The 144,179-nt window shown below is 36.7% G+C and overlaps 2 protein-coding genes across 3 annotated transcripts; both read right to left on the bottom strand.

Moving 5' to 3' along the window:
- Positions 1–7,367: 7,367 nt before the first annotated feature.
- On the bottom strand, positions 7,368–52,312 carry LOC149789036 (alpha-L-fucosidase-like). Of its 2 annotated transcripts, XM_089975212.1 has the most exons (9): positions 51,944–52,312; positions 49,700–49,806; positions 45,590–45,720; positions 39,753–39,886; positions 36,987–37,084; positions 34,492–34,624; positions 31,138–31,308; positions 24,283–24,575; positions 9,766–9,902 (listed from the first exon to the last, which is right to left on the bottom strand). In XM_089975212.1, exons 1-8 carry the CDS (start codon positions 52,303–52,305, stop codon positions 24,314–24,316), a joined length of 1,398 nt encoding a protein of 465 aa, XP_089831338.1. In that variant the 5' UTR covers positions 52,306–52,312; the 3' UTR covers positions 9,766–9,902; positions 24,283–24,313. The 2 variants fall into 2 exon arrangements, with proteins under 2 accessions (XP_089831337.1, XP_089831338.1); XM_089975211.1 differs by lacking the exon at positions 24,283–24,575 and having other exon boundaries at positions 7,368–9,902.
- Positions 52,313–71,691: 19,379 nt separating this feature from the next.
- On the bottom strand, positions 71,692–114,215 carry LOC149789037 (alpha-L-fucosidase-like). Its single transcript, XM_089975213.1, has 8 exons — positions 113,783–114,215; positions 111,723–111,829; positions 109,672–109,802; positions 103,263–103,396; positions 99,185–99,282; positions 94,517–94,649; positions 86,106–86,276; positions 71,692–78,188 (listed from the first exon to the last, which is right to left on the bottom strand). Exons 1-8 carry the CDS (start codon positions 114,136–114,138, stop codon positions 77,927–77,929), a joined length of 1,392 nt encoding a protein of 463 aa, XP_089831339.1. The 5' UTR covers positions 114,139–114,215; the 3' UTR covers positions 71,692–77,926.
- Between the last annotated feature and the right edge of the window lie 29,964 nt (positions 114,216–144,179).

Genomic DNA, 144,179 nt, shown 5'->3' on the forward strand with positions numbered 1-144,179 from the left:
ACAGAATGTCCAAAACAACCCCAAAGAGAAAACCAACAGTGAGAACTATGACAAAAGACAACCCAGAAAGAAAAAGAGATGGACAAACAGAAACAACAACAAAAACAAAAGGGAGAAATAACAACCAAAGAGTCCAAAACAAAACAAGAACAAAAAGAAGCAACGTTAGAGAACATAAGAGAACTATATAATCAACATTAGACTCATTGACAATTTAAATTTGATGAATTATTTGAAATAGCAAATGAGTCTTTTAAAATATTACTACAACGATGTAATATGAGTAAAATACAAATTGTATAACTGTCACGGTTGCTAAGCTCTAGCTAAAAAGTCACGTATAAATAAGTTATAATCTACATATGTTGGGAATATTACTGCGGCTTTGTGTTTGATCTTTAAAAACTGCAGCAGGGTTAGTGTTGATCTCACGCAAGGTAAACATGACCCGCCAGAGACCTGAAACTAGAGTCGGCGAAGGCGATGGGTCGCGTCACTGAACAAAGGTTTGCTGATATCACACCTATATCTTAACGGTTGGTCCCAGGATCAAAGGGAAGTCGTCGGGGTGAACGGGGTGTGTTCTTTTCCGTCCCCACGATGACAGAAAGCGAGAGGGACATTTTCCGCTAAGTTTGATTGGATTAGTCCACAGCGATATCAAATCAAACTATGAGATAGAGTGCGTGAATACAATTCAGACCTGAATGATACCTTCCGAAATCATAAGGGTAAGTCAGTATTCTCTTGGAAGGATTGCAGATCAATAGGGTTTACTCCGAGAAAGAAGCCACTCGTAATCTGACTGGAGAAATTAGAGGTAGATTCTAAGGAAAGAAAAAAGCTTCGAAAGGTCAGTAAGCTGTTTGCTCGACTTTGCAGAATATCAAGGCATCATAATTGTAATTATTTGTAGCATGTATGCTTAATTACTATGATCGTTTAGTACGTATAATTACATTTGTAGTGTTTCCTTTGTAGTGTTTCATTTTACATGCATATTTGAGAAATGGGCTTTAGTCCAACATAGAGAATTATCAGATGAGAGGCGGAATTATGTACATTGTTAGCTTGTGGTCAGAATTAATTTTATAATTTGCTATTTGGTTACTTTGTAGTAAACTAGTGAATTTATTAATGCGTTATGTTAGAATTTACACATGCTTGAATTGTGAATTTGGAAACATGGTTGAAGTATGTAATATTTGTTACTACGGACGTATGCATATATCAAATCATGGATATTTGAACGTTTGTGTACTTTGTATGAGTTGTAAGGTAAAGAAATGCATCTGATTATTGTGAATATGTACTGATGTGACGCAATTTATTGATGTATGTATAAGAAGTAATTGACACTGTGCTGTATTATGACATTTGTTTTGCCATACAAGAACGTAAGGGTATCTCGATGTGAATGAATGCGTGACCGAAGACATTTAATAGGCGTTATCTGATGATAGGCTGTGTGTAGTGTGAGATGAGAGGGCTAAGAGCAAAGCTTGTACCATCCCTGTATTTACACGGGAAGCTTTTTAGAGGACAGAGAATTTCCAGTTCCATTGGGTCCCAAGTCTTCAAGAGTTGGAGATGGAATGGACACCGTAGCCGAGAGAGTCGAAGTTGACAGACGTATAGTCATGTGGGAGAAAGTGGCAGAGGAGGAGAAGGAGTCTGGAGAAAGTGGAGGAGGAGAAGGAGTCCAGAGAAAGCTGAGGAGGAGGATGAGAAGGAATTTGGAGAAAGGTCAGGGAGGAACAGAAGGAATTGGGAGAAGGAATTGGGAGAAATAGGAGAGAGAAAGATACAATAGAAGAGTGGAAATACAAGGACAGGTGGAAGTCAATCTCACAGTGCTAATCAAGTAATGCAATATGCTTGTTAAAGGGTCGAGCAAAAGGAGTGTAATTGGAAATTTGAGTGATTTGATTACTGAATTGTTATTAAATTTTTATTCTTTAAATTTCAATCTTTTTTCTATTTAATCATCTAATCGTCGGCATTGCTGACTGGGGGCTTGGAGCTTTACATCTATCTTTCACTTAATTTAACTTCCGACAAAATAGAGCCTGGGTGGGACTTCTGTAATAGTTTAAATAAAATACTGGGAGCAACACATCCCAAACATATGTAATGCCACAATAACACAGATACATATATACCAACTGGGTGTGTACATGGTAGGGAAAACTTGGATAACTCACATGTTACATTTGCTTATTTACGGTATTTACACAGTATTCATTATTTCTATTAATTATAACATGATTTATTGTCATGTCTTTGAAAATGAATAAATGATATTTTTTATTTCTTCATTTTGATTTCCACAATAAAATTAATATTTTTTTTATGCAATGTCCTTAAGTAGTTATTTGGTAATTCAGTATTGAGCATTCTGTTCATCACAGGGATGACATTTCATTCTGGAAAAATGGAATATAAAACTGACTAGTGTATGTACACAAAGATACAAAACTACCTGACTCTTGATTATATTACCAGGGATACATTTTTCAAGAGTCAAAACAATGATGTTTTTAAGCAAACATTTACAGTGTGATGAAGATAATGCATATTCCTGTCCATTAAGAACAATATATCAGTGTTTGTCATTGTCAAATTTATTCACTGAATCAATCTCAGAAAGCAAAAAAAATATTATCCAGAAAAGGCAATTGTTTCCAATGCCAGTACAACAGACATGGGCTCCATGATATTCACCAAGAGATGCCTTAAATTGTGCCACTCCACCTTCACATCATACTGCAATCTCTTGAAAGTGTTCAGTCAAGATGTGAACCCTGCTAAAAACATTCTTGCTTCTTTCAATTGCCAGTTAGCTGTTTATTGTTTGAAAAATATTTCAAACAAAAATGAGGGAATAACTCAACTCTTTTTATTTATATGTTTTTAAAACAGGTAAAATTGGAAGAAAAATAATTGCTCCCTTTTTTACTTGAAGAGTGTGTGTGTGATTTGGATTTTTAACGTAGCTTTAACAATTGTTTAGTCATATTGCTATGATGTCTGCATTGTGGCAGTTTATAGTGATGTCTAGCACTGGGGCATCATGCCGCGGACATGTATCATGATGTCCCATCCAGTCACATTATCCTGACGCAAGGCTGACCAGTCCTAACACTAACCTCTTAATGCTGAGTGCCAAGCTAGGCACCTGTTAGTACCATTTTTGTAAGTCTTTGGTATGACTCAGCCTGGGATTGAACCCATGACATCCCACATCCAAGGCGGATGCTCTAACCACTAGGCCATCGGAACGGTCTCTTACTTGAAGAGAGAGAAAAAAGAAGTGAGAAAAGAAATTAATAAGGCAGCACACCCTTAAGGTATACTGATCAAACTATTTTATTATTTTGGATAAATTACAATTTTCAATCCTTTTCACATTTTCCAGAAATAATAACAACAATAACAACTACAACTACTAAAAAAACCAAAAATACTATATTTTAATAGTGCCTGAGAAATTGTCCCTCCCATCCTCCTAATGATAATCAAGTAGATCTGAACCAAATTTGAGCAATCTAGAAAACTTCCCATATCATCTAGCAAATTCTATGCAGGGACATGAAAAAGTCTTCCATTCAGTGCAGAACCAACGACCCATGAAATAAGATAAGGCTCTGTACTGTAACGCTTGCAGATCAGGTTCTAAACTGTAAGGCCAGTAGATCAGGTTCTAAACTGTAAGGCCAGTAGATTAGGCTCTAAACTGTAAGGCCAGTAGATCAGGCTCTATGCTATACTGTACCATGATCAGGCCACATACTATATGAAAGTATGATCAGGCTAGATGCTATAAGACTGGGCGATAAGGCTACATTCTGTAAGACTGGTAGATAAGGCTACATCCTGTAAGACTGGGCGATAAGGCTACATTCTGTAAGACTGGTAGATAAGGCTACATCCTGTAAGACTGGGCGATAAGGCTACATTCTGTAAGACTGGTAGATCAGGCTATATCCTGTAAAACTGGTAGATAAAGCTACATCCTGTAAAACTGGTAAATCAGGCTATATGCAGTGAGACTAGTACATAAGGCTACATCCTGTAAGACTGGTAGATAAGGCTACATACTGTAAGACTGGTAGATAAAGCTACATTCTGTAAGACTGGTAAATCAGGCTATATGCAGTGAGACTAGTACATAAGGCTACATCCTGCAAGACTGGTAGATAAGGCTACATACTGTAAGACTGGTACATAAGGCTACATACTGTAAGACTGGTACATAAGGCTACATACTGTAAGACTGGTAGATAAGGCTACGTTCTGTAAGACTGGTAGATAAGGCTACGTTCTGTAAGACTGGTAGATAAGGCTACGTTCTGTAAGACTGGTAGATAAAGCTACGTTCTGTAAGACTGGTAGATAAAGCTACATTCTGTAAGACTGGTAGATAAAGCTACATCCTCTAAGACTGGTAGATAAGGCTACGTTCTGTAAGACTGGTAGATAAAGCTATGTTCTGTAAGACTGGTAGATAAAGCTACATTCTGTAAGACTGGTAGATAAAGCTACATCCTCTAAGACTGGTAGATAAGGTTACATTCTGTAAGACTAGTAGATAAGGCTACATTCTGTAAGACAGACTGGTAGATAAGGCTACATTCTGTAAGACTGGTAGATAAGGCTACGTTCTGTAAGACTGGTAGATAAAGCTACGTTCTGTAAGACTGGTAGATAAAGCTACATCTTGTAAGACTGGTAAATCAGGCTATATGCAGTGAGACTAGTACATAAGGCTACATTCTGTAAGACTGGTAGATAAAGCTACATTCTGTTAGACTGGTAGATCAGGCTACATACTGTAAGTCTGGTAGATAAGGCCATATCCTGTAAGACTGGCAGTTCAGACTATATGCTGTAAGACTGATAAATCAGGCCACATGCTGTAAGGCTGGTAGGTCAAGCTACGTGATGTAAGACTGGTAGGTCAAGCTACGTGATGTAAGACTGGTAGATAAGGCTAGATGTTGGAAGACTGGCAGATCAGACTCACTGGTGTAAGGTCAATAGATCAGGTTCTATACTGTCAATTTGGTACATTAGTCTCTATTCTCTAATATTGGTTGATCAAATATATGCAGATTACAACTTATGCTGTAACACAATCAAATAAAGTACAATGTTGTAACACAGACATATCAAGATCTATGCTGTAACACTGGCAGATCAGGATCTATGCTGTAACACTGGCAGATCAGGTCAGTAATACAGTGCCGGTAGATCAGCATCTATGATCTTTGTTCTACCTAAGATTTAAACTCTGAACTACTGGTACATTGTGTGAGTGATGATTTTAGTGTACAGTCTTATCCCATATATATGACACAAATCATTGCCATTTAAGGGACTGACTATCACAAAAGCATATACAATTTCTAATTGATTTTAAGAAACTGTTCCCATCTGTGATGTCAAGTAAAAGTGCTTCTAACATTAATACAGGGGAATACAGTAACTGTACTAGACAACTGATCCTTTTTTACAATCAGCACTTTGTAAAGGGAAGATTGTATTCAAATTGTTTGAAATGAAATGAGCACTAAAAAGAAAAAGCATTATACATTTAACAAATTGGTGTGACAAATTCAAGTTATTTACTACTGTAAAGAAGATGCAGTACTAAGTTACAATATATATGGACTAAACATTTTACGGTATGAAGTCATCGAGTGAAACTGTAAACCACAAAGAACCTGATCTGCTGCAGTGTAATCCACCTACAGGTCAGGGTCTATATTGTTTGTTTGACTGATTACTGGTACTCCAAATAGAATACACAGATCCAGATCTGCCAGTGCATTATGCCACAGCAGATCTGGGTCTGTGCAGTTTGCAGTTGGATTCATGAGCGAGTATATACAGCACTACTTTCAGGATAGAAGGATACAAGTAATGTTGCATAAAAGTTTAAAATTTTGGCACACTTCGATGATTTGGACTTGGATTAAACAAAAATAAAAAATGCACCAGTGGCATGTTATGGCACATGTTGCATAACAATAACAGAACTGTTAAACTGCAGCTACTGTAGGGAGGTTTGCTGCATTTAAGAAAATTTTAAATGAATGTAAAAAAATTCCTGATTAAAAAAACCAGTATGTTGCTTATTATCATTTTTAATTAAAATCAAGAAAACATATATTGGTTAAGTAACTGGACTTAACTGAGTACCTGAGAATATTTAAATCTTCACTGAATCTAACTTCATTAATACCACATATCACTTTATTTGTTTCTTATGCATATTCCGTTATTAATGTATTAAAAGCCATACATATTGTCAGAAAACTAGGTGAGAGGTTCATTTCACAAATTAGGCAGAGACATTGAATGAATTTAAATAATATGCAAATTAAAGAACTAAATACAAAGTACTGTGAACCTGGAATCGGTGTATTACATTTTCATTTAGAAATGTACACAAAAAAATCATTTTGCATCCATTTACCATCTATGCTCCCTTATGAGTCCAACTACTGACTGTACAGAACCAGATCTGTCATCTCACAATTTGCCAAGAGATCTGGTTCTATGCAGTTTATTAACAATACTCAGAAGAATAAATAGCACAGATTCCAATCTGCTGGCATAGTATCCATTGGCAGTTGAGGGTCTATATTATATTTGCAGTTGGACTCAACTTATAAGCTAGTATATATGGCAATATTAATAACCACATCAAACATCCAGCCGATTTTCAGGTGATTCAGATTGGAAATTTACAATGGCATGCAAGAAATATAAAAATCAACCTTATTTTGATTTATGTATACCAACCAAGCAAGTGTTCATGGAATCTGGTGTTCGGCTCGTGAATGTTGCTATAGTAACAAAGCTTTCTGCTAATGCAGGTGAGATAGATTCATAGCATAACAGGATGCAAACTTAAGGCATAAAGTAATGCTGTTCCAAAAAATTCAGCTGAATACAACAACCAATATAGGGTACAGCAGAATTTCATGATTGCTAATGCAAAACTTAAAATTGCTGATAATGCCATCATCCCTTCTGACATTGCTTTTGCCACTGCAAAAGTGATACCTATGTCTCACCATTCACAGGTTAGTCAAAATTGATAACTGTTCTCACCATTAATAAGTGAGATAAAACATATAACACTGACTCACCATTCATAAGTGAGACAAAACTTATGTCTAACCATTCACATGTGAGACAAAACTGCTATGTGTCCCACCATTCATAAGTGAGTCAAAATTGATATCTATGACTCACCATTCACACATTTTGTATCTGGCAAATAACAATTCATAAAAATGTTATGCTAATCTAACTGACAAAGATCAAAATATTAACAAACTCAAATGACCATAAAATGATTTCGTCAAATAAACTTTTTATTTTTTATTTATCATGAGCATAACATATTAACAGCATTCACTTGAAGCATAATCTATGATTATAGGAGAATTAAAGTTTTAGTACATGATATCACAGAAGATCCAATCACCTGGAACTGCTTTTTCATATATGCTTCTAGTGTTAATGCATTTGTAAGTAATCATGGTATACTGTAGTGTTAATACATTGTATGTGATCATGGTATAATGTGGTGTTGATGCATTTGTAAGTAATCATGGTATGCTGTAGCGTTAATACATTTGCAAGTGATCATGGTATACTGTATATTAATTACATTGTATGTGATCATGGTATAATGTGGTGTTAATGCATTTGTAAGTGATCATGGTAATACTGTAGTGTTAATACATTTGCAAGTGATCATGGTATACTGTAGTGTCAATACATTTGCAAGTGATCATGGTATACTGTATATTTAATACATTGTCAGTGATCATGGTATAATGTGGGTTAATACATTTGTAAGCAATGATGGTATACTGTAGTGTTAATACATTTGCAAATGATCATGGTATACTGTATATTTAATACATTGTAAGTGATCATGGTATAATGTGGGTTAATCCATTTGTAAGCAATGATGGTGTAATGTAGTGTTAATACATTCGTAAGTAATCATGGTATACTGTAGAGTTAATACATTTGTAAGAGATCATGGTATACTGTAGTGTTAATACATTTGTAAGTGATCATGGTATAATGTGGTTTTAATGCATTTGTGAATGATCATGGTATACTGTAGAATTAATACATTTGTAAGTGATTATGGAATACTGTAGTGTTAATACATTTGTAAATGATCATGGTATAATGTGGATTAATCCATGCATAAAAGATCATGGTATAGTGTGGGTTAATCCATTTGTAAGGATCAGGGTATAATGAAGTGTTAATACATTTTATATTATCACAGTATAATCTGGGTTAATCCATTTGTAAGTGATCATGGTATACATTCAGGTATTTCCCAAAATAATATCAATCGGATCAGTTCAAATGTTCCTGAAAGAAGTTCTGCTAAAAACAAAGTGTTTCTAAAACACGAACCCTTTTGATCTATTGGCCTGCCCCAAACATCTCCAAATTCTGTGCCCCTGAGGTCAAGTTCCTTGGGGTGGAGACAAAAAATTCAGGATTGAAGTCAGTTTTATGTCTGAATTTGTCTGGGTGTTTTTGTCACTTTCAATAAGCATATTTACATGGCAAGGAGGATGTCAGTATTGTCTCAGGTGGGAACCAGGGCCACAACTATATGCCCTGATCCATGACACAGGGATTTCATTCCAAACCCCTCATCTGATATGAGCTGACACTTGGATTATTATAATATATATTGTTAGGCATGGGAATTGTGTTTAATTTCTAAGTAAAACAACCCTCACACCCTAACGCTATCCCCTGGAGATTCAGCAACATTTAAAGCCACTGTGCACAATCATATTGAGCGGCTTGAAGTCTCTGTTAAGACTGATGTAGGACCTAATAACCCTTGCATGATGAGATAATAAAGCCACTGTGCACAATCATATTGAGAGACTTGAAGTCTCTATCAAGACTAATGTAGGACCTAATAACCCTTGCATGATGAGATAATAAAGCCACTGTGGACAATCATATTGAGAGACTTGAAGTCTCTGTTAAGACTGATGTAGGACCTAATAACCCCTGCATGATGAGATAATAAAGCCACTGTGGACAATCATATTGAGAGATATGAAGTCTCTATCAAGACTGATGTAGGACCTAATAACCCCTGCATGATGAGATAATAAAGTGATATTCATCTCTAATTTCATTCTTATTACAAAACAAAGACAGTCTATTGCTAGCATTTATTCCCCAGTTTCTATATCTACCTGTTAATCCTGAATGTGCCAGATAACCATACAGGAATTCTGTTTTAAATTTGTGTAAAATACCAAGATATGATTCAAATTTGCAAAAAAAAAAAAAAAAAAAAAAAAAAAAAAAACCATCTCCAGCTTTGATTACAAAATTGGAATAAATTCTAAAAAGTCTATTAAACTACCATAATGTTATATTTTTATAACACCATGTTTCCCTAATGTAATTCTCAATATCCAATTTGTCCAACTCACCATAAAAACTACAGGAAAATTTTGTTCAATATTACATCCATACTCTATTATGATTTTATATCAATTCTTTTAATTAACATTACCATTCCCAATCACCTTTATGGACTGTGTAATACCAGGAAGTCATATCATTGTAAAAGGTTTTCCAATACAAATACCCAGGCCCATTGGCATGGCATCATGTTGAGGGGAATAACTGGCATCAAAAGTTCAATCCCACTGGGATGTGATGCTGGCAAGCTCCATCCTATCAATGAAGAGTAGCCAAGGAGGGTAACTGTGGTTGCTCTGGTTGGAGTTGGAGATGCTAGGTACAGAGTTAAAGACACAGGCCATTCCAACACTATCGCATATACTTTCGTCCTAAATCCCACCTTCTTCGATGTATACCTATAATATTATGCATCAGAAGAAAAATAATATAATAATTTAATCAAAACAAGAATTGAAATTAGAAATCAAACAATAATTAATTCATGGTATGGATAGCTGACTGCTCATGAAAAAGGACATTTTAGAAGGTACACTCCCTCCAGAGAAGAGCTGTCTCTGCAAAGAATTATTGTTTCAAATTATCTCACGAATTTCCCCAACAAACTATCTTGCTAGTATGACCCATTCAACTGCCCAGATGAGTAAGTCATCAGACTCTTGTTTCACCTCACCAATCTGAACATTATAAACTCCAAGACTTTATCACATGTCAGTTTAAAGACAATAGGATAATAATAAAAATAATAATAATGAGGTCTTTGTATAGTGCCTAATCTTTAGAAGCTCTAAGCGCTTTACAATATTAGACAACACCTATAAGATAAAAAACAAATAATAATATTATTACAAAAATGACAACAACAACAGTGGCAGTGTTGTGTTCCTCTATGACAAGGAGTCCACTAGCACAATGAACCTTTGCCAGACTTGTAATGGGATTTGACATGAGAAACAAAAAAGTCTAGAGAAAATACCCAAACTAAAAGACTTAAGTGATTTTGTCCTCCTTGCTTGCCAGTTATTTAATCTTTCCAGTGTTGTCAAAATAAATAGGTCAAATTCACCATGTGGAACACTATGCCATTCTTGATATTAGTCCAATATGATCTTTATATCAAGCCCATTTATATACTATAGTCCTTCTTCTGGATTCCATTAACTGCCATCTGTGGGAAATACTGCAACATATGGATGCATAGTTTTCCTTGCATACCAATATCCCAGGTATCCAAAAACACTAATTGCAGTCTGTGGGAAGTATTGCAACAATTGGATTATAACTGCAGAACAAGATGTGTCATCATAAACACGTGATTTTTTACTATTAAAACCAATGTCAGCATTGTGTTTAAAAAGAATATTATTTTCAAAACTTTTTGGGGAAAAAATACCCCCCACCCACAAAAAACACTTCAGTATGCCCGTTACATGCAGCATGTATAAACAATAAGCAGTCCTCATTTCCTCTTTTAAACTGATGTAACACTAACCTTCGGGCAGTTTAAATAGCACCAACTGAAAAGTGAAGAGATTAGGTTAAAATCTCTATTTCACGTATTACTTTTTGACTAACATTATAGCTCTTGTGATGTGTCTGAAGACTGCAGTGGGTGAGCCCAATGTGCTAATTTGCATAGGTAAAGATCAAAAAGTGGAACAACCCAATATAGGTAAATCCAATTGATGCAAGATGCATGTATGAGAACAAAATTTATTACATATCATTTCCTTGAATGAGAACATTTAAGCCATCTGAATTAAAGATTACTGACAAGTTTGTGAAAAGTGGCAACCTTTCTATAAAGTCAGATTTTACATTATATATAAAACACAAAACCTGATTATTTCAGTTGTTGTTGGAATAATGTTCAATTGTGATTCAGTTTTGAATGCAATTCAGAAAGCAATTTGCTATCAGCAGAATTAAATTTCAGAATTAGTTGATGAAGTTTTACTTTGTCAAGCATGCCAGCAAATGGGGGGAAAGAATTAATTATTTGCAACATATCAACATACATGTACATCATTATTGTATGTATGATGTCTGCCAAAACAGGAGCACCACCTATATGTAACATAGTCAACATGACAAATTAAACATTCAGATTACTTCTCTTTATTATTATTCATTATCTTAATCTCATTAAAATATGAACTATTAATTCACCTATGCATTTCATGATGATTTTAGCCATGAAATAGATTGATTGAAATACAATAATTAGCAAACACTTGTGTTGGCACAGTTAATTTGTGTTGATAAAGCAATACCACCTGTACTGGACAGAGGCATTTATTACTGCTGTATTACCTGCAAAACCACCATTAAACTTGAAAATATGCCCCCTTCCACCTTCCCCCAATGTCAGCCCTAAATGTGATGCATATTCATTTTACTATAAAGAAAAGCATATGTAATGACCAGACTGCATCAGATACAGTTTTGATAATACTAACATTATGATCATCCAGAACAACTCAGTTCTGACTAAGATTCGCTCAGAGAATCCAGCAGAGAAATCTGAACATCAGTACCATTCAGTCACTAGTGAGTGTAATGATGAACATGAATGACACGTGAATTACCTTCAAACACCCTGCAAAACTATTGAGAACAGCAAATACCATCTAATTAAGTCTATATTTTGCCATCCAATGCATTTTAAAGACAGAAACTTGGTGTATGTTTTAATTTAATGTCAGTGTGGTTGTGGTTATGTGGGTGTTTGCACAAGTGTATGGTCATGATATCTGACATGAAATCTACCAATTATTTTCTTTTCTTTTTAAGTGTATTAAATGCTTTGAAAAAAATCAGACAAGTTGTTTTTTACATTCAGGTTTGAATTTCCAATCATTTCCTATAGGCTTATTAAACATGAAAAGTTAGCTTATTCACAATTGGAAGGCATGACTTTCTTTGTCCCCCCCCCCACCTCCTCTTGGGACCTCAAAACACTTTCCAAGTCAGAAAAAACCCAAAACTGTCTGGGAATATGGCAGGTATGATGGCTGCATAGTTTTTCTTGCATACCAGTAAAGTGCGTGTCTGAAAACACTAATGCCAATTATTAACAAAACTTGTATGACTATTACATTTGTGAATTTAAAATAATGAAATAAAATGAAAGATAATTACAGTACCGACTGAGAAAACAAACTTATCTGAAGGAAAAAACAAGGACAGTGTATAAAAATGGATGGAAATTCCATACAGGTGACAGACATTCCCTTTTGATATGCAAATAAGGTTGCATACCAATATACCAGGTACACCAGTTGTCAGTAGAACAGAAAGATCAATGGCACAGCAAGAGTGAATCTGCCTCCAGACTGCAAACCTTGATGTGCATGCTAGGTGATCGACTTAAGTTAGCTTTCACACTGTTTTGTCAGAAAACAATTTATGATTTCTGCCTTTCCAATCTCAAATGAAGATTTAATATTTTGCTAATGTCAGTACCATAAAAACAAACTTTCTTCTCCGTTCTGATATATTCTATGACAGATAGGGATAAAAATGTAAGCGAAAGAAACTTTTTGAAAATCTAAATTTAATTTTAATTTTTCAATTTTAAAGCATTAAAATGTGTAAATGGAAAAAAATAGAGTTAAATTGGTATCGATGCATTAATCAATGTACTGAGATAATGTAAATGTAAATTTTATCCATTTATCTTGCATACAAATTATGTAAATTGGTTTACAAAAATGTATGGTGCATATTTTCTATACAGATTAAAAATTTATATTATACCCCTTCACTAGTGGACACATAATGGAATTTAGAATGATTAATCTCAAGAAATATTTGCTGATTTCTAAATTAAACACAATGACATTTGTTCCAACATGGCAATAAAATAATTTTAATCCATGCAACAAGGTAAGTAATCCAATTATCCTTACTGCTTTGTGTTCCTTGGATGATAGGTTTTGTCACTTTGATAATTACTGGCTATTATTATCACCAATAATTATCAATGTAACAAAAGCTAACCACTGAAAAGAACAGTATTCTTCAGCTTCAGTCAGCATGTCTTCAAGTTGCCAATAGTAAGTATGGTATATTAGCTACTGTGGCTTCTGTCTCATAGATTAAGAAATGTAGCTAAATGGCAAAAAGTTGATCATGTGACAAGTTCACTTCCTTCATAAACAAAGAGCATCTTATTTAAATAACTACAAATTGCCAAGGAAGAATAAGTTCTTGCAAAAAGTGCAAAATGTCATCAGACAGTATGATCACAAGGAAAACTGAAAGCAATTCAACTAAATGAAAACAAGGAGATCAAGAAGAATAGCTACCACGATATTTGATGTTAGAAAGATTCAAATGAACATTATTACTAATACATTCTACTGTAGTGGGAATGGAATCGATGGACAATTATATACACAGCCATATGTTTTTGTGCCCAGATTTGAATGACAAATATATTCCTGGTGAGTGTCTCTTGAGTGAACCAAGAAGGGGTGAATGAGAGGGAGGGGGTTACTTTATGGCATAGAGAAATGAGACCAAAAAAAGTATTTTATTATTTTGATTGGTAGAAATTTTGAAAGAATATGCATCAAAATCATCACTCAGACATCTCAACACTTTGAACCATGGTTTGCACATGTACTTGTTACTCTGGTATCTCAACACTTTGTTCCATGGCTTGCACATGTACTTGTTACTCTGGTATCTCAACACTTTGTTACATGGCTTGCACATGTACTTGTTACTCTGGTATCTCAACACTTTGTTACATGGCTTGCACATGTACTTGTTACTCTGGTATCTCAACACTTTGTTACATGGCTTGCACATGTACTTGTTACTCTGGTATCTCAATACTGATCCATTGCTTGCATATGTACTTGTTACTCTGGTATCTCAACACTTTGTTACATGGCTTGCACATGTACTTGTTACTCTGGTATCTCAATACTGATCCATTGCTTGCATATGAACTTGTTCAGTTGATAGTTAACAAAATATAGAGACATCTTTGAGCACCTGGCAGATATTTTGACACTATGCATGACCTGGCAAATATCTTGACAATATGCATGACCTTGCAGATATTTTGACACTATGCATGACCTGGCAGATATCCTGACAATAGGCATATATTCCTATGAATGTTTTACATTGCTATTTGAAACTGCAACTATAACACAAGTGATCAGAGTGCATTAAAGAAAATAATTAAGAGTTTCATAACTGCCACAACAAATAACAAGAGTCCCTCAAAAGGACCAATGCTCTATGGGCAAAAATGAATTTAAAGGCATCCAATATAAGACTGTTTCTTCTTTTTTTAACTGCTGTGCGTTGAAACCAACTCTAATATTCTTGAGTGATAACAATATTTCCAAGATGGCTGATTCAATTTTAGCCAGCCATCATTTTCATTTAAGCTTTTGTTTTGTTGGTTTTAGTAGTTCATTTAAACAAGTTTTGACTAGACCATGCTGAGGAAACATGAGCAAAGAGCCTTTCCAAATGCCACATCCATCCAGGTGACATGGGTTGTCCCAGGCTGGTACTGCATTCATTACTCTTGGAATACAAGACAACACTTTTGCAATTAATCTACTATGACTCCCAAAACAGATATCATAATAAACCTTTTGGCAAAAACTTCATGTCAGTATGGTCATCTAGTGGCGATAATATGATTTTTAAGATGATTACTATGGGATGTTATACTGATAATGTTTGCATTTAGAAGAACAAGATATCATAAAACATCTTTTGGTGAAAATCATATGTCAATATGACTTACAAGGAGGAGTAGCAATAACAAGATTTTCAATATTTATGCTGTGGTGTCCATATTGGATGACAGATCAGCAACATTTTAATTTAGGATGGTTGTAGGTGGTTGGTTGGTTTTAATGGTAGTTTTAATACACAACTGGTTATACCGTGCTATGGAAATAAAAGGTAAGTGTTTTTACCAGGGATATCATGAGGCAGCCAACCCAGGCTGACCAGGACAGATATCAAACCATTCACTCTTGGACTGCAGGTACAATGCTCTACCAACTGTGTGGTTCCATTTCATTTAGAACCAACCTGATATCATAAGAAATCTTTTGGCAAAACCCATTTCAATATGACCATCCATAAAGAAACTAATGCAATAGCAAGTTTTAAAGATGTCAGATCAGCACTATTTTTATTTAAGCAAAGCAATATAATTTTTGAGGTAATGGTAAAAAAACCATGTCAATACAACTTTCCATTCAGGAGGAGTAACTAAAACAGGATTTTCAAGATGGACATCATGGTGGCCATACTGGATGTCAGAGTGCCAACATTTTTGTTTACATGCAACTAGTACTCGGTATTAATATGTTAAAAATTTTGTAGTAATCATCCACATAGTTTAAAAAACATTTGTACTAATGGATTGATAAGACAAAACTATGAGCAGGCCATCCATGACCTATTCTGGTCTATGATCAGTGTAGAGTTAAAAACAGAAATACAGAAAAGTTTCAAGACAAATGGCTAAGAGCAGTTCTATTTAAGCATACATGGTACCCATTGAAGGCAGTTCTTTAAAACTATATGTTAAGGTACTCTGATTACTTGTGTTCATATGAAAATGATACAAAATTCTGAATTGCATCTAAGGGTGACAACTCCAAAATAAAGGTGCCTTCCATAGGTCCATGTATGTTTTATTGGAACAGACCTAAAGCAACACGGTTAAAACCTGACCAAAAAGGGAATATTTTATGTGTGGTAGAATCTGACTTTATGACATCTTTCTATGAAGGTCTTCATACTCGTACATATTAAATGCTGATAGTCAGGCAAGCCAGGTACAAAATATCATGGCTAAGTAAATGAGTAATTATCCTGGACTATCTTAATTAAATACCCAAGATGAAGTAAGAACATGTGTCATTTGAGTAACAGGGCTTTGAATTAGGTGACAAGATATTTATTTAACATTTCTATTTTATACGGATAGCAGGAAATATGAAAGTGTAGCAGCACAAGTGGATAGTGTAGTGGTGAGTTTCAAAAGTGTAGCAGACTAAAATGATAGCACAGCAGGACTGCTATTGGGAAAGGTCCTAGAGAGAACACCATCTTATAGATATGACATTTAGGCACACTAATATTTTTTATATTATGCATACATAATATTTTTTTTTAAACATCACAAAGGATGAGGCCTTCAATATCACAATTCTCATGTATTTACCACACTATAATAGTCTGCATAATGCTTTTTATTAAATAGTTGTATCTACAATTACATGTAAACATTATTAATTATAACTTTCTTATTTGCCTAAACTTTGCAATATTTTCAAAAGAAAAATATTTTCTGCACTAGATTAGAGGACAACGTTGGTGTTGTGTTGGGTTTAACACCATTTCTCAGCACAATATAGGCTATAGATGGTAACCTGTAAAAGTGGTTGAGCAAGAAACTGGAAAAGCCTTGGTAAGAACCAATAACCCACAGAAAGTTAACAGCAGCTCCTTTCTCACATACACACATAGGTAAAGGCTAAAACTTAAACCCATAGAGATGGAAGTGAGATGGCAATGATCAGTAAAGGCAATCACTTTAGATGACTCAGCCACCCAATGCACAGATTAGGGTACAAAATATAATTAATTTTTTTACAGACTGATGATGCATGAAATAAAGTATTTACAATTTACAAATCTTTGCTTATGTACAACATGCACCCACTTGCCAGTAGATATTAATGCCAGTAGATCAAGCTCTATGCTGAAATGCCAGTACATCAAGCTCTATGCTGTAAGGCCAGTAGATCTGGCTCTATGCTGTAAGGCCATTAGATCTGGCTCTATGATGTAAGGCCAGTAGATCAAGCTCTATGCTGTAAGGCCAGTAGATCTAGCTCTATGCCGTAAGGCAATTAGATCTGGCTCTATGCTGTAAGGCCAGTAGATCTGGCTCTATGCTGTAACACCAGTAGATCTAGCTCTATGCTGTAAGGCCAGTAGATCAGGTTTTATATTTTAAGGCCAGCAGATCAGGCCCTATGGTGCAACTTTGGATGGTCAGACACAATGATGTCAGTATAGTAGATCACGGTTTATACTGTAATGCTGGTAGACTAGGTTCTATTCTACAAGGCCAATCAGATTAGACTCTATGCTGTAACATCAGTTGATTTATTTTGTAAAACTGGAGGATAAAGCTCTGTACTGTAAATGTTGCAGATCAGGTTCTAAGCTGTAGGGCCAGTAGATCAAGCTCTATGCTGTGCTGCTGGTATATCAATCTACATACTGTAAGACTGGTAGATCAGGCTACATTCTGTAAGACTGGTATATCAGACTTAACTGCCTTAAGACTGGTAGATCAGGCTTAATTGCTGTAAGACTGGAAGATCAGGCTACATGCTGTAAGAGTGATAGATCAGGCTACATGCTGTAAGAGTGATAGATGAAGCTACGTGCTGTAAGACTGATAGATCAGGCTTAATTGCTGTAAGACTGTAGATCAGACTTAATTGCTGTAAGACAGGTAGATCAGGCTACATTCTGTAAGATGGATAGATCAGGCTACATGATGTAAAACTGATAGGTCAGGCTACCTGCTTTTAAGACTGATAGATGGGCTACATGCTGTAAGACTGGTAGATCTGGCTTAATTGCTGTAAGACTTGTAGATCAGACTTAATTGCTGTAAGACTGGTAGATCAGGCTACATTCTGTAAGATTGATTGATCAGCCTACATACTTTAAAACTGGTAGATCAGGCTTAATTGCTGTAAGAATGTAAGATCAGGCCACATGCTATAAGACTTGTAGACCAGGCTACATGATGGAAGACTGGTAGATATGGCTACATGCTCTAAGAATGTAAGATCAGGCCACATGCTATAAGACTTGTAGACCAGGCTACATGATGGAAGACTGGTAGATATGGCTACATGCTCTAAGAATGTAAGATCAGGCCACATGCTATAAGACTTGTAGACCAGGCTACATGCTGTAAGGCTGGTAGGTCAGGCTACATGATGTAAGACTGGCAGATCAGGCTACATGCTATAAGACTGGTAGATAAGGCTACATGCTGGAAGACTGGTAGATCATCCTACAGGCTGGAAGACTGGTAGATAAGGCTACATGCTGGAAGACTGGTAGATCATCCTACAGGCTGGAAGACTGGTAGATAAGGCTACATGCTGGAAGACTGGTAGATCATGCTACATGCTGGAAGACTGGTAGATAAAGCTACATGCTGGAAGACTGGTAGATCATCCTACAGGCTGGAAGACTGGTAGATAAGGCTACATGCTGGAAGACTGGTAGATAAAGCTACATGCTGGAAGACTGGTAGATCATGCTACATGCTGGAAGACTGGTAGATAAGGCTACATGCTGGAAGACTGGTAGATCATGCTACATGCTGGAAGACTGGTAGATCATCCTACAGGCTGGAAGACTGGTAGATATGGCTACATGCTGGAAGACTGGTAGATCATGCTACATGCTGGAAGACTGGTAGATAAGGCTACATGCTGGAAGACTGGTAGATAAAGCTACATGCTGGAAGACTGGTAGATCATCCTACAGGCTGGAAGACTGGTAGATAAGGCTACATGCTGGAAGACTGGTAGATCATGCTACATGCTGGAAGACTGGTAGATAAGGCTACATGCTGGAAGACTGGTAGATAAAGCTACATGCTGGAAGACTGGTAGATAAGGCTACATGCTGGAAGACTGGTAGATAAGGCTACATGCTGGAAGACTGGTAGATAAGGCTACATGTTGGAAGACTGGTAGATAAGGCTACATGCTGGAAGACTGGTAGATCATGCTACATGCTGGAAGACTGGTAGATCATGCTACATGCTGGAAGACTGGTAGATAAGGCTACATGCTGAAAGACTGGTAGATCATGCTACATGCTGGAAGACTGGTAGATCATCCTACAGGCTGGAAGACTGGTAGATAAGGCTACATGCTGGAAGACTGGTAGATAAGGCTATATGCTGGAAGACTGGTAGATCATGCTACATGCTGGAAGACTGGTAGATCATGCTACATGCTGGAAGACTGGTAGATAAGGCTACATGCTGAAAGACTGGTAGATCATGCTACATGCTGGAAGACTGGTAGATAAGGTTACATGCTGGAAGACTGGTAGATAAAGCTACACGCTGGAAGACTGGTAGATAAGGCTACATGCTGGAAGACTGGTAGATAATGCTACATGCTGGAAGACTGGTAGATAAGGCTACATGCTGGAAGACTGGTAGATCATGCTACATGCTGGAAGACTGGTAGATAAGGCTACATGCTGGAAGACTGGTAGATAAGGGTACATGCTGGAAGACTGGTAGATAAGGCTACATGCTGGAAGACTGGTAGATCATGCTACATGCTGGAAGACTGGTAGATAAGGCTACATGCTGGAAGACTGGTAGATAAGGCTACATGCTGAAAGACTGGTAGATAAGGTTACATGCTGGAAGACTGGTAGATCAGGCTACATGCTGGAAGACTGGTAGATCAGGCTACATGCTGTAAAACTGGTTGATCAGGCTACATGATGTAAGACTAGCAGAGAAGGCTACATGCTGTAAGACAGGTAAATCAGGTTACATGCTGTAAGACTGGTGTGTGTGTGTGTGTGTGTGATTAGGAATTTTAATGTAGCTTTAACAATTTTTCAGTCATATCACTACAATGTCTGCAGTGTGACAGTTTATACTGATGTCTAGGATTGGGGCATCATGCTGTACACATTTTGCATGATATCCCACCCAGTCACTTTATCTTGACACCAGGCTGACCAGTCCTAACATTAACCTCTTAATGCTGAGCACCAAGCAAGGCAACTGTTAGTACCATTTTTGTAAGTCTTTGGTACGACTCGGCCAGGAATCGAACCCACGACCTCCTGCATCCGAGGTGTACACTCTAACCACAATGCTACTGGAGCGGTTTCTATGGCTGGTAGATCATGCTAAATGCTGGAAGACTGGTAGATAAGGTTACATGCTGGAAGACTGGTAGATAAGGCTACATGCTGGAAGACTGGTAGATAAGGCCACATGCTTTTTAAGACTGGTTGATTGGGCCATATGTTATAAGACTGGTAGATCAGGCTATATGCTGTAAGAATAGTAGATCAGGCTACATACTTTAGGACCGGTAGATTGGGCTACATGCTGTATGACTTGTAGATAAGGGTACATAATTAAGACTGGTAGATCTGGCTAAATGCTGCATGACAGGTAGATTGGACCATATTCTATAAGACTGGAAGAATGGGCCATATGCTGGTAGATTGGGCTACATGCTGTATGACTTGCAGATAAGGCTACATACTGCAAGACTGATAGATTGGGTTATGTGCTGTAAGACTGGTAGATCAGGTTATATGCTGTAAGACTGGTAAATCAGGTTATATGCAGTAAGCCTGGTAGATCAGGATACAAGCTGTAAGCCTGGTAGATCAGGCTTCATGCTCTATAACTGACAGATCAGGCTCTTCGCTGCTTTAAGGTCAATAGATCAGGTTCTATACTGTCAAGTCAGTATATTAGTCTCTATTCTCTAATACTAGTTGATCAAGTACTAAACTGCAACTGTACACCATTAAATCAAGTACTATGCTGTAATACCATTAGATCAAGTACGATGCTGATAATACCATCATCCCTGCTACCAATGATGTTGCCTCTAGAAAAGAGATACCTATGTTTCACCATTCACATGTAAGACAAAATTGATAACTGTGTCTCACCATTTATAAGTGAAATAAAACTTATATTAGTTCTAACATTCACAAGACAAAACAGATATATCTCACCACTCTGAGCTGAGACAAAATTGATATCTATGACTCACCATTCATAAGTGAGACAAATTTGTATCTCTCTCACCATTCATAAGGGAGACAAAAACATAAATACAAAATTACAAATACAAAACTTTGTATCTGGCAAAATGTGATCATGGTATAATATAGTATAAATGCATTAAATTTTGTAATTGATGATGGTACACTATAGTGTTAATACATTTTTAAGTGATTATGGTATATTGTAGTTTTAATACAGTTTTAAGTGATTATGGTATACTGCAGTGTTAATACATTTTTAAGTGATTATGGTATACTGTAGTGTTAATACATTTTTAAGTGATTATGGTATACTGTAGTGTTAATACATTTTTAAGTGATCATGGTACACTGTAGTGTTAATACATTTTTAAGTGATCATGGTACACTGTAGTGTTAATACATTTTTAAGTAATCATGGTATAATGTGGAATAAATGCATTTATAAGTGATCACAGTACACTGTAGACTTAATATATTTGTAAGTGATAATGGTATAATGTCAGTTAATCCATTTGTAAGAGATGATGGTAGACTGTAGTGTTGATACATTTGTAAGTGATCATGGTATAAAGTGGTGTTAATACCTTTTTAGGTGATGATGGTATCATGTGGTATTATGCAGTTGTTAAGCGATCATAAACAGTAGTGTTAATGGATTTGTAAGTGATCATGATATACTGTTGCGTTAATACATTTGTAAGAGATCATGGTATAATGTGGTGTTTGTAAGTGATTATAGTAATACTGTAGTGGTAATACATTTAAGTGTTCGTGGTATACTGTAGAGGTAATACATTTTTAAGTGATCATGGTTTAATGTCATGTTAATGCATTTTTAAGTGATCCTGATATACTGTAGTGTTAATGCATCGGTAAGTAATCATGGTATTCCATAGAGTTAATACACTTATAAGTGATCATGGTATATGTGGGTTTTAATGCATTTATAAATGATGATGATATAATGTGGGTTAATCCATTTGTAAATGATGACTGTATACTGTAGTGTTAATAGATTTGTAAGTTGTTGTTGTTGGTGGTGGTGGTGTGGGGTTTAATGCCATCTTTCAGCACACGATAGGCTATACACGGCAGCCAGTATTAATGGTTGAGGAAGAACCCAGGAAAACCCAGGAAAGAACCACAGACCCACGAGAAACTACTGCCAAGCTTTCTCACATACCCACATTGGCTGAATCCAAGACTTGAACCAGCGCAGACAGAGGTGAGATGGCAGTGATCCATAACGGAGAGCGCTTTTGACCACTCGGTCACTCGGGCCCCCTGATTTGTAAGTGATCATGGTATACTGTAGTGTTAATGCATTTGTAAGTGATGATGGTATACTGTAGTGTTAATACCTTTGTAAAGTGATCATGGTATCCCATAGTGTTAATACATTTGTAAGAGATCATGGTATAAATTGGTTTACTGTAATCTATTTATAAGTGATCATTATATACATGAAAAACATAAATAACAGCTTTATTGTACAAATATATCAAAATGAAGTACAATCTGAAACACAATCAATTAGTTTTAAAACTTTATAAGATCAGTATGATTTGACAAAATTATTTCTTACATCTTGAGTATTGTTTATTTGCCTCAACATATTTTTGAATTCACTACAAACTGTTTTCTTAATCTGAGACCTATAGTATAAACTAACTTGTAGGTTGAGTCTAACTGCAAACTGCACAGACCCAGATCACTACTGCATTGACTGATCTCTTGACATCAGCTGGTGCATTATGCAATGGTAGATCATGGTTAATGTTGTTTGCAGTTGAATGTGAGTACATAGACTGAACTATTACAGATTTACAAATATTCAGGTATTTCCCAAAATAATGTCAATCGACTCAGTTCAAATGTTACAGATTTACAAATATTCAGGTATTTCCCAAAATAATGTCAATTGGCTCAGTTCAAATGTTACAGATTTACAAATATTCAGGTATTTCCCAAAATAATGTCAATCGGCTCAGTTCAAATGTTCCTGAAAGAAGTCCTGCTAAAAACAAAGTGTTTGTAAAACTCAAACCCCTGTGAGCTCTTGCCCTGCCACACACACCTCCAAATTCTGTACCCCTGGGGTCAAGTTCCTTGTGGTGGGGATAAAAAATCCAGGGATGAAGTCTGTTTTATGTCTGAATTTGTTGGGTTTTTTTTCACTTTCAATAAGCATATTTACATGGCAAGGAGGATGTCAGTATTATCTTAGGTGCGAAGAAGAGGCCACAACTATACACCCTGGGCCCTAATCCATGACACAAATTCCAAGCCCCTCATTGGATGTGTGCTGACATTTGGGTCAATAATGACATCAGTTTTCAGACATGGGAGTTTTGTCAAATTTCAATGTAAAACAAACCTCAGCAACATTTAAAACCACTGTGCACAGACATATTGAGAGATTTGAAGTCTCTATCAAGACTGATGTAGGACCAAATAACCCCTGCATGATGAGATAATAAAGTGATATTCATCTGTAATTTCATTCTTATTACAAAATAAATGCAGTAAATCCCTTGCATTTATTCCCCAGTATCTATATCTACCTGTTAATCCTGAATGTGCCAGATAATTATACAGGAATTCTGTGTTAAATTTGTGTAAAATACCAAGATATGATTGATAATCAAACTCTTCAATTCACTGCATGATACAAACCTGTACATAAAAAAAACATCCTTTAGCTTTGATTATAAAATTGGAATAAAATTCTAAAAAGTCTAGTAAAGAACCAGTTTGATAGATTTTGGTAACACCATGTTTCCATAATGTAATTGTAAAAAAATTGTCACAACTGTTGCATCACCATAAAAATCACAGGAAAATTTTGTTCAGTATAACAAGCATACTCTCTATCATGATTTTATATAAACTCTTTTAATCAACATAACCCTTGCCAATTACCTTTATTGACTGTGTAATACCAGGAAGATATTTAATTGTAAAGATATTCCAATACAAAAACCCAGGCCCATTGGCATGGCATCGCATTGAGGGGAATAACTGGCACCCAAAGTTCAATCCCTCTGGAATGTGATACTGGCATCCTCCATCCTATCGTTGAAGAGTAGCCAAGGAGGGTAACTCTGGTACCTCTGGATGGAGTTGGAGATGCTAAGTACAGAGTTCTAGTCTCAGGCCATTCCAACACTATCGCATATACTTTTGTATAAAATCCAACCTTCTTAGATGTATACCTATAATATTATGCATCAGAAGAAAAATAATATAATAATTTAATCAAAACAAGAATTCAAATTAGGAATCAAGCAGTAATTAATTCATGGTATGGATAGCTGACTGGTCATGCAAAATAACATTTTAGAAGGTACACTCCCTCCAGAGAAGAGCTGTCTCTGAAAATAACATTGTTTCAAATTACCTCATGCATTTCCCCAACAGACTATCTTGTTAGCATGGCCCATTCAACTGCCCAGATGAGTAAGTCATCATACTCTTGTTTCACCTCACCAATCTGAATATTATAAACTCCAAGACTTTATCACATGTCATTTGAAAGACACAAGAATGGCAGTGTTGTGTTCCTCTATGACAAGGAGTCCACTAGCACAATAAACCTTTGCCAGACTTGTAATTGGATTTGACATGAGAAACAACAAGTCTAGAGAAAATACCCGAACTAAAAGACTTCAGTGATTTTGTCCTCCTTGCTTGCCAGTTATTTAATCTTTCCAGTGTTGTCAAAATAAATAGGTCAAATTCACCATGTGGAACACTATGCCATTCTTGATATTAGTCCAATATGATCTTTATATCAAGCCCATTTATATACTATAGTCCTTCTTCTGGATTCCATTAACTGCCATCTGTGGGAAATACTGCAACAGATGGATGCATAGGTTTCTTTCCATACCAATATACCGGGTATCCAAAAACACTAATTGCAGTCTGTGGGAAATACTGCGACAAATGGAACAAGGTGTGTCATGCTAAACACATGATTTTTTATTACTAAACCCCCTGTCACAGTCTTGTTAAAAAACATGATTTTCAGAAATCTTTATTAAAAAAACCCACAAAAAACACTTCAGTATGCCTGTTACATGCAGCATGTATAAACAATAAACAGTCCTCAGTTCCTCTTTGGAACTAATGTAACACTAACCTTGGGGCAGTTTAAACAGCACCAATTGAAAAGCAAAGAGATCAGGTTAAAACCTCCATTTCACATATTACTTTTTGACTAACATTAGCTCATGTGATGTATCTGAAGACTGCAGTGGGTGAGCCCATTGTGCTAATTTGCATAGGTAAAGATCAAAAAGTGGAACAACCCAATATAGGTAAATCCAATAGATGCTAGATACATGTATGAGAACAAAATTTATTACATATCATTTCCTTGAATGAGAACATTTAAGCCATCTGAATGAAAGATTATTGATAAATTTGTGAATAGTGGCAACCTTTCTTTAAAGTCAGATTTAACACTATATATAAAACACAAAACCTGATTATTTCAGCTGTTGTTGGAATAGTGTTCAATTGTGATTCAATTTTGAACGCAATTCAGAAAGCAATTAGCTATCAGCAGAACTAAATTTCAGAATTAGTTGATGAAGTTTTACTTTGTCAAGCACGTCAGCAAATGGGAGGGGGTGAATTCTTTGCAACATATTGACATACGTCATTTCTGCATGTATGATGTCTGCCAAACTTGGAGCACCACCTATATGTAATATATTCAACATGATGAACTGAACATTCAGATTAGTTCTCTTTATTATTATTCATTTTCTTAATCTCATTATATGAACTATTAACTGACCTATGCATTTCAGGATGATTTTAGCCATGAAATAAATTGATTGAAATAAAAAAATTAGCAAAACACTTGTGTTTGCACAGTTGATTTGTGTTGATAAAGCAATACCACCTGTACTGGACAGAGGCATTTATTATGACAGATGTTTACTACTGCTGTATTACCTGCAAAACCCCCATTAAACCTGAAAATATTATGCCTCCCCACCTTCCCCCAATGTCAGCCCTAAATGTGATGCATATTCATTTTACTATAAAGAAAAGCATATGTAATGACCAGACTGCATCAGATACAGTTTTGACAATACTAATATTACAATCATCCAGAACAACTCAGCTCTGACTAAGATTCACTCAGAGAATCCAACAGAGAAATCTGAACATCAGTACCATTCAGTCTCTAGTGAGTGTAGTGATGAACATGAATGACACTTGAATTACCTTCAAACACCCTACTGAACTACTGAGAGTAGAAAATACCATCTAATTAAGCCTATATTTTGCCATGCCATGAATTTCAAAGACAGAAACTTGGTGTATGTTTTAATTTAATGTCTGTGTGGTTGAGGTTATTTGGGGGTTTGCATATATGTGTATGGTCATGATATCTGACATTAAATCTACCAACTATTTTCTTTTCTTTTGTAAGTGTATTAAATGCTTTGAAAAAACCAGACAAATAATATTTTATATTCAGGTTTGAATTTCCAATCACTTCTTATAGGCTTACATGAAACATGAAAAGTTAGTTTATTCACAATTGGATGGCAAGGCATTTTTTGGTCATGCACATTGCCCCCCTTCCTCTTGGGACCTCAAAACACACTTTCCAAGTATTAAAAAAAACCAACACTCTCTGGGAATATGGCAGGTATGATGGTTGCATAGTTTTCCTTGCATACCTGTAAACTGGGTGTCCAAAAATACTAATGCCAATTACTAACAAAACTTGCATGACTATTACATTTCTGTGAGTTTAAAATAATGAAAAATCATGAAGAATACTTAAAATAACATCAGCAACAGTAGTTAATGCACTCTTTTTTGCATCAGTACCGACTGAAAAAACAAATTTATCTGATGGAAAAAAGCAAGGACAGTATATAAAGATGGATTGAAATTCCATACAGGTGACAGACATTCCCTTTTGATATGCAAATAAGGTTGCATACCAATATACCAGGTATACCAGTTGTCAGTAGAGCAGAAAGATCAATGGTACAGCAAGAGTGAATCTGCCTTCATACTGCAAACTTTGATGTGCTTGCTAGGTGATTGATTGAAGTTAGTTTTAACACTGGTTTGTCAGAAAACAATTTACGATTTCTGCCTTTCCAATCTCAAATGAAATTTTAATATTTTGCTAATGCCAGTACCATGAAAAACAAACTTCTTCTCCATTATGATATATTTTATGACAGATAGTGATAAAAATAATGTCAGCGAAAAAAACCTTTTCAATAATCTGAATTTAAGATTTCAGTTTTAAAAGTATTAAAATGTGAAAATGGAAAAAAATACAGTTAAATTAGTATCAATGCATTACTCAATATACTGAGATCATGTAAATGTAAATTTTATCCATTTATCTTGCATACAAATTATGTAAACAAAAAGGCATGGTGCATATTTTCTATACAGATTCAAAATTATTATTATACCCATTAACTAGTGGACATAATGGGATTTAGAATGATTAATCTCAAGAAATATTTGTTGATTTCTAAATTAAGCACAATGACATTTGTTCCAATATGGCAATAAAATAATTTTAATCCATGCAACAAGTAATCCAATTATCCTCACTGCTTTGTGTTCCTTGGATGATAGGTTTTGTCACTTTGATAACTACTGGCTATTATTACCACCAATAATTATCAATGTAACAAAAGCTAACCACTGAAAAGAACAGTATTCTTCAGCTTCAGTCAGCATGTCTTCCAGTTGCCAATAGTAAGTATAGTATTTTAGCTATTGTGGCTTCTGTCTCATAGATTAAGAAATATAGTTAAAAGCAAAAAGTTGATCATGTGACAAGTTCACTTCCTTCATAAAAAAGAGCATCTTATTTAAATAACTACAATTTGCCAATGAAGAATAAGTTCTTGCAAAAAGTGCAAAATGTCATCAGACAATATGATCACAAGGAAAACTGAAAGCAATTCAACTAAATGAAAACAAGGAGATCAAGGAGAATCCTTTGATAGCTACCATAATATTTGATGTTAGAAAGATTCAAATGAACATTATTACTAATACATTCTACTGTAGTGGAAATGGAATCAATGGACAATTATATATACAGCCATACGTTTTTGTGCCCAGATTTTAATGACAAACACATTCCTGGTGAGTGTCTCTCAAGTGCACTAAGAGGGGGGTATGAGGGGGAGGGGTTACTTTATGCCAGACAGAAATGAGACGAATAAAAAGTATTTTATGGTTTTGATTAGTATAAAATTTAGAAAGAATATCTATCAAATCATCACTAAGACATCTCAAAACTTTGAACCATGGCTTGCATATGGACTTGTTCAGTTGATAGTTAAAAAAACATATAGAGAACAACTGCCAATTGGAATTGCAAATGATTTAGTAGTAAAGTTACAGTGGGTGAATCTTTTATGTAATAATCCCTTCAATGTGACCCTAACATAAAAAAGAACCTAATGTGTACTGATTCCCTGTAAAGTGCTGCTAACTGTACCAAATGTGTGATTTCTTAATGTATAGTTTAACTTATGTACAAACAGTCAAAACATCAACTATCATTTTCTTTTAATTTATTAACGCTTGGAAATAACTTCATTATTTATAACTCTGCCTCTCTCTCTCTGTCCCATACTTCCAATCCAGTATTCACTATGCCCATACAAACATTTATGAAACATTGTTTTTTTTTAAAGTACAATTTTTGGAGATGTATAGTAGAGATTTTTAGTTTAAAATAAGCAATTTGTTGGAAAAGTGAAATGTCATATGTGCCTTGCTTATAAAGAGAAAGAGGGTCAACTCTGACCAACTGATCTGGGCTGTTGACAACTAGCTGAGGATAACCTGTCACAGAAAAATGTAAACTAACTGGTAACAATATTCATTGTGAATGTGATTTAGTTCTGAAGAGAATGTAGCTTCTAAATGGACAATATGCATGACCTGGCAGATATCTTGACAATATGGGCATATATTCCTATGAAAGCTTCACATTGCCATTTGAAACTGCAACTATAACACAAGTGATCACAGTGCATTAAAGAAAATAATTAAGAGTTTCATAACTGCCACAACAAATAACAAGAGTTCCTCAAAAGGACCAATGCCCTTAGATAGGCAAAAAAAGAATTTCAAGGAATCCAATATAAGACTGTTTCTTCATTTTTTAACTGCTGTGTGTTGAAACCATCTCAAATATTCTTGAGCAATAACAATATTTCCAAGATGGCTGATTGGATTTAAGACAGCCATCATTTTCATTTAAGCTTTTGTTTTGTTGGTTGTAGCAGTTCTTTTAACAGAGTTTTGACTAGACCATGCTGAGGAAACATGAGCAAAGAGCCTTTCCCAATGCCACGCCCATCCAGGTGACATGGACTGTCCCAGGCTGGTTTTGCATTCATTAACCTTGGAATACAAGAAAACACTCTTGCAATTAATCTACTGTGGGTCCCAAAATAGATATCAATATGGTCATCAAGTGGTGATAATATGATTTTAAAGATGATTATCATGCCCACCATATGGGATGTTATACTGATAATGTCTGCATTTAGAAGAACTATATATCATAAAACATCTTTTTTTGAAAATCACATGTCGATATGACTTACAAGGAGGAGTAGCAATAACAAGATTTTCAATATTTATGCTGTGGTGTCCATACTGGATGACAGATCAGCAACATTTTAATTTAGGCTGGTTGTTGGTGGTTGGTTGGTTGGCTTTAATGGTAGTTTTAATACACAACTGGTTATGCCATGCTATGGAAATAAAAGGTAAGTGCTTTTACCAGGGATATCATGAGGCAGCCAACCCAGGCTGACCAGGACAGATATCAAACCATTCACTCTTGGATTGCAAGCATGATGCCCTACCAACTGTGTGGTTCCATTTCATTTAGAACCAACCTGATATCATAAGAAATCTTTTGGCAAAACCCATTTCAATATGACCATCCATAAAGAAAGTAATTCAATAACAAGTTTTAAAGATGTCAGATCAGCACCACTTTCATATAAGCTCAGCAATATAATTTTGGAGGTAATGGTAAAAACCCATGTCAATATAACTTTCCATTCAGGAGGAGTAACTAAAACAAGATATTCAAGATGGACATCATGGTGGCCATATTGGATGTCAGAGTGCCAACATTTTTGTTTACACCCAACTAGTACTCGGTATTAATATGTTAAAAATTTTGTAGTAATCATCCACATAGTTTAGCAAACATTTCTACTAATGGACTGATAAGACAAAACTTTTAGCAGGCCATCCATGACCTATTCTGGTCTATGATCAGTGTAGAGGTAAAAACAGAAATATAGAAAAGTTTCAAGACAAATGGCTAAGAGCGATTCTATTTAAACATACATGGTACCCAGCGAAGGTAGTTCTTTAAAAGTGTATGTTAGAGTAATCTGATTACTTGAGTTCATATGAAAATGATACAAAATTCTGAATAGCATCTATGGGTGACAACTCCAAAATAAAGGTGCCTTATGTGGGTCCCAAGTATGTTTAACTGGAACAGCCCTAAAGGAACATGGTGAAAACCAGATGAAAAGGGAATATTTTGTGTGCAGTAGAATCTAACTTTATGACATCTTTGTATGAAGGTCTTGATACTCGTACATATTAAATGCCGATTTTCTATGCAAATTTTCAAGTGTCCCAAGACAGCAAATATCTCTTTTCAATGGATCAACATTTGATTAACCTATCAAACCATATGATGTATTGATATAAATCTAGATTTACCAGACATTAGGAGTGTAAGAATCATTCTGGTAGACCCAAGGCGTTGTTTCATATATGGCCTCCCCATTCACCCTCAACCAATCTCCCATCTGTCTCAGTCTCTCTTCAAGGATGGGGTCTATCATTCCATCCTTAGTAGGGCCAACATTAATCAGAATATTACCTCCACAACTGAAAATTAGAAAAATAATTGTTTTACACATACAGACAAACCTATCAACAGGTAGCTACTCATGGGAAATGGTCAAACTGGACTTGTACTCAGGTGACCTCTGAATGCAGGGTCGCCTTTCAAACTTGATTGCATTGATGATGATTATTATTATTATTATTATTATTATTATTTCAGTCAATTGGCATTAATTCCTATTCAAAGTATTCAATGTATAAACGATTTGGTTTACTTTACCTTCTAAATGGCCCTAAAATTTGGTAAAAATTTAATTTTCATGGATAATTTTCCCCCGTCATAAAATGTGACAGTATCAATATAGTTCAAATAGGTACCCCAATGACATCATAAAAACATGCTGTAGTCATGACAACAAGATGACAATGGAATGCTAAGAAACACAATTTTAGCCAGAAATATTCCCTTTTGAATGATTTTTAATACACAGCCAAGATAGACTGTTTATTCCTTTTAACTGCTGAGTATTGAAACCATCTTTGATATTTTTGACCAATACACCAATCCCTTGAAGTGATTCATGCTGCTGGGTGAAAAGAATTTCTCTGATATCCTTCAGCAATAACAAGATTCTCAAATTTGCTGCTGTGGTAGACATGCTAGATGTCAGATTGGCACCTATTTCATTTAGAAACGATTCAAGTAGATATCATTAGAAGTCTTTTGCTGAAACCCCAATAGCAATACAATAATCCATTCAAGGGGAGTAGCGACAGCAAGACTTCACAAAAGTCATCATGGGAACCATATTAGATGTATGACTGGTACCATTTTCATTTAGGACCAACTAGGAACCATAAGAAGTCTACTGGTGAAAAATGCATGTTCATATAACCATCCATTTGGGAAGAGTAGAGATAACAGCATTTTCATCATGGTCGCCATGATAGGTGTAATGATGGTGAATTTTTTGAAAACATTTTCATTTAGGACCAACAAGACACCATTCTAACTCTTCTGATGTAAACCCTGTATCAAAAATGACTTTACATTGAAGAGTAGCAATAACAAGATTTTTAAGATGGATGATCTGCTTCCCTTGATAGTGGGGCCTTGGCCTTTAAATAAATCTGGATAAACAATATTGTTTTGTCTCTACTTAGCCATTTTTTAATAAGAAATGCAAAGCACTGCATCACTGGTGCTGGGAGCATTAATAGTCTTAAAGATCTTTTACAAGCCAATAACTCCTAAAAGGTGACACAGAATTCAGTTTTATTACAGCAACTACTACACTTTATCGTGAACCAATCTAATTATACCAGTACTTTAGAACCAGTCTAATACCAGTACTTCAGAACCAGTCTAATTATACCAGTACTTCAGAACCAGTCTAATAATATCAGTACTTCAGAACCAATCTAATTATACCAGTACTTCAGAACCAGTCTAATAATACCAGTACTTCAGAACTAGTCTAACAATGCCATACTTCAGTTTTATGTACTATTCAGAATTATTAAAAGTTCTGAAAATATGGTGTCCATAAAATTGAAGGGCATGCTATTTACATTAAATATGGTACTTGTTTTTCAAAGGTATGTTTTTGGGTGGTGGTGAAATATGGCTGTTTACATTAAATATGGTATTTGTTTTTCAAAGTTTTTTTTCAGGGGTGGGGTGGAATGGGCTGGTTACATTAAATGTGGTACATGTTTTTCAAAGTTTTTTTCAGGGGTGGGGTGGGGTGAATTATGGCTGTTTACATTAAATGTGGTGTTTGTTTCTTAAAAGTTATTTTTCGGGGGTGGGGTGGGGTGGGGTGGGGTGAATTATGGCTGTTTACATTAAATATGGTATTTGTTTTTCAGAGGTTTTTTTCAGGGGTGGGGTGAATTATAGCTGTTAACATTAAAAATGGTATTTGTTTTTCAGAGGTTTTTTTGGGGGGGTGGAATTATGGCTGTTTACATTAAATATGGTACGTATTTGTTTTTCAGAGGTTTTCTTTCAGGGGTGGGGGTGGGTGAATTATGGCTGTTTACATTAAATATGGTATTTGTTTTTCAAAGGTTTTGGGGGGGTGAATTATGGCTGTTACATTAGATGTGGTATTTGTTTTCCAAAGTTTTTTTGGGGGGTGGGGTGGGGTGAATTATGGCTGTTTACATTAAATGTGGTGTTTGTTTCTTAAAGGTTATTTTTCGGGGGTGGGGTGGGGTGGGGTGAATTATGGCTGTTTACATTAAATATAGTATTTGTTTTTCAGAGGTTTTTTTTCAGGGGTGGGGTGAATTATAGCTGTTAACATTAAAAATGGTATTTGTTTTTCAAAGGTTTTGCGGGGGGTGAATTATGACTGTTACATTAGATGTGGTATTTGTTTTTCAAAGGTTTTTTTTGGGGGTGGGGTGGGTGAATTATGGCTGTTTACATTAAATATGGTATTTGTGTTTCAAACGATTTTTTTGTGGGTTGGTGGTAGTGAATTATGAATAAAATTGATCACAGACAATGTGACCTTAATTTGTGGTAGAAAATTAATGTCTCCTGTATGTCAGTCAAACTCAAAGGTGCTGACAAACCAGCAGCCAGTATTATCTCCGAGTCATTACAGGATTACAAGCACAGTGAAGTCTGACATTCAGATCATATGGGACTTTTGTCCATTGCCTAGTAGACCACTAGAGTACATATCCTAAACAAATTAAAAAAAAAAAACTCTGAATTCCCAATATCTATGAAAATGAGCATGCATGGTTATCTCTGCTCTCGTGATACATTAATTTAAGGCATGTACCTGCAGCCTGTAATAGGTCAATTTAGGGCATATACCTGCAGCCTCTTGACTAATCTGGTGATAGGTCAATTTAGGGCATATACCTCCAGCCTGACTAACCTGGTGATAGGTCAATTTAGGGCATATACCTGCAGCCTCTGACTAACCTGGTGATATGTCAATTTAGGGCATATACCTGCAGCCTCTGACTAATCTGGTGATAGGTCAATTTAGGGCACATACCTACAGCCTCTGACTAACCTGGTGATAGGTTGATTTAGGGCACATACCTGCAGCCTGACTAACCTGGTGATAGGTCGATTTAGGGCACATACCTGCAGCTTCTGACTAACCTGGTGATAGGTCGATTTAGGGCACATACCTGCAGCCTGACTAACCTGATGATAGATCGATTTAGGGCATATACCTGCAGCCTCTGACTAACCTGATGGTTTCAGCAAGTATCTGTGTAATGTTATCCATTGTCAAGTAATTTTCAAGAGGTGAGTTACGGACGTATCCCCAGGAATATTTATCAATAGTGAAGGCATTTTCCCATTTCCTCGTCTGAAGAGTTCCTAGAAAGGAAACAAATTCATCGACATATCATTTTTCTGTGAATAATTCACCTTGTTGTGCCTGCAAATCTTTCCTCTTAGATGTCACTGCATTGATAAATTACATTCATAGCCTGTTTATCTTATCAACTTGAACACTGTCCTTGATAATCCTTCAGAAATTGTTTTTTTCACTGCCCTATGAAAAATGTTACTTGCCCAAAAGATATCAAATATCTGGGCCTTAGACTCAAATCATCATGACGGCCACATGATGACTAGCACATTGACCCAAGGTCCACATTACTGAGGGCCACATGATGACTACCACATTGGCCCAAGGGCTGCATCACTGAGGGCCACATGATGACTACCACATTGGCCCAAGGGCCACATCACTGAAACTGTTTCATGCAGTGAAGCAGCTCATATTAAAGATAGCCAACTGAAATGTTGGAAACAAGAAAAATACAACGTAACAATCAAATCTGTATCATAACTGGTTAGCTGTGAAGAAAAAAATTGCATTATTAATTATTTTATAAATTCAGGGTGCTGTTGTGGGCCACAAGAAATAACTATGTGTTTGAGACCCCTGTTGTATATACTAGGTAAGAAAAATCAAAAGGTCCTTTGGCTAATATTTCTTTGAGAAAGAGTGGCCCATTTTAGATTTAGTACTGTTCACAGGTTATCCTGTTTGCTCAAGTATAGTGACTACTGGAGTATAATGACTCAAATTATGATTTTTCTTAGTTCTGACACAGAAACAACTATATAAGACCTTCCCTTCCATGCAAGAAATTACCATATATACCCACTTATAACTCAGATCCAACTGCAAACTGTGCCACAAGATCTGGGTCTATGCAGTTTGCTAGGACTAATCAGTAGAAGAAATAACACAGACCCTGAGATGCCTGTGCATTATGTGACAGCAGATCAGGGTCTGTGCTGCTTGCAGTTGGACCCAATTTAGAAGCAAGTACAAAACACATCAAAGGGTACTATGGCAGTGATGGATCCAAAGGAAACTTTGATAGAGACAAGGCAGTATCTTAAGGTTCTAAAATGGGATCATAAAAAAAGAACAATAATGATGATGCAACAGTGGATAAGCTTAATATGAGGCTTTGTGGTGATAGAGCCACCCTAGCCATCCTACCAATGTTAAATTCACAGCTACCCTAGTCATCTTATCAATGTTTAATTCACAGCCACCCTAGCCATCCTACCAGTGTTAAATTCACAGCCACCCTAGTCATCTTATCAATGTTTAATTCACAGCCACCCTAGCCATCCTACCAGTGTTAAATTCACAGCCATCCTACCAATGTTAAATTCACAGCCACCCCAGACATACTACCAATGTTTAATTCACAGCCACCTTAGTCATCCTATCAGTATTAAATTCACAGCCGCCCTAGCCATCCTATCAATGTTTAATTCACAGCCACCCTAGCCATCCTATCAATGTTAAATTCACAGCCACCCTAGTCATCCTATCAATGTTAAATTCACAGCCACCCTAGCCATCCTATCGATGTTAAATTCACAACCACCCTAGTCATCCTATCAATGTTAAATTCCCAGCCACCAAAGCCATCCTACCAATGTTAAATTCCCAGCCACCCTAAAGCTATCCTACCAATGTTAAATTCACAGCCACCCTAAAGCCATCCTATCAATGTTAAATTCACAGCTACCCTAGCCATCTACCAATGTTAAATTCACAGCTACCCTAGCCATCCTACCAATGTTAAATTCACAGCCAACCTAGCCATCTTATCAATGTCAAATTCACAGCCACCATAGCCATCCTACCAATGTTAAATTCACAGCCACCCTAAAGCCATCCTATTATTGTCAAATTCACAGCCACCCTAGCCATCCTACCAATGTTAAATTCACAGCTACCCTAGCCATCCTATCAATGTCAAATTCACAGCTACCCTAGCCATCCTATCAATGTTAAATTCACAGCCACCCTAGCCATCCTATCAATGTTAAATTCACAGCTACCCTAGCCATCCTACCAGTGTGAAATTCACAGCTACCCTAGCCATCCTACCAATGTCAAATTCACAGCCACCCTAGCCATCCTACCAGTGTGAAATTCACAGCTACCCTAGCCATCCTACCAATGTCAAATTCACAGCTACCCTAGCCATCCTACCAGCGTGAAATTCACAGCCACCCTAAAGCCATACTACCAATGTCAAATTCACAGCTACCCTACAGCCACTGCCAAAAAGACCAAATATTATGCATGTCCATGTTGAAGGATGGTGAGATCAATAATGGCACCAACAGTGTTACTTTCACTTTATATAATAACATCAGGTGAATTCAACACAAAGAAATAATTAAACTCTTTCCCTACCTGGATTGTACCTGTCAGAACAGGTGAAGTAGCCTCCATGATGACAAGTGCACCCCCATCCCCATCTGTCATTGGTCACCACAGTATCTTTTACTGGACTGAAATAAGCAGATACATGTTTTCTGCATATAAGAGTATTGTTAAAATGTGTATTAACATATCCATAATTGAGATTTTACTAATTAGTTTAAAATAATTCGCCACAAATAATACAAACAAAACATAAGATTGCTAAGTCAGCCAAACCATCTTGAATCACTTCAGCTGTTCAACAGTATCATCATAGAGGAAAACAACCATATGTACTTGCTTATAAGTCATATCCAACTGCAAAACAGACATAGTGCTAGATTTGCCATGTCATAATGCACCAACAGTTCAGGGCCTATATTGTTTGTTCTAGTGATTACTCAAATTAAGACCTGCAATCTTTAAAAAATGTAATTCCATGACTTTTCCAAGACCTTTTTACCAATTTCAAAAGTACCTGTTACATAAATTTACAACCTCAAATACTTACCTATCATGTAATTTTTTTAACACAAAACATATCTTACAGCTGGCTTTGGTCATACTTCATCCTATAGGATAGGTCATTCTCTTCTGAGAGCCAGGAGTACAATGGATTTGAACGGTGGTATGATCCCTGGATGTAGTCTGACTAAAGTTTTAGGAGAACCTTCTCTAACAAATCCATTATCTAAGTTAGGTAGGTTGGTAAAACTTATGTATCAGCAAATGAAAATGCAACTGGATAACACATAATAAGTAAATTCCATGATTTTTCCAAATCTCTGAATGAGTTTTGAAAATTTAACAACTTTTCAAGGCCCTTGAAATGCTTTTCTGTAATTTACAAGCTTTTCCAGGATTTCCATGACTGCTGGAACCATGTCTTAACAAACTGCTGAGACCCAACTCTACTAGTGTATTATAGAGCAGACTAGTGTCAGTGGATTTTTTTGTCGGACCTGACTTACAAGTGAGTATATATGGTGTGTGTATTTTGTCCCCATTATTATAAAAGTATAACCGCTCCAGTGGTTCTGAGTGTCCACCTCAGATGCAGAAGGTCATGGGTTCAAACTCCAGCTGAATCATACCAAAGACTTAAAAAGTGTACTAGAAACTACCTCTCTTGGCACTCAGCATCAGGAGTGGTTGGCCTGGTGTCAGGATAATGTGACTGGGTGGGACATGATGCTACATGTCTGTGGCATGAATCCCCAGTGTTCGACATCACTATAAATAGCCACAGTGCAGACACTGTAGTGACATGACTAAATTGTTGAGAAGCTGCATTACAAATCTAAACCACACACACACACAAACACACATACATATAATCCCACATTCAGCCAAAATGAATGTCAACGCATAAGAATAAAATGAATACACATTTTATTGTGGCTATGCATTCTTATGGAATTCATGGCTGCAAAAAGCACAAATTCAAGACCCAATGAATGCTCAATCCAAGAAAATCCAATAAATGATCCATCCATGAAGACCAAACAAATGATACATCCATGAAGACCTAATGAATGATCCATCCATGAAGACCTAATGAATAATCCATCCATGAAGACCCAATGAATAATCCATCCAATAAGACCCAATGAATGATCCATCCATGAAGAACTAATGAATGATCCATCCATGAAGACCCAATGAATAATCCATCCAATAAGACCCAACAAATGATTCATCCATAAAGATCTAATGAATAATCCATCCATGAAGACCCAATGAATGATCCATCCATGAAGACCCAATGAATGATCCATCCATGAAGACCCAATGAATAATCCATCCAATAAGACCCAACAAATGATCCATCCATGAAGACCAAACAAATGATCCATCCATGAAGACCCAATGAATGATCCATCCATGAAGACCCAATGAATGATCCATCCATGAAGACCCACTGAATGATCCATCCATGAAGAACTAATGAATGATCCATCCATGAAGACCCAATGAAAAATCTATCCAATAAGACCCAACAAATGATCCATCCATGAAGACCAAACAAATGATCCATCCATGAAGACCCAATGAATAATCCATCCAATAAGACCCAGCAAATGATCCATCCATGAAGACCTAATGAATGATTCATCCATAAAGATCTAATGAATAATCGATCGAAAAAGATTCAATGAATGATCCACCCACAAAAACCCAACGAATGATCCATCTATAAAGACTGAACAAATGATCCATCCATGAAGACCTAATGAATGATCCATCAATAAAGACCCAAAGAATGATCAATCCAAAAAGACTGAATGAATGATCCATCCAAAAAGAATCAACAAATGATCCATCTATAATAACCCCAAAATGATCCATCCATAGAGACCCAACTAATGATCCATCCATAAAGATCAATGAATGATCCATCCATAAAGACCCAGTGAATGATCCATCAATCAAGAACTCAACAAATAATACATCCATAAAGGCCAAAGGATTTATTGCAAATCCACAATGATTGACATGAATGAAAATACTGCATTAAGTATATACTATATAGTTAATAAGACAAACAGTCAGAAACAGTTACACATTAGATATTTGTAATTTTAAAGCAATCATGTCATATTCATTCTACATATATCTGATCTACAAATCAAATAGGTGTTTTTTTTATCTCCATAATTAATTCAGAAAAATGTCTTAAAAAAATACACACATTACACATCAAAAATATTAATTTAGCCCCAAACTCTGGGTACCATTTTTAAAGGATATGCATACCTATCATTATACAGCCATGCTAAGAATTCCCTGGATTTCCAGTATTCTGCAGGTCCATACCAGTCCCCATCGGACCACACAATCTCAGGTTTGTATTGATTCACAATCTCATACAGTTCTGGCATAGTCTTTCCCTACAAAAACAAACAAGGTAAAACTTATGCTTTGTATATTATGTAAATGGTCATTTGAATACTGGAATATTTTGGACAAAAGGCATAATACATCAATCTTTTTTAATCAGGCTAATTAGATAAAAAATATGGTGCACTATTACTCATAACAGGTTTCTGAATTTAAGTTAGTGAAATCTAACAAACTTCACAAACCATCTTAGCAATCAATACAAAAGTATGATATATATTCTGTAATACAGTGTTTCTTTGATTTTATTCATGGCCAAGAGAATTTAAATGGGATCTAATGAACTTGATAGATTTGTCAACTAGTAGTTTTATAAAGAAAGCCCAAGTGGGTCTGATGTCAGTCACCTGGGTAACTTACTCATGTTAGCTTCTGAATAAGAATTCATGTATTGGAATTGTGGAGTGGAGAAAAATATTATGGGGAACTTAGTTACTACATTGTCCAGTAATGGTGTTGTTGTGTTGCTTATCTTGTTTTGGGAAAATAAATATTAACTTCAATACCCTACCCTTAATGTGTGTGTGTGTGTGTATATATATATATATATATATATATATATATATATATATATATATATATATATATATATATATTGTGTGCAGTGCATGCTCTGCCATTTAACAGCACCATCATCAGCAAGGTGCACAGCCTGCAGTCCACCAGGGAACTTTGTCAGTGGGCAGTTGTTCACAATGTGAGACATGGTCTGAAGAGCTCCACAGCTGCAGGAAGAGTCAGTGGCCTGGCCCCTTTGTACAAGGTTGACTGCACAATGCCCCTGTCCTGTCTGGAAATGGTTCAGCATGGTCCACAGATGTCAGGGAAGGTTGATGCCAGGAGGGCAGACAGATGGATCAGCTATGAGGAAGTGGTTTACAACGTCTGTTGAAGACAGCTAATCACTCCATGCCGACAAAGCTGTCATATCCTCCGGCAATTGACCTAACCAGATGGGATGTCTTGAAGCCAAGCTGACTGCTGGATGTGAAGTGATCTCCACATACAGTAGAAGTTTCTCACTGGCATAGACCTTAGCCAGCAATTTTGTAGATGTTTCCTGGTGATGGAGATGTGGAGGAGAAATACTGCTGAGTAACAGCAGCCATGGTAAAGGAGTAGGATGTAGTGTTCCAGAGATTATGCACATTGTTGTGTTGAGCTGGACAACAATAAATTTGGTATGGAACTATCAAGCACAGACAGGAGCACAATACACTATAGTCAGCTGTTGAATAACAGAGGGCCAGTGCTGATGTCTTGAGTGTCTGAACACTAGCACCCCAGGTTGAGCCAGCCAGTTTGCAGAGTAAGAGTGCTGAAGTTTTCTTCAGGTAGTTGTAGAATGTCAGCGATCTGTCCAAAGTCATAACAAGGTATGCTGGTATCAGGTCATGTTTTATTTGCTGCTCATTAGGGAGGATGGAACAGCATTCACATCTAGCTCCATGTCAGTACTCAGCCAAGGCTACACTCAATGCTGGGGAAACACAGGATACAACTGGCAAACCAAATTCAGCAATGAATCCCAGTTACATGCCACTACCAAGAGCAGCCCTCAATATGCCGTTGCTCTTTGACTTTCAAGCCATTAGACTGGCCCTATGAGTTTTACAACTTAACATCAAGGGTCTCTCAGCAACCAAATGAACCATCTTCAGCACAACAGCCCACCGTTATAATGTTGGCATAATCCGTCTGCAGGAGACTTAGGCAGCAGACCATGTAGCAGACCATGTAGCAGACCATGTAACAGACCATGTAGCAGACCATGTAGCAGACCATGCAGCAGACCATGTAGCAGACCATGCAGCAGACCATGTAGCAGGATGATACATCATTGTAGGTTCTGAACACATCTCATCAACGCCAGACTCCAAATTCAGCTGTGCAACATATGCACGCACTGACATTACTGATGCCTCTCCAGTTTCCTCTACCAGATTCTGCAATGTGATCTAGGTTGGAGGGTACAAGATTGCTAATGTCTACAAATCTCCCAGGGTCCACTGGGACAACAATATACTTCTAACTCTTGAACAACCAGCCACCTATATTGGTGACTTTAATAGTCATCACCCTGACTGGGGGTACTTGCACCATAATGAAGACAGGGAACACTTGTTAGAGTGAGCAATGAACAAACACCTCCTTCTGACCCATACTCCAGGCAATGTGGGACCTTTCACTCTGCAAGATGGCAAAAGGACTACTCACCGGACCTTTGCTGGGTTAGCTCCATTGGTGAACATCCTCAGTCAGAAAGCCAAACAGTTCTAGATGACTTCCCACACAGTCAGCACAGACCAATATTTATCTATACTGGACTTCAACTACCGACCATACACAGCTCTCCACAGCGGCGTTGGAATTTCCACAAAGCAGACTGTACAAAATACATTGATATATTGGATTGGAACATAGTCACTATACCATCTCACTGCATCCCGATTAAGGAAGCTTATCGCCACTTCCAAAGAGCCATATTCAAGGCAGCCACTCAGTCTGTCCCTCGTGGCTGTCCTCCAGTCTATACATCATGTTTGGTTGAAGAGTGTCAGGTTCTCCTCAAGGAGTATGAAGCATCTGGAGACCCAGACATAGCAGACCACCTGACTGAATCCCTGGACACTGCCAGGCTGACTCAATGAGAGTAAACTACAGGGTCTCTCAACTTTATGCACTCCAGCTCGAAATGCTAGAGCGTGATTCACTGACTTGGCACCACTATACAAACACCAGTTCAAGTCCACCCTGTTGTCAAACCAAATGATGTTGCTAGCCATTTACTACAAGTAGCAGCACCCCTGGATAAACAGCACTGACATCAAGTATAAGATGAGTGGCGACAATACTGCCATCAGAAGTCAGATGTACTTGATTAAAATACTCGAAAGGCATTTACATCAGAACTTGAAAAGGTGCTATGCAACATCAAATCAGGCAAAGCAGCAGGATATGACAATATCCTGCCTAAGTTCCTGAATCATCTTGGCCTGAAGGCAAAGGTATGGTTTGCTACTTTATACACCTAGATTGTAAGGGAAACGTGCATGTTGGCTTTGTAGTGCCAGGCAAAGATTTTTGTGATCCCAAAGCCTGGCAGAGATTCCCATAATGCGGCGAGCTATTGGCCAGTCTCCTTGCTTTCAGTCTGTTTTAAAGTACTGGAGCACCTGATTCTCCTAAGAATTGGTCCAGACTTGGAGAAAATCATAACTGTTGAGCAAGCTGGCTTCAGGCATGGTCGCAGCATTTGCGATAAAGTCCTTGCCCTTACTACATTTGTTGACATCAGTTTTCAGAGGAACCTTAAAAGTGAAGTTGTTTTCCTTGATCTAACAGTGGCATATGACACGGTCTGGCATGCAGGGCTGTTGTTGAAGATTTCCTGAGTATTGCCTTACTGGATAGTTGAGACTATTGAACTGTTCCTTCAAAACAGGTGCTTCAGAGTGCACATCCAAGAGCTCTGTAGCTCATGGAGATGTCAGACTAATGGACTTCCACAGGGGTCTGTTCTTTCGCCAAGTCTGTTCAAATTATATATATATATATATATATATATATATATATATATATATATATATATATATATACAAACTTACTTTGCAGTTGGTAAAATGCTTTAAATAACCAGACAATCAATGAAAGCATATCACTGCTCAATTGGAAAAAGTGTGGTTACATGTTTGGATTTGGTTTTGTCAATGTTGAATATTGATACTCTTAATGAATGTTATTGATTTTGTTATGCTTCTAGCAAAACAACAGTGATTTTCATGCACCCGCTCATTTTTAAGGGGGAATTCCTTACATTTTGGGGTGATTTGTGCAGTTGTGTGACCTGAAGAAAAAACTGCAAGAAGATTTAAATTATGCAGTCAGCATTAATTCCTGAGTTTGTCCTTACATCGCTGGAGGAATTACTTCAAAACCACTGAGATCCCAACCCAGAGTAGCCATGGTGGGTCATTGACCTAGGCACTGGACTCATGAATGGATGAGCATGGACTTGATTCTCTCACCAGCCCTCATTGACTACTGAATTTCTCATGAGTTTTTGTAAAGCCATAGGTTTCATTGCTCAGGAGAATAGCATAATGGGCAATTTTTTAAAATTTATATTCAAAGCTAGAAATACAAACAATAAATTTTACATAATTTGTGGCTAAAAGCTCTGAATCTACAAAAATTTCATAAAATATTGCATATATATATGTAATAATGAAAGAAAAAATATTTATTGCACCAATTATGGCAATATCATTTAAGGTCTTTAGTTTCTTTGATTATTTTTTGCAGAGCAAATTAGAACTAGCTTATTGATGTGAATCTTTGTAGACTCACAATACAGCAAATTCATTCACAATACAACAAATTCATTCATAAAATAGCAAATTCATTCACAATACAGCAAATTCATTCACAATAAATTCATTCACAATACAGAAAATTCACTCATAAAATAGCAAATTCATTCACAATACAGCAAAATCATTCACAAAATAGCAAATTCATTCACAAAATAGCACAAGAAGCAAAATTCTTCTTATCCGTAATTAATGTGACCAATATAAACTGTTACTTGTTATATTCAAATTTTCTATTTGTTTATTCAGATTTAAATGACAGATTATTAAGTTAATATTTTAAGATGTGTTATTGTGTTGATATATATAACGTGTCTTACTGAAATGTAGCAATCTGTATTCTAACATTATTTCTGTTAATGTATCAATTTTGTTCTGTAAGAGAAGAACTGTTAGTAAGTGATCCCAAACCTGTCAGTCAAAAAATGTCCTCATAAGTTATTTGATAGATTTTAATAGGTAAACTGGCATGTACTGGACACTCTCTATCAAGTTTAGTTAAATTCTACTCAACAGTTCTGAAGAAGACATAAAAAAATTTAAAATGCCTGTGCTTAGTAGTAGTAACCATCAGGGATGTCAGATCAGCATATTAATTAATTTATATTTAAACAGTTTTCATGCCAGGACACTTTCTATCAGTTTGGTCAAATTAAGTCATTGAAAGGTTTCTCTGTTTCTAGTAACGGTAGTCTTACTTAATGGCTGACTGAAACTAATGGAACAAATTAGAATTATCTTAACAGCACAATGTTTTCTGTCAGAATTTTAGTCTAGTTCTTTTCAGCAGTTTTTGAGAAGAAGTCATTTACAAGTTTTTCTGGTTTATAGTAATGGCAACCAAATTGTAGATAATGTCATTTTAACTGAAAGAACTTCATGCCCGGATGCTTTCTGTTACAGTTGGTCCAATTCTGTTGAGTAGTTTTTGAGAAGATGTTGTAAATAACAATTGTGAATCGACTACTCACTATGTACAATTGATGACACATGATGGATTATACCATAAGCCAGGTTACTTAAGGTGGGGGCCCAGAGTGGCTGAGTGGTCTAAAGTGCTCACCGTTACGGATCACTGCCATCTCACCTCTGTCAATGCTGGTTCGAGTCTTGGATTCAGCCAATGTGGGTATGTGAGAAAGCTTCCAGTAGCTTCTTGTGGGTCAGTGGTTCTTTCCAGGGGTTTTCCCAGGTTCTTCCTCCACCATTAATACTGGCCGCCATGTATAGCCTATCATGTGCTGAAAAATGGTGTTGAACCCCACAACAACAACAACAACAACAACAACTTAAGGTAAGTTAATACTATAAATGACTTACTGAAGAGAACAAGTCTGTGGTAAAGCTGTTTGCATAATCCTGCAGAAGGAGTGGGTTGAACCATTCAAACAGAGAATGGTACAATCCAAAACGGATATCTGTTCGGTTCCTTATTGAATCAGCCAGCATTCCTGTGAATACAATTAGCAATAATCAATTAAAGAAGTCTTCATTACAAATCTGTTAGGCACAACTACTGTGTGTAACATCTAAGTGTGTAACTGGTTTTGAAATTTATGAATACATGTTTTTACCTCTATAAAAAATTCTCTATCACATATTGGTAATAAGGCCAAACAAAATAACAATGTGTAGTTCTGGTTACCTGAGTGACCCTATTTTTTCCTGCTTATCCTAAATAATGTTTCTGAAGAAGAAGAAGAAAAAAACTGGGAGAAAAAAAACCCAAAAGAAAATGTTAACAAAGTCATGTAACTACAATCAAAGTTAAATTCTGGATGCAAATGATGTGTGTTTTCTAATTTACATTCCATTTTAATTAGTCTGGTGCAGAAGAAGATAAAAATAAATTTTGTACCTTCCCGAATTTTGTTTTCAATATAAACAGAACCACAACTTTTATTATCCGGCATAATCAACTTTAATACGTGTTAAACTGGAAATTGTACAGCAAACATTTTCTTCAAGAAAAATGTTTGATATTCATAACACCTGACATAATCTACCTCGTTTATTAATTCATCATTACAGCACCATTCACAATAAAAAATAAATAAAAATGTCATACAGCAAAAATATTCTCATGGCAGTACTTACATAATCAGCTATCCAAGTTGCAATATAAATAGTTATATTTGTGACTAAATATTCAGAGTTGGTGGTGAAAATAGTCAACTGGTTGTTCTCTGGTGAACCTCTGAATCATAATGGAGTAGCTGGAAAATTACCTCAGCATTGTATATACCACACTTAATACTAAAAACATTGTATCAACATTGTATAATTGCAAAAATATACCACACTTAAACTAAAACATTATATCAACATTGTATAATTGCAAGTACATACAACACTTAATACTAAAAACATTATATCAACATTGTACAATTGCAAAAATATACCACACTTAATACTAAAAACATTATATCAAAATTATATATACTACACTTTATACTAAAAATATTATATCAACATTGTATATACTATACTTTATACTAAAAACATCATATCAATATGGGATATACCACACTTTATACTAAAAATATTATATCAACATTATATATACCACACTTTATACTATAAAGATTATATCAATATTGTATATATCACACTTTGTACTAAAATCATCATATTAACATTGTATATACCACACTTTATACTAAAAACATTATATCAACATTGTATAATTACAAGTACATACCACACTTTATACTAAAAACATTATATCAACATTGTATAATTACAAGTACATACCACACTTTATACTAAAAACATTACATCAACATTGTATAATTACAAGTATATACCACACTTTATATATTTGGTAGACGCAATAGAATTTACAGCATGAACCATTTTTGATTGAAAGATTGTTGGCTCCTACATTAAGTTGTATATCTTTGCAAATGATTTCTCTGCTTGGAGTCTATATGTGGCCAGCCTAATACATGACTACCTGCTTGGAGCCTATATGTGGCCAGGTTAATACATGACTACCTGCTTGGAGCCTATATGTGGCCAGGTTAATACATGACTACCTGCTTAGAGTCTATATATGGCCAGCCTAATACATGACTACCTGTAGTTTCATTCAATCAGATTAGTCATGTGACCAGTGATCTTGTGGATAAATTTCTCCTTGGCAACTTGCATGGTGCTTCATAACCAAAGGTTAGTCTCAGTTACACTTTGGATGGAACAAAAACAGCAGACAACCATGAACAAATGACCAAAATGGCTGATCAGAAATCAAAGTGAAACATTTATAAGGTCTGAGGACCACCAAAATGTAGCCCCAATTAAATTAGACTTATACAGGACATATGCAATTAACTTAAGTGTATGGTATGGATCCACACAGACATGATGTCATATGAAACAATTTTGTCATCAGTAAAATTACTGTAAGTAAAACTACCCTGAATGCCGATATTGGAGGGGGTTTATATAAATCATCAGTAAAATTACCGTAAGTAAAACTACCCTGAATGCCGATATTGGAGGGGGTTTATATAAATCATCAGTAAAATTACTGTAAGTAAAACTACCCTGAATGCCAATATTGGAGGGGGTTTATATAAATCATCAGTAAAATTACTGTAAGTAAAACTACACTGAATGCCGATATTGGAGTGGTTTATATAAATCATCAGTAAAATTACTGTAAGTAAAACTACCCTGAATGTCGATACTGGAGGGGGTTTATATAAATCATCAGTAAAATTACTGTAAGTAAAACTACCCTGAATGTCGATACTGGAGGGGGTTTATATAAATCATCAGTAAAATTACTGTAAGTAAAACTACCCTGAATGTCGATACTGGAGGGGGTTTATATAAATCATCAGTAAAATTACTGTAAGTAAAACTACCCTGAATGCTGATATTGGTAGGAGTTTATATAAATCATCAGTAAAATTACTGCAAGTAAAACTACACTGAATGCCGATATTGGTAGGGGTTTATATAAATCATCAGTAAAATTACTGTAAGTAAAACTACCCTGAATACTGATATTAGTAGGGGTTTATATAAATCATCAGAAGAATGTGATCGACATGGTCCTTAATTAGTCAATCTGAGGCCAGGTGGCATGTAATGAAATAATTTGAGAACAACAAACTGTGAATTTAAGGGCTGGATTGAAGTTGTAGCAGATGATGACTGTTGATGTTTCTATAAGACAGACTGAGGTATAACAATTTAAAATAACCAATGATTTTTTTATAATTACTTTTTAATTTGCATTAACTGATGCCTTCACTTTCATCGTCATCTACCATGATTAAATCAGCATTCAACTAATTTCTCCTCTCAATATCTAAGGTAACCATATGATTTCCATGGCAACCTAAAACTTCATATGGCCACAAAGATTTTCAAGTAGGTCACCCTATGGTCATAAAAGTTTGATAGATATATACTAAGAGTGTTTATTAAAAATCACAGTGCACATACATATGTTTACAATTATACGCCAAGGTAAATTAATGCATCTTTCCTTTACAATTATATGCCATATTAAATGAATGCATCTTAATATTTAAAAACGTAATTAAAAGTACTACATGTATAAGTATCAACAGATACATCTGTACCTTGGTAAAAAATATCTGTATACCAAACTATGCATATATTTTGTTACCTGTTGGTAAAAAGAAATTTGATGTCATGTAGGGATACCTACATCTGATGGCCTTGATGTATTCAAATGCCAGATCATACAAATTCTTTGACTCCAAACAAAAGATGAATACAGTTGTATATGTATTACACACCCGTCTCATGTACATTTTCTATATTTTTATAGCTTTACAGTTTGAAAGAAATTCAAAACTAATTGGCATTTACGGAAGTTTGGTTCAGTGCAACTGAGGATACAGATACACAGACATCGAAGAAGACACTTAAGTACAGGTAAAACCCATTATTATGTGATGCTCGGGTCCAAAGGATAACATTGCAATATAAGCGTTAAAGAAAACACTTAAATGTTACTAATCAGAGATACAAGAATACAGACGAACATCTAAATCAAAGGCCAGATCAACCATGTAAGGTTAAAAATGGGTATGTCATACAAATTAAAGTTTGTGGTGTAAATCCACAATGAACAGCAACAAAATCTACTCTGAAAAAGATATATAAATATTGATGATGTTGACAACACTAACAATAATGGTGGATGCAGTAAGTATGAGAATATGCAAACATGAATTTCAAGTAGATTGCTAAATTTCTGGTCTATCTATCCTTTACCAGGCACCAACATAGATTTATTTGGGAGGGCTCAAACATTGCCACCTACAGTGCCTGCTTGCAATGATTTTGAATTTTAAAAAATTATTTTCCCAATCTATGTTTTTTAAATACTACACTAACTTTGGGAGTGCCTCACAAAGGGAGATTACCTGAACTGTCAAATCTTACCAACAAGGTCTTTTTTAGGTCCGACTGCCATAGAATTCCAGTTAAAAGAATGGCTGGATGGCCAGTTTGTAAATCCTTCATGGTGCTTGCTTGTCAGAACAACATACCTACAATAGCAATACAAATTGTATCAATATTTACCATATTTACTCTAACACAAGATGAGTCCAACTGCAAACTGCATAGACAAAGATCTGCCATTGCATAATGCACTTGCAGATCTGGATCTGTGAAGTCTGATAGGAGTAATTAGTGGAACAAACAAAACAGACCCTGATCTGCAGGTGCATTATGCTACAACAGATCAGAATCTTTTTTATTTGCAGTTTGACTTTACTCACAATCAAGTATGTACAATATTCTCAGATAAAAAAAAATAACATCATACTGTACATTCAAGTATTGAGTTAGATGTACAAAAGAAAGTTCAATAAGATGTACAAAAGAAAGTTTACTGTTTTAACGAGAACAATTTTTGATACTGTCATCCATATTGGATGATCTTCTACTGATGGTGTCATTCTTGAGTGTTACATATAAAAACAATGAAAACAATCACACACACACACACAAATAACAATTACACGCAGTGGTACATATAACAATAAAAATAATTACTAACATACACAAATTGATAGATATAAAAATACAGAAACAATTGCACACATGCACACACTGGTGCTGAAGACTTCCATTTAAAAAGACATGGTATGCAGGAAATGCACCTTTCTTAAAATATATCGCAGAGTAATCTGGTCACTTATAGAATTCATATAAAAATGATACAAAATTCTATACTGCATGAGTGGTTACTGCTCCACGTTGTTATTTCCCTGAGCACCAAATATGTTTTTACTGCTACAGAACTGAAAGTTTCCTTAATATATGGTTCACAATACTGGAGAAATGGTCCCAAGGAAAATTAACCCCATCATATGTGCTCACTTATAAGTTGAGTCCAAATGCAAACTGAAGACCCAGATCTGCCATCACATAATGCACCAGATCTGGGTCTGAGCAGTTGGATAGGAGTAATCCGTAGAACAGCATAGACCCTGATCTGCAGGAACTTTAAGCTATGGAAGATCAGGATCTTTATTGTTTACAGTTTGACTTGACTTATAAACAAGAACATAAGGTACAAAAATGTAAAAGCATAAAAAACATTGATTGAAAGCAAAAAAATGTAAAATCAATTACTCCAATATTTAGCTGAAGGTACTCATTTTACACATGACTGTCCTGTTTAATGTCATTAATTTATTTATCTTTCAATATGTACTTTCATATTTTCAAAGTTATTATATTGTAATATTTTAAAATTATACAGTGCTAAAAAAATCTGATAGCATGATGCTCAGGGCTCCTCTAATATAAGATCAGGCCCGTCCTGTATTTTAAGTGAGGTTTCCACTGAGCTTGTTGAAAAAGATTCTAATCTGCCTGAGGAAACTTTCATTGTGCTGATGAAATAAGTAAATATATTTTCAAGATGGTGACATACCTACCATAACACAGTGCAATCCAATTTAGACCACACTATCCTACATGAAACAGAGACCTGATTTTAATCAAATTGAAGCATGGTGTGTCATGCTAAAAATACAATTTTGTATGCCCAAACCCACTGATATGGTCATGTTTCCAGAAAACACAGTTTTCAGTAATCTTGAATAGAAGAAAATAACACAAACAACACCCACACCACTTTCAGTATATGCCTGTTACATGTAGCATGTATAAATGGCAAACAGTCATGATTGGAGCTGATGTAAAACTATCCTTTTGGCAGTTTAAATAGCAGCAATTAAAGCAAAAATGGTCACCTATAATCTACCATTTCACATATTAATTAACTGACTGACAATAACTAGTGAGTTGTGTTTGAAGGCTTGGTTGCAAATGATGATGTAATGCAGATCTGGAAGTATTTCTAAATATTTTTTCTTTGTTGGTGAAAATTATAACAATATATGGAAAGCAAGAAAAAGGAATGCTAGTATATATAAAGTATATTTTATTTTGTTTAAAGTAAATTTTTGATAAAATGTGCTGATTTGTTAATAAAATGGAGGAATATTGGAACTACAATGATTAAATGATTACGATTTGTTATTTATCGAAGTGTACAATTTACATTGAGACTTTATGTTAACACTTTTAGTTAACTTTACGCTTCGATGAATACATAACCATGATCATATAATTCTATAGTATAGTGAAAGTTGACGTTAACGCAGTTACCTAGCACCAGAGGCATTGAATAAATCTGCCCATTGGTCGGGGTTGAAGAACTCTGTGGTGAACATGGATGCAAAATCACCATAGGTGAAGTTTGGTGGGTAATTTTGTTTCATGAACTCGATGACATCTTGGGCTGGTGGGTTTCCTTTCCAAGCATACCAAAACCACTCACTTCCATAACTGGGCACTGAGAAAACGCCCCAGTGGATAAAAATTCCGATTTTTGCTTCATCATACCAAGACGGTAATGGTCTAGCATCCAAAGATTCCCATGTTGGATAATATTTGCCTTCTGCAACGATTAAATATGAAATTAACCAACAAACCGTGATAGCAACCACCCTGTTTCGCAAGTACGCCATTTCGAAGTCACATGATCGTCACATGGCAGATTAGTGCTGGCTAAATCTTCGTTCACATCATGCGTCGGTTGTTAGAATAGCGGACTTGAAATGTTATCTTAAAAAAAAACAAAAACAGGCATATTATAATGTTGATTTTCGAAATTTGAGCCCACAAAACTCCAACCGAAACTACTTATGGATCAAAACCTACTTTAATATAGCTGAATGTGAAACTGGATCCCGAAATGTCTCAGTCCACTACAACGTTCTCGGTCGAACGAAATGGGACTACCTAAATCAGCCCATTTGAACTCGGACTATCACTAGGTCAGTCCAAACTTGATACGGATGAAACAAACTATCAATTAATGTATAAAATAAAGAAAAATGTTTGCATTCTATTTTATCAAAGGCTCCATTTCTAGTATTTTATAATAGTTTGCCTGCATATTCAATTTTAAAAGTCATCACTGAACAAAAGAGATTGAAACTGTCATTATGAACGAAATTAGGGTGACAAAAATAATTATAGCTTGCCTGTATTACATATCCTCTGTGGCCAGAAGTTACAGGAATCACAAGCAAGTGCATGTTACTTTGATGTTACAACTCTGGAACAGTGTACGCATTGGCCAGTACCCATTGATAGGTTGGGCAGCAGAGAGGGTGAACAGACCACTTGCTTGAATTGTCCTTTATGAAAAATAAAACCTCATACGACAAAAATGAAAAATATAAGCGTAATAACGTTAACCAAAGCCTCTAACTTACAGAGTTTATCTAATTGGGTTAGTTTATTTTGTTACTTTATTTTTGTCGCTAGTGTTTTTCAAAATTTGTATATGTGTTTTCGTTTACCACCGTGACACTCATTTGTGGTCGCACCCTCTCTGCTGCTATAATTAGATCATTATTATATCAATAATGACACCGGGTACGGAATCTTGTACAGCTAGATTAGCTAGAGAAAGATTAGAAGCAATCAAAAAGTTTTTGCCTGTTCGTGATGCTCTTAAACAGAAACTGCTAGAGCGTCAAGAAGCACATATTGAATATGCAGAAGGTTCAGAACAATTATTTAGGCCTGTTACAAAAGTTACTGAAAGAGTTGCAAAAGCTACTGAAGGACTCCTTCCAACATTAAAACAAACTGCTGAGCAAACTGAAAAGATAGCAAAAATAACTAAATAAACAAAAAAGATTTTAAGAGATCCTCCAACTGAAATAGTGCTGCTCAGCCTCCTCCTGTAGGTGAAGAAATACTTAAAGGTATTAGTGAAATAAAAAAAAGATCCTGCACCTAAACCTGAAGTATGAAAAAATTGAACTAATTGAAAATTTAAAGAAGGTGTTATTGAAGAACTTACAAACATTAAAGAGAAAGATTTACTTCGTATGACGGGGTGGGTGGGGTATTTTTAATACGTCCAAAATTTTAAAACCTGGTCATGATACTGTAAGTGATAATAATTTCATCTAGTGGATATATCGTATATATAACAACAAAAAACAAGACAGAAATGATGATCTAAAATATGTAAGTTTTGTTGAAGAAACAAAAAGACTTTATGCGGAGATGATTCAACAACAAAAAACACAACTTCCTAAGCAGGTGCTTTCTTATCAACTTCCTCCGCTGCATTAACAAATAGAACGACAACAAAAACAACCACAATCTCCTTCACGAATTCCTCGGCCACAACGAAAAAAAAGCACAACCTCCTCAGCAAGAACCTTCTCCACCACAGTAACAAATAGAACAAGGATCACATTTTTTTTAGCCGAAAAAAGATTCAAAACTAACTAAAAATAAAGATATATTTAAGGCCTGGAGGTATTGAAAAAATGGTTATATACGACCTTGAAAGATTAGCAAAAATTGCTTCAGCAGGAGTAACAAAATATATCAAACGTGATTATGTTGATGATTATGTAAAAAAAATAGATACGATTTGGTTAAGGATTTATATCACTGGTCAACAGTGAAATCATTACTGACTTGAAAAGGCCCTAATCTGTAGTATTTTGGTGTGCCGAACACGAATATAACCGTGAAAAATTTGTATTGGCTCTCGTTTTGAAGATATTCATATACCTCATTTTCTATGTTTCACTGTGTAAATTTCTCCAGTAGGACTGCAGCAACATCCGGAATAATGATGTAACATTGCATAATACCATCATGCTCACATCATCCACAGTTGATTGCATCATTTTCTGATGCAATGCAATACTAATGCCATGCGGCTGCTGAAGTAAGTTGACGTCAGCAGTGTACTATACATGTGTAGGCCTATTATACTAATGCCAGGCGGCTGCTGAAGCTGACGTAAGCAGTGTACTATATAAAGCCCAATCAGATAGGTTCAGCATTTAAAATATTTTAGACGTTGTGCGAGACAGTTCAAGCTACTGTTACATAAAACTTATTATTTTATCCATTTACGTACAATAAAGAACAGTAATGCCTCGAAAGTGTGTTAATACCGCGGACAATTTTTGCTATATTTGTGGGGAAGTGACATTTGCCAACCAGAAGAAAAGTATCAATTCTCAAGTGAAGAAGGCATATCATCTTTACTTCGGATGCAAGGTTGGTGACCAAGACAAGCCTTGGGCTCCGCATATATGCTGTGCTACATGTACAACACAGCTTTCACAGTGGTTGAATTGCAAAAGGTCATCAATGCCGTTTGCAGTCCCAATGGTGTGGAGAGAGCCAAGCAACCACCTAAATGACTGTTACTTCTGCTTGGTTCCTCCTCTTTCCGGCGGAATAACGAAGCGAAAGAAGTCGAGAATAGTCTACCCAAACATTCCGTCTGCATTGAGACCAGTTCCACATGGTGAGGGACTTCCTATTCCAGAACCTCCAGCAGAATATTCTCTTGATTCATCTGACGAAGACAAAGGTGAGTCGACCTGTTCTTCTCCTGGTCCATCAGCATGCAGTGATCCAGATTTTCACTGTGGTGCATCATCAACCCCACACAGAATAACACAGGAAGAACTAAATGACCTGATTCGTGATTTGGACTTATCAAAGAACAAGGCAGAATTGCTAGGATCAAGACTCCAACAATGGAATCTTCTAGAAGAAGATGTCACAATTACTGCATGTCGAAAGCGCCACCAGCAATTGGAGCCTTTCTTCAGAAAGGAAAGTAATCTGATATTCTGTTCCGATATTGAGGGCCTCATGAATGCTTTAAAAATCGCTCATGACCCACAAGAATGGAGACTATTTGTGGACTCTTCGAAACTGAGTCTCAAGGCTGTGCTTTTGCACAATGGAAACATTCTTCCATCTATTCCAGTAGCGTATGCTGTCCACATGAAAGAGACATACGATAACTTAAGGCAGCTACTGAATTCCATTGAGTATAACAAGTACAGCTGGCACCTCTGTGGTGATTTGAAGGTAGTTGCCCTTTTAATGGGACTGCAGCAAGGATATACAAAATACATGTGTTTCTTATGCGAGTGGGATAGCCGAGCAAGGGAAATGCACTACATGAGGAAGGAATGGACTCACAGGCAGAATGTAGCCATTGGAGAGAAGAATATCCAACACCCAGCTCTGGTTGAGGCTCAGAAAATCTTGCTACCATCCCTTCACATCAAACTAGGTTTGATGAAGAACTTCGTGAAAGCCATTGACCGGACTTTGCCAGCATTCCGATACCTGCATGAAAAATTCCCTCGACTCAGCGAAGCAAAGATTAAAGAGGGAGTTTTTGTGGGTCCTCAGATTCGAGAGCTTTTCAAAGATGACCGGTTCAACAACTTGCTGGAAGGTGACGCGAAACAAGCATGGAATGCTTTTCGCCTAGTTTCTACAAACTTCCTCGGAAATGTTAGGGCAGAAAACTATAAGGAACTAGTAGAAGACATGTTGATGAAGTATAAGAAACTTGGCTGCAATATGTCTCTAAAGATTCACTTCCTTCATTCCCATTTGGATTTCTTTCCTAGCAACTGTGGTATTGTTAGTGATGAACACGGCGAACGTTTTCATCAAGATATCGCAACAATGGAACAAAGATACCAGGGAAAATGGTCCACTACAATGCTGGCTGACTACTGCTGGACACTCCTCAGAGATGCTCCCGAACAGCTGTACAAGAGACAGGCGAAGAAATCTAAGATGTAGTCAATGACTTGATTTTTTATAGGTAGGCTATTACAGTTGACCTTTTACTATTGGAATGCATTTCGTTATGTAAACATTAATTTCTTGCAGATTACAAAAAAACTAGAGCCAATTTTGCAATTTGACTGTCATATTCGTGTTCAGCACATAAAAATTGATAAGAATTGACTAATTTTATTTCAGTAACATGACTTTTGTAAAAATTTGTTGTCCAGTGTATTCTATAAAAGGTAATAACATCCCCAGTGATTATAACAATGGTTTTATAAATTTTAAACGTAATGTAGACCGTGTTATAAAACAAATTGAAGCAAGAGCAAAAAGATCAGAAGAACGAGCAAAACTTTATCGTCCTTCAAAAGAATGGTTAAAAGATTTAGGCGATGATACGCCCCCCAGGCGCTACTGGAAGTGGTTACACTAATCAGGGAAGTGGTTTTATTGCTTGTCCTGACAGTATTCTTTCTGACGTAGATAGATTAGAAATTCTGATTGGAGGAAAACGCGAGGGAAAAAATTCTAAAGAAATTATTAATGAAATATCTGATATTTGTTGAAGATTATTTACAGGCGGCATCATGGACATCAATGTTTATCATTCTCTCATTAATGAAATTGGTGATGATTATCACAGTGATTAAATAAATGAATAACAAATAAGATGATTACACACGCAGCTCAGCGTGGGCCTGTAATAATTAGAGTAGTAAACTCAAGATTACCAACGTATAAGGCGATCTACGGAGACAGACTTGGTGATATTGTTCAAGGTTTATTTAAGAGAATAGCTCCAAAAGCAATACCGATAGCAAACCAATTAGGGATGAAAGCTATTGACGCTATTCGCGATAAAGGTATTAGTGCTGTTGGTAATCTTGCCGGCAAAGCGTTCTCAGCAGTCAAGGATAGATTAGTTCGATTAGCACGAAGAAAACCTTAGCCACCGATGAAATTACCCAGTACTAGAGTTATGCCTGTAAATGTCAGTAAAATAATAAATCAAGCTGCAAATCAAAAACTATCAGAGTTGGCTGATGAGGCAGAGAAACCCATACCAAAGAAAGAGAGAGAGAAAAAATGAGTACAAGTTTTATTTGAGGAAGTGGTCTTTGTGTTAGACGAAGATAATTATGATAAAATGTTCAAGCGTAAATCCGATCCAGCATTTGATGCACCAATTCTCAAAGATGAATCTATACGCGATTATCAGTTTTATTATATATTATTGAATTTAGAAAATAATCATGTAGCACGTGCATATCATCGTTTGATGACATTTATGGGACGTGATCAAAATATAGATACTGGTTTGCAAATATCACAGATAGTTTTTATAAATCGGTATCAGATCTATTACTTCTCTTTGGAACGTCTTGATTTAAGTAAACAGTCTGTTGTTGACGTCCATTTTCGAGCTCGCGTAAATCCAGGTGATGGTATTAATTACAGAGCAATCGCTGTTATACTCAGCGACAAAGCAATGTTACTTGAAGGTGTTGGAGGAAGAATGCGAGTTATTGACGCTCCAGTAGAAAACATGTCATTAAATAGCTCACGATATTTATAATGTCATATCATCATGTTAGTGTTAGTCTGACTCCCGGTCAAAATAAAAAGCTTCAATAAAGTTCAGCAAAGAACTGCGGAATAAAAATATCACTAAACGAAACATCAAATCACAGGTGGTCAAAATAAACTGTCATTGTTAGAACGTCAACTCAATCATTTCAGTAGCACCAAACAATCAAAAACAGGCGTTAAACTCAATCTTTCTGCGGGTGCGATTAAAGACTCAATTAAAACTGGTGGTATATTTCCACTTCTTGCAGCTATACCAGCATTAATAGCTGCTGCAGCTCCAACTGTAGCAAACGCAGTTGCACTTGGTGCTGTTGGAACTGCTGAAATACGGAAAAGGTCTGAGACTTCCAGGAACACTTTGTTAATTCTTCCAATGTCGAAGTTTGATTTACTTGATGCTGCTAACAAATTAAATATCAAACATTTTAAAGGTATTTTTATGCGTGATCAATTACCGAAACAACCAAATAATATTGAAACAGGTATTATCAATCTTGATAATAGTTCTGGTCCAGGAACTCTTTGGGTGGCATACGCATTTGATCCACGTGGAATTGCTTATTTTGATTCGTATGGGTTGGCTCCACCAAAATAATGTATAAGTTACATAAACACAAGAAAAACTCCAGTCTGGTATTCAACATTACCAACACAAACAATAACCGATCCACCAATATGTGTGACCGTGAAGTAATTTCTGTACTCAACCCTATATCTTCATCAACATTACCACCTCATAAAGTGGTACGCGATTATACAAGTAGATGATTTAGATAGATCTTAAAATATCATAGTAGATATTTACGGAAGATCTTCTTCTATCAAAGACAAGGAAAAAAAGAGATGATATTGATTTGTCAAATTACGCGACTAAAGATGAACTTGCCGATATTATGAACCTCTCTGGAGGTGACCGGGATGAAATTGTTGTTTTTCAGGAAACATACGGTGTTTTAAAGACGAGTAATATTAGATGGAATGACATAGTTCGTAGAGTTCTCGGTGCTACTACGGATAAAATTCCAGTATTTACTGGCGGCGGTAGAATCAGAGACTCAAATATATCAATCGCAACTATTAGAAATGAAATTGCAAAAAGTGTTGCTAATCGCTTACGATATACCGGTGATACAATGACGGGTGAACTAAGTAATGAATGGAAATAACATAGTTGTTTTAAGAGATCAAATATCTGATGAAGATGCCGCAACAACAAAAGATATGTAGGCAATAACTTTAATACAGTAGATACTAAATTAACCACGCTACGAGCTGAGTAATACGTTCACGTAAATGTTTACAAATCTTCGTAGAAATTAAAAAAAAAAAATTAATGAAATCGCATATGATTTCTTTGGAAGTCCGTTGACGTAAAACTCTCTGAAATTAATACAAAACTTGGCGATATTAAAACAGCTATATCAGATATTGAAACGATTAGGAAAAAGAACAGTAGATGTCATAAGTGCAATTCCTGCTATCGTTAAAAAATTTAATCTGATTAAAATTCCCCACAGGCAGATTATCAACAAGGTATACATACTGTCATCAGGATTCTCAACAAGGTCACAGAAAAATAACACTATCAAACATACTGCAGAAGTCACTGGTGTGTATATGCTGTCCGTGTTCAGTGGTGCAAAATTTAGTATATTTACCAGGTATCCCTTGAGTCATTCAGCCGATAGTTTTTCTGGAACTGTGTCTATTGTATTAAATAGAGGAGACGAAGAAACATTTATAATGGAAGCATCTGATAAAAAATTAACAACAGCGTCTTATTGGTGGTGTCTGGAATTTGTGGCTGAAACACCTCAATTGATTACTAAATAATTAAAATAGAATGAACTCCCCACTCAAGGTTTAAAAATTTAGATATAATCAAGCATGTGAATGGCAAACAAAACTAAAAAATATCATTGACGAATATACAGTAAAAGTATTTTAAAAAATCGCCGAAGTGTAGTTATTGTTGATATAATTGTGTATTCAGCGTCTGCTGTTATTGCTGGAACAGGCGTATTATTATCAACAATAACAATGACATCACCAGCAGTTGTAACATTTTGATGTTTCAGCCACAACAGCTATTGCTGGCCTTCTTAATATCACTGCAAAAAAATATGCCCGTGTAGAAACACAAAGATACATGATTAAATAATAAAATTACACGCATCGACTGTAGCATATTCCAAATTATCCTCGTTATTATCAGCAAGTATTAACGATGAAAAAATATCAGATTGTTAGTTTGCGGAGATGATTAAAATTTATGAAGAAGCTATGACTGTGATAGAATCCACGCCTGATTTAGATAATCAGGATTTAAATAAGAATGGCAACTCCACTGGAATCGTCAGGTGAGCTACTTCAGTAGATTGTCGTTAATACAACTCAGTCAAAAACTACGATGATATCGATAAGCTCAACTAATCCAGAATTTAATGTTTACTTTCCAACTGAGATTCCAGCGAAAGAAATAGCTCTATCACAATTACGAGTATATCATAGTTGTCCAAATATCAGATCAAAATCATTTGGTGGATTACAGGCGAATAATTCGCTTGTATTTGCAAATAAAAATAAAGATGATGGAACTCCCGATCGGCAGGTTGTCAGAATTCCAACAGTCAGTATCAGGTTGAACAAATCAATGATGAATTCCAGCGCAGAATCAAATATAGAACTGAAAAAGAATCAAAAATAGCTATAACAGTTCACGAACCAACTATATTAGCTGCTATAGAAGTATATTCGCAAGATTATGTTGTAGATAGTTATCAATCATCGATCAGAAGTGTGTTAAGGTGGCCTGAGATAGCACCTGTTTATCAAGGACCACCAAACCCAAAACGAGATGAATTCACCACGGACACAAAATATTTAAAAAAACTACTAGAGTATCGAAATATTTAATCTAGGAGTCATGGATACCAAAGTTTTTCACTTGTTAAAAAAGTTTCTATCAGACCAAAAGTTTTACCTACTGATGGAAATATGGTTGACATTCCTTCTATTACGCCAGGAGAAGATTTATTTAATATTAATGATACTCCTAACAAAGAGTTTATTAAGTCGTGTGCTAATATAATCAAATACTAATATCGAACTGTATCCGCTACTCTACAAAATGTATTTCTAGTATCATACAAAACTACATTAACGACTTAAAACAACAAATAATTGAAACAATACATCTAAATCAAGTTATATCTGACCGTGAGTATGTCAATTTGGTTATTATTGAGACTGTAATCTTCGAACGATCTTTCTCTTTTGAAAACCATAAACAATTATTTCTTGATCATTATAAAATAACTGAAAAACAGTTACCAGAATTTAGAACTGACGAACTAAAAAAAATCACTCAACGACCTTATCAATAAAATTTTCCTAAAATTATTGAGTCATGGAGAAAAATAGCCCATCCAGCAATTGTTCTTAAACATAACAATGTTTCATACGGTGAAGGCCGACATATTTCACAAAGAATTGTAAATATAACACCGACAATCGCAATCAATCTTGTATGTGATTCAAATGATGGTAGCTATCAAATAGATCTTGAAAGATCTATTCAGGCTCAATAAGGATATATTCTGTATACATTTACACCTCAATTACCTCCTGGATATTTGATTGTCCAAGAGCCTATTAATCCTGTTTATTTACGTTGTCATGATCCGTTAATATCAATAATACATCTCAAACTTACTCACCAATCGGGACACCTAATTGATTTAAGAAATGGAAATTTAAATATAAATCTCTACGAAAGATATTAGCAATTTTTGCAGTGTTTAAAAGTCAAGTTTTTAATCAGGAGGTATTATATAATGTGCCAATATGTGAGAGTTTTTATACACGACAAAGAGGTACTTGAAAACGCCATCAGAACAATAATGACACTGCCCCCAATCAATACAGGACAATTTAGTGTTGATATAATTATTGATGAATACGGCAATGAAATATTTTTGTTGACGCAGGAACAATTAAATGAACTGAAGCGAGAATATATTATTACGATTACGTGTGATAGAGATTAGATTGTCAATTATACACATTCTTGTATTGAATTAGATGCCAGTAGCTTCTCGAGGGTCGGTGGTTCTTTTTGGGGTTTTCCCGGGTTCTTCCTCCACCATTAATACTGGCCGCCATGTATAGCCTATTGTGCGCTGAAAAATGGCGTTAAATCCTACAACAACAACAACATTGAATTAGATCATCTTTAAAAATATAGTCTAGTTATTCAGATTGATGGGCATATTACAATAAACTATGATAAAAATCTCATTAAAAAATAAAAGAACAGAATTTTTCTTTTTTTACTGACCTAACATTCATCATTACTTTCACAAGTGACGTTGTTGCTACAGTCACTAACATCATTTTTGTTTTCACGATCTGACATAATCTTTTTTAACATTCTCACGCGCGTGTTAATAATTATTTTCGTTTCGTTTTCGTGAGCTAATTCTGATCTAATTTTCTCCATCACGCTTGAGAGAGATACGAATTTTTAACTTCCGTATCTTTCACAGCAGCCAAAGATTGGAACACAGCTTGTTGGAAGTTTTATAAATCTATATTCCGTTGGTAGTTTATATCTATCTTTGAATTCGCGTGTTTGTAATAATTTAAAATCACAAGTATTTTTTTCTGGATCAAATTGAAATATAATACTGTCTTTTCTTAATTTTTGAATTGCAGAAATGATATCATTAATATTTTCGTGATTCATTATATAATAAATATATATTTAAATTGTACTCCTCAACCAAGATGATATATTACAATTATGTAATACAGCGCAAAGACAACCTCGAGATTACTAAATAAATATTCACTTACCTTTATACATTCCAGCATACACATTTTCAGACTGACTGGGAGAGAGCGATTCTGTGCCTTTTATAGGCCACGCAGAGCAATTCTGGAAATCCCCACAAAGATGTAGCAACAAGTTATTCTAGAAATCCCAGTCTGGAAATCCCCAGAAACATGTAGCAGCAAGTTATTCTAGGAATCCCCGTCTGGAAATTCCCAGAAACATGTAGTAACAAGTTATTCTGGAAATCCCCCGTCATCCAGAATATTTTGCGCAGACTATAAAAGACACAGAATCGCTCTCTCCCAGTCAGTCCGGTAGTGAATTCTGAAGTGAGTAAGGTAAGTGAAATATTTTCTTAAACTACATGAGTTAATTATCACGCAGATACTTAAATTAATGCATATTTGTATAATTAGTTTACGATAACACAAAAACTAAATAAATCGTGAGATTACACAGTAACAAGGGAAATAACTACTGAATTACTCTGCCAGAGAGAGCTTAGCTTGACAGAGTTATTTTCCTTCAACAATACTGAAAAGTTATAGTGATATACTTGTCATACCAAAGACAAAACTTCAGAATCACTGAACAATTGTTCTATCATACATGTTTTGCAACTGTTGAAAGTCCACAATTATCTATATATTTTTAATTTTTGTGGACTTTCCACATCGGCGATAATGACCTTAGATTGATAAAATAACAGTTGTATTTAGCGATGTAGAATGTGACAGACAAAAAATAAATCGTGAGATTACACAGTAACAAGCAGTGTAACTACTTAATTACTCTACCGGATAGAGACAGAGTTATTTCCCTTCAACAGTACTGAAAAGTTATCTTTTGTTTTTATTTTTTTTAGAGAAAGCAGATCTGGTTATATTTTCTGCGACACACTGAACCGAGTGCATGCAAATATCAAACTATTTCCCAGCTGCGTTGATTTATTGAAATATCATTTCTTCACTAGTCTCTGTATTTGTAGATTTAACCGCCCTTTTCGTAATTGTTTTACATCTACCAGTATTTCCAAATCTGCAATTCTGACTTTGTGTAACAGGTCGCAAATTATGTAAAGAGTTATGGAGTTTTTCTCCATCAATATGATCGATCACAAGACCATCTTCGATTACCCCCCGAAAACACTCGTATATAAATTTATGACAAAGATAATTTTCTTCCCAATATCAAATACGAGATCTCGATGCTGAATTTATCACGACATTGAAATAACAGCAAAATAATCATTGTACGAGCTGTAACACAGTAATGTTGTAGCAGTATTCAATAAATAATCCAAGACAATTCACCGTAGACAGAATTAATAGTAATTTTGGTCATACAAGCGAAAATGTAATGCTGACCTGTCTTGAATGTAATCGACGTCGAGGTGCTAGTTTACAAAAGTGAATGCGGTGGTAATTGTGTATCTTCAGGAATTACATGTAATTGCTCGTGTACAAATCCATGTTGAGGAGCAGCTGAATCTGTGTGTGTGTGTGTGTGATTTGGATTTTAACGTAGCTTTAACAATTTTTCAGTCATATTGCTACAATGTCTGCAGTGTAACAGTTTATAGTTCTGTTTAGCACTGGGGCATCATGCCGCAGACATGAAGCATGATGTCCCACCCAGTCACATTATCCTGACACCAGGCCGACCAGTCCTAACACTAACATAATAATGCTGAGCGCCAAGCGAGGCATCTGTTAGTAGCAGTTGAATATAATCTGTAGATTGCAGGTCTACCCGCAGATCTTACCAAGCTAGACATCTAATATGTTTTAATACTGCAAATAGGATCAGTCACTCTTTTTGTACCGCCTTCAAGTTCATCAGGTTCATATAAATATCTTACAGTAACATTACCTAATACTGGTTGTTTTGAAAATTCATGTTGTTGTTTTGGTATGTTTTTTTGTAATCGCATTAATAGGTTTCATGGCGGTTCGAGTAATTTCATTATTTAACACAGCTATCACACTTGGTAATCTTGCATCCTATTCACGAGATCTCGTATCATTATGAATTATTTCCTTCGCATATTGATATCCAAATAACCGCTCAGCAAGTGTTCGATTAAATCATTCAACTCTTGCCTGATTACGATGAATTGCAGTATGAACATATTGAAAATATTGTTACTTGTTCTGGCTGGATGGTCATATTGGCATGGAGTTTTCATCAAAAGTTTTTTCTCATGGTGTCCAGTTTTCTTAAATTGTGTCAATCTTGCATCCAATATGAGTTTCTGAATGGTTAATTTGAAAATCATATTTCTTATGAATATCAGAGATGGCTTCGACACTCAGGACGTCTGTCGGGGGACATATTACTTTAAGACTAGCTATATACCATAAGCAGTGTTTTGGTGAAAACCCAATGTTGATAAGACCATAAATTCTAGAGGAGTAGTAATATCAAGATTTTCAAGATGGCCACCAGTCTTCTGGTAAAAAACTCTGTTTGTTATGTCTTTCTAGTTGGAAGAAGAAGCAATAACAAGATTTTCAAGATGCATGCCATGGTTGCCATACTGGATGTCAGATTGAAACCATTTTCACTGAATACTAACTAGATGCCAAGTCTTCTGGTCGAAACCCTGTCAGTATGACTTCCATTCTAGGAGAAATAGTGTTAAAATGTTCAATATGGCTGCTGCTATGGTGGCCATACTGGATGTCAAATTTGCCTCATTTGTATTCAAGACCAACAAGACATCACAAGAAGTCTTGGCAAATAAACCATGATGATATGTAGATGGAGTAGCATTAACAATGTTTTCAAGATGGCTGCTGTGGTGGTCATCTTAGCTGTCTGAGCAGCACTGCTTTCATTTAGAACCAACTAGACTTGGGGGATGTGTGTGTAAAGTTTGATGGTCATCCTCAAAGTAGTTGAAGAGAAACATATAACAAACTTCTTCTGACCAACAAACTGATGATGAACACTGTAAAACAAGCCATCACATAAGTTCTTCTGGTCCTTTATGTCTTTTTATTTGTGATAATATATTAGTCTTGAAAACATCTTCTATTCTATTGGCAATATATTCATCTTCATACCCATTAAGGTCAGCATACTAAAATATTATTAACATCTCAGGTCTTTCTACAGCAATTTTGTAACAGGCTTTATGCAATATGGTTAAACTACTTTATAAATATTCATAGATATATCAAATACATTTTCAATATTTCTAAAGTGCTAAAATTTTACCTGATATCTATTAAACGAATGACTATATATGTGTATTTTAATGATTCATTTATATCACTGCCATAGACACAAATCTTGAGGACTGGTGAGCTAAAAATGATTTTCAAGTTTATTGCTATTCGTTTTGTGTCCTTGTAACATTTATTGTTTCTGTATAAATTGTTTAATTCAGCTTAATATTTCTGTAAAAATTGTTTAATTCAGCTTAATACCTTTATATATTTTTATTATTTTTTTAGTAATAATGACAAAACGTCTGTACATATTATAAGAATATACAAGACAGCAGGCCTCTACAAAAATGAGAAACTTGTATACAAGGTCATTCTGACACACTCCTGAAGAAACATTTTTACCACTGCTTTATCATCGGTTCAAATTATAAAAGGCTTGATCATTGTGAATAATTTTCCATGAGATAGACTCAGAAACCTTTTCAAAATCAAATAATTACAAGATACTTTTGCAGAAGATCATTTAAATCTGTCTTCTATTTCATTTTTCTTTTCATGTAGTTCTTCATAAAGATCTTAAACTTCTTTAAAGATATAAAATTGTCGAGTTATTATTCTATTTTCATTTGTAATTGCTTTTGTATTTGCTCGTATTCTCTCCTAATCCACCCATTTTACCTTGGACTGGATGATACTTCCTCAAACTTTACCTTGCATAACTTTATCACAATCTTTCTTTTCTGACCCTAATAACTCTAAAACAGTATTTTCAACAGAGGTACTGTTTTCTAAATATGTATTGTGTTTCATCACAGAGTTCCAGTTCCTATTCTATTTTACATTTTTAAGCAACATATGAAAAGATTTCACAGCAAATGTCCATCACAGAAGTATAGAGAAATACTGAGTCTATTATAGTTAGTTTCATATGTGTTTGACATAATTTCAATATTTCCATCATATTATATAATGAAACATACAGTAATTTTATCCCCTAAATGCTGTTATTGAGTTTCCACAAATCCTTACCTCTAATAAATCATTTGTACACATGTTTAACATGGTCAGAGAGGGTCAGATCTACAAACTGATACAACTGTAATTTTTTTCTAATTTTGGCACAAGAGAATATTTTTTCTCTATGCTCATCTCTTTAAATATAGATTTAGTTTTCTAAAGGTATTTTTTTCATACTCAGTAATAAGTATTAAGATTATTTACATTTTTTAATTATAGGTCCAATTCATGATGTTGAACCTAACTGAAATGATAACCGAATCCTGTTTATATTCACTTGAAATAGTGTTAATATTATAAATTCTGGGCAAAATCTGGACAATCATTATTTGACCAATAAATATTAATTAGACTTAAGTACTTTTCATCTATTTTTAAATCTAGTGCAATTAAATTCCCATCATTCAAAACTATTATTAAATAAAATGCAGCTCCCATTTAACTGAACCTATAACAGTTAAAACATTTAAAACCCCGCTGAACCCTGATATGTTATTTTATCTCCATAACATAAAATGTTTACCCTGTAATCTTAATGACTGTACATTTTTTACGTTTCAAAAAAGTGTAAATTTCTGACAAAGAAAAATCATACATAGCTTGCAGCTTACCATACTCAATAACTATTGATGACTTTGTAAGATATAATTTAAAGGTAATATGCATCTTTTTCATATATACCAGAAATACATCAACTTCATACATATAAAAAATCCAGCTTCATCTCTCTCCATCCACCCCGAAGCAGATGCTATACCAGCAGAAGTATACAAAGCCAGAGGCTTGCACATGGCACAGAAACTTAGTGAACTCTTTCAGTCAATGTGGACTCAAGGAACTATACCCCTGGAGTACAATGATGCATCCATTGTTAACTTGTACTAGCAGAATGGCAAGAGACAAACTTGCGACAACCAATGGGGCATCTTGCTGTCAACAGCTGGAAAAATCCTCATCAGAATTATGCTGGAATCACCTTGTGGATCACATTGATCATGGGTTCCTGTCTAAAAGTTATTGTGACTTCAGAAACAGACAAGGGATCACAGACATTGTGTTTGCAGCTCATCAATTCCATGAGAAACACCAGGAACAAATCTCCAACCTGTACAAAACATTTATCGACCTGTCAAAAGCCTTTGACACTCGGTCATGGGGGCCTTTAGAAGATCATGTCACAATTTAGTTACCTAAAGAAATTCATGGTTTGGCAATTCCATGATGGCATGCTCATCTGAGTTGTGTAAAATGGCAGGTCATCTGAACCATTTCCAATCACAAATGGATTCAAGCAGGCTGTGTGTTGGCCCCAACTCTCTCCAGTATGATGTTCTCAGGCATGGGATGCCTTCTGTGACTATGAAACTAGGGATTGACATCAGATACCAGACTGATGGCAAGCTCTTCAAGCTGAGAAGACTACAGGCAAAGACTAATATACAGAAGTGACTGTTCATAATCTTGCATTTGCTGATGACCGTTCCCTGGATGCCAATCAGAGTCTGACATGTAACAGAGAATGGACCATTTCCCTTTAGCTTGTGACAATTTTGGTCACACAATCGCTATCAAGAAGACAGAGATGATGCATCAAACTGCACCAGGAAGGCATTACATAGAACTTACCATCACAATAAATGGCCAAACCCTCCTTGCAGTGGACAAGTTCACACACCTCAGCAGTACACTGTCAAATTCAGTTCACATCGATACTTGCAACCAATGTTGTAATTGCTAAAGCAACTGTGGCCTCTGACAGACTACACACAAATACATGGGAGTGCAGAGGCATCAGTCTGCAAACAGAACTGAAGGTCTATAAAACCATTGTGTTTTAACCCTGCATGCCAAACCTGGACAGTGGGCTGCCTGATGAAACTGATAAAGATAATATGGCAGGAAAAGGTCCTAATGTCATAGGTCATCATAGGGTCATTCATTCCAAGCACTCTGCTGATGAAATCACATATGAGAATGGTAGTCCTCATTACCAGGATGTCAGAAGAGCAAATGCCAAAAAGTTTCTCATGAGCTGGAGGGAAAGCGATCTCAGAGTGGTCAGAAGAAACACTTCAAAGATTTCTCAAGCTGTTAAGTGAAACCCTACCAAACAAGACAAACAGAAGAATCCATCACCCACACACCAAGAAAATCCCAGAATGATTTCACTTATTTATACATGGGCACAGATATTTTCTAATTTTAAAGTGGTGTAAAATAAAAGGAGAAAGTGAAAAAAAGAATAATAAATATAATTTCTGTAGTAAACCAATCAGTTTTCAAATACAGTATTTAACTGCAAAATACAAAGTTGATTTTTTTTTGGTTGTTGTTCTAGGGTTTGGCACACTGACAAAAATACTTAGAGACAGAGTGCTTGGAAAAAAAGACCTGGATGCTGTGGTTATGGATAAAGCCCTATTGTTGATCCAAGAAGAGGAGATCCAAATAGCAAATCACTTGAAGGAAATAATCAAACATGGTTGTAAATATTGCCACTGACCTTGCTATAGAATATGAAGAAAATCAGCAATAGGAGATGGTTCTAGGACATTATAAACAGATAGCTAGATATGAAAGTTGACTAATGTAGAGTCCAGGATGCAAAGGAGGTCAGCTTAATAAGAATGTTAATTGTGAGTAAATACTTTGCTGGACTTGACTGTTTGTTTTCCATGGACAACCTAAAGGAATGACCACAACAAATTTATAATACTGATGAAAACCATTTCCTTCCCTACGTTATTGTCAGTAACATGTTCCATCCTCCTGCTGCAGTAGTTTCTGGTAAATCATCAAGTTACAGTCATTACAAGTAGAATCGTCAAGTTACCGTCATTACAAGTAGAATCATCAAGTTACCATCATTACAAGTGGAAGTGCAATCGAACCTGTCAGAATGGTCATCTTTATGTAGTGGTTACCTTGTCTCAATAGCCATTCTAATCTCCCCCTCAAATTTTCTACACAAATATCATGCATACAATATCAAGGGCCAGGTGTTTCCTAAACAAATAACAATTTCTTACTGCATTAAATAGTCATTGGAGCATATCAACAGTTACCACAGTTGCTAAATGTTTACTTCATGAAAACATTGTTTAGATAAAGGCATATCATCTGAATCTATGTGCAAACAATTCTCATTTCACTTGTACTCACCTTATTCTAGTCACATTATCAGTTTAATGCAACAGTGTTAATTATGTCAAATTCCAACGTGTCACAGTTTTTATAAATAAAAGAGAGGGTCATGGCAATTTATTTACTAGATGTTGCATGACATTGCAGCAGGAATGGGAGTTGTCTTTGTGACAGTGTGACAGTACAACATCATTTTTTGTCTGTGAATTAAAGCCATCTCTGAAGAAAAATAGTTCATTTTTGTGGAGAATTCAAAGTTTCAGTTCATGTGTTACTATCAATAGCCACATGTTTTCATTCTCTAGTCCTCACACATAAGCTGTTTGTTTTGATTCTGGCCAAGCAGCTGGATAATTTAGAGACTGCTTGAAGTATAAACAGCCGTTTCAAAGCCAAAATGTATAAGCTGGCTGAAAATAATTGAGTCAGTCCTAAGCTTCACAGTCCGGTGTATAATCTGTCATATTAGTAGCAAAAGTAGTGTTTTGTTATGGTGTACAAAAAAAGCCTTAAAATCGGTTATTGCTTTTTTTTAGAGTCAATGATTATTTCATTTATATGATGGAATAAATGAGCAAGTTACTGTAATCTCAAGTGAATCACAAATTTAGGAAAGAAGAACATACACATGCATTTTTTGAATGGTGCTCATAACTAAATCAGTTGATAATTTAATAATAATAATAATAATAATAATGGTTTTGGTTTCATATATTGTTAAAGAGAAAACAAGTCTGAAGGGTGAACTTGCATACAAACATGACCTGTGCACAAAGGACAGGTTTGATAGTACAGCATGAATTGCACCCCCCGCCACCCCTTGATTGTCTTCTCTAGTTAAAGAATGACTGCCAAACTTCTACATGATACAACCCCAGGAGATCATGACAATGTGTCAGAGATAGGTGGTGCAATTTTCTGCCAATACATGGAAGACCACTTTCTTTGTTTTATAACAAGGAGGAGATCCTCCGCTTCTTTGATGGGCACAAAACACATTGCTGTAGACTCATGGGATGGAAAAAGTGACACATCATTATCTGCATCTTCCCAGCCCATACAAGCCATCTTTTGGAGCCCCTAGATGACGGCTGTCTTGGTCCTTTCCTGGGGATATACAATTATGAATGCTACAAAATAATGAGTCTATACATGAGCACAGCTTAATATACATGATACTGGGTAATGAGCTTATTCCCAAGAATTGTTACCATGGAACCTCCAATCAGCCTTCAGGAAAACAGGGATGTATCCACTTTAGTTGTGCTCTCCCTCTTTCATACTGTCAAAGGTGTTCCGAATATTTTATACATACAAAAGTCTTAAAAGTATTCTCTAAAGAATTTGCTCACGAAATGTGTTCTTTTTTTCTCTCAGCCATGAATTAGTTGCTTAGCACATGAAAACTATATTCTTTTCCTCTTCAATGAAACAAACATAAACTCACAAAAATATAAGGACACAAAACATATCGATTTAAGCAAATAAACTGAGAATTTCATGATTATTTTTTTATATTCAAGATATAAAATAATAAAGATATATTCTGCATAAACTGAAACATTAAATATATGAAAAAATATATCCACCTTGACCATTTTTCTCTATTTTTAGCTCTGTCTCTCTCTGCAAGTCTCTTGAATCCCGTATTTATCAGTCATGTAAATAACAGGCAGGGATATATTTCACTACACAACCTCAACCAAGAATTAACACAAAATAATGTATATACATTTGGTGACATAATAATGATATATTCCTACACCAAGGCTTTACTAGCACATTTTAGTCATATGGCACAAACCATGAATGACCCTCTGGAAATAAGAAAACTTCAACATGCAGGAAAAGATTGTATGTGTAGCTCACAAATGATTTAAAGGGATGCCCAAAATATGTAAGCCATGAATTAACTATAGTAAAAATTATACAGGTCATGTAGGCATTGAAAACTGATTATTTTAGTAATGGGTGTAATATTTTTTAAATTCGACTATACATACCTTTAAATGGCAATTATTCACTTTATTTGGATTCTCATACATCCACATTTCTTTGGAAGGTCATTATTTACATGCCCCAAGAAATACTTATGACAAAATCAATGTTAAAGTATGTGGACATTTTCTTACAAGATCAACCAAAAGGTGTGATCCAGTACAATCTAGACTGAATGTCATAAGGAAAGCTACACATGTTGATAAACAAATTCATAGCATCCTATATTGTGATGATTAGACTTTATGTGCTCTTTTCTTGACCTAGTTTAATTCCTGGCCACCATTATAACAGTCCATAGCAATCAATAATTTTCATCTGGAAGTTTCTTGATGCCAGTTAATACAATAATCAGGACTAAATAAACTGTGGTAAAACAAAATTAGTATCATATTTTAAAACAACAATGTATATTTGAATAAACTGGCATATAAGACTTATATGATTTTTACTATAATTAGATACAGATGAACATCTTCAGTAGTGATTTCAGTAGTCTTCACAATATTAAAATACACATGCTGAAATTCATGTTAAGGGAATTAACTCTGGCAGGTTGAGAATAGGTAAACAAAGTAAGAAATGGTTAAAAAAAATAAGGTTTTCAGCATATAACGATTAGAAAATGTTTACTTACTGTAATACTGTCAGATGTCAATTTTCTACAATATTGTCAGATGTTGACACTGCAATATTATAAGATGCTGATTTACTGCAATACTGTCAGATGCCTATTTTCTGCAATACTGTCAGATGCCGATTTACTGCAATGGGGGCGCTCACCAATTAATATGTACTTTAGAGAGAGTGACGTATGTAAGGTGAAGTAGTTTGCATTTAAAACATGCACAATGGAGAGAATGTTGGTATACCTATATGCTACAGCAATGTAATGTGGATGATATTTCTTTGGATATTGTACTTTTGGAAATTTTACATGATTTAAGCACACTGCTAACTAAAATGACTGCCCCCTTGTGTTAAAAGATCAGCCTGAATTAGTCTAAAGTACACTATACATAGCAGCTATTAAAATAGGGAAAATGAATTTTGCCAGACTAGACAATACCAGCTTCTGGATGTGCAATGAATGAATTACCAAATATGTAAAATGTAATAAAAGTTATCAGCTCTTTTTTATACAATTTACCTCTGAAGTTCAGGAAGTGAAAATGACCAAGTAGAGCTAGCACTTTTTTGAAAGGTTCACATTTGAAGTAAGGCCAAGCTGTATACTCTATAACCCATGGTACACCCATCAATCATACATCAAAATAAAGGGAATTAAAGGTTCTTTCAATTATACCTAAGATATACAAGGTCTTTTTTAAATAGCCAGTATAACCAGTGAGGAAAGCCAGGGAAATTCTTTTTCTTTAAAATCTTAACCCTATGCAAAATGCGAAACTGTATAGCGCCACCAATACTGTCAGATGTCGATTTACTGCAATGCTGTCAGATGCCAATTTTCTGCAATATTGTCAGATGCCAATTTACTGCAATACTGTCAGATGCCGATTTACTGCAATACTGTCAGATGTTGATTTACTGTAATATTCCCAGATGCTGACTTCCTGCAATATGACATATGTTCACACTGCCATATTGTCAGATGCTGGTTTACTGCAATACTGTCAGATGCTGATTTACTGTAATACTGTCAGATGCTGATTTACTGCAAAACTGTCAGATGTTGATTTACTGCAATATGACATATGTTGACACTGCCATATTGTCAGATGCTGGTTTATTGCAATACTGTCAGGTGATGACTTACTGCAATATTGTTAGATGCTAACTTCTGTAGTAATGTTAGATGTCAAATTACCACAGTACTATCAGATAGATAATGTAATTAAAGGCAATACAGTCTGGCATTGACTAAAAGCAGTATTGTCAAATGCTGACTTACCACAATATTAAAACATTCTGACTGACATCAATATTGCCAGATGCCAACTTACTACAATACTGTCAGATGCTGATTTAACTGCAGTGTTGTCAACACCTGAATTAGTGTTAGCAGATGCTGAATTGGCACATTATCTGATGTAGTTACTTTGACATTGTCTCATGCTGATATGTAGTCTTGATACAAAAAATTACTGTTTTGATCAAGTTAAGACATCAATTCAAAAATGAAACATCACTATGATTTTCTTTGTACATGTTTTTACTTTATTGATGATAAAAGGTTACCTGAGTATTGTACATTTATAAACAATACTGTATACTGTTTCTAGTCTGAATTCAGTTTTCAACACTAAAATACCCGAAAAATTTTAAATTGCACCTACCATGAAAGTAAGCTAATTTCTAACATTCTGCTCTCTAAATGAAGCCTACCTTTAAAATAAACTGCCTTTTTTTTTATGAATTTTGCTCTCAAATGTAAGCAAGCCTTGAAATGAGGCTAATTTCTAGAACATTTTGCTATCAAAAGGAAGCTAGCCTTGAAACAAGCTAGCAAATTTCTACAACATTTGGCTTTCACAAGTTAGTCAGCCTTGAAACAAGCTAGCAAATTTCTACAACATTTGGCTTTCACAAGTTGGCCAGCCTTGAAAATAAGCTTCCTAACTTCTGAAAATAAGCCACCTTATATCTGACATTTTGGTTTCAAAAGTATGCCACTCTTGAAATAAATTGCTTAATTTCTAGATATTTTGCCTTCAAAACTAAGCCAGGTTTGAAGATCAGCTGCCTAATATATTGAATATAAATCCTGCATGTATGTCAGTTAACACATTAAGAATGAATCTTATGTCCTAACAAAAGAAGCATGCAAGTTGCAAACCATATGTTAAATTATAAAACCATGTATCAATTAAAATATTACAAAAATGTTCTCAATAAAAGTATTTTAAACTGTCAAATTCTTCTAACAAATAAAATGAGAAGTTAAACAAATTTTTGGTATACAACAGTAAAATAGTACTGTGCATACTTGCTCATAAGTCTATCTGCAAACTGTACAGATCCAGATTTGCCATCGCATGAGTCAACAGGTCTAGGTCTGTGTGGTTTGTTAGGTCAGTAATAAGAAGAACCAACAACATGGATCATTATGATATGGCACATAAGGATCTTTGTTGTTTGCATTTTGACTAAACTAATAAGCAAGTATATAAGGTAAGCAGTTTAAAAATTGCCTTTATGACAAGCACTAATTTCTCAAGTTTATTTAGGTCACTGTGATGTGTTAAATTATTTTTAAAAAATGCATGGCATAAGCATGGTTCATCGCAAGAAATGGGAAGTTGTTTTATGGTAAACGGAAATGCATGATACTGATACACAGTAAATAATATGTATCACCAAATATAGAAATACAGATGGTTAAATTACCCAATCTAGAAATACAGATGGTTAAATTACCCAATATAGAAATACAGATGGTTAAATTACCCAATATAGAAATACAGACGGTTAAATTACCCAATCTAGAAATACAGATGGTTAAATTACCCAATCTAGAAATACAAATGGTTAAATTACCAAATATAGAAATACAGATGGTTAAATTACCCAATATAGAAATACAGATGGTTAAATTACCCAATCTAGAAATACAAATGGTTAAATTACCCAATCTAGAAATACAAATGGTTAAATTACCAAATATAGAAATACAGATGGTTAAATTACCCAATATAGAAATACAGATGGTTAAATTACCCAATCTAGAAATACAGATGGTTAAATTACCCAATCTAGAAATACAAATGGTTAAATTACCAAATATAGAAATACAGATGGTTAAATTACCCAATATAGAAATACAGATGGTTAAATTACCCAATCTAGAAATACAAATGGTTAAATTACCAAATATAGAAATACAGATGGTTAAATTACCCAATATAGAAATACAGATGGTTAAATTACCCAATCTAGAAATACAAATGGTTAAATTACCCAATCTAGAAATACAAATGGTTAAATTACCAAATATAGAAATACAGATGGTTAAATTACCCAATATAGAAATACAGATGGTTAAATTACCCAATCTAGAAATACAGATGGTTAAATTACCCAATCTAGAAATACAAATGGTTAAATTACCAAATATAGAAATACAGATGGTTAAATTACCCAATATAGAAATACAGATGGTTAAATTACCCAATCTAGAAATACAAATGGTTAAATTACCCAATATAGAAATACAAATGGTTAAATTACCCAATATAGAAATAAAAACGGTTAAATTACCCAATATAGAAATACAAACAGTGAAATTACCAAATATAGAAATACAAATGAAAGTAACAAATGAGAAAAATATGTAGTATAAAAAATATAGAAAATACACATGATGGTATTCCAACTCACATCACATCACTTGCTTTAACATCTAGTATTCAGTTATCTTGACATATGGACTATGTTGTCATGTACATAGCACTGAATTTCAACAAAATTTTTAATTAATAGACAAATTTCTTGTTTACACTTTTTATTCAAATGCACTAACAAAAACTTCATACACCTGTATTTGTATTTGTATATATAAAAAAGTGTGTATTTAGGTATGTGTGAAATTACAGATAAAAGTCTCACATCTGTTAAGTTGATGAATGAGAAAATTGAAACTTATTAGTACATCTCATATAATTCCCCAAATGTATTAATGACAACATGGAAAAGACAATTAGGAAGCAAAAAATATATTTCATGAGAATTCTGATATGAAATTCAATAGAAAGGCTCTGTTTATAATTGAATATGCATAGTAAAAATGTAATGGAAGATATAAAGTCTGAGATTCAGTTTACATCAATTCTACTATCATAAACAATGTGTGATAACTCTTGCATTGATGCAAAACTAAGTATAACAGTTCCTGACAAGCAATCAGCGTTAAAAGCCTTCATTCTAACATCATGATCTCCATTCAATTTATAGTTGGTTGAGAAAAGCTGTGTCAAGAGTTTTCTATTTTCTAGGAGTCAGGGACAATACTACTGACAGACTGGTATCATATTTGTAAAATGACAGACTGGTATCATATTTGTAAAATGATACACTGCATGCTCCTGATACCCCTAAATGCTTGATCTTATCAAATCACTCTCAAGTGGTTTTCAACAAAATGTTTTCAAAGGTTTATATTTCTGGGAGGAAATAGTAGCCATGCCTGGTGGTATATTGTTATCAATACTAAATTTGGAAAACAAAGTTCATGCTTTGATCCTTAATTAAATTTGGTATAAACAGTCTTGCAGGTTTGGAGACATTGCTATTTTAAATCTTCTGAAATTTTAGTAATGGTGGCCATGCTTGATGACATATCAGTATAAATTATACAAAATTAATGGTTCTAGGGTCCATAAATGCTTGCAGACAAATTTAGTTGCATGTAAAATTAATTATGCAGCTTTTGTGGTAAAAATTGCAAAGCTGACAGCTGATGCATGACAGATGAACACATTATGCTTCTTGCTAACTCATTTGGCCTTATGACAAGAACCATATTTGATAAAATTTAATCAAAGCATCATATTTCGTCTTTCCTGGTGTTGACAAAGACACACACAATATACAAGGTATCCTATATAATTTAACATCACCTAACAAAATTAACATCAGTATTAGAACACATTTTAATATTTTAAAAATTGTATTTATGAAAAATAGTAAGTTTACCATTTTCTGGTTTGTATTCAAAGTTTCAAAAGATTCAAACTTTTAGCAGCTTTAAATTGTATTGGCCAAATATATGGTATTTTAATTCTGGAGATCATCCATTGCAAAAACCCAGGCCCACTGACATGGCATCATGCTGGATGGAATTGCTGGTATCTCAAGTTCAATCCCTTTGGAATGGGATGCTGGTTTCCTCCATGAGATTGGTGATGGGTAGCCAAGGAGAGTAACTACAGTGGCCTTAGATGGAGAAGGTGATGCTAGGTAAAGAGTATCACTTGTTGGCCAGTCCAACACTATGGCAAACACCCTGGTTCCAGTATCTAATTTCTTTGATGTGTACCTGCATAAAAATAAGTGTTAAATATGATATATACCATTTGTTCAAAAGAAGATTCAAGATTATTTTAAAAATAACATGAGTAACATGAATGGCACATTATAGGCCTGTCCCAAATTTGTTAGTTTTCTAAGTAGGTAAGTGAAATTTTTGTTGTTGTGGGTTTAACACATTTTTAAAGCAGACGATAGGCTATATGTGGTGGCCAATGTATCTAGTGCATGACAAACCCAGGAAAACCCAAGTAAGAACCACTAACCCACAGGAATCTACAAGCAAGCTTTTTCACATATCCACATTGGACAAACCCTAGGCTTGAACCCATGTGGACTGAGGTGACTGGTAGATCACTCAGCCACCTGGGGCTGCCATGAAATTTCTGTACTGAATCAATATATCTTCTTTCAGCCAGTGACCTTGACTTTTGTCCTAGAAAATTAAAGATTTCTTCCCTATCCAAAGTGCACGCCATCAACAACATTTGGCTAGGACTGTGATAAAGAACCATTTTTGTTCAAGTCAGTGATCCTGACTTTCTGACCCCCAAATCAATAGCCTTTATATTTACTCCAAGTGTGAGCCATCCATATAGTTTGGTTGTAATGCACAACTAGTGTTATTGTACATAAAACCCATTTCTTTTTTCAGTGAATTTAATGACATGACCTTTCACCTAAAAATTAGTGTGATTCTTCCTTACACCAAGTACAAGACATCCAAAATGTTTGTGAGACATGTCAGGTAGAACTAATATTACTGTGTAAAGACTATTTTTTATTCTTTCAGTGATAATGGTCTTGACCTTTGACCTTCTGGCTCCAAAATTAAAAGGATTCATTAAGTTCAAGCTGTCTACAAAAACTGGCGACCAAAAATCATGGTTTGTTTGTTGTCTGAGTTCCAATGACACTTTTAATACATTACTGGCCATATTATGCCAAGAAATGGAAACTATGTGCCTTTCCCAAGGAAAGACAGAGTCAGTTTACCGAGGCTGACCAACACTCTACCAACTGAGCTATTGTGACTACCATCACAGACGATGGATGGAGAACCTGAGTTATTGTGCAGAAACCATTTTTCTGCTATCAGTCTGAGCAACCTTTGTCTTTGATTCCAAAATCAATTGGGTTCTTCTTTACCCCAGTGCAAACCATCCAGAATGTTTTGCAACTGTAAGATGGTAAAGAACTCCAGTTATTGTGAGGAAACCATTTTCTACCATTTAGTCAGAGACCATGACTCGTTTGCTGTTAAGCCCACAATTGATGGAGTTCTTTACCATTTACAAGCTATGCCATCAACAAAGTTTCATTAGTTATACAAGGCGGACAAGTTATTGTGAAGAAACCAAATTCATAAAAGATGGATGAATGGAAAATATCACAACATAATATGATGTGCTTTTTTTTGGGCATATAAAAACTAAAGTGAGAAAGAAAGATGCAAAGCCCTTACACAGAGGAGGAACTATGACCATGAATGATCCAATATGCTACAGTACTGAAATTATTGTTTTTTTACAAATAAAACAGAAATATACTAACACTAGTGATGTAAAGAATTCAGTATTTACTGCCAGCATTCACTCTGCCTACTATCATGTGGCAAGTGACTGTATTGTCTGGCTACTGTATCAATTCAGTATCCCATATGGTTAGTAAATTATTCAAGGTAAAAAATCTATTTTATTTATGATTTTTAAGCAAAGTCTGTTAAAGTTTTCAACACACCTTCTTTGTAGTGTGTAAATGTAGTGATTCTTGTGGTTATTAGTGATGTCATGAAATCTTTGCTATGACTTTACATTCAGTAAGTTTTAAGATTTTTAAGAGGACCACTGTGGCAGACATATTGGATGTCAGGTCAGGCCCTTTTCATTTAGGACTTAAGAATCCTTTTAGTGAAACCCCATGTTGATATGACCATCCATTCAGGAGGAGCAACAGTATATCATTTGTTCTGTGAGGGAGGAGAGGGGTAAACTAGTTTTAATAAAGTAATGCTTACCTGCCACTAATGATTTGCTTACCTCTTCTGGGACTTAAGAACCCTCATCAATGCTAAGAAATTCCTTTAGATGGAAAGTTCTACAACAGAAAAGAATACAGATCCAGTCTGACTGCCACACCATAGGGCCATGCTAAATAGTCTTCCTCTTTGCCTGGATCTGGACAAAACATTGGACATCAAAGCAAGGAGAAAGGACAGAGTCTCACAATAGTGACCAGTAAGATCACTTTATTAATTTTAGTTTTAACCCATTCCACCCCTCAAAAAAACATTTTAATAGCAGTAATACCTTACTTGTTATTACTGCCTTACTTAAATTGCCAGTTCAGAAGCAGGCTGACGGCCTCAAAAACTGGTATAAAAATGATATACTCACTCTCATGGTAGTAGCAATGCTTACAATAATTTTGCAGCAACTTAGGTCACATTTCATGCTGTAACTACTTGGTAAAATTACAAAATGCCTTCACGCCTGTTTGCCAAAGACTGCAGATAGAAGGTTAAGAAAGTAGTATGTCACTGCCAAAATATGTTTTTCATAACATTCTCAAATGATGAACATCATGGGTTTTAATATCTGTAAACAAAAGATCCCTCACAGTAAGAGACTGAAAAGTTCTCTTGACAGTGAGGACAATCCACCTGGAAATGGTGGACAGCAAGATATGTTTGGAGCCCTTAATAGGTTTTCAAAATACTTGATAAGATCTGAAAGATGTAGATAAGAACAAAAGAAACGACCTTTAGATAACTTAGACAGGGTTAATCAAAAGCCCTTAATAACTGAGACTGATTATTCTCTCTTAAACAGGAAGGAAGAAAATACTCCACTGCAGTTCAAGAGGGACAGCAAAGATCAATGTATTTCTTACTGCACCAATAACAGAAGAGTCTGCTTCAAAACGTTTCCTGGTGGATTGATCACTTGAGATGAGCCAAGCGTTAAGGTTGACAATCTGTGGGTTGCCGTGGAGAAGAGACTCCCAGCTCTGCCGTAGTAGTTCCTTCCTCTGAGGTAATGTTCTTGGTTAGTCTACGAACAGGTAGAGCAAATGACTGAACTGCACTCACTGGGGGTACAGAAGGACTATCAGAATGAGCCTGACAGTTGAAGTCCTGACTTTGCTGAGCACTTTTGGAATCATTCAGAAAAGTGAAAAGGAGTAAGCAAACAGGTGATCATCCGACCTAAGCCTGAAGGCATCCACAGCATAGCCCTCTTATCTAGGACTAAGCAAACATAAAAGGGGAGCTTATTGTCTGATTGTGAACATATCTGTCATAGCGCCCCACCCCCAGTCTAAACAAAGACTCTAGATGAACTGGTGCAGAGACCATTCCAAAAGAATAACTTGCCTATCTTGGACAGACTGTCTGTCAGAATCCTTTTCTTGCCCAGAATATGGTAAACATTTCAAGAAAACCCTTCAGAGGCTGCCCAGGAAAGGATGTTCCACACCTCCATGCAAGAAGAAGCATATCTACCTCTCTGCCATTTGAGGTACACTACTACTGATGTGTCACACAATGACTCCTTATTTGGTTGACATACCCTTTGTTGGGCTATATGAATATCATCGTCGTTTCTAAATTGTTAATGTGAAAACAAGCTTTCTCCTGGGACCATGAGCCCTCAAGAACTACATATATATCAATATCAACCCCTAGAGAGGAATAAGCATAAGTATTACTAATATACGTGGCAAAAAGCATAATATTAACATAAAGAGTATAATTCATGTTACAAGCCATGATCACAGGAAACTCTATGAAAATGTATATTTGGTTTTGCTACTAACCTGGATATGCTGCTGGTAAAAATTATTGTCACAAATGGGTAAAACACATGTGGATTAGTTCCATAATACAAACACAAAACATATGAACAAATTATTTATACACAATGCTTATTTAACTAGTATATATGTCCAAGTTAATGATCCTAAATTGCACAAATTATGCAATGAGCATGATGTGTTTTATTTGCATGCTGTACAACATGTACTGGTAACTGTTTCTCAAATTTTCATAAAAGCATTGTTGACTTTTTCCTTTTTCTGACTGACATGTTTTTAATTTTAAAAAGATCCCTCTCCTCTAAAAATTTTCAGTCAAATAATGTCCACGAGTCACAACGATAAAGCCTCTTTCACTTAACATTTAGTGCCATTATTTTAAAAAGTTTAGACTGCCCTGATACCTAAATATATTTATCAAAGTATAATGAATCTGTCACAAAAGTCTTCAACAGAAGAAACCCATCTATTTTTGTTTAAATGTGTCACATACAGCTACTACAAAACTGAAAAAGAAGAAAATACATGTAGGTCTATGATGGACAATTGCACTCTTCTGTTATTCTTAAGCTGTCTTCTTTTTATAAAAAAATATTCTCAAATTTATATTGTGTGGGATTTGAGAGATGATAGTAAAAATGACGAACACCACTATTTATTGCTTTATTTCAATTTGCTTCATGTACCAAAAAAGTTTAATCCATATACATGCAAGCGTTCATATATAATGAGGTGAAAAAAAGGGTAACGATTATGCCAAAAGCATAATGGTTGGCATATAACTAACCATCCTGGCTTAAAGTAAGCATCCCAACCAAATCTGACATGTTACTAAACAGACAGGAGTGGGGCTTGGGAGCATGCATTGGTTACAAACTGGTCCTGATTGGCCCACAAACTCAAGTTCACCTATAGGAGAAATTGGAGAGGGTGTGAGTAGGGTCTTCCTAAGAGAACCAGGAGGGATAGGTAATGACAAACTGATGAGATCATAACTTGAAGTGATGACAAAACAGCCAGGATTTTGTCTATCCTTTCCAGTGGAGCACAAACACAACCAAGGTTCTTGATGGGGTTTATCCCAATGTAAACAAAATCATGAGAAGGGTTTTCTCTAGGTTCAGATTAAGTCCTAGCTGGGTCACCATAGACCAGCAGAGGGACAGATCTTGCAGAAGATACTCTTTTAGGATCTTGTACAACAATCAGTCACTGAAATACTGGAGATCATTAGAACCCTTGGGTGGGTGGCAACTACTTCCATCACCCTGGTAAAGCTCTGGGAAATGAGCCTAGATCCAACAGAGGGCTCAAAATTTTAAAACCAGATCCTGGCAAAGCTGACATATTTTACTTTGTGAAATTGTGAAAGGCTTCTCCTGAAGAATGATGCCGAAAATTTAAGGAGGCTGCTGCAAAAATATCAGCATGCAAGGCTATGGTGACAAGCAATCTAGCCTTAAGTTCCAGATAAGCCCAGGGCCCTGTCCAAGAAGAAAGATCCCATATATGTCTGGGAATGAGAAGTCTATTTCCAAGTCCCACAGGACTCAGAGAAGGTTCCCATACCCTGCTGGGATCAAGATGTCTTAATCCAAAGATCTAATACCCCCTTGGAATTGAAGAGAATGGGATCCTATACTCTCCTGGATGCCCGAAAATAATGAGGAAGGCGTTTCTTCCTCTCCTTATAGGTACACCACCTCTAAGCAATGAGCCATGAAACCTAATCAGAGTGCACACACACTGAGTACATGCCAAGCAGTTGGGGTAATTATCCAAATTTATGTTCACACTTGCCCACTATGTGACAATTTACTCTGAAATGCAAACATATAAAACAAAATATTCTATATAAAAATTTGCTGGAAAAAAATAATTTCAGAACTGAGAAAAAGTAGGAAATACTTACCCTATAGAGACGAGTATAATTTAATTTGATCACTGCTATATTTAACATGATTGTAATTCTCTAATTTAAAGTGCTAAAATTTTCCATGCGAGCTTAGAATAACACTCAAAGTCACAAAGACTGAGGGTATTATTAATCAATCAGAATAAAAAAAATGATAAAGCTGCCAACTTTGGAACATGAAAAAGGCACAATATCCACAAGTGAATCTGCACACATCTGATTGGTACAAGAAAAGTGGAATGGTATTCTGCATGGCCTATAATGTGAGAGTCAGACTGGGTCTGTCTTCTTTCTGTTCTAAATGTTCTAGAACTTTCCACCTAATGGGAGGATGGATTTACTAAGCGTGGACAATGGTGCTTCTGTGCAGAAGAGGTTGGCAAGGTAATAGTGGCAGGCACTGTATTATAGCAGCTAGAGTTTCAAAATGGCCAATATGGTGACCATATTGGATGTCCACAAGGAACCATTTTCATTTATGATCAATGAAACATCATAAGAAGGCTTCTGGTAAAAACACTATATAATATGACTTTCCTTTCAGCAGAATAGTATTTTTAAGATATATGAGCAACACCATTTACACTTAGAACCAACAAGACCTTGTACTAAGTTTCATGGCAATCCTATAAGTAGTTTAGGAGAAGTAATATCTTGTGCTAATGGATGGATGGATGCCAGCTATGTGGGTTCGATCCCCAGCTGAGTCATACCAAAGATTTACAAAAATGGTACTAACAGCTGCCTTGCTTGGTGCTCAGCATTAAGAGGTTAGTGTTAGGACTGGTTGGCCCGGTGTCAGGATAATAAGACTGGGTGGGACATCATGCTACGTGTCAACAGCATGATGCCCCAATGCTAGACATCACTATAACTGTCACTCTGGAGATATCGTAGTGATATGACTGAAAAATTGTTAAAGCTATGTTAAAATAAATCCAAAATCACATCACATCATGTCAGCTATGTTGGATATCACCAGTCTATGAATGGTCGAGTTAAAATGATGTTTTAACACAAATTCTCTATAACTGTCAAAAGTGGCTGATGATGACATGACTGAGTTTAATATTATTCAGGATTTATTAAATTAATTCTCAACACACAGAAGTTATGGAATGTTACAGAAACAAAGCATAAATGTTGCGAGGATGCACTGCTGCCACGGTAAAAACTATAATGGTCTTCTCTTACACTGCAAAATAATTATTGTCCTATTTTAAACTATTGTTAATGATTTACATTTTACAAATTAAATCAGCTAAAATATTACAAAAAATATTATTACTGACAGTTCTGTATCTTAATTGTGCCATTTTTATACTGAGTCATTATTTTCTGCTGAGGAATAAAATTAATTATTATTATGCATCATTTGTAATATTTTCAATGATCTTTTGAAGAACTCTATTTTCATCTTTATGTTAGCTAAAGTGATCTTTCATAACTTGACTGATCAAAGAAAAAAACAACAAGAATGGGATTATTTCCTTTGACAAACTATCGAAGAGAAATACTATAAAAACTACGGGCATTAATCCTATCTATTAATATATAATACAAAAGTTAACCATATTTGCATTATTTAACAAAATAAATAAATAGCAACTAATATATTTTTATTTATCAGTGAAAATTATACACATATTACTGAATAAAGCACACATGCAATAATTTTCTAATAAGCCCAAAAGCCATAGTCTGTGTAATTTCTGGTTCATGCATACACATGAGGTCATGATTGACCAATCTGGCATTTTAGTAAGAGAAACCACTTCTAAATATCATTAAATAAGCAATCATTAATAATAATAATAATAACAACAAAATGCCAATATCAGGTTAAGTTAATCTTGATTTGTCATAAACCATTTTATATTTATCAATATTTTTATTTTCTTTATTTTCTTGCATTTGTCAGCAATTAATTTATGAAACAGATATGTATTAAATCAAACAGACATATGCAGAGTAAAAAGGAAAATATTTATGATTTGAATCAAGGAATTAACAGATAAAACAATCTGGCAAATTTCCATGACACATTTCTGACACTTCTGAACCAATTTATTTGTTGATTGGTGGTCCCTAATGAATACATACATTCTGTAAAAATCGGATGATATGTGTGTCACACCCTCATGGAAGATTTCTGATGGTTATAGAGAATTCATACTAATATTTAATTCCTCTTACCATACATTAGGAGCGTAGGTATCATTCTGATAAGACCAAGGCTTTGTTCCATATATGGCCTCCCCATTCACCCCCAGCCACTGTCCCATTTGTCTAAGTCTCTCCTCAAAGATAGGCTTTATTAACCCATCCTTGCTGGGACCCACATCCATTAAAATATTTCCACCACAACTGCAAAGAAAAAAGAAATTACTATGCACATCGCTGAAATAATTAGACACAAATTCAATGATGCAAGAATTAGAGTTTTACAGACACAAGTCCAATGAAGGTAATGATACTCCACTGGCATGGAAGTATTTTTGTGTGGTTTATTTCTGATCAAGATGGAATATTACAATTTTTTTTAATGAAAATCTGTTTATTTGGGACGGGACCTGTGAAGAACTATTTACTGCAAACTTCCTGGTGATCATTACCCAGGGGGTAGAAAAACATGGTAGTCCTTGATAACCTACTCTCAAAATCTAGCAGATATTTTGCTTACAGAGTAAGACTGTAATTGTAATGGGGAATGATTCCATACTAATTCAAGTTTGAGATTTTGTTCAAATTAATTTCTACTTTTCAGAGGCAGACTATCCATTTAGACATTTTCATTAACAATGTTTTCGAGCTAAAATGGACTGCACTTGTGTTTTGTTTTAATTTAACATTGATTCATAAAGTCATTTTAGACTTTGCTGTCTTCATTTACAATCACTCATTCATTCATTCATTCATTTAACCATTCATTCATTCATCTAGTCCTTCAGAGCACATACTTGTATAAACCCACTTTTAGTTCTAGCAATGCAAACCTTGTCAAACAGGTATTATCAACCTGCAGATTGTAAGTGCAAGTTCAGTCTTCTCTGTAGTTTGCCATTTGCATCATTACACTTCATCAAGTTTACATCCTTACAGTTCACCTCAGTTTACATCTTTACAGTTCATCTGACTTTACATCACTACAGTTCATCTCAGTTTACATCCTTACAGTTCATCTGACTTTACATCATTACAGCTCATCAGTTTACATCATTACAGTTCAACTGAGTTTACATCCTTACAGTTCATCAGTTTACATCCATACAGTTCATCTCAGGTTACATCATTACAGTTCAACTGAGTTTACATCATTACAGTTTATCAGTTTACATCCTTACAGTTCATCTCAGATTACATCATTACAGTTCAACTGAGTTTACATCCTTACAGTTCATCTCAGTTTACATCCTTAAAGTTCATCAGTTTACATCTTTACAGTTCATCTGACTTTACATCCTTACAGTTCATCTCAGTTTACATCATTACAGTTCATCTGACTTTATATAATTACAGTTCAAATGAGTTTACATCATTACAGTTCATCAGGTTACATCATCACAGTTCATCAGTTTACATCTTTACAGTTCATCTGACTTTACATCACTAAGTTCATCTCAGTTTACATCATTACAGTTCATCAGTTTACATCATTACAGTTCATCTGACTTTACACCATTACAGTTCAACTCAGTTTACATCATTACAGTTCATCGGGTTACATCATTAAAGTTCAACTGAGTTTACATCCTTACAGTTCATCTCAGTTTACATCATTACAGTTCATCAGTTTACATCATTACAGTTCATCTGACTTTACATAATTACAGTTCATCTCAGTTTACATCATTACAGTTCATCTGACTTTACATTATCACAGTTCATCTCAGTTTACATCAGAGTTCATCTCAGTTTACATCATTACAGTTCATCTCTGTTTACATCATTACAGTTCATCTCAGTTTACATCATTACAGTTCATCTCAGTTTACATCATCATAGTTCATCTCAATTTACATCATTACAGTTCATCTCAGTTTACATCATTACAGTTCATCTCAGTTTACATCATTACAGTTCATCTGACTTTACATTATCACAGTTCATCTCAGTTTACATCATCAGAGTTCATCTGTTTACATCATTACAGTTCATCTTAATTTACATCATTACAGTTCATCTCAGTTTACATCATCACAGTTCATCTCAGTTTACAACATTACAGTTCATCTTAATTTACATCATTACAGTTCATCTCTGTTTACACCATTACAGTTCACCTCAGTTTACATCATCACAGTACATCTCAATTTACATCATTACAGTTCATCTTAGTTTACATCATTACAGTTCATCTTAATTTACATCATTATGGTTCATCTCAGTTTACATTACAGCTCATCTCAGTTTACATCATTACAGTTCATCTGACTTTACATCATTACAGTTCAACTGAGTTTACATCCTTACAGTTCATCTCAGTTTACATCATTACAGTTCATCAGGTTACATCATCACAGTTCATCAGTTTACATCTTTATAGTTCATCTGACTTTACATCATTAAGTTCATCTCAGTTTACATCATTACAGTTCATCAGTTTACATCATTATAGTTCATCTGACTTTACACCATTACAGTTCATCTCAGTTTACATCATTACAGTTCATCGGGTTACATCATTACAGTTCAACTGAGTTTACATCCTTACAGTTCATCTCAGTTTACATAATTACAGTTCATCAGTTTACATCATTACAGTTCATCTGACTTTACATAATTACAGTTCATCTCAGTTTACATCATTACAGTTCATCTGACTTTACATTATCACAGTTCATCTCAGTTTTTTACATCATCAGAGTTCATCTCAGTTTACATCATTACAGTTCATCTCTGTTTACATCATTACAGTTCATCTCAGTTTACATCATTACATTTCATCTTACTTTACATCATAACAGTTCATCTCAGTTTACATTACAGTTCATCTCAGTTTACATCATCACAGTTCATCTGACTTTACATCATTAAAGTTCATCTCTGTTTACACCATTACAGTTCATCTCAGTTTACATCATCACAGTACATCTCAATTTACATCTTTACAGTTCATCTTAGTTTACATCATTACGGTTCATCTTAATTTACATCATTACGGTTCATCTCAGTTTACATTACAGTTCATCTCAGTTTACATCATCACAGTTCATCTGACTTCACATCATTACAGTTCATCTCAGTTTACATTACAGTTCATCTCAGTTTACATTATTACAGTTCATCTCAGTTTACATCATTACAGTTCATCTCTGTTTACATCATTACAGTTCATCTCTGTTTACATCATTACAGTTCATCTTATTGTAAATCCAATACTATTAACCCTAATTTCTAAATAGTTAAGGAACTGTTGCTTTTGCAACATATGAAAGGTTGCTGGAAATGGTTCTTTGAAAACTCAGTATGACCAGCAATTCAGAATAAGTAGCACAAAAAAAGGTTTCCAAGAGGCTTTAATGGTAGCAAATAAATGTCAAAGAAGCGTAAGTTTCATTTATCACCCACCCAACTGCCACTAAACCTACACCTCTCAAAGTTGTATTATTAAGATTTTCAAGATGGCCAATGCAATAGCTATAGAATGTACGAGAGGTGCCATTTTCATCTGATGCCTGGTAGATATAGAAACAAGTCTGCATGCCAAGCTTGTGGACATCCTCTGGACTGCAGTTACAAAGCAGTAGCCATAAGATTTTCAAAAATTGCCATCAATACTGCCATAGTCAGCAGGATATCTTTTTCATTTGGCATGACACCATTGTGGGGGGAAAAATAAGTCCTCAGGACCACTGTGCATGTTGAATATTAGCAGGGCACCTGTTTCACTTGGAATAGACAAGTCCTCAGAATAACTGTGCATGTCAAGTTTTGGCAGGACACCTTTTTCATTTGGGAAGATAAGTACTCGTGACAACTGTGGATGTCAAATTTTGGCGTGATACTTTTTCCACTTTGGACAGACTAGCCATCAGGACAACTGCCAATGTCAAATTATGACAGACCACTGTACAACTGTGCATGTTAAGCTTTACAATCATCTTTCATGCAGTTCAGAGAAATTAAATACTAGATGTTATATTTTTACAAACATGCCCTAATGGCCGTCCATAAAAAAGCTCACTCAAAAATAAACTGATACTATGTGGAAAGTTTGGCACAAAAATCTGCATTGTGTATCCATGGATACACAGAAACAAGCTTACTAGATTTCATGTACCCAAGTGAAATGGTTTCACATAAACATGCATATTTCATTTGTCTAGGTCAAGTGGTTTCTGTGTAATCATGCCTAAAAGTCTTCAAAGCTACTGACAACATTATTGCATAGCTAGCTAGAAGTGAGGATGGCAAGGTAATTGGTTGATCTGTATTGTATTGTACTGAATGCCTGTAGATAACTTCAGTACTTTATTGGAGCACCCCTAATTGGTGAGGTAGAATGATGAACCATACACTCCCCAACCTGTGACATGAAGTGATTAGGGGAGTGACACAAGTGGAGGAAACTTAAGTACCTGGAGGTAACATTGGATGGAAGGCAGGCCCTTTAGACATATCATTACTGCACTTTTTGCTGGGTTTGAACCATAAAGACACTGGTCTGCGATCAAAAACAGTTCATGCTTCAGTAAGTTAAATAATCTGTACTTTTAACCATGGAAGAACCCTATTATGTACTGGATGCCACTTAGAAAGACAGTCAAATTTAGTAGATAAATTTTCCTTGTTCCTTGACAGTTTTCACTTTATTATGTAATCACATATGATTTTAACACTCTAAAACCTATTCTTGGCACAATAGTAACTAGATAATGGGTAACTCAAAACATATCAGGCCATATCTAATAAAACTTTGTTGACAACTGGCTTTTAAAAATCTTAAAAGGGTCCAATCAAGGATTTAGAGATATGGAGCCAATGGTTCACTGATATTTTCTAAAAGGACCAGGTCAGATTTTGATGGGAGAATATTTTGCCTGGGTTGTGTTTTTGTAGTTTTTCATAGAAAAATAAACTTTTTAAAATGTCCCACTATGCAACTCATAATATTAGTGTAAGTAAATTAATGTTCAAGTTATTTGTTTATCTGAATCAAGTCTTTGTGTCATATCATTGGCATTCTTCCCCGACTTAAATGATAGGAACTATCCATCATTTAATTCCCAGCCTAATAAATTGCTACAAATGGAGTACCTATAAAAGATAGTCAGGCCCTATGTGAGAAGTCAAAGGTTTCTCTAATTTTAACACTGAATTAAATGTACTTATGGTGCTTTACTTGTGCACCATTTAGTATGCCATTGCCATTACTCACTGACAATGTGTTCGCTTTTACTTTTAAAAAGTATTTATATAGGAACCTGAATCTGCTTTGCAAAGCAAACATATAAAGAGACAACTGAAAATCACTTCATATGTATTTATCTACAGTGTGATAAATTTTAAATTACCACTACCTCACTGTACTGTCTTTATTCTGCATGAATCTGAGATACAAATTCTGACTTTGACCAAGTTTTTACTATTGTCATGCAAAGCCATGATGCCTATAACAAAGTTCTTTCCATGGTCATAGCAAGCCACGATGCCTATGACAAAGTTCTCACAATGGTTATATCAATCCATGATGCCAATGACAAAGTTCTTACCATACTCATGGCAGGCCATGATGCCCTTGATAAAATTCTTACCATGGTCATAACAAGCCATGATGCCTATGATAGCGTTCTTACCAATGTCATAGCAAGTCATGATGCCCTTGACGAAGTTCTTTCCACAGTCATAGCAAGCCATGATGTATATGACAAAGTTCTTACCATAGTTATAGCAAGTCATGATGCCCTTGATAAAAGTTCTTACCATGGTTACAACAAGCCATAATACTCCTGACAATGTTCTTACCATGGTCATACCAAGCCATGATGCCTATGATAGGGTTCTTACCATGATCATAGCAAGTCGTGATGCCCTTGACAAAGTTCTTTCCACAGTCATAGCAAGCCATGATGCATATGACAAAGTTCTCACCATGGTCATAGCAGACCATGATGATTATGACAAAAGTTCTTACCATGGTTACAGCAAGCTATGATGCCTGTAACAAAGCTCTTACCATGGTCATAGTAAGCCATGATGCCTATGACAAAGCTCTTACCATGGTCATAGTAAGCCATGATGCCTATAACAAAGCTCTTACCATGGTCATAGCAAGTCATGAGGCTCTTGACAAAGTTCTTACCATAGTCATAGCAAGCCAGGACAAAAGTTCTTACCATGGTCATAGCAAGTCATGACAAAAGTTCTTACCATGGTTACAACAAGCCATGATGCCCTTGACAAAGTTCTTACCATGGTCATAGCAAACTATGATGCCTATAACAAAGTTCTTACCATGGTTATGGTAAGCCATGATGCCTATCACAAAGTTCTCACCGTGGTTATAGCAAGCCATGATGCCTATGATAGGGTTCTTACTATGATCATAGCAAGTCTTGAGGCTCTTGACAAAGTTCTTACCACAGTCATAGCAAGCCAGGACAAAAGTTCTTACCATGGTCATAGCAAGCCATGACAAAAGTTCTTACCATGGTTACAACAAGCCATGATGCCCTTGACAAAGTTCTTACCATGGTCATAGCAAGCTATGATGCCTATAACAAAGCTCTTACCATGGTCATAGTAAGCCATGATGCCTATGACAAAGTTCTCACAATGATTATAGCAAGCCATGATGCCCTTGACAAACTTCTTACCATACTCATGGCAGGCCATGATGCCTATGACAAAGTTCTCACCATGGTTATAGCAAGCTATGATGCCTATAACAAAGCTCTTACCATAGTCATAGCAAGCCAGGACAAAAGTTCTTACCATGGTTACAACAAGCCATGATGCCATTGACAATGTTCTTACCATGATCATAGCAAGCCATGATGCCTATGATTGGGCTCATACCATGATCGTAGCAAGTCATGATGCCCTTGACAACGTTCTTTCCACAGTAATGGCAAACCATTATGCCCTTGACAAAGTTCTTACCAGAGTCATAGCAAGTCATGATGCCCTTGACAAAGTTCTTTCCACAGTCATAGCAAGCCATGATGCCTATGACAAAGTTCTCACCATGGTCATAGCAGGCCATGATGCCAATACTATTGATTTCATTACCACTATAGTTTCTTTCCTAAAGTTCATTTTTATTCAGTTCTAATGGCAGAATTTATGAAAAGAAGGAAGTATTTTTAGGCAATTTTGGTTAGAGTGTATTCTTATACTTTTATTAATCTGGCCAATCTTCCATATAAAAATATTGTTAATATGCATATGAATGCACATCATAGGTAATGGGCTAAATTCACAACAAGGAACATAATGGATGCCGATGTGCAAAACTTCCACTGATTATTTTTTGATGCTACAATGTGTGAACATGTCTTTTATACCTGAGTGGGCCATGAAAAGTTTTTCACCACTAGTGTAAAATTGCAGTCAAAACTGAACCATGCTGTTGAATTTTTTGGAAAACTTTATTTAAGGTTAGCTGGACAGAGACTAAATTGTTTATCCATTGTTCCAATTCAAGAAGCTTAAATTCTTTCAAAACAATAACCATAAAACAAATTTTCCTCATGAATTATCATCTTTATCTTCTCTTTCTCTTCATTACCACTGCCACTGTTAAATTAATAACAGTGTCAGTGATTGGTTTCTTATAACCTATATTTTTTTTCACATTGAAAAACTATATTCTACGTACCAGTCTATCATACTGTTGCCAAAATACATTTCTTCCCCCGAGTCCATAAGGTAAATGCCTTTCCTATATTTTAGCCCCCAAAACTTTTGTTTTCTGGAATTTTATAAACATGATCTGGAATGAAGAATTTCCACCAAAACTTCGTAACAATCCTGCATTATTCAGAATGGATGGCACCTCTCATCCAAGTTGCCCATTATTCATTATGCTTACATGAAAAAGCTTCAATTCAATGCAATGAGAAGAACTGTTTTAAGAAACACATGATATGACCTTGAGATGAGCTGTTGATACATTAAAAGGTATAAACCCCATGACTTTATAGACCCACTCAGAAACACTCAATGCTCATTTTGACTCAATATGCCTTATTCATAGAAAAATACCATGTCTTGCAGATCTTCAGAAAGGTAAAAATCTCAAATGGATGTGTGATAAATAGATGCTTATAGAACGATAGATATTGAAAATAATATCTGACGATGTTTCAACCATCAATTAAAGGACTGCACATTAAATTGTGTATGTTATTCCTGCAGCTATGTAATGAAAATAATGTAAGAAATCAAGATACTCAATTTCAATAGTCTCAGACTACACTGCAATAATTATAACATACAATTAAGTGGTAGTGATGTCGATTAAGTTACTGTCATGCCGTAACAAACATGGGCTTGAGAGCTGTCCAAAATGGCCACTACCGGTATTTACATCAGAGATCTTACACTAGCATTCAACAGAAAAGGCCATTCTGAATGGTAAGGATCTGTGAGTCCATGCTTACCTGACAGTTTCAGCAATGAGCTGAGTGAGATCTTCCATTGTCAAGTAGTCTTCAAGCTTAGCTTCTCTTCTGTAGCCCCAGGCTTTCTTGTCAATTGTCAGGGCATTCTCCCACTTCCTCTTCTGTAGTGTACCTGCAACAGAAAATAACTAGCCTTGCTAGTAACAGGAGCTCAGAATGCACACTTCTTTCTGCATTGCGAGTCAGTACTTTTGATCCAGGTTGAAACAACACTGATATTTTAGGTCACTGCTACCCAGGCTTGGTGTACTTCATAACATTAATCCTAAGATTGCAAAATCAGTGCAAATTCTATGGCAAATTATTCATTGCTATTGCAATTATAGCCCAGATATGGTAATAAAGCAATGATGAATAATTAGTAATGATGAATAAATCTGGAAAGTATGCCACTGAGACCTATTTTAGCACATTTATCGAAAGATCCATCTAAAATGCAAACTTCATGTTAACAAGTGAATAACTATTGCAATAGAAGCTGATAACTAACAAAATACATGTCCATGAGAACATTCTTTTCCTCTCCAACCTGCCAATCATCATATTATTGATCACGACTTTATGCTTCCTGGCTTACACGTGACAAGGGATTAGGGCTATTACTGAATAGATAGTATTGTTAAATAAACGAGATTGATATAAATTGATGGGTAGATCAATAAAGTTATTTTCATTGATTTTCTTCTTATTTCTATTTCAATAACATATAGTTTTGTTGGAAAATTACAAGCATGTAATATCGCCACAATGTTGTATTCAACAATGAGTTCTACTTATACTGCACTACTTTATGACTGAAGCTTTATAGATTATTACAGTAAAATTGTTTCCAGTCACCAGTATTATCATTGGAAGAAACTTTAAATTCACAAGGATCTAACCTACCAGAACAAATCACTTTTGAGAAAAAAAATCTTATATGATTTGTGAACATTCTAGACATCATACCTTACATCAGTATGCCAAAAGGAAGAGTTATCTGAATGTGAAGGACAGAGACATAATGGCAACTGGTATTTTAAATTGGGATATTAATCTATGATATTTTGTCCAGTACATTCTTGAATCATAACAGATGTGTATATATTGTGGCAGATTAGACCAGGCCTCTTTAGGCCAAATCTAAATATTCATCCTGATCACTTTTCACAATATTTTCTGTCCAACTCTTGACAGTTCACATCTGCTTCTATCAGTGAATAAGAATACTCTGTGTGGGTGTGAGTGCTAGTATGAAAGTAAAGAAACCATTTTATGTTTTATAATGTGAACAATACAAAAGTAGCTGCTATTCTGACAAACAGGCAATTAAAATGGTAAAATGAATGGGTCAGAAACTTTTAGAACAGAAACAAAATGTCTGTACAACAACACATCACACATAAAAGAGACCAAGCTACATGACACTACACTACATAATTTGGTACATAATAATGAAGAGCCATATCTACTTAATTAGATAGGCCACTTATTGATGCCATTATAAACTTTAAACACTGGAACATGATGACAAATGTTAACTTGAAATGCAGGACAAGCAACAAATTGGTCACGACAAGTCACGTTTTCAAAGTTACTTGTCCTGGATAAGTCACTAGGACAATAAACAGATGTACAGCTATTGTATTGTTTCCTTAGTGATTATATGCTGGTTATATATGACCATTACATATATTTTTGCCATATTTGGATGATAGAAATATCCTGGAGTAAAAGGTCGGACACTGATCATTTTCCACCCTCTCTACTGTGCCCATCCATAGAAGGGTGTGCACCTCTTCCCTGATATAACCCTGTCTTGACTGGTGAAAAAAGACAGAGCTCCTTGAAAGAGGGTGCTTGCAGAATCAAAGAAGGTAGCAATCTCTTAGAATTGAAAGGAAACATGTATCTTCCATGAAGTGCAACTGCTGAAAAGAGGGCCAACTGAGCATCCACAGGGATTCCAGGAAAAGGGATGAAAGGCCCAAGAGGAAATGAGTTTCTAGGGCTTCCCCTCTCTCCTTATAAAAAGGGGTGCAGTCAACAAGCTTCCTACCAGATCCCTTCTAGCTGCCTAGTTTAGGTAAATATGGCCAAACAGGGGTTGGTTCCTGGACTTCTGAGACTGCATTATAGGAATTCAGAAGGCCTGGAGGGGTGAGCAGGACAAGAGTACATATATTAGGTGAGACAGGAGTTTTTCAAACCCATGTCTCTCTGCTGAGGGGAAAACCCAGAGATGGGGGCACGCTTGTCCCGCAATTCCTCATGGGAAGTGATGGAACTGCTCATAGTAGAAACCTTTACAGAAGGAAAAATGTTTCTTATTCTTCCTCGATCATCCGGGGGAAGTTGATGGGCTCCAAACCTTTCTTGGAGACCCCACGCAAGCACATGTAGAGCAGTGACCTGCAATATCAGTACTGCTGTGAGGTCAAGACATAGGCATCATCATGCCATGAAATGCCTGTCTTCCTCTCCTTGCACTGACTCTCAGCAAGGTCCCAAACTTCATCTGACCATAGACAACAAATGGACACTGACCCATGCATGCACAATTTGTACATGAAAAGCAGTCGAGGTGTGTGTCACTTGAGATATATTTATGCTCCTATAATTAATGACAAAACAGAAAAAATAATATATTGATAATAATGAATGGTGTGTGATCACCAAAAGTTATTCCACTATGGTTGCACAAATACTGGTACATGTACTTAGTACCGACAAGGATGGAAAAAGATATTACAATGTCAGTACAAACGCTAATCAGCCAATCTCATCAATGCATGTTTTATCATTGTATAAATTAGGAAAAGTTATGTTTAAACAATAATTCAGAGAAAAAAATTAAATGAATAAGTCTATGACCTTTACAGGAGCTGTGTTGATAATGGACAATATCACAAATCAACACCACAACAGTAGTGTAATCCCATTTCACTATCATCATCAATGTCAGTCACCCACTTAATCCATACACAATTAACAACTTTGGTTCAGAGTTCACTTATAAAGTAAATAGTGTACATGTTTAAATGCACCACATAAAATGTTTTAGTGGCTTGGCTTCAGGGAAAGTCTTTAACTTTAGCATCACCTACAAGATCACACAACTTGTGGTCAACCATAAATAGAAGGTGGCCAAATACAAACCAAGCCGGTCCAACAGCAAAAGAATGTGGTTATTGATTGACTTTGAACAAGAAGAAATAATAGCTTAGAATAACATCTATGAAGCAGACAGAGGACACCTTCATTTTTACTGTTTCGCACACCTGCAATTAGTCACACACAACTGCATCAGAAGGAAAGCTAGTTTATCTCTTTGATGGTGTCAGGCATTGTTTTGACAGTAGCTACAGATGATGAAACTAAGTTTCCTCACTTATTAAGCTGCAGCAGCAATCCAATACACTATGCTTCAGTAATTTGATAACCATGGGAACTCCAGCCTTAACTGTAAGTTGTCAGTTTTTATATAGACTAGGGAGGCAGAATTATACTGTATGTATATACCATTACACCACCTGAATCCATCAAGGAAATAAGCCAACTCTTCTTCTTGTGCTGCGCTGTTGATGTCAGCTTCTGACAGACTTTGATGTTGAGACATATCTTTCACATTATAAGTCATACAAATACTGACAGCCTCATCTTTTTCCAGTAAGGGACAAATTTTACATGAAAAAAATGCCATATACAAGTGTTAATGGAATCTCTGTCCAGAAAACAAAACTGATAATAATGAATGGTGTAAGACATCTGAAGAGTCTTAAAGATTCACCAAATTATATTATTCCATGTACCATCACATTATAATATTCAAAATATACATAAATGATGACAGTTAACCGCAATTTTTTTTACCGTGGAAAGCAGAGTGGTCTAAGGCACTTGCCTATATAGATCACTGACATCTCACCGCTGGAGTCTCAGGCTTGACCAACATGGTTATATGAGAAAGCTTGCCAGTAGCTTCCCAAAGGTCAGTGGTTCTTCCTGGGGTTTTCCTCCACCAAATATACTAGCCACCATGTATAGCCTATCACATGCTGAAAAATGGTGTTAAAGCCATAACAACAACAAATTTTTTAGACATGATGGGAAATCAATATCGACCGTACAATTCTGGAAACATCCAAAATAATTGATACTGTTGATATGGGGCAATAAAATTTAGATGCCAAAAGAAACAGCGTTTACTTACGCAATCACCTATATCGATGAGGGGAATTTTGTCCCAGGAAAGATAAATAATGCAACAGATCATGCATTACTGCTAATTAAACTGCCATTTATCTGCTTTATGTATTTATCAGATAGATTCACTGAAATGGACCAAGACAAAGTGTATTCAAAGAGATGACCGTGATCTCCACATGACAACTGATGTATGGTTTGCTGTGCTTTTTGAACACTGACAGAAAGAATACTTTACCTTTGGTGCTAGTAATGTCTTCAAGCAACTGCAAACTTATTTGAATAATATATGTTTGTAATCTGTCTCTTCCTCTTTAAGAACATCTCTCAGCTGGGACAAGAAGCATTTATCTGAGGTCATAAAAAAGCTCTAATGTGTCCTTATATCATTGTCAGAAAATGTTTGATGTGGGGTTGTGTATCATGAATGGGTATGAAATATAAAACCTGTTTGCTGCCTACCTGGATTGTATCTATCAGCACAGGTGAGATATCCACCATGTTGACACCAACATCCTATACCCCATCTGTCATTTGTAACAACAGTGTCCTTTACTGGACTGAAAACCAGAGTGTAATCAACAATTATACAGTTCACCTTTATGAAGCTTTTAAAAGTCTCCACTAGCTGCTGTTAACATTAATTATCAAGTAGAAAATAAATTCAGACTAAAGTGAACTTGACAATGAAATAATGGCTCATTTCCTGATACCAAAAACCTAAAGCAGTAAAAGAAAGAACATTATTTTCTTTATCAAAGCATAAGCTCTATAATGAGTTGATGAACACCACAGATTAATTTTTTTAATTTTTTAAAATTGTATTTCTTTAAGCACTGCTTCAGAAGCTATTATTCTTGTTAATCTCTAAAAGTCAGATTTTATTTGGTGAAAGTTGACAAATTTGAGTTACCTTGGAGTGACATCAAGTATGACCAAAATGTGAAGTACAGTAATTACTTTGACTAGCCATGAAAACTAAGGCCTAGCATGAACTGCATACAGTCCACTCATCTAATTCATATACTTACTCACATATACAATGCACATACATGTATACAATACACATATACAATACATAGTCATACAGAATATTACATTCTTTTCATCTTTACAAGTTTTTTTATAGTTTAAATGAATGTGTAGGTAATGACAAACATTAACATATGTTCCTCATTTTTCTTCATAAACTATAATGCTGAACTCGAAATAAGATTTTTAGGAATTGGGTGTTTTACTAAGTTTAGAATTAAACTCTTGATATGGTATTTTACACTCCATACAACACAAACTCTTCCAGGGTATTTTACACTTAATACAACACAAACTCTTCCAGGGTATTTTACACTTCATACAACACAAACTCTTGACAGAGCATTTAACACTCCATACATAACAAACTCTTGATATGGTAATTTACACTCCATACATCACAAACTCTTCCAGGGTATTTTACACTTCATACAACACAAACTCTGGACAGAGTATTTAACACTCCATACATAACAAACTTTTGATAGGATATTTTACACTCCATACAACACAAACTTTTGATAGGGTATTTTACACTCCATACAACACAAACTTTTGATAGGGTATTTTACACTCCATACAAAGAAACTTTTGATACAGTATTTTATACTCCTTTCAACACAAACTTTTGATAGGGTATTTTACACTCCTTACAACAGAAACTTTTGATACAGTATTTTACACTCCTTACAACACAAACCTTTGATACAGTATTTTACACTCCTTTCAACACAAACCTTTGATGGGGTATTTTACACTCCTTACAACACAAATTTGCAATAACAAACTGAGTCTTAATCATGAAGATATTTATCATGCTGCCTTTAAAAATGCTTCAAACAGCTGAGTGACAACTGGGTTTGCTCAGTTATGCACTTGTGTCTGGCAAGAATGCTTTTGCAGTGATCAATTAATATTATTTCAAATGTATTTGAAACATACAGAACATGCCATAATAAAACACTGACTCTGCTTTTGGCAGGATAAATACATTGATGTCTGTGACCTAAAAGCTTAAAATTAATTTTTTCTGCACCTTTAACTCATAAAACATTTTCTTCATGCATGTTTAATAAATCTAGTTGTGTAAAATATGCAAATATGCTGTTTATCAAGAGATATGATGAGAGACCATTTAATTACTTCTTGGACATTACAAGAATTACAAATAAAGTCATAACAACCTAAAAACCACGTTCTGTTTAAAAACTGACATAAATAGGATATATTAATATTAACAGGGCTCTAAACAGAGTTTCAGGTCCTGCACTCTTCACTCATGGAACGCTGGAGTATCCAGCCTATTTCTGAGAGTCCCTGGCATAAACTGGCAGGTCCCTCACTTTCAGAAGGATAGAACATGATAACTATTTTATTACATATCTGATGAAATCATTTTTCAGTAATTGTCCAAAACATTTATATCATACTGCACTCTGCCATCTGCAAACTAGTTTTTCAAATGAATTAGTTTCTTAAATTTTTCTTGTCCTTTGACTTAACAAATTCATGTATGGCATTTTGACTATCAACGTCTTCGAGTACAGAATACTCCTCCATTATTCTGATAAATTTATTCACTGTTTAATTATACAGGATTGTGCTGTTTGTAGTCATCATTTTTCACACTAAATATGAGAGTTTTCTCAACAGCTTACGTTACTGTCTATCTTTTTTGCATTTTACAACAACCCTCAACATGAACTAAATGACCCAGGTTAAATTTATGAGGTAAGAGATAATAGCTGCAAATTAAATATTTTCAAAGGATTTTGCTTGCAAGTAGTCCTACACCACTGCAAGTAGTCCTACACCACTGCAAGTAATCCTACATCACTGCAAGTAGTCCTACACCACTGCAAGTAGTCCTACTCCACTATAAGTAGTCCTACACCACTGCAAGTAGTCCTACATCACTGCAAGTAGTCCTACACCACTGCAAGTAATCCTACATCACTGCAAGTAGTCCTACACCACTGCAAGTAGTCCTACTCCACTATAAGTAGTCCTACACCACTGCAAGTAGTCCTACATCACTGCAAGTAGTCCTACACCACTGCAAGTAATCCTACATCACTGCAAGTAGTCCTACACCATTGCAAGTAGTCCTACTCCACTATAAGTAGTCCTACACCACTGCAAGTAATCCTACATCACTGCAAGTAGTCCTACACCATTGCAAGTAGTCCTACACCACTGCAAGTAGTCCTACACCACTGCAAGTAATCCTACACCACTGCAAGTAGTCCTACACCACTGCAAGTAATCCTACACCACTGCAAGTAGTCCTACACCATTGCAAGTAGTCCTACATCATTGCAAGTAATCCTACATCACTGCAAGTAGTCCTACACCACTGCAAGTAATCCTACATCACTGCAAGTAGTCCTACACCACTGCAAGTAATCCTACATCACTGCAAGTAGTCCTACACCATTGCAAGTAATCCTACATCACTGCAAGTAATCCTACATCACTGCAAGTAGTCCTACATCACTGCAAGTAGTCCTACACCACTGCAAGTAGTCCTACACAACTGCAAGTAATCCTACATCACTGCAAGTAGTCCTACACCACTGCAAGTAGTCCTACACCACTGCAAGTAGTCCTACATCACTGCAAGTAGTCCTACATCACTGCAAGTAATCCTACATCACTGCAAGTAGTCCTACATCACTGCAAGTAATCCTACACCACTGCAAGTAATCCTACACCACTGCAAGTAGTCCTACATCACTGCAAGTAGTCCTACACCACTGCAAGTAATCCTACACCACTGTAAGTAATCCTACATCACTGCAAGTAATCCTACACCATTGCAAGTAATCCTACATCACTGCAAAAACATCATCTGATTCCACTTTGTAAAATAAAAACTGCTTCTCCAACCCAGGTCTCTGGTTCTTGTCTTACTTTAAATTTGTAGCTCTGCCAACATTTTTATCAGCATCCTTTACCACAGTTTAGATGGATTAAGCATTAATTATACATTCTGAATACAAGCTCTCCTTGTTGTCTTCACTTGTGATCTCACTTTCATCTTTTTTCCTTTTATTAGCATTAGTTTAAGTTTTATCATCCATTCCCCCCCTCCCGCTAAAAAAAAATATAATATTTTGTTAACAAGTATATTTCTTTTTAAAAACATACTGATACTGTGGTGCCTTAGTCTAAGTCTCATTTACTGAAGCAGCAGCAATTAATATTATTATTATTGATTTAACAGTATTGTCCAATTCATACTCTGAGAAAGCTTTTATTTCTTTTATGATTTATACATCTGTCATCACCAACTTAAACACATCACACACAGGAATGGTGCATCCTCTGATAACTTTGTGTGTATTTAACCCAGAAGCTCAGGTCCCTGAGAGCCCTGATTAAGATACAAATAACAAAAAACCCAATTCCATTTTAAAATGCTTTTAGTGTATTGATAACAAACAATGTACATGTTTTTTATAATCACTATGGTACATGTTTCCATACATGCACAGCCATGCCCTACCTGTCATTATACAGCCAAGCCAAGAAGTCTTTGGACTTCCAGTATGTATCATTAGCTAGCCAGTCACAATCAGACCACACAAGTTCTGGCTTGTAGCGGTTAACTATATCATACAGTTCTGGCAAGCCTTTTCTCTGCAAAGAAAACAATGCCGAACATAAATATCCTCAATAACTCCTTGGAAATTTTACAAGATTATAATAATTCTAATAATTTGTCAACAAAAGTTCCTTCAGACAAATGTCCCATGTGGGCCTGATGTTACTCATATGAATTACATAACCAGAGTTTACTATTTCACTAAAGAGCTTATGAAGCAATGTAGAACACATCCTATGCAAACTATCTCCCAAACTTTATAGCATGTTGCGTTTGCCTCATTTATTATATTCTAATAAAAAATCTTCCTAAAAGTTAAAGCATAACTGTATCACAGTCTTCTGCTCATAATCGAACTCATCCAAAATCTTGATGACATAAGCCCATTTACCAAGTTATATAGAAATAATATAAATTTAACGTGGAGTATTGTTTTCAGGTGAGAATTTATTCTCCAGTGGGATAAAAAAACTCAATTAGATACAAGATCACCTCATTAATATGAATAAATGTTGCTCATTATTAGACTCATTCAACTCATCTTGATAATGCAAGACTATTTAACATGTGTGATCAAAATCGGATTAGAAATAAAGCTGCTAGATTGTTGACGAACTCAGCCAGTCAGATGCAAGATCAAATTATACATTTTGTTAATGTTCATCACTCAACTGTTGTAACTATATGGTCTTAAACTAAGTATCTGAAAAAGCAAAGACCAAAAGGTTTTATAAAATTTAACAAAAAGAATACAAAGTGAAAATTTTAAAAGAACTTAAAGTAGTGTGAATTAAATTCAAAATAGTCCTAAAAGTTCTATCACAAGTCCAAAGGTATAGAGGTACAAATGAATTCCAATGGTGTTTCAATTCCAATATTGAATGTGATGATGTGCCTGCAGTCTCAAATGTGTTATGTTCCGACAGTCTTTTGATGTCCTTGAATGAATTCACTATAATTCCAAATTAATGATGTAGTCCAAAAATATTATTGAGCACTTTGTAATTAAAGTGAATAATATTTTGAATAAATAAATCCACCCAAATTAAAAACTGAATACAACAATAAGATTGACTCCGCTTTGGATGTTAACATAGGAATGGGTAATTTTTCAAGTCAACAACATTGATATAAAAAAACTAAACACCAGAACAGAGCCAGGATGCAGTTCAGTTTCCTTTATAAAACATTCAATTTGGTCAACAAGTTTACGAGTTTCCAAGTGAAAAAAAGACCATTAACTTGATTTTGACAAAGGTCAATTAACAATATACATATATACATTACATATAATCATGAAGAAAAGCCAACAAACAATACAAATTATATATATATAACTAAGATACTAACCTCACACCAGTTTATCAAAATCCTATCAAAAACACCGTCTCTACTGAGTGGTAAGAAAATCTCCAAATCTGATGCTACATCACATAAATATGCATAGGTCTCACTAATCATGCAACATAAAATTAAAATCTGCTCATAAATAGCCACTCACATCATAAGAAATTCAGCTAATCACATGCAAAATCACCACATTAATATGCATAGATCTTGCTCATAATAAAACAAATTTTATTTATTGACAATAATTTATTGACAATATAAGAATATTTATCAAGTTTGATAATTATAAAATCAGATGCAAGATGACCATATCAATATGTGTGGATCCTGTGCATTATAGAACTTATGTGTGATCTTGATTACATAAATATATCTTTAGTTTTATCAAAATGAGATAAAATAACATGGCTTCAACATGATCAGCCAATTAGATACAAGATTACCTCATTAAAATGCTGTGACCTCGCTGAAACTGTCCAAGATTCTGGTGATTTAAGTGTTTATTTCATGATAAATCAAAATCAGATCACAAACGTGGCTACATGAGGCCTAACAAGCTCAAATATTCATGTGCAGGATTAAAATATTAATATGTGTGGATCTTGCTCATTACAGAACCTAACCAAGATCATGATGAAATAGCATATATTCCAAGTAGTGTTGGTAATCAGATGAAATATCAATATTGATCATCGACTACACCAACTGATTGATGATCAATTATTAATCAATTAAATATTGCTGCCATGTGACAGAAATGATCAAAGTAGTGCTCAATTTTAACTAGGGTCGTATTGGTATATAATCAGTCTTTGTAATGGGTCATAATTAATGATTTGTTGATTTTGGTTTGTTAATTTTTTAAATCAAGAGAAATTATCAAAATTGTGTTCATTTATTCATAACAAGAACATGTTAATAAAAAACAAATTATCAAAACTGTGTTCATTTGTTTATAAGAAGACCAGGTTAATAAAAAACAAATTATCAAAATTGTGTTTACTTGTTTATAACGAGAGCTTAAAAACAAGTTAACAGGTAAAATCACCTGTCATGTAAATGATGTAATGACTAGATACAAGAATCTACATAATCATGAGTATAATTAGATGAGGAACTTAACATTAACAGAAGTCTTTTACAATAAGAATTTCTAGAATTGTCAACACTGAAAAGTCTTCAAAATGTTGACTAAAGTAATACATGCCGCTACAAAACTAGTCATTCAATCAACATTCAGGGCATGAATGTACGATTTCACATTTATATGGAGAAATGCCATCTCATCCACATTTTTTGGTTTGAGCTGAGACAGCTTTTGGTTTATAAGATTGCCAGCAAGGTTGAAAATCCTCTTGGAAGAAACACTAGACTCTGCCACCACTATGAACTTTCTGCCAACTTTTAAAATTCTTGGATAGAACATTTTATTGTTTCCACCCCTGGAGTGGATCAGCATTTACAAGATTGCTCAGCCACATACATGTCCAATTCTTGCTGAGCAAGCTGCTCTTGTGAAACTGAAGCATTGGATTCCCCACAGAGGATTATATCATCCAGCCATGCATCACTCTCAACTTTTTTGGGGGAATTGGATGATCCTACTGAATCAGGATTTTCAGACTTTGATGGTAGTTCCTTGTTGGAATTAGGGATGTTTGTAAGTGTAAGCTCTAGCACATCTGGAAGAGGAGGCTCTTGGTCTGGCACATGCTAAATATCTATTTCTTTTTTTAGTTAACAACAATTACCATGAGCTTCATAGAAATTTCATTCCACTGTAATGATTTTGCCTTTATATGCAAATCATTATTAACAAACATCAACTGTTTATTTCATGGCCTCAAGATGCAAGATAAAAGTCCAATATCAACATCTAATATCCTACTTTCCATCTCACTTCTCATTTCAGTTTTAAGTTTACAAATAGTACTCTAGTCATTTTCATTCTGTCAATGCAATTTCTAATTTTTTCAAGATTGGAAGAACCAGGTGTTGTATAGGTGTCTTCTCCGCTGACAGTTTTTAAGTGGATGCCTTGAATGGCTCCAATACAACTACATCAACCCTTGTTCATCATAAATGTTTAATTTTGACAAAGTTTAACACCCTTTAATTCACGTTTATTGTATGCCCCTGCATGTTGTACTAGGCTTTGTTCTGAAAGCCACTGAAGCATGTCATCCTGGATAAGTTTATGTCCTTGAGATTCCTCGGAAATTAAAATCCTTGCTTCGGCAGAAGAACACTAGTAGCCAGTGGACTTTGATGAAAACAGGTCACAACAGATTTGCCCTCTGCTACCTCTGGCGCTGACAATCTTGCGTTTACAACCAAATTTATTCTGTGACCATAGCAGCCTAGATGATTCTATCACAAAATGTCAGATGCTTTTCATTCATTTGCAGCATTATCTGCGTTGACTATGAATTCAGGCAGCTTCCAGATTTCAACAGTTTGACTAAGATTGAAAATGTTTTCACCTTTGTGAGATCCAGAGAAAAGCTCAATCCTTAGAACAGCTTATTTTAATTCCTGGTCAATGGAGATCTAATGTAATGTTAGTGTTATAACTTTGTGTGTTGATTTGACTCCATGCATCATGTCTGACTGCAACATATTGAACATGTTGTAAATATGCCTCTAGCCTGCCTCTTGGTACAATCTGTGAACTAAAGTCAGAAGTAATTTTGACAAAAGATATGAAATCATTTTGCTCCATCGTGTTCAATGGCAGTAGGATTTCAATTATTAAAGAATCTAGTTTACTGTCAATTTCAGTCTTCTGCCATTAAAGAGGGCAGTGTCATAACAGGTGTCTCACCCAGAACCCACTGCAACAATGTAGGCCGTTTCTGCGGTTTTGATTGATTCTCACCAGGTATAGTAAGCTGCCGGTTTTGTGCTCATTGTCTAAACAGAAGTAAGTTACTGTATTTCCTGAAACTGAACCAAATATAATGTTTTTTTTATTGTATATATTGAATATAAGACATAAGGTAAACATAAATGTGCATGGTTAATAGAGTAATTTATCTGAATCCCATCTAAAACCATAAATGAATATAAAACATGTCAAAGCCATCTGTTTACTGTAACTTTATGTTTTATTTATTGACATTTTTTACAGAACATTTTTATAAAAATGTAAGTAAATGCAGTGAAATTGACCCTTTAGGTCTATATTATAATATAAAACAATATTTATCCATAAGTTTTTTCAATATAAATAATATGGCAATACTCGCCAAGAAAAGATCATAAAAAGAAAACAAGAACACTTTTGTGCAAGATCGTGTGCACATCTTTTACTAACCATTGAATGTGTATACTTTTTTGGACAACTTGCAAATCACATTTGTCTGGTTTAAAATGTCTTAATTTGCCGGACCAGCTCCCTTTTTCTGGATCTCAAAGTAGGCCAACACTTTTGATCGTTTCTTCTTTCCAGGAAAATCCAAAAGTTCATGTTTGCTTGTCATTTTTAAAACAGGTCGCTTATATCACAGCTAAATTATATTTCAAAAATAGATAAAAAGCATGAAACAAAATATTCTTCATATTGTCATTAACCCATTAACCCTTGATGATATAAGCCCATATTCCAATTTTGATGATATAAGCCCATATTCCAATTCTGATGATATAAGCCCATATTCCAATTTTGATGATATAAGCACATATTCCAATTTTGATGATATAAGCCCATATTCCAATTTTGATGATATAAGCCCATATTCCAATTTTGATGATATAAGCCCATATTCCAATTTTGAAGATATAAGCCCATATTCCAATTTTGATGATATAAGCCCATATTCCAATTCTGATGATATAAGCCCATATTCCAATTTTGATGATATAAGCCTATATTCCAATTTTGATGATATAAGCCCATATTCCAATTTTGATGATATAAGCCCATATTCCAATTTTGATCAAAACTGGATCAGAATTATGGCTTCCATAATGGTAACAAGTTCAGCCAATGGATGCAAGAGTACCTCAATTTGCATAGACGTAGTCTTTCATCAAAACTAATGAAACCCTGATCATAATAATAGCCTCTAGAGAGGTAACAAGCTCAACCAATCAGATAAAAGAGTACCTCAATTTGCACAGACATAGTCTTTCACCAAAACTAATGAAACTATGGTCATAATAATAGCCTCCAGAGAGGTAACAAGCTCAACCAATCAGATACAAGATCACCTCATTAGTATGCACAGGATCTCACTCATTAACAAAGTCATCTGAGAACTTAATAATATCAGGAAATATTCCAAGAATGATCAAAATCAGATCAGCAATCTGGTCTCCCAAGTGATAACAAGCTCAGCCAATAAAATGCAAGATTAGCTCATTATTATGTGTGGGCATCACTCATAACTGAATCCATTCAAGTGCCTGATGATACTTACCATATTTTATGTTTTATCAAAATTAGATCTGATATATGACTTCAAGAGGTGTAACAAGCTCAGCCAATCACTTACAAGACCACCTTATCAGCATGTGTGGATCTTGCCCATTACTGAACTCATTCGAGATCTTAATGTTATAAGCATATGTTCCATGTTGATCAAAATCAGCTTAGAAATATGGCTTAGAGTGGTAATAAGTGTAGCCAATCAGATCCATGATCACCTTAGTAATATGCACATCTCTTTCCCATTATCAAACTCATCATAGACTTTAATAATATAAACCCACATTTCAAGTTTTATGGAACTGAGATCAGAAATATGGACTCCAGGCTTGTAACAAGCAACTGTTGATTGATGGACAACTGACAATGGATGCTAGGAAATACCATAAGCTCACTTGGCTTTATGCCAACATTGTAACTCTCTAACAGACAAATCTAATACAACCTGTTTTGTCCTTCAAATATTATGTTGATGGGCACATTACCAGTTATGCTTTACACATGAAATACTAAACACAACACATAACCTACAGCTACATAATCATCAGTCTGAAATCCGTTTGCTTCATCCTGCATAAATAATGGATTGAACCATTCAAAGAGAGAATAGATCAACCCAAAATGGAGGTTTGTCCTTCTTCTGATTGAGTCTGCCAACATTCCTAAAAGAAAATGTCATTCTCTTAGTAAACACATCAAAGAACTCAATGTAATAAAATCAGAATATCTATGACTAAAAATTTGCTGTCAAAAACCTTACAACTTTGTAAAGTCCATAAACAGCCAGAAAACCTTACAGCTTTGTAAAGTCCATAAACAAGCCAGAAAACCATATAACTTCGTAAAGTCCATAAACAGCCAGTGAATTATATTTCTTGCTTTCTGCAATAAGACTACTTTTACTTAACGGATTTAAATGAAAAGTAACTTCTAAATAAAATTAAAATCTAGAAAGTATTAAATGTTTATAGAAGAACAAGAGAACAACAAACAACATATGATATGACTGTCTCATCATCTTTTTCCTGCTAAGGACCTTGACCTTTGAACTAGGGACTTGTCTTAACAGAGCTCTCTGCAGATCTTTCATAGCTGGAGTTAAGGCACTTTCTCCAAACTTGGGATTTCTGTCAGGAAAAGTTGGGATCCAGACTCCTAACAACAGGCATCCATTAGTGTGTGTAATCATTACATTCAAGGAACATCAATAAAGCTGTATTTAAAATTCTTTAATAACATTAACAATACATGTGATTCTAATGGCAACAGGACAAAATCAAATTTTAAAGGCCATCTATGGTAGATACCATTTTATAGTTGATATCTACTGCCTTTAAAACTTAATAGATTTTAAAACATTGCTGGGGGAAAAAAAATATTTTTATGCATTCTGTCCACATAATACTGTTCCATCATTGCAGTAACTGATTTAATTATGCACATTATACAATCTAATTAAGAATTGTAACACAATGGCTAGCAAGTATACACAAACTGATTATATTATTCTTGTAATTTTAAGAGTTTTATTAACAAAAAAAATAAACCACTACAATAAAATCATCAACAATTAGTTTCAATCCCATTGCACTTATTGTTTAATGTAAAGTGATGAATATGTCATTTAAATTTACACTTTATCTTCTTCCCTTCTTAAACAATAAGAAATGTTGCATCTGTTTATACAATTACATGCCTCTTTGGGGTTTTATCATCCTTCGGTCAGAAGAAAACTGCCATCCATAGCATTCCTATTAAGTAAACTAAATGTCTTGAGCTAGTTAACAAAGGTCCAAAGGATACAGTCTTAAACACTGAGGACATCTGAAGGTCCAGGATGTGTCTGAACTGCTTAAAAAAAGCTCTACTGAGTACTGTATGATAAGATGTAGATCTGAATAACATTCCCTCAAAATATCTGTAGGGATTAACAGCCTGGATAAGTAGATAGGCCACTAACTTACTATAGCCCTTCTTATGACACTGACCTTGATGCAGCGGAACACAATACATATCATTTGTCAAGTCAAGATACACAACATGCTACAGCTTTTAAAACATTTTCATTCGTCAAAACTTGTACTCCACACATGGATGGAGGTCACTGATGCATATTTCCCTTGTGTGACCTTGACCTTGAAGTAGTAACCTTGACCTTTAAGCCATGACTTGGCTATTTTTATTTGACACACAATCTACACATGGTATATAACTGTCTAGAGCTTTAACACAATACCTTCAGTAGTTTCAAATTATAACTCTACATAAGGAAATTGGTCAAAGAGTTAATGATATTGTCCCTTGCACTGACCTTGACTTTGAGAGTCTTACCACAGTGCCTATAAACAAGTTATACATATATACTTAAGCAAAGTTTTATGAAAATCTATTCAACTGTTACAAAGTCATGGGTCAAACAAGGAAATTTAAGAGATCGTTGGATATTTAAAAAATAAGCTCAAATTAAGATGGGTATATAAAAATGTATATTTCTCTTTATTTGCTCATAATCTTTGCGGCCAATTTAATACTTACAATGATACTGTAGTTTTGAAAATATAACATAAATAAAAATTGTATACCAACAAGATCCTTGCGTGGTCCTACATCCACTGAATTCCAGTTGAAGGAATATTTTGATGGCCAGTTGGTGAAACCATCAGGATGCTTGCTGTTAAATACTACATATCTGAAACCAATATAACATGTATATATTCTCTACTATAAACATGAAAGCATTCCTGACTATTTTGAATGCAATATATTTAATTCATGAACGTATGCCATGATGGAGATGATGCGATCTGCAACAGAAGTTCATTTAGCTCAGCACTGTGAAATATATACACCAAAATCAATGTTAAATTACATGGACATTTTTAGATGGAGTCAACCTAAAGGTGTGATCCAGTACAAACATTTTTGAATAGCATGTGCTGTTATGTCACAATAAACACAGAACATGTTGTAGACAAATTTGTTATTTCTTATGATAGGCCTGACATCATCTTTTCTTCACCCAGTCTAGTACCTGATCTCCATTATAAACAATGATCAATAATTTCCATATGGAAGTTTTTTGATGATGTTTAAGGTACAGAGCATTAAACAATCAGGATTGAAAAGACTTTGGGTAGACTATTTTAGCATTACATTTTAGAACAGCAATCAATATTTTTAGTAAATGTGCCTACATCACCACACTTTAAGTACAAATGTAAAATAGTTTGATAATAACTAGATCATGATTGGTGATGTTTATCTCTTATATCTACTTAGTCCTGCATTTTCATGCTTGTTCACTTTTTGAAGAAATATTGCAGTAACTGGTTCTTGAATATGCACGTTTCCTGTTTTAACCCATATATTGGTAACTCACTGATAAATAAGCACTGTTTTATGCTTATAAAATTCCAATTGATTAATTTAATTGTCCAGTAACATCATCTATTGAAAAACTAAATATAGCAAGAAGAAGAAACCTTTTCATTCAATAGATAATCCATTCACATTGTTGTCATAAATGATTTTCATGTCCATACAATAAACATTATATTTTCAAAGCATTTTTGTAGTGATACTGTCTGACATAACTGATATGTAAACAATGTAAGCAATGATACAGTGACCTATAAATAACTTCCATATGCAGTACTAATATATATTAACACACTTGCAAGACTGACGTTTTGAATTTATTTCCATGAAATATTCTTCATAATCTGACATCAAACAATGTAAACATACTGGACAGCAAAATCAATATATAAAAAAACAACCACTTTATCAAATCAATTTTGTTTGGTGTTTGCTGTTCATCAAAATAATTAAAAATGCATCACTTTATAAGTGAGGATATCTAGAGAGAGGTTATGTGATATGCTGTACATAAAACCAAATTTGTATCTGATTTGTGGTCATAGCTCATTATAATGTGGCAGATGGAATCCATAACTGCTGGTCATTTATGTAAGGTATCAATCTGTGGTAAAGTCAAAATGATTGCATTTATGTTTGTCAGGGTGGATTTGATGAATAAACAAAAATGTAAGTGCAACATACTGTAACAATTATACTTTTGTAAATAAACAAATATTTTTTTTATTATTTCATGGCATTTATGCATTTGATTTCGACAAAATATAATGATTTAAAAAGGAAATACTGTAACAGTAAGATGTAATACTAAGTTTCTTGTTGTTTCCTTTCTGACAATGTTCTTATACCTTTGAATAATGAATTGAAGTAAATGTATAATTATTTAATTTTGGTCACAGGGTCCATAGCATGTGTTATAGTATGTCCACATTTTTCTGGATCCATACCAAGTGTCACATCTAATGATACGAGGCCAACGTGATAGAGAGGGACCTAATTCAGAACGGGTCATGGGGGTAATCTAAGGTATTTTTTGTCACTCTGTATTTTTTCCCCCTTCGGGTTATTGTTTTTTTCTTCTCAACATCATGTTTGCGTCGAGCACCTGTGTGAATAATGTAGGTACTTTAATGTTTGGTCGAAAAACAGATACTGTTCTAATACAAAACATCTATTAAAAATTAAAAACGCACCACTTACGATATGATATAGGGGAGGCAATTCGTGCAAACTGGCCTCCAACTCAATCTTCATCATGTATTACCTTGCCCCCGAAGCATTAAACAAATCCGCCCACTGGTCAGTGTTGTAGAACTCGGCTGAGAACATTGGTGCAAAGTCAGCATAAGTAAAGTCAGGTGGATAGTTCTTTTGCATGAAGTCTACTACTTCTTGAACCGGCTTGTCACCTTTCCAATCCCACCACAAAAACTCGCCATGAAAACTCGGCACCGAAAACACTCCCCAGTAAACGAATATCCCAATCTTGGCTTCGTCATACCATGAAGGCAATGGTCTAGAATCTAGAGATTCCCAGGTCGGTTCATAACGTAATGAACCTACGTAGGACAACGAACAAGAGACAAAACACAAATACAAGGCAATTCTTAATACTGCCATTCTGAAGATAGAGTCTCAAAGACAGCTCAAACCGCTGAACCCGAACCATATCCTTTTGATGTGAATTACCGACGCGTACAAAAACAATAATCCATCATCAAATATTCCTGTATTATTATTCATCTTAACACTAAATCTATCCAGAAAATAAGTAAATACATAGATACAGGCATCAACTATGGGACTGAAGGGGTGGGTATGAGGTCTCTATGTATGGGGTACAGGTCACTTTGGCCTCGTATCATTACGTACCAGGTCGATTCAACCGGGTCGTTTCGGCACACTATACCAACCGGGTCGATTCGACTCGCATATGCGGGTAGTTGCGGCCCACTATAATTTAATATGGACAGCCTAGAAAGAGTTAATGTACATTTAGACAAAAGAAAATGTGAATGTGTAATTTATCTAGTTAAAACTTTTGATTTATTTTTTAGTCTATAAATTAGTGTTATATCTTTCCGTCTTATAACTTTGTCTTTGATAAGAAAGATTGACCAAATTCCACTCGACGTTATTAGTTGCCGAATGCACATGTATGTGTGTCTTATTATTACAATGGGTATATTTATGGCAATTTTCCATGTTCATTGCTGTTCATTTTTTTAAAGTAAATAATTATCATATAAAATAAATTTGATGATTTTAATGAAACAATTAATGTTAAATTTGTAAAGGTGTAATTGGAAAACGTGTGTAATGGTTTCCTCGTAGCTTTTTGAGGACGGGAGGTAGGATTTATATTTAAATCGTCGTACTAGTTTGGTTATCTATTATAGACAACAATAAAGAAGAAAACAAATTCCAAAGGACAGAATTGTAAAAAAAATTAAAATAGGTATTCGGATATGAAGGAAATGTAATACAAAATTGTACTTACCTATCTTAAAATTTATGACTGCAATCTGTAAAATATATTTTGAAAATGGTCGATGTAACAAAAATCCATATCAAAGAAGGAAATATACCGAATGTCATAATAACGATAATCCATGTTCTCTCTCTCTCTCTCTCTCTCTCTCTCTCTCTCTCTCTCTCATTTTATTATGCCTCTTCCCTTTTCAGTACAACAGTATGGTTTGTCATATAACTTTGATTGATTGTGCTTGATTTATATGCCTATATGTATGGTGGCCTGAGTAGGATTTTTTTTTCCAGTCAAATTTTGTTATCTTCCTTTCTTTTCTGTAGCATATGTTTTATTTAAACCAACTGTCGTCTTTTTTATTCTTAACTAGACCGCAACTTACATGACAAATTAACTGCGGTCTCTTTAAGATAATATCCAATGGTTTAGGACTATTGCAATTGACGTAAATCAAAGTCTTAAATACAACTAAAAGATGACAATTCCGCTAATCCGTTTTGACAGAAAGAGTGCAAGTGCCATGTACGTAACGTTTGTAATACTTATCGTTCCTTTACAAAAACTTGAAAATGTAATTTTTTAATCTTTAATTGGACAACAAATGAAATGCGCAGTTAGATGCAGTATCTTTAAGGCAGTATCCTTTTGTAAACAAATTGATGATCATTAACGTTCGAGAGTCGATTATTTGAAACAGCGACAAAATATTGTGCCTATCTAAACTGAGGTTGTGGGGATCATTTCTATATCTACTGTGATTCCTTGATGTAATAGTTGTATTTTGTACTTAGCTTAACTGTCTTTCATTTAAATAAGTAAATAATAAGTAATATATTTCAATATGTACATTTTTTCATAATGAATAATTAGTGCATTGCGTGTAATTGCATGCAGCAGGGAATCATGTGCAACTCGTGTTCGCGATGGCAGTATCGCACCTGTGACACGGGTAAGTTACTTGCAGTAGTAGTAGTAGTAGTAGTGGTAGTATCAAATTAAATGAATTACTCATGGAAAGTGACTGCTTCTCGGTCTTTCTTTTATACCAATGAAGTACACATAAAGTACCTTTGTTAGAGAAAATTATCATAATGCATAAGAAATTTTAATGTTATGGTAAATGAAACACTGTTGTAAAAAAAAATCTTAATACGCTAAGTTTAATTATGTTACTTTTCTGGCGATTATTTATTTCTCTTCTTTTACATCATTAATTAGGTATATCCATTGTGGCATACAAAAAAGCCGTAGGAACTGATTCAAACCTGAACTTTCGCTCCCTGCAAAGCAAGTAGTGTGTTGTGCAATACGATCATTGGGGCAATCTCAGATTTGTACGTTGTAACATATTTTCTCTCTCTCTCTCTCTCTCTCTCTCTCTCTCTCTCATAAATAATAAAAGGACGATCCCTCTATGTGTATGTTATAGGGCACACTAACATACTCAAGTAGTAATTGGGGACGATATGGGGACAATGGAAAATCCAGTCAAAAATTACGCACAATGTCCATTACTTTCGCTCTAGGAGAATATTTTAAATAAAATAATACTGACTTACATGATCATGGATACTTTACAAGAGAACATTCGTGGTTTTCCTGTGGAGAGAACGCATTTACCGACACCTGGTCAAAATACAAGTGAAATGCAAAGAACAATTTCATCCGCTATGTCACCGGTATTTAAACCACTGGTACCTGAATGGTATAAGATGACTGCTTCAGATGAAAGTGTTCCAGCTGTCAAACATTGATCAACGGGTAATTGGCACGAAGGATTGCTTTGTTACTGCTGATTCTATTTGCTACAAGGTAGACTTACTGCAACGAATTCCAGAAGAAGAGTTAAAGGGTTACCAAAATCTTTCAAACAACGTAAATTTAGTTGAAGGGGAAACTTCTGAACGAAGTGTGACGTGCAAGTTAGTGACTAAACCATTTAGATTCGCCACTGGATCATCTCTGATCATACGATCATCTCTGTGCAGGAAGTACACTAATTATCCCCGACAAAAGAGGGTATAAAAATAGACTATCATACCGCGGCCATTATCAGAAGTGATACAACAGATTCCGTGGATTGAACTAAATGACACCACTCAGAAAGTGGAGGATTATCAACACTTATTACATGAATTGTGCCCATTGAATTGGGGTCGTCGAGGGTGTGTGTCTTATGACTTGCTTTCTGGGATTTCGTTTACCAGCCGATTCCTTGTGGACTCTTTGCGAACTGTACCTGCCACCAAATAAAGCATGAAAGTGGCCCTTTTAAATGTCCACGAGAGACTCATTTTGTTAAAAGCCTTGAGTTTTCATCTGGATACTTCTCGGCCTCTACGAAAAAAAAATATTCGTCAACTTTTAGGTACTGAAGATGTGTATGACACCCTCACTGGACAGATGTATGCGACTGGAAAAATTGGGGTTTCGAGGCTAGGACCAAAGAAGTGGTCAATTATGCCTAAGAGTGGTGATCTTGAATTCAAAACGTCCAGGGGAAAACGTAACTTTAAGCCTTTGTTAGTGACAGTGCTAGAAGACGAACCCGTCACCGATCACAACCACTCCCTTCAGGACAGGATTGTTACAGACATTCCCGAAAGACCATTCCGAGAGGACACCTATGTGACATTACCCAATGTAAAGACTGTAAGAACATTACACACTATCCCTAGGACACCTTAGTTACCAAAAACGCGTTGTACAGAGACTTGTTTATATTCCACTTTGGTCGTTTTGATGTGTTTTTTATTGCTGTACTTAACCATTTGGCTTTTATGTAATTTTGTCTTTCATGTTGTTCCATTTATAAAAAAATAAACGTGTCCTGAAAAACTATAAAAACTCTTGTCTTGTCTGTTTTCGTGTCAAAAGTGACATTCCTTGCACTATGACTACCTTTGCTGTCTATGCTCAATCTTCCTCCACTTTCCAAGTCATCGACGAACACATACATCATTTGATCGATCGTCCACCTCAACGAATCGTGTGGTGTTACAAAGAGTGGCAATCGGCATACAGTCTCATGCGAGAAAGCCAAGGCGATACCATCGTGTTTGTGGAAGGCCCGATTATTTGCGATTTCGTACCCATCTGTTTCACCACTGGTGCCAAGACGGAGGGCCTGTCGTGTACACGTTCTCGTCGTCAACTTAACAAAACAAATGTATAAAAATCTCGGACACTTTGGGTCTGTCTCAAACAGCGTTAATATAACGTACCTTCAGTATCATCTTCCCGGCAAATTGATTCGTGCCTCGTATGGCATCAGTCGCGAATAAAATCCACAAATACGTGCTCGTGTCTTAGAAGCTAGTCTCAAAGAAGTCTTACGATGGTTTACGGTGACAGCACGTCAATTACTGTAAGGCATCATTCACATTCCTCATCAAACCAAACGCTTTTTTGACAGAAACAAAGTAGCCTTGACGCAACTGGCTGATCACCGCATCGACACTCAAACCAAAGAGCAAATCATTTTGAAACATGGAGGTAGCGGTTCTCTAGGAGGTGTCACCATTCGCTCCCTCTTAAAAAGGTATCTTAATGCCCCCAAACTCCTCCCAAAGAAAAATGCCAATCCCAAAAAAGCCAAACCAACCCCAAAGAAGAAAAATAGCAACGGTGTGAAGACCAGGTCACAGCCCCAGAAAAAGAAAAGCCCACAGAAAAAGAAAAAGAAAAATCCCCAGAAAAAGAAAAACACTCAGAAAACAGATTCTTCTCGCAAGAGAGACACTTCGACCAGGACGCAACCTTACATTCGCAAACCTCGACCTGCACCGACGGTGATCACGTCTCCAGTAACCTCAGGTTCTTCCACTTCTCAGTTGTTGGTGATGGCTGTAAAACCCAATTTGACACCCGTTCTTCTACAGTTGATGAAACAATGGAAACCCACGTATCCAAAAACGTTTCCTCCAGCGGTAATACCCTCCTCATCTTTAGCTGCATTGTCAGCTGCTCACAAAGTACCTGCCCCCAAAATCAAAGTTCAAGAGAGATCGGGAATGTTACAGAGTTAACTGGATTTGTCTAAGCAAGAACTGTCCCGATTTAGTCCGGTACGAACGCCTCCACAACGCGTGAAGCCTGTCATCAAGTTGATACGACGTAAAGACAATAAGTGGCGACGCGTTCCAGTATGAAAAAAGACCTGAGGCAAAGTATGGGAATCACTGATTTTTGTGCTCCTGAACACCCAAAGATATCACACACACCCCAGAAGTAATCCGTCTTCTAATGCCAAAGGAAAGAAAAGGAAAGGAATGCCTCCTCGTTTAGTCAAACATGGGGATATGTTGTCCATCCTGTCCAAAGCTTCTCCACCCATGCAAAAACAAAGCTCATTCAAACAGCCTCCAAAGACGTCATCGATTCCGTGTGCGAATGTTGTTTGAACGTCTTGAAAGACACGATACCTTTGTCTAAACACCAGAAGAAAAAAAATGCTTAGCCAAACTTCGTCACGTTCTTCGTCAAATGGTTCAAAAGAAAATACCCATTCATCAAAAGAAAAAGATGTTTGTACAACGCGGACGAATTTTGCCCCTGTTGTTAGGACCCTTGCTGAAATAAGTATTAGGAACAATGCTGGGAGGATTCATGGAAGCAAGATAAAAAGATACCAAGAAGATAAATGGGACCTCTGGAGTCTAAAAATCTCAGACGCGTCCATTGAAATCCGATGGAAGGACGAAAACTGGCTTTAATGCCTTATAAACGATGGATGGAATTCCATCGTTGGCAAGAACAACGGACCCCACATTTGCCTCCCAATCCTCATTTGAAAGAGATGTCCCAGTTAGAACACGATTTGCAGTCGTTATTGGATCGCAACGATTTGTCCGAAACAGAAAACATTGCAAACGTACGGTCAACTCTTGCAACGACTGCAACTCTTTCACCAGAAAGCTTTAGACGAAACAGCTCTACCCACTCTGAAAGATTTTAAGACCTTGATGAAAGGTCCAAAACCACCACTACCCCCAGCGGGCAAGTCAGACGCAGCCCCACGAATGTCTGAGGAAGAAAAGGTACGAGAATTCTTTCAAACACCGTCAGCAGCTCACATTCCAAGTAAGATTGCATTATCAATCTTTGTTGACTCCTTCCCCCACTCCCCAAAGAGAAGAACTGAAAGCATGGGTTAAAAAGATGACGTCCACTCCTACTTCGACAGAAGTGAAAAAGAAAGAAGGGAAGCCAGAAGTGAAGAAAGAAAAGAAGACCAAAGCCATCCCATTACCACCCCCATTGCCACCACTATTCTCAACTTTTACTCCCGTGGCACAGCGGACACGTAAAACCGTTTCCAAACCACCATTTCGCCACATCCAAAGTAGCATCAGCGAAGAGTGGGTGACTGAAAAGTCTCCGTTTACCTCAACTGCAACGATGGTTACAAGAAGAAGCCATGTACACTTTACACAAACACATTCGACGAAAATTTTCTAGAAGTCGCAGCCGAGTGAAGGGTATCGATCATCAATGGCAAGCCGAATTAGCTGAGGTCTCTCATTTGGTCACCTACAATCGTGGCTACAAATATTTGTTTTGTGTCATCGACGTCTTTTCTAAATTTGCCTGGGTCGTGCCATTGACTTCCAAATTGAGCAGAGCCCTCAAACTGGTGTTGAAACAAAGCGGACGTCACCCTCTTTGATGGCAAACTGACAAAGGCACCGAATTCTGAACCAAGCTCTCCAAAAAGAATTAAAGAAACGAGACATTCACTTTTTCACCACCGAGAATGCCAAAACGAACGCCAGCATCGTGGAACGTTTTCAACGCACCTTTAAAGAACGCATGTGGAAATATTTTACGCATCAACACAATCTCAAGTACATTGACGTCTTACCACTATTTGTTCAAGCGTACAACCAATCTAACCACCGATGCATCTGACGTTCCCCTCAAGAAGTGATTCCCGACAACGAAGTGACCGATTTTGAGGGCCTATTTGGTACGTTCCCGACAGTGGCTGTCCCAAAGAAAAGTGGAGTCTTGGCAGCAGGAGATTGGGTGCCCATTGGCAAAACCAAGCACTCTTTTGACAAAGGTTACTTACCCAACTGGACCACCGGATTGTTTTGTCTCACTGGACGAGTGCGTGGCCGTCATCCTGCCGTCTATAAATTGGAATACATGAACGGGGAAGTGTTAAGGAATGTTTTACTTGCCCGAGTTACAACGCGTGGCCAAAAAAGAAGACGAAGTGTTTGACATCGAAAGCATTCTCGAAAGAAGAACTCTTAAAGTAGGAGAACGACGTGTCAAAGAAGTCAAAGTGCTTTGGAAAGGTTTGATTCTTGGATCGACGCTTCGCAAGTCATGGACTATAAAAAGAATTGACCATCATGCCCTTCCACACAGCGTCAGCTATCGCTACCAACGTGACTGCTTCTTTACCCAGTTCTTCTCTGCAATATCTACAAAAACAACCCTTATGGGTGTGGTGTGGAGAACGAGTGCCTAAAACGCAAATCGTATTTTTCTGCCAAATCTTTGTAGTGTATTGTGTCATCGGTTCGTCCATTGCCAATTTGAGATTGCATCAAGGAGAAAAACAATTGTGGACCATTTATTGAGCAGTTGCATCGGTTACATTCTTTCCAATCCGTCCCTGAAATACTCCTCGAACGGGAACAACGGGAATCTGGCGTCCAACGTCAGTCGCCACTCCAACAACAACAACATTTTGGGCGGAGACACTCCTCTGACTTTCAGTAACCTATCAGACAGCTGCAGAACTATGGAATTATGAACAACAACAACCAATTTTACTTAACGTTACCCAGTGACAGTTCCATGGAGGTGTTTCCCAATAATACTTTGTGTTGTTACACAGCCAAATTATCTCAGGCTATCCAATTAGATCACGAAGCCCATTGGGAAGTGGCTTTGGTGGAAATGATTTACCTACACAAATAAAAAACATCACTGAAAAGCAAAACACTTTCCAGGTCGAAATCATGAATGCCCAATTGCAAGAAGAAATAAATAAAATCGGTTTTTCAGGTGACATAAAGTCAGCAAGCAATCCATCATTCAGCATCTACACGTTGAAAATTCAGTCAGGCTATTATTTTAGCGGAGAACATTTGTGGACACAATTGCTGACAGGTTCGAGGTAGCATTTGGCAAATCCCTGAACAGCGCCAAAAGAAGTGTTAAGATTGAGTATCATAAAGTGGCTGGTCGCTTACTTATAAAATTTCAGGATACCGACACGTTGTCCCCCATGTTTAAAGATAGTTTGTTTGAAATTTTGGGTGGACATCCACAGATGGTAGCAAAGAATCTGAGCTCAAAAATCAACAGTAATGTCGATTTTTACATGGCTTTTGGATCCCCTGTAGAACTGAACAAAGGACTCAGTTTGATCTTTGTGTACTCCGATGTGGTGGATTACAACGTGATGGGACACACCTCCGTACCGTTACTGCGTATAATTCCTTTCAAAGTGGAATCTACCACGGCCAATGACCAGGAAGGTGGAAATTCCTATCATGTTCACCGCGAATTTGTACATCCTCACTATTTACCCATCAGTAAGTTGTATTTCGACAGTTTCAACATAACATTACTATAAAAGGAAATCTATGTCAAACTATTCTTGTCTCCAAAGGAAAATTCACGGTGAAACTCCATTTTCGAAAAAGATTCTCTAACTAGGTGTAAGTCATGTATCGAATGTAACAAGGAGTCGCTTGACAGGGAGGACATGGTTTAGGAGATATGTTGAAATCGGCCTTTCGTTCGGTGGCTCCCGTGTTGAAACCGATGGTGACACGAGGATTGCACGCTTTGAAAGATGCCGCATTGACGCACGGCAAAGAATTTCTCCAAAATGTCATCATCGACGAGAAACTCCAATAAATGCACTGAATTCTGCCGAGTCAGGCATTCCCGCTTCCCTGACACCACAGCTAGGACAAGGCATAAAGAGACGACGAAGACAGCCTTCCATAGGACTTCACACTCATAAGAAAAGAAGAACTGCTTGAGACTTAGACGTTTTTTATTATTAAATCCTAGAGACAAAAAAAATGATGCACCGAGAGTATTGCGCCTGTTCGGAACTGGACCTGTTTGCCATGCCGCCACTATGATGACGATGCAAGAATCCCAATGGGTCGAATTTCATCCCATCTCTTCTGTCAAACATTCAGGGTCAGCTCCCATCGAGTTTGAATCTGAATAGCAATTACTTGTACTTGAAAGTGAAAGTGATCGACACATCTACGGACAGTCCCGATATAAAGGACGAAGATAAAGTAGCCCCCGTCAACAATTTCATGCATTCCTTGTTCAGTGGAGTGGATATGTATTTGAATAACAAACTGGACAGCACCAGCATGCACTCTTACCCTTACAGAGCGTACCTGGAAAATCTCTTGACGTACGGAAAAGAAGCCAAGAACACCCACCTAGATGCTTGCGTGGAATGGAAACCTGACACAGCGGTCAAGTTTGACGATACCGATTTGATTACAGATAAAGACCCCGACCACAATGTGGGATTCAACGCCCCACGAAACAAAATCAAAGGCCCCAACAAAAATTTAGAACTGATGGATCGTTTGCATTTAGACATGTGGTTGCAGGAGAAGTATTTGCCGAACGAAGTGATGTCCGCCTGAGACTGAATCGTATCAGTGCCGCTTTCCATTTGATAACTGATGCTGTCTATTACAAAACCATCATCCAAGAAGCCAGACTATACGTGCGACGCGTGGAATTGTTACCTAAAGTGGGAAACGACATCAGTCACACTTTGAACAGAACGACCGCCAAGTATCTGATACGAAGCGTGGGAGTGAAAACTTTCACCATTCCCGCTGAAATCAATCCATGGTCAAAGATCATCTGCTCCAAGAGCAGTTACCCAAACGTTTGATCATTGGTATCATCAAAAATACAACCTTCAATGAAGCCTTCGTGGAAAATCCTTTTGAGTTTCAGCACTACAATGCGTCTAAGATAGAAATCAGTCGAGATGGCAAAACCTTGTGTACCAGACCTTTCGAACCTGACTTTAGTGACGAGAAGAAGAATTACTTGTGATCGTACTTGTCCCTGTACGAAGCCATGGGACAGTTAAGAACCAATACTAGTCACGGCATGACGTACGAGGATTATGCGGAAGGTTACACTTTGTGGGCCTTTGATTTCACCCCAGACCATGGCAGCGACGAGGGACATTTCCACCTTATAAATTCCAGCCAGACTTGTGTGTAACTTCAGTTTGCAAAGCCAATACCCGTAAACAATACGGTGAACGTCATCCTGTATACCGCATTCGATAATATCATATAATTCAACAGTGTTACGTCAGTGGTATAAAGACTTGGGTGATCATTCTTCTCCTGCATTGATGACTCTATAGATCCATTACACAGAAGCTCTCTTGGCTCAGAGTGCGGCGACAAAACGAAGAAACGGTTACTTTTCAGACACTTTCAAACAAAAAGTCTGGATTGAATTGACGACTTATCATTACCTGTGAAGAAAAACAACAAGAAACAAACAACACAAAAATGGATACATGGGAACTATGTTACCTTTTGAACCACAGTTCGTTCACTGCTTCTTGGAATCCTGTCGTGTGTGGTAAAAATGAACTTCTTTATCGCAAACCTCAATATCATCAAGCTTATGTCATCAACACGGACGACAGTCATCTCACTGAAACACACTGGGTAGCCGTCTACTTTCCTAAAGAAGGTTGTGTGGAGTATTTTGATTCGTATGGATTGCCACCTTTGGAAGACAACATCATTGACGTTATGAGAAGAAATGCCCAGATGACACGATTCAATAATGTAAAATTAAAAGGCACGGTGTGTATAAACAATATTGTGTGTATTTTCTTCATCAACAAAGTCTGGGATATTCTTTAGAACATTTAGTAACTTATTTTTGATGGTCACTCTTCTAGAAACGATGACAAAGTAGATCGATGGTTTTGTGACCTTTATGGTTATCTCTTGTTTTGTGCCAGGAAACGTAGTGTAAATCAGTGGCCCAATACCTTTCATCAGTGGAAGTCTAGCTTCACTTCATAACGTTGCCAACCTTGTTAAAAGTAGTTTGTTATCTGAAAAAATGTTAGTTTGATTGTTTGAAAAAATGTTAATTGTTGTTGTTTGTTATTTGAATAAAAATGTTGTTTTGAAAATTGTGTCTGTCGCTTGTTTGCAATTTTTATAATGATACATGCTCTTTAACTTCTCTCTATTCCTCGCCCTCAAATCAAAACATGCTAGCGTTCCGACTGTACATATTGTATGGATGTTTTCTATCGCGTCCGCGCTAGAATAATATAAAACGGGGCAGTCTCCAGTCTGACCATCCATTGTTGACTCATCCTCCTATGAATTTGTGCTCAAAACTAGCCAAGCTGAACGAAGCTTACGTGAATTTACATCGTGTCAGGCAAAACCTGATACCTAAGCCTCAAGAGATAGAGAATGTTAGAATGTTGAAAGTGACCGAAGACATGATAGAAGAGCTCTTTAGAGAGGAAATCAAGAAGGAGAAAGAAGGATGGACGGAGAAGTACAGACTTCAAAAGCAGAGAGAGAGAGCAGCAGCAACAGCAGGAACCAGACAGAGCATTTGTTGATTGCCGTGTAGACACGAAAGAGGTCTCCTCTTCCCAGAGAAGCTGGCCCCATCATGCGGGAAAGCCTGTCACCAAACGGGGACGCAATCTTAGACAATAAAAGATTGCCATAACTCTCTGTCCACAAAAAAAGCCCTTTATGGGGCTACCCCAATACTCTAGAAAAGAGATAATAATTAAATTGCCAATGGTGTGTTAGTAAGTTAAAAAATAGAAATGTGTCTATAAGCACTACGTTTGCGTAGCTTGTCTATTAGTCAGTGAGATTTTTTATAGTAGTTAGGGTTTGTAAGTAAAAAGTGAGTGTTTCTTTCAAGTCCGCGCGTTCCATGTTTCTTTGGGGAATGATATGGGCAATGAAAGTTTTGGTGACAGATATGTTTTCCTTTACGTCCGTGCTTGACAAATATAAAGGGCAACGCTCGTCAATCTGGCCACCCATCGTTGACACATCAACTAAAGAAGATGAGCAACAGAACTGCTAAATTGCTTTAACTCCAAATGCACCTGGAGTATGCCAGTCGCATCTTGGATAAACTGGCTATGGAGGCCGTAGCCGAGGAGGCCATGATAGAAAAGGAGGAGGAGAAAAGAAAAAAGAAAAGACAGGAGAAAAAGAACAAACATATCCTACCTCACCTCATCCTGAGACAGACCTGTGAAGTCAATCCCATGGTGAGGAATCCTCCACAACCACTTCCAGCACCACAGATACAAGCAGCAGACAGACCAGTCGTCCCACAAATAGAAGTCTGGGACCAAGAATTGCAGAGGAAAGAGCGAGAGCCTCAGCGGCCACAGGAGGAAAAAAGACAGCATCCACGTGTGCAGAACAGGAGAAGGAGAGAAGTCTTCGCTATCCCTCAAAGTGAAGACTGGGAGAGTCAAGCCAGTCAACCCCCCCCCCCCCCTCAGCACTCCCAACCACACGCATCAATTGGGAGCAGGACTGGAGCAGACGATGCGTCTCTAGGGCTAGACATGGGAGGTGCCGACATTAAGAGGTGCATCTGGAGTTCTAAAAACAGCCCTTTTCAGGGCTAACCAAAGCTCCAGAAAAAGAAAGACACAATTTGTGTGAATATGGAGTAGTGTGATTATAAACACTCACTCCTTTACTGATATGATTGTGTATTTGTGTGTGTGTTTGTATGAGCTCAAGTACGTTTGTGTGAATAGTAGAGCGTATGTTTGCATAAGTGCGCATACGTTTGTGTGGATAGTAGAGTGTGTTTTTGCATAAGTGCGCATGCGCTTGTGTGGATAGTAGATTTTGAGGGTTTGAAAGCGATCGCGTACGTTTGTGTGGATAGTAGGTATTGTGGTTTTTGATAGTATGTTCTGGGTTTGTTTTTTATCCTTCCCGTGTGTGGATAGTGTATTTTGGTTTGCTTGTGCTCCTCACCTTTGTGTTGATAGTATATTTGTGGTTTGTGGATAGTATAGTAAGGGTTTGGGTTTTTTCTCCTTCCCGTGTGTGGATAGTATATTTTGGTTTGTTTTTGCTCCTCACATTTGTGTTGATAGTATATTTGTGGTTTGTGGATAGTATAGTAAGTTTTTGTTCTCTCCTTCCCGTGTATGGATAGTATAGTAAAGGTTTGTTTTCTCCTTCCCGTGTTTATGGTAGATAATATGTAAGTGTAAGGGATCTTTTCCTTCACGTCCGTGCTTGACACATAAAAAGTCAAAGCGTTCGTCGTTCGCGCCATTGGACATTGAATAAACGAAAATGGCAATATAGTTGTTCAACAAATTAAAGGACTGTTGGTACTGGCAGTGGCGTCGCTAGGGGGGTGCGGACCGCACCGGGTGACACCATCTCAGAGGGGTGACACCAAAATGAAAAATTGCAAATTTTACAGAGCACACACTGCTCGGTCTAGTCGGATTTCATAAGCGGATAACCGATCATAGTTAAATACATGAATAGCAGGCACAGCAGTGGCGTCGCTAGGGGGATGCTGGGGGTGCGGACTGCACCGGGTGACACCATCAGAAGGGGTGACACCAAAATGACTTTACTAAGGATTCTGTATGGTCTGTTACGGAAGGAGGACCATGGGGGTGACACCATGAGCTACCGCACTGGGTGACACCAACCCGAGTGACGCCACTGGGTACTGGATCATGTATGCAGTCTATGCGGTGGAAAGGCTTGAAAAGGAATGGAAGTATTGAGGTATCCTATACTTTGTCACTAGCCTGAAGGTAGCCAGGGATCTGGTACAAGGTATGATAGAGGAGGACGTAGAAAACTAAAGAGGTTTCATTAAACCAAAATATGTGAGAGTGAGAACTTCGAAGGAGGCACTTGATGGTGTCATGAAAGTAAGGTGCTTTCCAGAAGACACATTGCATTGGAGAGAGTGGTCAAATGTGATGTGGGGGCTGAACTAACTTAAGAAAGAAGAAGTAGAAATAATGAGAAAAATGCTGGAAGAAGAGGTAAAGAAGATTAAAGAGAGCTGGGCTAAATAAAGAAAGGACAAAGAAAACAGAAAGAAAACGGGAGTTTGAAAGAATGAATGAAAACTGGATGAAGATACATGAAAATTTAGATTGATGGGACATCCTGACTGGATTCCAGAGACGGAAAAGAAGAAGAAGAAAGGAATTATTGAGAAAGTGAGGAGATGGTGGAAGAACTGGAGAAAATATAAGAACCCAAAGGCCCTTTTCAGGGCTACTCATATGCCTCGAAAGGATTTGCTTTCTTGCCGAAAATTGTTTCTAGTTAGTTGTATAGTTGTTTTTGTTTTGTATGTTGTATGTTGTATGGGTTATATATGTCTATGTCCCGCCAAGCGTTCTAGGTTTTTTTTTTCCTGCTCTTTGGTCCAATCGAGGTCAGCAGTTCCTTGCAACATTGTTACCAATCTTCAGTACCGTGACGTCACTTCACCTGTTCCATTCATATTGTCCCTATATTAATGATAAGTCCCATTGTCCCCAGAAGGTCCCACAACCTTTTTGACTGGATGTTCCCTTGTCCCTGTAAATCTTGTCCCCAAAGGGTCCCACGGCCTTTGAGACTGAATTTTCCATTGTCCCCAAATCGTCCCCTATTACTACTTACTCATCCCAAATTCACACACAGTGCAAGTTTAATGTTAATAAGTGAAGCTTTAGGTGAGTTATATTATAAATAATTAAGACATGGATCCATAGGCATAGATGTACAAAGTAAATCCCATATACCACCAAAATACTGGCATGATATTACGAACAGAAATATTTTGAACCGGTCGTAACCCTTGACTCCTTTCCCAAAACTAAAGAGAATTATCAAGGTGGAAACAAAATATACTTTATGAAAACAAGTATCGCTCATTTGGCTTAGATTGAAATAACATTTTTTAAAAATAGTAGTTTGCAGTTTCAACTTGGTTTGGAGGTTTATTTCCTTTTTGTGCATTAAACTCCAGGACTCCTCGTTCAGTTTGGAAGGAAGGGGAAAAACACCGAAACTATAAATTTACAAGATTCATACAGCTTTTAAAAAATCTCGCATTAATTTGTTGAAAAAGAACACATTATATCCAGTTCTATTAATTGAAAAGAATTAACTATCTTGAAGTAATAGAGAAAAATATTTCTGGTTTGAAACTAAGTACAAAGTCCTCTGAGCCCAAATAATTGGGTTGTCATTTAGCAAACATTATTTTGTTCTCCATACGTACAACAGTTGTCGAAAATGAAAAATTATATTTCTTTATTTCTAAACTTTGACTTTAATTACCGTTACAGATTTTAAACATTAAAACAAATATCTGACGGGCTGATGTCAAAGATACTTGGTTGCTATGGAAGCATACGAATCAACATTAACTAAAACATGTCACATCTGAACATTTCCCGACAGTTTGACAATATTAAATGAAGGATTTTAAAGATGTGAACGTTTTGTTTCTCAATTGGTTGCCATGGGGACCAAGATACATACAATGCAGAAGTTGAGAAAGTTGAGTAAAGCTATTGAATTGTGGTTTAACAGTAGTAAATGGGGTCGATTCAGGGACAAGGGGACTTACCATTAAAAACAGGGTCCCGGCACTTTGGGGACTATGTAAATTTAACATGGGAAAAACTGGCCCGGTACTTTGTGGACAATGGAAATTAACATGGGAATCTATTTTGGGTCAGTCTAGGGACAAGGGAAATTTAACATGCGAGAAAAAAGCAATTCTAGGGACAAGGGGAATTGAACATGGGATTTTTTTTTTTGTGTTTTTTTTAAAAATAAAAAAAATAAAAAAATGGGGTAGGCAATTGAAAGTCGATCTCTTTTCGAGAAATGTGGGTGGCCCTGAAAAGGGCCTTTGGGTTTATGTTAATGTATCCATTAACATAAGGGGCACCGCATTGGTCTTCTTCTTGTCCTTAGGCTGCGTCTCACTGTAGGACCGTAAATCAGGACACTTTTGAGGCATCCTTGTCTTTCTATGTAGATCCTACGTATCCACAGACTGGTGTCTGTCCTGTGGACAACTGTCAAGTTGGATCGGACATCTGTCATACATGGGTATGTCCGTCCGAAACATCATTGAAGACACAAGCGTAGAAGATTGCACATCGGTCCACATCTTGAGGCGCCGAGAACAGGTGAATGAATGCAGTGAACTGCGCTTATTTATAGGTAGAGGTAGGATTGAAACGGATTGAGTTTGTTGACCAATCCAAACACGCGTTACAAAATTCAGTCAGCCCGCATCCAATCCGAAGAGAGCAGTCTGTGACGTCACGTTGTCTATATAGATACGCTAGCGCCTGTGTGCAATCAATCTATGCGACAGTGATTCAACATGACGGAAACTCAGAAACCGATCCATTGGGGTGCACCAGCAGTGGAGACCACCCAAGGGAACCCGGACTTACTTTCAGAAGAGGTGAATTGGGATTTCGTGGATTTTCTTACCTCGCAAGAATTTGTTCAGGAACCTTCGTCACCTTCATTACCGCACGTGGAGAATTTTAGACAGAGACAGAAAGAAGAATTGGAGAAATTTATACAACGACAAAAGGAAGCGGAACAAGCTTTTCTTTTACAGCAACAACAGCAAGAAGAGGTAAGAAAAAAAACAACAACAACAAGAAAAAGCAGCAGCAAAGAAACAAGAGGGTGAAAATCAAACGGTCACGGTACTGTTAGACATTTTAGCGGAGTTAAGAAGTGTGAAACAAATGTATCAGACTTCTTTATCACGACCGAAGAGAATACGACCTTCCCGAGCTAAACACGCCAACCCTGTGACTAAGCCTGCCGTACCACCCTTAGTGATTTCAACTCAATCATCACCATCAGAAGTAGGCCTCGGCCGTGGCAAAGGCTTAAGGCAGTTAAAGTTGATTGCTTAAACTCACCCCTACACCAAAAACCAAAATCCCTTTTCAGGGCCACCCACTTCTCTCGAAAAGAGATAGACTTTCAATTACCAATAACTCAAAATAAAACAAAAAAAAACAAAAACATTTTACCACTATAGTACGTGTATATGAGTGCGTGAGTGTAGCTTCTTATTTAAAATCAAAACTCAAAGACACTTACCTTTTTATACCTAATTTATTCTTTTATAAATAGTTACATTCCAATTCACAATTCACAACAGAGCACTTTAAAAGTACATTCACTTCTTCTGTCTCACTGTTTAGTCTCTCTGTTTTTTAAATTTCTTCACCGTCACAATCTTTTCCTCCTCTTCCTCCTCACTTTCTTCCCTTCTTCTTTTCTTCTCCTGTTTCTTTTTCTTCACCTGTCTGCTATCTTCCTCCTCTTCTTCCTCTGAAGAATCCCTCTCTTCTTCTGACTCCTCTTGTTTCTTTTTTGGGCAATCTGGAGACCAATGTCCTTTTTCTTGACAATAATAACAGGTATCTTGACTTTTGTTTCTTTTAACCCCTGTTTTTCTTTTTTCACGGTCTGGACACTCTAAAGACCAATGCCCTTTCTTCTGACAGATATAGCAAGTATCTTGACTTTTATCTCGAAAAGAAGGAGAGTAGTCCGAAGGCTGGTCTGAAGAAAATTTTCTAATGACCCCTCGCAAAGCTCTGATGAAACGTTCGATTTGGCTAGTCTCTTCCATCGTTGTGCTCGGTTTGAGAGTGAAATGAATAGTGAAAGGACAAGACACACACCCTTTTATATACGCTGGTCTGCCATGACTATAAATTAGTCTATGGTGTGTAAACTTGATTCATTTGACGTTTTGCACTCAAGATGAAACGATCCATTTCATTTGAGAAGAAAGAAGAAGAAAGTAAGAGGCAGAAACTTGATCTATCGCCTCGTACCAGGGCTGAAGTCTTGGCACAAATTCATGCCAGTGATTTTGAAGAGGACATGAGTGAACCAGAATCCAAACCCTCTAAACAAAGTTCGCCACCCTTAGTCAACCCTGAAAAATACTATGACATTCGAGAGACGGAAAAGCGCTCCTCTAGAAAATTTAGAACCACGGCTTACAAATACACGGTGAAGTTTAAAGATTTCAATTCCGAAGTACCGTTATAGAAAGCAGAAGGGTTCATCACCGGGGTGTGGGATTCTTTGCTCACCACACTCAAGCGACAATGTCAACCCAAAGAAGACGATCGCTTGAGACTCTCCATACAACACGACGGTTTGAAATCCCCTGTTTGGATCGAGTTTAGCACCCCTGCAGAATTGACCGCTTCCAAAGTCATGGACAACATTCAACACGTGCAACAATCTAATGACCAGTTTGACATCACCGATGGAAAAGCCACACTCGACATGACCAACGTCTCTCCTCCTCAAGGGACCGGACAACGCAATAAGGTGTTATTGGTGAACAACCTTCGCAGCACCAAAAAGAGTCTCGTCCAAATTCACAATTCTTAAGACCAGATGTGTTTAGCCCGAGCCATCGTGGTGGGACGAACCTATGCCGACAAGAACGACACGGCAGAATGGAAAAGAGACTGGGAGAACATTCGAAAATCGAACCGAGCCAAACAACGAAGTGAAGCAGAACTCCTGTTGCAACAAGCCGGCCTGTCCAAAGAAACACCCTGTGGCATTCCTGAAATGCAAAACTTGCAAGATGTCCTAGCTCCACGCTACACCTTGAAAGTGCACCCTGAAGAAGTGCGCGGACCTCTGTTGTTTCGAGGGAAAGACTTTAAGGATGGAAAATACATTCATGTCTATTATCACGATGACCATTTCGATACCATTACCAGTATCACTGCATTCCTTGGATACAGTTATTACTGTGAGAAATGTGACTATGGCTATAAAAATCGAGAACAACACAAACATTGTGCATGGAAATGCTCAGGATGTTTGGCCTCTCAACCCTGTCTGGACGAAGGACAAGAACCAGTCCATTGTCCAGCTTGTCAGCGCACGTTTGTCAGTCCTTCCTGTTACCAACAACATTTGAAAACACAAGGTTCACAGAAGAAATGTGCTTGTCAACTGCTGAGATTGTGCCCTACGTGTGGACAAGGCATACGTACCAATAATGCCAAGGCACACGTATGTTCAGGAAAGAAAAAATGTCACATTTGTCACCAGATCGTGGACTTGGAACACCAATGCTACGTGCAAAAATACCAATCCCAACCAGAGAAAGAGGATGGACACAAGAAGAAAGGCAATTTCATCTTTTTCGATTTCGAATGCATACAAGAGACCGGTATTCACATTCGTAATTTCTGCGTGGCTCATCGAACGTGCGAGAAGTGTATTCAAGAACCTATCTTCAGTCATTGCCCTCACTGCAGCAAGATTCCCGGAGGGCGTGAAAAAATCTTTCGGGGACCGAACACGCTAGCCGATTTTGCCCAATGGGTCTTAGACCCCATCGACAAGACGTGGAGCCAAGAGGACATCGAACGTTACGGAGATTGTCATCGTCATGCCACAGTGATGGCTCACAATTTCTCCGGATACGATGGACAGTTTCTTTTGAGATACTATACGGAACAAGGCACCGAACGTCCTAAAGTCACTTTGAACGGAGCCAAAATCATTTTCATGCAAGTGGGACAAGTGCAGTTTAAAGATTCGATGAGTTACTTAGCCATGCCTTTGAGTCGAATGCCTAAAACATTTGGAATGACAGAAATGGCTAAAGGGTACTTTCCACACTTTGTCAATACGGAAGCCAATCAACACGCCGTTCTACCCCATTTGCCTGAGGCTCACTATTACGACCCTGACAACATGCGTACCGAACAACGAGAAGCTTTCTACGCTTGGTACCAGGCTCACGCCTCCGACCCTTTCGACTTTCAGGAAGAAATGTTAAAGTATTGTCGTTCCGACGTGGACATTTTACGACGTTGCTGTGGAAAATTTCGAGAACTGTTCATGGAACACGGAGGGGTCGATCCTTTGAAAGAAGCTTGCACCATTGCCAAAGCGTGTTCCTTAGTGTACCGGCAACGATTCACGCCTGAAAACACCGTAGCTGTCATCAGTCCTCAAACGACCAACTATGTCAAACGTCAATACTCGGTCAAAGCCCTACGCTGGTTACATTACTTGTGCGACAAGGAAGACAAGTGGATTCAGCATGTCCGCAACGGAGGGGGCGAAAAGACCATCGGAACGCATTCGGTCGATGGCTGGGACTTAGAACACCCCAAGATCGTGTATGAGTTTAACGGTTGCTTATTTCACGGATGTCCCGTCTGTTATCCTGACCGTGGTACTAAAAATCAGACTTGTACCAGGCCACTTGTCAGCGACGCCTAAAGTTAGAACAGGAAGGATACCAAGTGGTGGAAATGTGGGAACACGAATACGATCACCGTTTCAAAACTGACCCCGAGTTTAAACGCCTCGTGGAAAGTTACCAGTTCATGGACCCTCTGAACCCGAGGGATAGTTTGTACGGAGGAAGGACCAATGCCAGATGTTTGCTGTACCAAGCCGACGAAGAGAAAGGAGAAGAAATCAAATACTTGGACGTGTGTTCGCTGTATCCCTACGTGTGCAAATATTGTCGCTTTCTTGCAGGACACCCACAGTTGTTGACGGAACACATCAACCTGAAAAACATTCGACAATACGAAGGTCTGATCAAGTGCAAAGTCTTGCCTCCCACTAACTTGTACCATCCCGTGCTACCTCACCATTGCCAAGGCAAACTGATGTTTCCTTTGTGCCGTACTTGTGCCGAAACGTGCAACCAAGACCAACCTTGTCAGCACACCCAGGAAGAACGGGCCTTGACGGGGACGTGGGTCAGCGTAGAATTGTTCAAAGCTTTGGACATGGGATACCAACTGTTAGAAGTGTACGAAATGTGTCACTTTCCCAAGACACAACAATACCACAAGGGTGACCCCACGCAGAAAGGCATTTTCGCCGACTACGTGGATGCCTTTCTGAAACTGAAACAAGAAGTCAGTGGCTATCCTTCCTGGTGTCACACTCCCGAAGACCAAATACAATTCAAAGAGAAATACTGGGCACAAGAAGGCATCTCTTTAGATCACATCGAGAAAAACGAAGGCGGGCGATCGTTTGCCAAAGTGATGTTAAATTGCTTGTGGGGTAAAATGGCACAACGTCCGTGTTTACCCAAGACGGAGTATTTGACAGAACCTTCCCGCTACTTCCAGATGATTCACGACAAAACCAAATACATGAAACACGTGGACGTCGTTCGAAAGGATTTGATCTTGGTCAATTACGAAGAAGATCTGGACTTTGTACAAGACGACCCTTTTGGAAATGTCATCATTGCGGCTTACGTGACAGCTCATGCTCGCTTAAAATTGTACGAAGCTTTAGAACTGTTAGGAGAACGCTTCCTGTACTTCGACACGGACAGTTGCATTTACATCCATCACCCGAGTCAACAGCACCCTGACATCGAAGGAGACCGTTTAGGAGCCTGGACAGACGAGCATCCCGACGACAAGATTCTAAGTTTCGACAGTGGCGGTTCAAAAAATTACGGCTACGAATACCGGGACCCACAAGCAGAAGTGCACACGAAGTGTAAAGTGAAAGGATTGACTCTGAATTATCGTACCAGTCGTGTGGTCAACTTTGGGGTATTGAAAGAAGCCTTGCAATCTGGAGAGGATGAACACTTTAGAGCGACCACCTATCAACCCAACAAGATTGTACGTTTACCCACTCACAACATCGTCAGTCGACCCTTGGAAAAAGTCTATCAAATCGTGTACAAGAAGCGAGTGCGACTTCCCAATCATTTCATCTTACCGTATGGACACGTCGGTATTGGTATGTATATAAAAAGGAACCCTAGGCAAGATCGATAGTTCATTGTGACTACCAAGACCAAGCAAACAAGATGAATACTTTCAGAGAAACACAAAACAAGTTTAGAAAGGCACAATTCAAGTGTGGGGCTTCTGAAGTGGAATGCGATTGTGAGCCTTGCGATGGTAACGATGCTGTACGCTGTGACCTTAGCGATGCCGTAAAGCATCATGGGAACTTTGTTCTCACTACCCCTATCATGGAAAGTGATGCTGTGCGTGTCAAACCTGAGGGATGCGAAAGCGATGCCGCTCGTCCTCTTGGACACTTTACTGAGTTTCGTTTTAAAGGTGGATGTTCACTTTCACGTCTACCCCCGTACGGATGTCATCCAGCCCTGAGCAAACTCCTGTCTATGTCACCCAACCCTCATCGAAACGAACCTGTGAAAGACGAATATTCGTTTCCTGTGCGTTTGTCGGAATACTGCGACTTTGAAAATCGTCTTCAATCGTTCAAAGGAAAATGGCCTAAGTATCTGGGAGGACCGACCCCCGAAGAATTAGCCAGAGCCGGATTTTTCTACTTGGGCGAAGGGGATAAAGTCAAGTGCTTCAGTTGCGGTGTGTCACTTCACCACTGGGAACCGCAAGATTCGGCCTACGTAGAACATGCTCGATGGTCACCGAATTGTCATTACTTACCCTTAGTGGGACCGAGACATTGAAGTAACTTACCATGTCGTTGACGAAGAAGAAACCAGATTGGCTAGGAGTGAAATGTTGGACATCACCGAGACCGGTATTTAAACTTCATTTCAAAAACGATATTGAATCATTACCTAAAGAACTGCAAGAGAAGATTTACAAGGAAGTTTGGCAGGGACTTGCCAGAGTGAAATCTCAATGGGTGACTGCAGAACTTTTGTGCCGAGAAATTCACAAGAGGAAAGTGAAAAAAGTCAACCAGTGTGTTAGATTTCTTTGGGTCAAGTGTGCATTCGTCCTATTATATCACTCTAGACCGTTTATATCAAAAGAGTTCAGTGAGATTCTTGGACGTTACCCTGAATGGCAGTGGTCAGAAATTACTATGTGGATTACTTTTGCTCTAGGAGAAGATTGTGAATTGTACGGACTGACCTATTCATGGATACTTTACAAGAGAACATTCGTGCTTTGCCTGTGGAGTTGAGAGAACACATTTACCGAGAGCTGGTCAAAATACAAGTGAAACGTAAAGAACAGTTGCATCCGTTACGTCGCCAGATCTTTAACCACTGGTACCTGAATGGTATAAGAGGACTGATTCGTCAGAAATTGTTTCAGTGGTCAGACCTTGTTGAACACTTTCAGTTAGTGAATGAACTAAACGTTCGTAATTTTGGTTACTTTGAGATTCACCTAGTGCAACGTATTGAGGAAGACGAGTTAAAGGATTACCAACATATTTTACGTGGAATCTGCTTAGCGGAAGACGAAACATCTAGACAAACTCTGACGTTTCGGTTACAGTATGCAAGATTTAGATTCCCTACTGGAGAACGAAGATGTCTAGTTAGAAAGTACCTTTATTGCTTCCGAAACAAAGAGACTATAAAATCAGGCTGCCATGCCGCGGCTTATGTCACATGTAATTGAACATATTCCGTGGAAGGAACTCAATGACCATATTCAAACCGTGGATCATTACCATCAATTATTACAAGAACTGTATCCATTCAATTTGGGTCGACAATTGGTGTGTGTCTTAGTGACTTGATTTCTGGGATTTCGTTTACCAGCCGATTCCTTGTGGACTCTTTACGAACAGTACTTACCACCCCAATGGCCTTAAATGGTCACCAAAGACTCCTTTTGCTCAAAGCCTTGCGTTTTCATCTGGATACTTCTCGACCTCAACAGGAAAAAAAGATTCGTCAACTTTTAGCTACCGAAGACGCGTATGGCGATGTGTGTGTCGCTTGTGACTTACACCCCAATTGGACAGATGTTCGTGACTGGAAAAAGGGGGGTTTTGAGGCTTGGACCCAAGAAGTGGCCCAGTATGCGCAAGAGTTGCTCAAGGAAAAAAGTTACTTTTCAACCTGTGTTAGTGACAGTGCCAGAAGAGCCCGTCACCGAGAACAACCACTCGCTTCAGGACAGGACTGTCATGGACGTTCCTGAAAGGTCATTCCGGGAGGACACTTGTGTGACAATACCTCATGTAGAGACTGTAAGAACATTACACACTGTCCCTAGGACATCTTGGTTACCCAAAACGTGTTGTACAGAGACTTGTTTATATTCCACTTTGATCGTTTTGATGTGTTTTTTATTCCTATACATAACTATTTTGCTTTTATGTATTTTTGTCTTTCCTGTTGTTCATATTTGAAACATTCAATAAACGTGTCCTGAAAAAAGTATATAAACTCTCGTCTTGTTTGTTTTCGTGTCACAAGTGACATTCCTAACACTATGGTTACCTCTACTGTCTCTACTCCCTCTTCCTCTACTGTCAAAGTCATCGACGAACACTTAGATCGTGCCAGTTGGGAGGCTTTGTATCTTCGCCATCCCTTTAACATGCTCATTGCTGGACCTAGCGGTTCAGGCAAAACCGAATTCGTCAAACGTTTGATCGAACACAAACATCATTTGATCGATCGTCCACCCCAACGCATCGTGTGGTGTTACAAAGAGTGGCAATCGGCGTACAACCTCTTGCGAGAAAGTCAAGGCGATTCCATCGTGTTTGTGGAAGGCATTCCTAAGGAAGACGACGGCATCGTCTCTGACTCCCGTCAAACCTATTTGGTCATTTTCGACGACATGTTAGGAGAAGACGAAGAAGAAATTAAACTGTGGTTCACGCGCAAAGGGCATTATCGTAATGCCAGTGTCGTTTACATTACTCAAAATTTGTTTCAACAAAGTAAAGCCCATCGCACCATCAGTCTCAATGCGCATTACGTGGTCTTGTTTAAAAGCCCTTGAGATAAATCGCAAGTGCAAGTCTTAGCCAAACAGTTAGGGACGTCTTGGCTGACTCAGGCGTACGACGATGCCACTCAAACTCCACACGCCTATTTACTCGTCGATTTGAAACCGACGACCCCCGATGATTTGCGATTTCGTACCCACTTGTTTCACCACTGGTGCCAAGACGGAGGGCCTGTCCTGTACACGTCTCCGTCCTCGACTTAATTTCATTCCACAAAAAAATCTATAAAAACCTCAAACACTTTTCGTCTGTCTCACACAGTTTGAACATGACGTCCCTTCAGTCGCATCTTCCCGTCAAATTGATTCGTGCCTTGTATGGCATCAGTCGAGAAAAAAATCCACAAACACGAGCTCGTGTCTTAGAAGCTAGTCTCAAAGAAGTCTTACGATGGTTCACGGTGACAGCACGTCAATTACTACAAGGAATCATTCAGATTCCTCATCAAACCAAACGCTTTTTTGATCGAAACAAAGTCGCTTTGACCCAACTGGCCGATCCTCGCATCGACACTCAAACCAAAAAACAAATCATTTTGAAACCTGGAGGGAGCGGTACTCTAGGAGGGGTCATCATTCGCTCTCTCTTAAGATGGAATCCTAATGCCCCCAAAGTTCTCACCAAGAGAAGAGTCAAACGAAGCAACAAGAAGAAGAAAAAGACCAGGTCCCCAAGGAGAACTTCTCCAGTGGCGGGACCCTTCTCTTACCAGACACCACCCCGGAAAAAGAAAAGAAGCCCCCAGAAAAGAAACAGAGAAAAAGTTCCCAGAAAAAGAAAAGTCCGCAGAAGAAAACTAGTCGCAAGAGAGGCACTTCGGCCAGGACGCAACCTTACACTCGCAAACCACGACCTGCCACGGCGGTGACCGCGTCTCCGGCAGGCTCAAGTTCATCCACTTCTCCGTTGATGACACCAAGAACTGAAGAGTACTTGGAGACGTTGATCACACCAAGAACTTCTCCGTTGATGACCCCAAGAACTTCCCCATTGGCAGGACCCTCCAATTTAGTGAGAGTGGCTGCTGCTCACAAAGTACCTTCTCCCAAAATCAAAGTCCAAGAAAGATCGGGCATGTTACAAAGTTTACTGGATTTGTCCAAGCAAGAACTGGCTCGATTTAGTCCGCTGTGTACCCCTGCACGACGTGTCATGCCTGTCCTGAAGTTGATACGACGTAAAGACAATCAGTGATGACGCGTTCCAGTATAAAAAAGGTGTGTGACCAAGTCGGGGTATCAGTGTTTTGGTGCTCCTGAAGATTCAAAGATGTCACCTTCCAAAAAAACATCCCTCTTCTAAACAACCCAAGGAAAGAAAAGGAAAGGACTGCCACCACGTTTAGTCAAACATGGGGACATGTTATCTGTCCTGTCCAAAGCTTCTCCACCCCTACAAAAAAACTCATTCAATCAGCTTCCAAAGAGGTCATCGATACCGTGTGCGAATGTTGTTTGAACGTCTTGAAAGGCACGATCCCTTTGTCCAAACACCAGAAACAATGCTTAGGCAAACATCGTCACGTTCTTCGCCAAATGGCTCAAAAGAAAATTCCCCTTCGTCAAAAGAAGATGTTGGTCCAACGTGGAGGCATTTTACCCCTCTTGCTAGGCCCCTTGCTGAAACCAGTCTTGGGAACCATGTTGGGAGGATTGGTGGAAGCAAAATAAAAAGGCCCTCTGGAGTCCCAAGATCTCAGAATCGACCCCTGACAACCCTATGGAAGGACGAAAACTAGCTTTAGTGCCTTACAAACGATGGATGGAATACCATCGTTCGCAAGAACAACGCACCCCGCATTTACCTCCCAATCCCCATTTGGGCGAGATGTCCCAGTTAAAACACGAATTGCAGTCCTTGATGGATCACCAAGATTTGTCCGAAACAGAAGAATCGCAAAAGTACGGTCAACTCTTGCAACGACTGCAACTCTTTTACCAGAAAGCTTTAGACGAATCAGCTCTACCCACTCTGAAAGATTTTAAGACCTTGATGAAAAGTCCAGCACCATCACCAGTACCACCACCACCACTACCAGTGACCAAGACAGAAAAAGGAGAAGAACAAGGGTTTCAAACTCCACCAGAAAAAGTACGCAAGTTAACAACACCATCTACCTCCAGAATTGGATGGATTAAAAAGATGATGACCACCCCTTCTTCATCACAAGAGAAAAAGAAAGTGAAGACAGAAGTGAAACAAGAACCGATATCCCCTGTTCCGACATCCTCCTCTGCGACACGTCGCACACGCAAAGCATTGCAATCCAAGAAAGTACCCCAAGAGAAAAAGAGTAGCATCTTCCAAGAGTGGGTGCCTTATTAACACACAAACCAACAAATGGAAAAAGTCTTAGCCAGCATTTACTACGATCCTTCCCATCCTGCCCGTTACGCAGGAGTTCAAAAATTGTATCGTGCTGCCAAAACGCGACTGAAAAGTCTCCGTTTACCTCAAGTGCAACGATGGTTACAAGAACAAGCTACCTACACTTTAACAAACCCATTCGACGCAAGTTTTCCAGCAGATGCACCCGAGTGGAAGGCATCGATCATCAATGGCAAGCCGATTTAGCCGATGTCTCTCATTTGGCCAGCTACAATCGCGGCTACAAATATTTGTTTTGTGTCATCGACGTCTTTTCCAAATTTGCCTGGGTCGTACCCTTGACTTCCAAATCGAGCAGCGAGCTAGTGCGAGCCCTGCAACGAGTGTTGAAACAAAGTGGTCGTCACCCTCTTCGATGGCAAACGGACAAAGGCACCGAATTTCTGAACCAAGCTTTCCAAAAAGAATTAAAGGAATGTGACATTCATTTTTTTTACCACCGAGAATCCCGAAACCAAAGCCAGCATCGTGGAACGTTTTCAACGCACTTTGAAAGAACGTATGTGGAAATATTTTACGCATCACCACACTCTGAAGTACATCGACATCTTACCGCACCTGGTGCAAGCGTACAACCAATCTTACCATCGAAGCATCGGACGTGCCCCGCAAGAAGTGACTCCCGAGAACGAAGTGTTGGTGTTTGAGCGCCTGTTTGGTACGTCCCCGACGAGGGCTGTCCCCAAGAAAAGTGGAGTGTTGGCCGTAGGAGACTGGGTGCGCATTGGCAAAACCAAACGCACTTTCGACAAAGGTTACTTACCTAAATGGACGACCGAATTGTTTCGTGTCACTGGACGAGTGCATGGCCGTCATCCTGCCGTCTATAAATTGGAAGACATGAACGGAGAAGTGCTCAAAGGAACGTTTTATTTGCCCGAGTTACAACGTGTCACCAAACAAGAAGACGACGTGTACGACATCGAAAGCATTCTCGAACGCAGAACCCGTAAAGTGGGCAAACGACGTGTCAAAGAAGTCAAAGTACGTTGGAAAGGATATCCACCCAGTTTTAATTCTTGGATCGATGCTTCACAAGTCATCGACTATAAAAAGAAGTGACCATCATGCCCTTTCACACAGACGCAGATACGTCGACCACTCCTTCACCCAGTTCTTCTCTGCAAGATTTACAAAAACAACCCTTGTGGGTGTGGTGTGGAGAACGTGTGCCTAAAACGCAAATCGTCTTTTTCTGCCAAATCTTCGTGGTGTATTGTGTCATCGGGGCAGCCATTGCCAATTTAAGTTTGCAACAAGGAGACAAACAATTGTGGACCATTTTATTGCGCAGCTGCATCGGATACCTGCTTCCCAATCCCTTCCTGAAATTCTCCTAGAACGGGAACAACGGGAACCTTGTGTCCAGTGCCAGTGTCAGTCACCACTCCAATAACAACAACAACCCTATTTTGGGCGGAGACACGCCTTTGATGTCCAGTAACCCCTCGGACAGCCACAGAACTCTGGAATTACGAGTCACCAAAACCAATTTTACTTAACCTTACCCAGTGACAGTTCCATGGAGGTGTTTCCCAAGAACACGTTGTGCTGTTACACGGCCAAATTACCTCAGACCATCCCATTAGATCACGAAGCCCATTGGGAAGTGGCTTTAGTAGAAATCATTCACCCGACTCAAGTCCTCAATGTCCTTCCCAATCAAATTTTTTTTGATGTGGAAGTTCATGACGAACAATTGCAACAGTACTTGGATACCTATGGCAAATATGACAAGAAAACCCCTGGCACAAAAAATCAAAAGTACACCACCTATCACTTGTTCGTTCCCCCAGGCTATTATTTTAGTGGTCAACATTTGGTGAGCACCATAACCTCCCGGTTTAATGTCGTGTTTCTGAAAGCTTTGGAAAGTGTCAAAAAAGTGTCACCATGGAATACCACAAAGCAGCTCGTCGCTTCTTGATGAAATTTGACGGGAGTAAAATCGTGTCCATTTTATTTTGTCCTGAATTGTTTGACATGTTGGGCGGAGACATGGACATGAGAAAGGCCATGCTCAAGAAAAACGAATTACCAATCATTTACGACAACGAGTCTTTTAGCAAGTTATTTCGTGCCCCGGTAGAACTGAACCAAGGACTGAATTTGATGTTTGTGTACTCCGATGTGGTGGAGTACAACGTGGTGGGACACACCTCTGTGCCGTTACTGCGTGTCATTCCTTTCAAAGTGGATTCTGCCACGACCGCTGACGAGGAAGGTGGAAACACTTACCACGTCCACCGCGAATTTGTACATCCTCACTATTTGCCTGTCAGTAAGTCGTATTTGGACACGGTCAACATTACTATAAAAGGAGATCTGGGACAAAATATTCCATTCACCAAAGGAAAAGTCACGGTGAAACTCCATTTTCGAAAACGGTTCTCTCACGACTCGTAAGTCATGTATCCAGTGTACCGAGGGGTTGCTCGACAGCGAGGACATGGTTTAGGAGATATGCTGAAATCGGCCTTTCGTTCAGTGGCCCCGGTGTTGAAACCGATGGTGACACGCGGATTGCACGCCTTGAAAGATGCGGCACTGACGCAAGGCAAAGAATTTCTCCAAAATATCATCATCGACAAACAAAATCCTAAAGAAGCCTTCATGAGGACAGGCAAAAATGTCTTGCTGCAAACGGGCAAAGACCTTTTGGGCCGACGAGAAACACCTATAAATGCCCTGCACGCTACCGAGTCAGGCATTCAGCAAGGACAAGGCAGAAAGAGACGACGAAGAAAACACCCTTTCACCAGACTTCACACGTCTAAAGCTAGAAAGGCAAAGAAAAAAAGAACCGTTCGAGACTTAGACGTTTTCGGTTATTGAGAAAGAGAAAAAAAATGATGCACCGAGAGTCTTGCGCCTGTTCCAAGTCGGAACTGGATCTGTTTGCCATGCCCCCCACCATGATGACCATGCAAGAATCCCAGTGGGTGGAATTTCAT

This window comes from Sinohyriopsis cumingii, chromosome 11 (genome assembly GCF_028554795.1).
Source record: "Sinohyriopsis cumingii isolate HCF-2022 chromosome 11, ASM2855479v2, whole genome shotgun sequence".
Lineage (NCBI taxonomy): Eukaryota > Metazoa > Mollusca > Bivalvia > Unionida > Unionidae > Sinohyriopsis > Sinohyriopsis cumingii.

Coding starts and splice junctions, on each gene's coding strand:
- LOC149789037 (XM_089975213.1), bottom strand. CDS start 114,138: ATGGCAGTATTAAGAATTGCCTTGTATTTGTGTTTTGTCTCTTGTTCG. Junction 111,830..113,782: donor TTTAATGCTTCGGGGGCAAG/GTAATACATGAT, acceptor TATTGGTTTCAG/ATATGTAGTATTTAACAGCA. Junction 78,189..86,105: donor ACCTACGCTCCTAATGTATG/GTAAGAGGAATT, acceptor ATTTTTATGCAG/GTACACATCAAAGAAATTAG.
- LOC149789036 (XM_089975211.1), bottom strand. CDS start 52,305: ATGGCGTACTTGCGAAACAGGGTGGTTGCTATCACGGTTTGTTGGTTA. Junction 39,887..45,589: donor CCACAGACTTGTTCTCTTCA/GTAAGTCATTTA, acceptor TTGTTTTTGTAG/GGAAAGACTATGCCAGAACT. Junction 9,903..31,137: donor TCTTACACTCCTAATGTCTG/GTAAATCTAGAT, acceptor ATAATATTATAG/GTATACATCGAAGAAGGTGG.